This window comes from Eurytemora carolleeae, unplaced genomic scaffold, assembly GCF_000591075.1.
Source record: "Eurytemora carolleeae unplaced genomic scaffold, Eaff_2.0 scaffold905, whole genome shotgun sequence".
NCBI classification, from domain to species: domain Eukaryota; kingdom Metazoa; phylum Arthropoda; class Copepoda; order Calanoida; family Temoridae; genus Eurytemora; species Eurytemora carolleeae.
Window position 1 is genome coordinate 22,490 of NW_019396791.1, and position 121,900 is coordinate 144,389.

At 32.0% G+C, this 121,900-nt stretch overlaps 6 protein-coding genes across 7 annotated transcripts; 2 read left to right on the forward strand and 4 right to left on the reverse strand.

The window, feature by feature from the left end:
* The first annotated feature begins 2,475 nt into the window (after nt 1-2,475).
* Nucleotides 2,476-41,237, forward strand: LOC111708734 (uncharacterized). The gene is made up of 15 exons (XM_023482191.1): nt 2,476-2,811; nt 10,304-10,401; nt 12,389-12,429; nt 13,652-13,755; nt 14,632-14,717; nt 15,344-15,436; nt 16,690-16,843; nt 17,296-17,494; nt 18,325-18,549; nt 21,994-22,032; nt 25,005-25,209; nt 26,515-26,825; nt 37,741-37,908; nt 39,062-39,510; nt 39,779-41,237. The coding sequence occupies exons 2-14, from the start codon at nt 10,305-10,307 to the stop codon at nt 39,491-39,493; spliced, it is 2,154 nt and encodes a 717-aa protein (XP_023337959.1). The 5' UTR covers nt 2,476-2,811; nt 10,304; the 3' UTR covers nt 39,494-39,510; nt 39,779-41,237.
* Nucleotides 41,238-52,404: 11,167 nt separating this feature from the next.
* Nucleotides 52,405-71,065, forward strand: LOC111708733 (uncharacterized). Its single transcript, XM_023482190.1, has 9 exons — nt 52,405-52,663; nt 53,268-53,334; nt 54,684-54,720; nt 56,769-56,894; nt 63,306-63,397; nt 64,571-64,665; nt 65,638-65,728; nt 66,589-66,659; nt 68,067-71,065. The coding sequence occupies exons 1-9, from the start codon at nt 52,405-52,407 to the stop codon at nt 68,417-68,419; spliced, it is 1,191 nt and encodes a 396-aa protein (XP_023337958.1). The 3' UTR covers nt 68,420-71,065.
* Nucleotides 71,066-72,801: 1,736 nt separating this feature from the next.
* On the reverse strand, nt 72,802-89,476 carry LOC111708736 (uncharacterized). 2 transcript variants are annotated; one of them, XM_023482195.1, is made up of 19 exons: nt 88,778-89,476; nt 88,167-88,270; nt 87,144-87,202; nt 86,213-86,298; nt 85,845-85,915; nt 85,635-85,727; nt 85,303-85,370; nt 83,159-83,268; nt 82,145-82,210; nt 82,009-82,061; nt 81,542-81,597; nt 79,783-79,901; nt 78,027-78,093; nt 77,385-77,497; nt 76,356-76,485; nt 75,680-75,782; nt 74,323-74,445; nt 73,581-74,127; nt 72,802-73,238 (listed from the first exon to the last, which is right to left on the reverse strand). In XM_023482195.1, exons 1-17 carry the CDS (start codon nt 88,855-88,857, stop codon nt 74,375-74,377), a joined length of 1,449 nt encoding a protein of 482 aa, XP_023337963.1. In that variant the 5' UTR covers nt 88,858-89,476; the 3' UTR covers nt 72,802-73,238; nt 73,581-74,127; nt 74,323-74,374. The 2 variants fall into 2 exon arrangements, with proteins under 2 accessions (XP_023337963.1, XP_023337962.1); XM_023482194.1 differs by having other exon boundaries at nt 73,581-74,445.
* Nucleotides 89,477-89,570: 94 nt separating this feature from the next.
* On the reverse strand, nt 89,571-98,411 carry LOC111708737 (run domain Beclin-1-interacting and cysteine-rich domain-containing protein). Its single transcript, XM_023482196.1, has 14 exons — nt 98,239-98,411; nt 97,893-97,962; nt 97,518-97,593; nt 96,675-96,741; nt 95,306-95,433; nt 94,570-94,659; nt 93,996-94,089; nt 92,945-93,009; nt 92,440-92,549; nt 92,160-92,262; nt 91,617-91,705; nt 91,148-91,256; nt 90,009-90,094; nt 89,571-89,770 (listed from the first exon to the last, which is right to left on the reverse strand). The coding sequence occupies exons 1-14, from the start codon at nt 98,387-98,389 to the stop codon at nt 89,731-89,733; spliced, it is 1,278 nt and encodes a 425-aa protein (XP_023337964.1). The 5' UTR covers nt 98,390-98,411; the 3' UTR covers nt 89,571-89,730.
* Nucleotides 98,412-98,453: 42 nt separating this feature from the next.
* On the reverse strand, nt 98,454-112,866 carry LOC111708738 (uncharacterized). The gene is made up of 14 exons (XM_023482197.1): nt 112,706-112,866; nt 111,734-111,801; nt 109,933-109,995; nt 104,202-104,321; nt 103,354-103,421; nt 102,798-102,943; nt 101,858-101,978; nt 101,350-101,460; nt 100,640-100,727; nt 100,514-100,587; nt 99,727-99,760; nt 99,586-99,662; nt 98,822-98,913; nt 98,454-98,556 (listed from the first exon to the last, which is right to left on the reverse strand). Exons 1-14 carry the CDS (start codon nt 112,714-112,716, stop codon nt 98,469-98,471), a joined length of 1,161 nt encoding a protein of 386 aa, XP_023337965.1. The 5' UTR covers nt 112,717-112,866; the 3' UTR covers nt 98,454-98,468.
* A 1,327-nt stretch (nt 112,867-114,193) lies between these two features.
* On the reverse strand, nt 114,194-121,432 carry LOC111708735 (ankyrin repeat domain-containing protein 50; the record flags this gene model as incomplete). The annotated part of the gene is given in 10 exon segments (XM_023482192.1): nt 114,194-115,566; nt 116,151-116,232; nt 116,600-116,819; nt 117,073-117,200; nt 117,588-117,731; nt 119,275-119,422; nt 119,833-119,970; nt 120,317-120,446; nt 120,788-120,866; nt 121,226-121,432. Coding segments are annotated over 10 exon segments (1,344 nt in total), but the record flags the coding sequence as incomplete, so codon positions are not given.
* Nucleotides 121,433-121,900: the final 468 nt, after the last annotated feature.

Consider the following 121,900-nt stretch of genomic DNA (forward strand, 5'->3'; position numbering starts at 1 on the left):
CTGCCATCCTAGCTCTTCATCCATCCTAGCTCTTTATCCATCCTTACTCTTCCATCCTTACTCTGCCATCCTTACTCTTCCATCCTTACTCTTTCATCCTAGCTCTTTACCCATCCAAGCTCTTTATCCTTCCTTACTCTTCCACATTCTATCCATCTAATCCATTTAATCCATCCTATCCATCCTATCTATCCTTACTCTTCCATTCTAGCTCTTTATCCATCCTTACTCTTTCATCCTAGCTCTTCACCCATCCTAGCTCTTTATCCTTCCTTACTCTTCCATTCTAGCTCTTTATCCATCCTTACTCTTCCATCCTAGATCTTCATCCGTTCTTGCTCTTCTATCCTAGTTCCTCATTCATCCTTGTTCTATCATCCTTACTATTCCATCCTAGCTCTTTATCCATCCTAGCTTTTTCCATCCTGGCGTATTCAGGAATTTGTCCAGGGGGGGGGCTTAAATTTTTTTCTCTTTCCAGGGGGGGGCTCAGCACCCGTTGGGGCCTGAAAACACCCTAAAACACCCTTAGCCCCCATAGCCCTGCCCCCCCCCCCCCCTGAATACGCCTCTGATTGATAGATGGGTAGATGGATAGATAGATAGATAGATAGATAGATAGATTGGCAGCTGGATAGATAGATAAATAGGATTGATAGATAAATAAATAGATCAACAGGAAGATCAAAAGAAAGATAGATAGATAGATGGTTTATCGAACGAAAATATCATTGTCTTTCGATTTACCCTAGCTTTCCGTGTGCGAACTTTGTCAGCACTTCAGAAAACGGTCTTGTCAGCACTCATTTTTTGTCTATATAGCGTATAGTAATTTGCGGAATGTCTGGATAGCGTGTCCGGATAGCGCTGGTCGTCCACTTAGTGCTACAAGAGATACAGAAAATGTCCAGACAACGCTATGGTTTGGGTGTACAAACAGACAGACAAGCCAAATTTATATATAGATATAAATATATAATGAATGTAGGTTTTCAAATTGAAAAACAAACAATTATTATGTTTTTATTCCCACGGAACTAAAGCACTGCAAGCACATACAATCAAATCATACTTTTATTTACAAATAATCTTACGCTTTTTTGAATTTTTATTCAGAGTTAGGGTTTTTTTAAGTTTTAGGACACTTATATTTGTTTATTTATTATTTCTTTAGTGCACTATTAAACAACAGCAACTGAAAATTTGACATATTTTCCACTGCTTTCTTGATGGATTTTCAAAAACCTTGATTTCTGTGTAAGGCAAAAGTTTCAAATTCTGACCTTCCCTTAACCCTATTCTATTCTATTCTACACGTTGACAGATATTCAGCGCTTCTTCTACAATCTACATAGAATGTAAGAAAGAGCTAAAATTACCTTAATTTAAAACGCTTACTTAAACTTCTGATAAAACAACATTAGACCACATTTGTTAAGCTCATAAGTCATGCAATCTCAATGTGATACAAACTTGTTCTTAGATTGTGTGTCGACACTAAATCGCAACATTTTTTGTGACACCCCTTACCTTAATCATGGGCACAGCTGTCAATTCTAAAATTTAAGATGGTTGTTGCTGTTTTTCATTTGCATTGCAATAATGTAAAATGTCCATAACTTTTATATACTATTTAAACTTTACTATTTAAGATGTTGATTGCATTTTGTTACATTTCAATGTTTTCTCTGTTGTTGTATTTCTACTCTTTTGTTTTTCAAAGGTTTAGAAAAATATGTTATCTTTTGATGTAACATCAAACATACGAATTTCATTTGCATATTTTTAATATCTTTATATTTCTTTTCAGATCATTTATTTCTTTATATTTATATATTTACTATTTAATTAAGAGGACTCGAAATAAATGTTCAAAAAAATAAATAATTGTACATTTTTGATTATTTCATGCAAGTAAAACTTAATTTTGATGTTTTTCAAATTTAGACACCCCTCCCCCCTTTCGGCCATTTTGTTGACCATTCATTGACCGCGCCATTTTAAATTTCGCCATTTAAAAAAATGGCGGATTACGGGGGGGAGCACCCCTCTGGTGGCTGCAGGCCTCATACAAGTTTACGCTGGTGCAAGTAACCGTCTGAGATTGCAGGTCCCGGTGAAAGTGGAGCCGGCGCTTAGTACCCGGCGCCACACGTCAGTAGGCGCCATACCGGTATATCAGAAGGGCAGAGTACTATATGGAAACCAATTATAATTTCTCAACATACGCCCAGTTTTGCAACATTTAAGATTTGTACACGTGCCAAGTTTTGCCAACTTTAGGAATGCTTGTTGTTCAAATGAAACCTGGACGTAGCCCCCACTCCTGCACCTTATCCCTGTTTAAATTTTACGTAAACATTTCATATTTCAACGTCATACTTCACAACCACATATGTTACATAACATACGTTTTAATCCCAAGTACTGACCGCTCAAGGTCCTCAAATCAACAAACAACAATCATGTTTTCAGGGTCCAGGGCCTAAAAATGGACAGTGGTTTCAAAGAAAATTGAAAGTGACCGATACAGATCTGCATAAAAACCGAGAAAGTGATTTTTTATAATCAGAAGTTTTCTGGTTCTAAATTTGGAAGTTTTAAAATTGAAAGTGACCGCGTTTAACGACATCGACGTCAAATTTTGACATTCCTGCCGCTATGATAAAGATGATAACCTCGAAACCAGTTTCTAATGTAAAATCTGGATTTTTCAACCTAGTGAGACAACATCTAAAAATACACAAGAACCCAAGCTACTAAATCTACCAATTCGATTAAAATAAAAATACAAGAAAATCATAAATACAGGTTGGTGATTTATTAGAAATAAAATCAATATCTATGAACGCTATACATACAGTATGTCACTTTTGTGTTTGAAATATCTAATACATTTTTTATTATTTCAAGACTTAGGAAGGTGTCTTGTTAGTTAATTGTTTTATATTTTAGTCTGGTTTCCTAGAGTCACAATTAGCAGTCAAATGTTTTGTAAAAAAAATTCAAACAATCAAAACGCTAAGCGATTTCTACAAAATATAAGCTAGCCAGATTCATGTACTAAAATATTTTCGGGGTGCAAGAGAATTAAGATATATATCCATCTTTTCCGGTTTTGTAAAAAATCCATTGAAGAAAAAGCTTTATTAACACAATGATTCTATAATTAAGAAATATAAAAATCCATTTTAAATGCAAATTGTCTCTTATCTTAAAGTTAAAGGAATGATATTTAATCGAGAGAAAAATAAGATACAGGGTTTCCCACGAAACATAACAGTTAGTAAATAGTTTAGATGTCTTCTTCTAATTTGTTAAGTTGTTTGATACCAAAGACAATAATAAAAATATTATATAGGAGTCATTTTATAGTAAAATTAACTTCAAAGTAAAATATATTTGAGCTAAAGATTTTTTAAGCAAAATAAACTACAAACAGCGTTTAATATTTACTACAGTGTATGGAAGAAACATACAAAACTAGCTTCAAACTGTCATGTTTCGTAGGACACCCTGTACATTAGAATATTATCTGCCGAATAACACTTTGGCGTTTAAAAATGAACAGTGAATAAAGTTTTGTGAGAATGTATTTTCTTAAATTGCAAATATTATAATAATAATTTACATTAATACGTACTTATAATTAACAATCTCAGGTTTATCAAATCACTTATTTGTGCAAATTATAAATCTCTCTTTTGATAAAAGATATCCTAAAGTTATTTTTGGAAATCAATCCATCAACAAGTTTTTCAAAAATTGTTATTGAACAAAATAATAATAACAGCAACGAATGTTTAAGATATATTTATTGCAAAGGAAAAAATATATATATTGAGTCAAACTAATTTTCTGAAAGATATAAGATGAAAAATAGTTTTAATTAGAAGGAGAAAACAAGTTTAATTACATTTCTTCTACCCGCCCTTGAAGATATAACAAGAATAATACAAACAAGCCGTTAATAGATTCAGTAATTATACATTAACTAGAGCTTATTAGAAAATAATCCTTTAATTAACCTAATCAAGATAATTAAAGGTAGTGTCCCAAAAATGGTTTTTAAGGGAATTTCAAGTGTACAGTGTCGTCTCAGATTCAGTCTGAGAAATAATAAGGAAGATATCGTTGTTTTTTTAGCTTGAATTCGTTCAAATTTGAAGAGACCTGCAGTTGAAAATGATCAATTGTAAAATAGAAAAAGAGGGATAATTTCATTATTATTGCTTTAGAAAAATGTTTAAAGGGGTACCGTTGTGAATCTTACACAGAGGGTAAAAGGAAATTACGTCTACAGTCTCTTTAAGAAAAGAACAGTTTCAATTCATTAATTAAAAAATGGAAGGAAAGGAACTGAGTTTTAGCCACAAATTCTGACCTTCAAATCGATATATCTTTGCAACCTGATGGTGTTAACATTTAATATTTCAAACTAATAAGAAAATCAGAGTTTGTGACAAAAACTCAATTCCTTTTAGAATTGACTGTTCATTAAATTCACTAAATCTATGTGATCGAGTGTAATTATGCGGTCGTTTTTTTTAGACGTCTTTAATTGATATATTATAAGATGATTGCATGCAAGATGCTGAAATTTATTTTTAAAAACCTGAAATGATGACCTAAATAAACTAATATTTAAATATGCATATATTTTCATATATATATATATGTATAGTTTTAACTATGTTTGAGATTATGTAAGCACAGATTTGGCTAAAATCCTGAAATTGATTTTGATATTTTAATATATTTTATTTTGACGGAAATAGACACAATTAGATGGTAGTTTTTATAATGTACAGTGCACTTTGAACCAATTTTATTGTACAGTGTACGGAGGACAGAGTAACAAGTGTAATGTACAGTGTACCAAATGTAATGTACAGTGTACCAAATGTAATGTACATTGTGCAGTGTGTTGTATAGTTTAAAGCGTACAGTGTGCAGTGTACAGCGTACAGTGTGCAGTGCACAGTTCACAGTGTAAAGTGTACAGTGTACAGCTTTTAGTGTTCAGTGTACAGTATTTAGTGTACAATATCTTGTAATATACAGTGATTGTAAAGTGTACATATTATTAAGTGTGCTGTGTACAGTTTCTATTGAACATGTGAACACGGTGTAAATTGGTTAAATTAAAAGCTGATTAAATTCTCAAATTTAACCACAATTTAACGTTCACAGCATACTTTACATATCTTACTTCCCCCTCCCTTTGATCTCTACCCCCCCCCCCTTCCTAAATCTATACCCCCACCCCCATATTTTTACGATTTTGATTTTGATCTATCTGAAAATTGGCAAAATTGTAACAAAGAAAATTCGCAATTTTCAGTTTTGGTCTAATTTTTAAGGAAAAGTTTGAATTCCCTAGTTCCTTTCTTCTTAGTATATTCAAAAGCTAAAAAATATACGCTGTTCAGTTGAAACTTGAAGAACCATTGAAAAACAACTTTTCCTTTAAATTAGAACAGGACTGAAAATTGCAAATTTTCTTTGCTACAATTTTGCCAATTTTCTGTGATTCTGTGATTCAAAATTTTAGATTTCTTTGGAAATAGTTAATAAACACATTTTTGCTTTTCTAAACTTTTGATTTTGAGAGAAAAAAAAAGTTCGCGGATTTTTTTTGGCACTTGCAGTACCAAAAAAAAAATTTCAAAAAATATTGGAAAATTTCCATACAGGAGAGTTGCACGAAAAAAGGTACACTTTTGTACAAGGCGCCGTAAATCACACTTTTTTTTGACTCACCCTTTATTCTATTTTGGGCCCTTGTTTCTCTAGACCATGAATTTACACCCCCTTCAATTTCCCCATGATCTCCCTGCACCAAACTGAACTCACCCCCCCCCCCCATCCCCATAAATATCCCCAGCAAACTGAATTTCTTGAGATTTCGCTGAGATACATTATTCATTTATTCATCCCAATTTTATGAATTTAAACCGCGTCTCAAATCCCGGTTTCAATTGAGCGTCGGCTTAAATCTCGAAAAAAATTAATACAATTTTCAGTGGAACCAACCATATTTGAGCTGCGGCTTAAATTTAGGCCGCCGCTCACATTCTATAAATTCGGCCTATAGTTTACTATCATTATTAGCTCCCGGCTTTGCCTAAAAATCTAAACATTTCCTTAGTTCCACCGAGAATTTAATAATCAAAATTGAGGCAAATCGGTCCAGGGATTTTAGGAGTTCTGATCGGACGTACAAACAGACAGACAGACAAATAGAGATTACTACTTTATATATACAGATACGAACTTGTAGTGTATATTACAGTGTAGAAAAATGTTGTTCCCATTCTGACACGAATAATACAGGGTGTCCCACGAAACATGACAGTTGATAAATAGTTATGAATGTCGTCTTCCCTATACTGTATTAGATAATAAAGGCTTTTTGCAGTTTATTTCGTTAGAAAAATCTTTTGGTTTAAATATATTTTACTTTGAAATCAAAATTACTACAAAATGACTCCCAAATAATATTTTTATTATTGTCTTTGGTATCAAACAACTCTCAACATATTATTGAAGAAGACATTCTAAACTAACTCACAAACTGTCATGTTTCGTGGGACACCCTGTATCTTGGTTTTCAAATTAATCCATCTTAACAGAATCTGAAAACGGGCCGTGGCATGGCAACACTTCAAATTCTCCCGGTCATGCATAGTAATTTTTTTAACTGTGATAAATTACTCCCTACATTCACTAAAAATATAGCTATACTTTAAAATATTTTGTGAGGGGCGTAATTGAAAGACTAAAATATCTAGAAATATATAAACTAGTCAATAACATAAATTAGTCTATATAATGAATAAGACTATAACATAAACTGTCTGTAACATAAACTAGTCAATAACATAAATTAGTCTATATAATGAATAAGTTTATAACATAAACTTGCCTTTAGCATAAATAAGACTATAACATGAACTAGTCTCTAACATGAACCAGTCAATAAGAACAACTAGTCAATAATATAAACTAGTTTATTACATAAACTAGTCAATAACATAAGCCAGTTTTTAACATAAACTAGTATATAACATGAACTAGTCGAAAAATGAATAGTCCATAACATGAACTAGTCAATAACATTCGCCAGTTTTTTACATAAACTAGTCTTTAACATAAACTAATCTATAACACAAATTAGTCAATAACATAAAGTAGTCTTTAATATAAAATAAACTACAACTATTCTATAAACATAAACTTGTTTATAACATGAACTAGTCTATAAATAGTCTGTAACACGAAATATTCAATGACATGGACTGACTTAGTCCATAACATGAATTATTCTATAACATGAACTACTCTATAACATAAAGTAGCCTTTAACATGAAGAATGCATGGCAAACCTTCTTAACAAGTGTGTAACTTAAACTATTTCATAACAACTAATATATCACATAAACTATTAAATAACATATATTCTTATATGATACGAACTAGTCTATAACTTAAACTAGTAAACTAATCTGTAACATAAACCATTCTATAAAGTGAACTAGTTTATAACATAAACTAGTATGAAACATGAACTATTCCATAAAATGAACTAGTCCACAACACGAACTTTTCTATAACATCCACAGATCCCCCCCCCCTTACCTCACTGAACAGGAAAACAGACCCCCCACCCCCCAACCCCCCCCAAAACTCATTTAAATGCCCATTGGTAATCTGATGAGTGAATAAGATTGACTGAGTACGAAACTCTGAGGCTGGGGGGGAGGGGAGGGATGGGGAAACTATGCATTGCCTGATTTCACTAATATATTAAACCAAGTAGTATTTAAACCCACCTATTGTATTCACAGTATATGCTTAGAAGAGGGTGGGGGGGGAGGGGGGATGGACGTTATGCTTCGACCCTTAACCTGTAATACAAATTTTAATGTAATTGTTCAAAAAGTATTGATAAAACAAATCAAAATATGATTGAAACTTTTTATAAACTTTTTGAGATTGTCATAATTCGAATTTTTTAATTTTAATTTAAAAATTAAAATCTTAAAAATCTGATTTAAACAATGTACATATATTTGGAAGAACAACAAAAAATATCTGAATAAAGATTTTTAAAAAGGAAATGATGCATTTGGTGTTATATGTCCTGTTTTCCCGTCTATAGTTTGGTGTAATGTCCCGTTTTTCCGTCTATAGTTTGGTGTAATGTCCCGTTTTTCCGTCAATAGTTTGGTGTAATGTCCCGTTTTTCCGTCTATAGTTTGGTGTAATGTCCCGTTTTTCCGTCTATAGTTTGGTGTAATGTCCCGTTTTTCCGTCTATAGTTTGGTGTAATGTCCCGTTTTCCCGTCTATAGTTTGGTGTAATGTCCCGTTTTTCCGTCTATAGTTTGGTGTAATGTCCCGTTTTTCCGTCAATAGTTTGGTGTAATGTCCCGTTTTCCCGTCTATAGTTTGGTGTAATGTCCCGTTTTCCCGTCTATAGTTTGGTGTAATGTCCCGTTTTTCCGTCTATAGTTTGGAGTAATGTCCCGTTTTCCCGTCTATAGTTTGTATGTACGGTACTGTACAACTTAAAGTTAGTACGGTGTTTTATAAACCGGAGTTGCAAGGTTATAATGCAAGGAAATTTATTTCAGATGTGTACGCATCTTTTGTACTGCAGTGTACTGTCTCTGGGCGGTAATGTAAACACAAGCTTGATGTCACAGCCTGACATGGGATTCATCTTTCACATAAAATTCAATACTCCTCGGAAACTAAACGAACACTGATGCATCTATTCTTGTTTACAAATTCCGTCACTGGTTTCAATATGTACGCAGAGTATACGCAACTGCAATAAACTTTCCTTGCATTATAACCTTGGTGAGCTGTACTGCACGTACAATGTTCAATTTACATAACAAGCATACAAAGATCCGTGCTGTATTATTGCAAAAACCTGTAGAGAGGAAGTTGGTGTGATGAAATTCTGCCCTGGCCCCCTACCCCCCTTCCACCCTGGCATCCCCTTCCCCTCCCCCCCCTTTCATCACCCGACTAACTAAGGCATCCCTCTATCTCTATCCTTCAAGCATGCTTTGTTTTTGTATAATCAAGATAAACCTGATATTCACGAAAACCTCATTAAAATCAGAAACTCCTCCAAAAATCAAGGTTTAAAAAACATCTTTTTACAGGAAAACAACATTTTTCAAATCGGACAATAGAAGATTGATAAATTTTCATGTTTACTTTAATTTAGTAATTAACTCGATAGGAGATCAAACCAACGGATGAGACTTCAGAGACAAAGATTTACGGAAATTTTTCAATATTTTTATTCACGTTTATCAGTTCCTGGAGTTGTAAACATATATTTCTTTCTTGACCCAATCGGTTTGTATAAACTGAAAGACTAAATTTAATTAATTAATTAATTTAGTCTACAGATCGTCATATTCATAGCTTTACTGGAATAATTTTCTTTTGTATCATAATTTGTTATTATATACAAGTATATAATAATTAATTTTAAAATTTGTTAAACTTCTTAGATTTTTGTGGAAACTTTAAAATGTCCATAAACCATGTGATTGTCCACCATGAAACGTAAACATAAATTTAAGACACAAATATTTCACCTTCAGGGAAAGCAAAAACAATATCCGGGAATTTTGTAATCACGAGAGTTCATAGTTCCCGTTTAATTAAATAATGGTTTAAATAGCTGACTCTACGTGATATTATCTTATTCTTGTAGTTATATATATATATATATATATATATGCAGCATAGTCCTTGAAATATCGCATTCTTCCAGTCCTCATCGTAAATTTACTCAGAGTACGCAAATAATTAAAGGGACTGAGTTATTGACGAAACGCCAAGCAATGTTGAGAATGTTGTCAAAATGGCAGAATTAATTACAATTATCTCTAAATCGTGCAGTTGTTTCCTTCTAAGTATAGATGTATATTTAAAAATATTGTAAAGATGTGTCTGTTCACATTGGTGGGTTTTGTATATTTATTAATTTTACCGTCTTTTGGCCAGCATTACCGACCTATGATTCTCCCCTGTAGAAGGACTGTAATGTAATATTCCCTTAACTTTCCTGTAAAGTAGAATAGTTAATAATAAGTAATTAAAAGTCATTTATATATATATATGTGTGTGTTTTATCGATAATTTAAAGGTGTATTGTTTAATTGAAACACTTTTTTTTCTGGCATTTCTTCTAAAAACATGAATACATGAGAACTCTACAGTAAAACCTTAGTAAACCATTTCAAACTTTTGATCGCGTTTTTTGTTTCAGGATGAAGTTTGAAGGAGGAGGATTAAGTTTAGTTTTGAAATTCTGTTTAGTTCTAGGATCAGATCATAATCATAATCGGTGGAAACGAGAAGGAGAAGGTGACTTTTATGATAATAATAATAACCCCCCTTACCTCACTGAACAGGAAAACAGACCCACCACCCCCCACCCCCCCCCAAAACTCATTTAAATGCCCATTGGTATACTGTAGACTGTAGACTGTAGACTGTAGACTGTAGACTGTAGACTGTAGACTGTAGACTGTAGACTGTAGACTGTAGAAATGTGTTTTGTAGATTACAGGTTTTAGACCATATATAGCTGTAAAATTGTGTAACTAATTGTTTAATAAGCTTGAGAAATTTCTCACACAGAATAACTGCATACTATTCTTTACTATAAAGTACAGGGCTTCAGAGCGGCTAAAGATGCTTAATAAAATCATTATTGATATTAAGAATAAATTTGGTATTAAACACTTGTCTGAACCAAATATTTTAAAAATTAAAATTAAAAAAGAAATAAATGTTTTTGTACGCGCTAAAAAGCTTTGTTCACGGATATTGTTAATCTGCCAATCATTTTGACACACATACATTGTAAAAATAAACCTTGCATGATCCTTAGTTTGATACCAAAGCTGGATAATCTGTTTAATCTTTAGTGAACACTTTCGATTTTCGGCTTAATCCTCTTTTTTGAATATCCCTGTTGGGTTCCGACCAATGAGTTATCGTATCAATTGCGTGCAAAATTCTACGGTTTCTGATTAACTATTCGGTTTCTACAAACGATATTTTTATTTTTTATTTTAAACACTTTTCTGAATATGAAATAAAGCTTAGATTAATCTGCAGCTTAGCAAAAACCAGATATCAAGTATTGATCTCGATATTCACTATACAAGAGTTTCTAGCTCTGATTCACCCAATCAATAAGCCCGATTATGTCCCTGACCCCTTGGCGAACCCCGAAAACCTCAAAATACAGGGTGAGTAAAAAAAAGTGTGATTTGCGGCGCCTGGTGCAAAATTGTACCTTTTTTGTGCAACTCTCCTGTATGGTGTTTTTTCAATATTTTTTGAAAATTTGTAAATTTTTTTGGTACTCCAATGGCCCAAAAGAAAATCCGCGAATCTTTTTTCCTCTCAAAATCAAAAGTTCAGAAAAGTAAAAATGTGTATTCATATTATTTCTCTCTAAATCTAAAATTTTATTAAGATTGAATCACAGAATCCCAGAAAATTGGCAAAATTGTAATAAGAAAATTCGCAATTTGCAGTTCTGGTCAAATTTTTACGCAAAAGTTATTTAAATTCTCAAGTTCCTTTCTTCTCAGGATATTCTAAAGTATTAAATATACGCTGTTCAGTTGAAACCTTAAGAACCATAGAAAAATAATTTTTCCGTAAAAATTATACCAGAACTGAAAATTTTCTTATTACAATTTTGCCAATTTTCTGAGATTCTGTGATTCAATCTTTTTAAAATTCTAGATTTCGATAGAAACAATTTATTTACACAGTTTTGTTTTTCTGAACTTTTGATTTTGAGAGAGAAAAAAGTTCGCGGATTTTTTTTTGGGCCATTGAAGTACCAAAAAAAATTACAAGTTTTCAAAAAATATTAAAAAAAATACCCTACAAGAGAGTTGCACAAAAAAGGTACAATTTTGCACCAGGCGCCGCAAATCACACTTTTTTTACTCACCTTGTAGATCTTCATAAATCTCATGTTTTTTTATATTAACTTCCATTATACGTACTGAGGATGTGAGGGTATGCATTATCCGTACTGAGGATGTGAGGGTACGCATTATCCGTACTGAGGATGTGAGTGTGTACGTGTTATCGAATAAAAACTAAAAACTAAGCAGATTTTGTTGTCATTGTGCTTTAGTACATTTAGTACATCCGCCGGATATATATTTCTTTCTTCTGACGAAATTTTCTATAAAGAGAACCCAGATTAAAGTGAAATATTTAGTAACAAAATGGTTGATTATTGATTAATTGATTAGTAAAGCAATTGATGGATCAATTAGTAACAAAATGGTTGATTATTGATTAATTGATTAATATTTAGAGTATGTGTTTCCTGTACCGAAAATAGAAAATGTATATCAGGTTTGAAAATTTCTAATTTCTAATATTTTAATTTTGTATAATTCTTTTTTTTGTTCTCTTTGATATTTTAATACAGTGTTTTACAAAAGAAAGAAATCCTAAACTCGATGCAGCCAACCTCCACCCCTCAGAGAAAAAAATCTTATATCTAAAAAAACTGGGTCTATATTTAGATAGATTGCTTTGAAACAAGTTTAAATGGGCTTAAAACTTAACTTATTGCAAACAAATAAACTTATCTAAAATTCAAACAATTTTTAAATACAATGAGCCCAAGGGTGGAAACGTCATGTGTGTGCGTCTGTACCAAAAGAGTGTGCGTGTGTGATACCGAACTCGTCTGCAAAGCAGCGCGACTGGCTTTCTCATGCCAGACCAGCTCCATTTCCCTTTCTTTTATTCCTATTCCCTGAGTGAGCCACATAAAGCTAAGAAAGGAATTGAGTCTTTGCCACAAACTCTGCTTTTCTAAATCCCATCTTTGTAATCCAATGCCGTAGACCTTAGATATTTCAAACTATGAATACTGTCAGATGAAAAAATCTAAGTTTGAAATATCAAAGGTTTACACCATCAGGTGGAAATAATAGATGTATTAGAAAATCAGAGTTTGTTACAAAGACTCAATTCCTTTTTTGAATATTTCAATAAAAATGAAAAACAGTAATTGTACAGTGTACACAGATTCATTTTACATTATAAGCTGATTTTTAATTTTCAATCAACTGGTAAAACTTCTTGTTTCGTAAATACGCAAAAGATTGCTTAAATATCATTTCGCTATTTCACAGTTCTATGGGTATTGTTGTTAATAGGTTTGGATCCTTTTTAGAAAAAAAAGTTCATTTTTGCATCTTTTTGGCTCTTTTATATCTTCTGCCAGGATAAAAAAGTGACATAGTGTGAGAAAAACAAATGTTGTAATTAACAATTTATAAAAACATTTTCGTTTCTTACAATATTATTGTATATGAATAAAATCAATAAAGCAATGCACTGAGTTTCTCAAATATTCAACGAGTCGGTTTTTCTTACAATATATTTATATACAAAAGACAAAAACGAGTCAAAAACGAGACAAAAACGAGACAAAGGAAGGCACATCACTATATATGATAGGTCACATCGTATTTTAAATGTTTTTGTTTTTTAAATCCTTATATTGATTTGAAACCCATTTTTTCCCTCAGAACTCTACTTTTGTAATTAAACACATGTTTAGGCGTGGAAGCCGATAGATTACGGGCATCCCCTGGTGGACCCAACAATGCACTATATACCACCAGAACTAGAAACAGTTCACATAGGTCCACAGGAACCAGAACAGTAAGTTTAACTAATTAAGGAAATGTAGACTTAATTTCAAGTTATACACATTCCATATTATGAGGGAACCGCCTGCACGATTCACAGCGGTATCTTTTAAACCTGAAACTGATTAATGATGTTAAAAAGTGTTTAATTCTGATAATTTTCTTTAGTGTTTCTCATTCATTCTTGATCTGACAAATCATTTAGAGGCCCCGCTGTGAATCGCTAATGAGGAGTCATTTGAACTTAAAATTTCAGTCCCTTTATAGGAACAGTTCCTTAAGATAAAATACAAGGAACAGTTCCTCAACATAAAATACAAGGAACAGTTCCTCAAAATAAAATACAAGGAACAGTTCTTCAAGATAAAATACAAGGAACGGTTCCTCAAGATAAAATACAAGGAACAGTTCCTCAAGATAAAATACAAGGAACAGTTCCTCAAGATAAAATACAGGGAACAGTTTCTCAAGATAAAATACAAGGAACAGTTCCTCAACATAAAATACAAGGAACAGTTCCTCAAGATAAAATACAAGGAACAGTTCCTCAAGATAAAATACAAGGAACAGTTCCTCAAGATAAAATACCAGGAACAGTTCCTCAAGATAAAACACAAGGAACATATTCCTAAAGATGAAATGATCCAATGAACCCCAAATATGAGATTTTTTATCGACTTTTATAAAACAAAGTTAACAACAATTTTTCAAGAAACTTTTGATAAAATAGTTTAAAGAAACGTAAAATAATTAGTTTAAATTTGAAATAATTATTGATCTAAATTTATTCGCAAATTAATTTTACATTATATTTTGTTATATTCGGCCCCAACGCCCCCCCCCCCTTTACAAACTTCAAGTTTGGAAATTATTTAATTATAAATCTTAGATTCGACCCGTTTGGAGAGGGTGCAGTTACAGATCAATTTCTAAAAGCCAAGATATATCTATCTCCAGAAACCGGCAGATCCAACGGTAATCACTTAGGAAGCCTTATGTGTTTTTGATGTTGTCAAAGGGGCATCAAAAGCGTAAAAATGTAAAATTTCTGCTTTTTCATGAAAATTGGACTACAGTGATAACCAGAAAACTCTGTAATAGGAAGACAACTTTTAGACTTAAGTTATGCCTTAATAAGCATAGCACAGAGCAATTGTTTATGGGACTACAGTGATAACCAGAAAACTCTGTAATAGGAAGACGACTTTTAAACTTAATTTATGCCTTAAAATAGTCGAATAAGCATAGACACAGCAATTGTGCAGTGTAAACAGACCCATTTTACTTATTTATTGATTTAATAAGTGTCTAGTAAAACCATTTGCTTTGTAACAACATAAAATACACTTAAGTATTGCTATAAAGTCGTTTTCCTTTTTCAGAGTTTTCTGGTTATCACTGTATTTGAAATCATAACTAAAGCGTCCGATAGTCGTCTTCCTACTTCACAGTTTTATGGGTTACTACTAGGGTTTACAACACAAGTTGCGTTTACTTGAAATCGATTGCAAACCCCATGATTCCGCGCAATTTCACACAAAATAGCGCAATTCCGCAAAATTCCGGTGCAACGAGATACCTAATTTTATTTTTTTGTTTAGAGGACGGGATCCATAATCCTGATCGTGTTCATGTTTACAAGGCGCATAGTTCACATCGTGTTGTCAAAGCTGAACCAGGAAACATCATCCCAGGTAGTTACTTGTAATTATAACACGTTAGTCATAATATATGACCGTTGTAACAAGTTCGTTATAACACGTTCCTTGTAACACGTTCGTTATAACATGTTCATTATAACACGTTCATTATAACAAGTTCGTTATAACACGTTTGTTATAACTTGTTCGTTATCACTCGTTCCTTGTAACACGTTCGTTATAACAGGTCAGTTTTTCGAATTTGTTTCGTTTTTGGGCTATATTTTCTGCCAGGGTCAAAATCTTACAAAATGTTTAATATGAAAAAATGCCAAGAAATTTCTTTTGCCAAATATGGACCCTAAAAGTGAATGTTGGCAAAAAACGATCCAAACAAGAACCAACAGAATGCACATCACTAATTCCAGGTCAATTGTTCAAATCATCAAAAAGATAAAAAGATGGCAAAAAATTAAATGATCAATACGTTTGTTGATCAAGAAAGAATTCAATTATTTAAATATATGTTTTTACATTAAAAAGGTTTCCTTAAAAAAAGAAAAAAATATGTTTGAAATGTTTAAACGTTCTGAGTCTAAAACTAAAGAACGAAAAGTTTTGACTTAAATTTTAAGTTTACGGTTAAATGCCACTTCTGACTTAATTTAAACCTTAAACCTTAACCCTGTGATTAAATATTTAACTCGCCAAAATCGACGAGTTAAAATTTAAACACAGGGTTAAAATCTTGAAATCCCGCAATCCTTATTTGTATATCATCATTCAGTGGTAAGCGGCATTCAACTAATTACGATATATTTAAAAGTAAAAATCTTGATTTAATTTCACGTTTTAGATTAATTAATGTTTGCACGTAAACCCAAAATACGGTTGTAACTGTAAATATGTTTTGTTTTCCAAATTCCGTCACTTAAATAATTTAAAATTTAAAACAAACAGCTGATTACCATATACCGATACTTACGTAATAATTCTCCGTAAATCCTTTTCTCTGATTGGTTCAGATTTTCCCCGGGAAATTCCAATTTAAAATTGAGAAAGTTTAATATTAAAGTAGCTATTCATTATTTTACAGAACTTTTAACCTCGAACTTAAAATTCGCGCATTCTTTAGTTTTAGACTCAGATCTTTATTGTTCTTTTATCAGAAAAACAAAATAACAAATTTTAACTTTAAAAAATATTTCTTTATATTTTTATTTATTACCTACTTCTTTCAGTTAGATCAAATTTTGAATGAAACAATGTATCAAATATCACATTTAATTTCAAAGTTAAACTTTTAGATCACACCAAGGCATCACCGCGCATAGACATCGAGGATTACCGAGAAGCGAGTGCGCCGCAACCTCTTAAATCCGGAATATACTACGTGGACGACCCTTTTGAAGAGTTCAGACCAAAGAAAAGACGACGGGACCCGACAGCTGACAGATTCAGGTGAAAAAAAAAATTTAAAATAAAGTTGTTTATAAAGCTTTGAAAGTTGGAAAAGGCCGGAGTGTAGAATCGTCTAAGCTGAAAGAGTTAATTAAATAATAATTTGTTTTAAAAAGCACGAGTTTAGTGGCAGTAATGTAATAAATAAAAGTTGAAAAAAATGTGTTGCACTGAACTTAGGAAGAAAACTCTTGTTAATCCAATTGTTAATTAATTTTTAAGAATCGAAAAATAATCCAAAGATTTTCTCAGTAGAGAAAATGATATGGAAAAAAATGCAAATAATTTAAACAATGTTAGAGTTAGACTAACCTCTTTATAGAACCTTTTAATAATTCAAATCAATTAAATCCGGTTTTTTTATCTTAGAAATCTGTCTACGCCAATTTTCATCAAAGATTGATAATACAAATTATAACTTAAGTAAAATTAATTGATTAAAAAATATCCAGATTTCCCGGAGACAAAGGATTCGGTAGAAGGGTAGATATAGAGAGAGAGGAGAAAAGGAACAATGATAATTCTGAAGGAATGTATATACCTGTATCTCTTCTATCCACTCCGCCAACTATAGAAACCACAGATAGGTCCTACGGAGATATCGTTAACGAGGACTTTTATCAGTTCGAGTTGAAGAATAAAAATCCACAGGTAAGTAATATTAGGAAGTCACTATCGAAACTTGAGTTTGCTTGTTTTACATCAGGTTTATCAGTTTAAGGATAAACTTGAGTTTGTTTGGTATATATCAGGTTTATCAGTTTAAGGATAGACTTGAGTTTGTTGGTTTATATCAGGTTTATCAGTTTAAGGATAGACTTGAGTTTGTTGGTTTATATCAGGTTTATCAGTTTAAGGATAAACTTGAGTTTGTTTTTTATATATCAGGTTTATCAGTTTAAGGATAAACTGGAGTGTGTTTGGTTTTTTTTCAGGTTTATCAGTTTAAGAATAAACTTGAGTTTGTTTGGTTTACATCAGGTTTATCAGTTTAAGGATAAACTTGAGTTTGTTTGGTATATATCAGGTTTATCAGTTTAAGGATAAACTAGAGTTTGTTTGGTTTATATCAGGTTTATCAGTTTAAAGATAAACGTGAGTTTGTTTGGTTTATTTAAGGTTTATCAGTTTAAGGATAAACTTGAGTTTGTTTGCTATATATCAGGTTTATCAGTTCAAAATGAAATCAAGTATGTTACTGTGTTTGAGGAAAATTATGATTTTAGTTTCTCAGTTTTATCAATATTTTCCATATCTCATCTTTAATTTAGTATAATAAATAAAGAAACTTTATTAATAGAACTTGTCTTGATCTGACGTCATTATGTCCTCAAGTTTCTCTCTCTAAGAAGACGTTATTTTTCTATTATTCTATTTGTATAACAGGAACAGAGTCAGACAAATAAATGGCAAAATAAATTGAAAAATTCTAATTGGATTCTAAAAATAAAAGAAAAAAACGAACAATATTAATTTTTAAGGTTTATCCTGTCGGCCCTGAACTCCCTCCAGTCCCTGCTCAGGGTTCTGTGTTCCCCCTGGGAAACCCCTACGGTGTCCCTAACTACCGAAGGACCCCTAACCGAGGTCTTCAGGGAGTGTTTGGCCCTAGGATCCCTGAGGTCTCTGACCATCCTCCTAGGCTAGATACTAGACAGGGTGAACCTAACGTGTGGAACCCTCAACCTGCATCATATGTTGTCAAGGTAGGGTGAAATATTTACACCCCCCCCCCCCCCTCATGCATCCTATCAATTTCAACACGACTTTGCGACATAATAGATTAAACCACTGTGCAATATTATCTATTCCCAACCTTATACTAAAGATTAAACCACTGTGCAATCCTATCTATGCCCCACCTTATATTATAGATTATTCCACTGTGCAATATTATCTATTTCCCACCTTATACTAAAGATTAAATCACTGTGCAATCGAATCTATGCCCCACCTTATACTAAAGATTAAACCACTGTGCAATCCTATCTATACCCCACCTTATACTATAGATTAAACCACTGTGCAATCCTATCTATGCCCCACCTTATACAATAGATTAAACCACTATGCAATCCTATCTATACGCCACCTTATACCATAGATTAAACCACTGTGCAATCCCATCTATACCCCACCTTATACTATAGATTAAACCACTGTGCAATCCTGTCTATACCCTACCTTATACTATAGATTAAACCACTGTGCAATCCTATCTATGCCCCACCTTATATTATAGATTAAACCACTGTGCAATCCTACCTTTCGATCTAGAGTTTACAATTATTGTAAAATTTAAATTGTAGAAATTGTATTTCTCATCAGGTCATCTTCAAATTAAGATTTCATCTTTGATTACATTTTTATGTTTGCTTACATTTATCTGTTTGTTTACATTTATCTGTTTGTTTACATTTATCTGTTGGCTGACATTTATCTGTTTGTTTACATTTATCTGTTTGTTTACATTTATCTGTTTGTTTAAATTTATCTGTTTATTTAGATTTATGTGTTTATTTACTTGTATATGTTTATTTCCATTTATCTGTTTATTTAAATTTATCTGTTTGTCTACTTTTATCTGTTTATTTACTTTTATCTGTTTATTTACATTTATCTGTTTGTTTACTTACTTTTATCTGTTTGTTTACTTACTTTTATCTGTTTTTACATTTATCTATTTGTTTACTTTTATCTCTTTGTTTACATTTATTTTTTACATTAAGCTGTTTCAAGTTTCTTTTAATTGAATAGTTGGGTTTAGCTCCTTATAAACATATTACGTATTTAAGTAGTTTAAAAATTGGATGATGATGATGGACCAAACCTCTAGAAATATCTAGTAAATAAAGTGATATTAGTTCCACATTTTATTGAAAATATATTTCTGGTCTGGGTTGACCCTCGTAATTTCTTGAGATTCTTTCTGTCATAAAGATTCAAAACAAAGTAGTTTCTTTAGTTTTTGAATCATTAAAGAAGTCCTTTTAACTTTTCTCAGGGTATTAGGATGACGTGGCATGTGTTTAATATTTAAACAATTAACGTATGTTAACAAGAAAATAAATGTGCATTCTACAGGGGAAATGAGGAGAAAAAGTGGGGGGGGGGGCCTGCATCATATGTTNCCCCCCCCCCCCTCCACACACATCTTTTATGCATCCTATCAATTTCAACACGACTTTGCGACATAATACCTCTCGTACTATTCATTTACACCCAAGATTAAGATGATAAAAAAATCTTTTTCGGTTCTACTACTGGTTCAGTTTGTAAATGGCGGTGTAAATAAAGTAGTTGAACCAGCTTTACTTAGTTCAACCACATCTTATACTAAAGATTAAAACACTGTGCAATCCTATCTATGCCCCACCTCATACTATAGATTAAACCACTGTGCAATATTGTCTATCCCCCACCTTATACTGAAGATTAAACCACTGGGCAATCCTATCTATACCCCAACTTATACTATAGATTTAACCACTGTGCAATCCTATATATGCCCCTCCTTATACAATAGATTAAACCACTGTGCAATCCTACCTTTCGATCTAGAGTTTACAATTATTGTAGAATTTAAATTGTAGGAATTGTATTTCTCAGCAGGTCATCTACAAATTAAGATTTCATCTTTGATTACATTTATATGTTTGCTTACATTTATCTGCTAGTTTACATTTATCTGTTTGTTTACATTTATCTGTTGGCTTACATTTATCTGTTTGTTTACTTTTATCGGTTTATTTCCGTTTATCTGTTTATTCAAATTTATCTGTTTATTTGCAATTATCTGTTTGTTTACTTTTATTTGTTTATTTCCATTTATTTGTTTATTTAAATTTATCTGTTTATTTCCATTTATCTGTTTATTTAAATTTATCTGTTTATTTCCATTTATCTGTTTATTTAAATTTATCTGTTTGTTTACTTTTATCTGTTTGTTTACTTTTATCTGTTTGTTTACTTGTATCTGTTTTTTTACTTTTATTTGCTTATTTACATTTATCTGTTTGTTTACATTTATCCGTTTGCTTGCTTTTATCTGTTTGTTTACATCTATCTGTTTGTTTACTTTTATCTGTTTGTTCACATTTATCTGTTTGATTACATTTACCTGTTGGCTTACATTTATCTGTTTGTTTACATTTATACGTTTGTTCACATTTATCTGTTTATTTACATACATCTGTTTATTTACATTAATTTGTTTATTTACATTTTTCCGTTTATTTACATTTATCTGTTTGTTTACATTTATCTGTTTAATAATATTTATCTGTTGGCTTACTTTTATCCGTTTGTTTACATTTATCTATTTATTTACTTTTATCTGTTTGTTTACATTTATCTGTTTATTTACTTTTATCTGTTTGTTTACATTTATATGTTTGTTTACATTTATCTGTTTGTTTACATTTATCTGTTTGTTTACTTTTATCTGTTTATTTACATTTATCTTTTACATTAAGCTGTTTCAAGTTTCTTTTAATTGAATAGTTGGGTTTAGCTCCTTATAAGCATATTACCTGTTTGAGTAGTTTAAAAATTTGATGATAATGATGGACCAAACCTCTAGATATAACTAGTAAATAAAGTGATATTAGTTCCACATTTTATTGAAAATATATTTCGATCTGGCTTGACCCTCGTAATTTCTTGAGATTCTTTCTGTCTTGAAGATTCAAAACAAAGTAGTTTCTTTAGATTTTGAATCATTGGAGGAGTACTTTTTAACTTTAACGTATGTTAACAAGAAAATATATGTACATTGTACAGGGGAAATGAGGAGAGAAAGTGGGGGGGAGAAAAGGATGTGGGAGAAAAGGAAGGGAGGGTTGAGAGGGGGTAGGTATGTCAAAATAAACTGTCAATAAACCAGTAAATAAATTTATCTGTATGGTCTAGCATTACTTCATTCAGCATTCATTATTCAGTACAGTACAGTACAGTACAGTACAGTACAGTACAGTACAGTACAGTACAGTACAGTACAGTACAGTACAATAGCATTACTTCATTCAGCATTCATTATTCAGTGCCCCAAGCTCTGGAACTTCTATAGTATTGCACAATACGTAGTTCTCCGCATATTTAATATCCCTACCCCCCTTCATGTTCTACAGATTGATTCAATTTTTTTCCAGGATAGAGAATTCTCTGGACAGCCGACAATTAACAGACAGGTATGTTCTGTCTCCGAAATGTCCTCTTTTGAGATTTTCAGTCTCTAAAATGTCCTGTCCCTAAAATGATCTGTTTTTTAATGTTCTGGCTCTGTGAAACGTCCTGTCCCTGAAATTTCCTAGCTCTGAAATGTCCTGTTTCTTAATGTCCTGTTTCTAAATGTCCTGGCTCTGTAAAACGTCCTGTTCCTGAAATGTCCTGTTTCTAAATGTACTGGCTCTGTGAAACGTCCTGACCCTGAAATGTCCTGTTTCTGTGAAACGCACTGTCCCTGAATTTTCCTGGCTAAAAAATGTCCTGCCTCTGAATAAATATATTATCTATAAATGTCTTTCTCATAAATGTTTTAACTGCCTTTTATTTACTGTATAATCAAGGTTCTCTCCAAAATAGGCCTGAAAGAAATGGCTAGCGCTGATTTAAACACTTGTTCTGCCACTTTAATGGTTAAATCCTCTATTGGGACATATTAAAAAGGACATAGTTTTCAGATCTGTGTGCTTTAAACTTGAATATATATTTGCCATATTCTTTCCAGTGTGTACTTATTCTAAAGAACAAATATGTGTTTTTTCTATTTACCTATCTATCTATGCTCATTAATGTCTATATAAATATATATCTTCTATTCCTTACTCCCTGGTCGAATGTCAATTATAACACGGTAAGATAAAGAAACAATGAACAGTAAAGAAAAGGGGCACATGTCATATTCATGTCCTGTGAACTCACTGCTAATTTTGTACTTTAACAGCATGCTGTACACTCTAAACTTACACTGTACACTGTACACTGTATACTGTACAATAGCAAACTTATAATTAGATCGACCCCCACTCTATACACATACATCTACACAGTTTGTTTTTAATCTTTGTGAAGAAACATCTCAAGGAATAATAATTGTCTTAAAACATTTTTTTTAAAAGTGAATAATTGCATATTATCTTTTTTCCATCTCATAATCTGAGTTAATTTCCCTTATGTCCATTTACAGCCCAAATTTTTATTTTGAATGATCTGTTTTGTTTGTTTATCTTCTTGTGATTTTTTACATTTAAAAAAAATTTTTTTTATCGTTTTTGATGGTTTTTATATCGTTAGAACTGACGAGGGTCAACCCAGACCGAAATATATTTTCAATAAATGTGGAACTAACATCTACTTTTTTACTCATATTTATATAGGTGTTTATTAGGATAAACTAGGAAAAAAGATCAATGAAAAGTATAAATTGTTAATGTAACATGTATTAAAAGTATTTATCACTTATATTTTCCCTGTGGCTACAATTTACAGACTATACATAATGATTTCTTTTATAAAAGACTAGCTGAAGAGGTTGGCGTTTCCCGTGGTAATAAAAAATAAAAATATTTTGATTTTTTAGCCCATGTTACACCCTGGGTTCCCTAAAAAAAATGTCGGCCCATTCGATCCAGCCGTTTGGCCGACGCGGCTATGGGAACACATATACAATTAATTGTCTTGTTTTATTATATAGAAAAATCAAAAATACGTTTTTCCCTTGATTTCATACAAGATTTCTCAAATTAAAAATTCAATAAAAATTTTGTAAATAAAAAAAATGTTCTTTTCAATTTTTGTGAGAAAGATATTTGTAATGCACAAGCGTGATAGATTAAACTGATTGATCACAGAGGGAGACCTTAAATATATTTTTACATCTTGGAAATGGAATTAATTAATTGAATTACTAGCAATCCCCCCTCCTCCCTCTCATGTTACTAGAAACCCCCTACCTCCCTACCCCCCTTCATGTTCTACAGATTGATTCAATTTTTTTCCAGGATAGAGAATTCTCTGGACAGCCGACAATTAACAGACAGGTATGTTCTGTCTCCGAAATGTCCTCTTTTGAGATTTTCAGTCTCTAAAATGTCCTGTCCCTAAAATGATCTGTTTTTTAATGTTCTGGCTCTGTGAAACGTCCTGTCCCTGAAATTTCCTAGCTCTGAAATGTCCTGTTTCTTAATGTCCTGTTTCTAAATGTCCTGGCTCTGTAAAACGTCCTGTTCCTGAAATGTCCTGTTTCTAAATGTACTGGCTCTGTGAAACGTCCTGACCCTGAAATGTCCTGTTTCTGTGAAACGCACTGTCCCTGAATTTTCCTGGCTAAAAAATGTCCTGCCTCTGAATAAATATATTATCTATAAATGTCTTTCTCATAAATGTTTTAACTGCCTTTTATTTACTGTATAATCAAGGTTCTCTCCAAAATAGGCCTGAAAGAAATGGCTAGCGCTGATTTAAACACTTGTTCTGCCACTTTAATGGTTAAATCCTCTATTGGGACATATTAAAAAGGACATAGTTTTCAGATCTGTGTGCTTTAAACTTGAATATATATTTGCCATATTCTTTCCAGTGTGTACTTATTCTAAAGAACAAATATGTGTTTTTTCTATTTACCTATCTATCTATGCTCATTAATGTCTATATAAATATATATCTATATATAAATTTGGCTTGTCTGTTTGTTTGTTTGTTTGTTTGTTTGTATCCAATAAACGTCAAAACGGCTGAACCGATCGGGCCCAAATTTTTTGTGGGACATCTAGGGAGCCCAGGGAAGGTTTATGAATCATCAAAATTTCAAATATTTGTCTCTATCAAAATTCGATCGTCATTAAATTTTTTAAAATTTTGAAAATCCGCGAAATTTTTGGTGAAAATCCGCGAATTATTTTTGTTTAGTTTTACGATGTACACAAAGAGAACATGTTTACAACTAATTTAGAAGATGGGCGCGAAGCGCCCTCTAAGGCTAGAAAGAAGGGTGCGAAGCGCCTTGAATTTCTAGTATATATATATATGGATATATCTATATCTTTATCTACATACAGTAGTGTACAGTGTACAATGTACATATATCTATCAAGCAATATGTTTATCTATATTTATATCAATCTATCTATCTATATATCTATCCATTTGTCCACCTGTTTAGAGTGGTGTAAGGTCCGGCTACCCTCAGGATGAAGGCGGGAACCTTGAAGCCCGCCCCCCGGCAATCAATCCACAATATCATCGGAGAGAGTTTCAGGAAAATAGAGAGACACCGTTTACCTCCTCAGGGGCCTCTGATGTTCCTCAGGAAGATGTTCAGGGACCCCAAGATATTGGATATCAGCTGATCTACTCACAGTCTAGAGGAACAAGACATGTTTTAATCGATCATTTATAGTTTTTTTTCGACGCATTTAAAAATAATTTCATCCTAAATCATTGCAGGACATGACCTCTTTTAACTTGAAATAACATTCTCGATTAGTATCATATTTTTCACAGCTTGATCAGTGTTTTATTCGGTCAATTTCATTTATTGTTTATTTGCCAGAACCAGAATTGAAAATAATCAATTTTAAAATTTTACGACTTGAATTTATCATTCATTTTTCATGATCATACAAAGTTTTTAAGTGTACCATTGTAAATTGGACATGTCACCTATAAATTGTATAATACAGTCCTTTGAATCTGGGTAATTCTAAAAGTCTATTTTTTTATTTGTGCTTTATTGGATGAAATATCCGCAAAATTGAACAGGAAAATCTTCCAATTTCTTACTTACTTGAAATGACCCTAGATGTATAAGAAGATTCCAGCTTTTAAAATATTATATTCCTCCCCCATGGGCTGTAAAAAAAGTCAAATTGTCTAAATATCGGGTTCAAAGTTTGGAAGTTGTTTGATCGAGAGCCTCCTTAAGCAAAGAAAGATTAACAATGCTGGAAGCAATTAATTTCTTTATCAAATGTCATGTAATAACGAGTTAGTAAATTTTAAAATTATCGTTTTGTTGCATGGTACATCTTGTGCCTTGTTTTGCTTTGGTGAATATTGAAAAAAATCCACTTTTAAAAATCACCCTGTATTCTATTCAAATCGATACATCCTTTTAAACCAATGTTTGAGCTTCAAGTAGTAAAATATAAACAAATATTGCACACAATTTTCTTTCGCTTTTTACAGTTTTACAGGAAATGTAAATTTTACTATAACTGAGGAAGCACAGTATACAAACCATTTAGCTTTAATCCAAATGAATCTTTAGGTCACGTTTCATTTCTCTCTGATAGTGTCCTGGTTCACTATCTGAAGGACAATCAATGGAATTATCTTTCGATTTATCAACAAGTTTTTCTTAAACCACGCTTCATCACTGATCTAGGAGTTGTTTCAAGTTATTCGACACAAAAAAAATGAGTTTTTGCCGCAAACTCAAAAAGAGAACATAGTTTGAAATATTAAGGTCTACGACATAGGGTAGCAAAGATATAAGGATGAAAAAAGTTTGTGAAAACAAATCCGTTTCTTTCAAAGGTCATTTAGAAAATTCTTAATTTAAATGTCAATTGATTTTTCATCCATTAGCCAAGAGATACCAATTCGTTTCCAGTAAAATCAGGATTGAACTAGTCAAGATTGATTTGTTTCGTGACATGTTTTTACTCCAGGATTAGAAAAATCTGAATCCGGATGCCCCCATGGACTACCAAGCTTTCTCCGGAGCATTTGCAACCCGTCCTCCCAGCAGAAGCAGCGCATGGATCGAAGTTCCTTCTCTGAGCACGTTGATCCAAACATGCAGAATATTCTGATGAAAGAAATGGCGCCAAATCCAATGTTTCATCACGCCATTTCGCGACGATTGCAAAATTTGGCGCCAGATCAAATTGCAAGATTCTCGAATCTTCCGCTAGATAGTGCTGATGATGGGGCAAGTGGGCCAGCACCCACACATTATAATTTTGTGCAAGATACACAGGTAACATATTTTTTCGACACTAACAGGGACATTATGATGTTTAACCATTAACTTTTGAAGAAATTGTACACGTTACATATGTTATACCGTAAATTCGTTTTCTTTAAATACAAGTCTGAAGAAATAAAAAAAATATCATTAAAAAACAAATTAATCAATAATTTCTTTTGAAAAATGTCTGTTTTCACCCTAACCAAATCTAATTAGGGGGAAAATTGCATGCTGATTCAATGAAGCTGAAGTTTACGTCATGATTTTCATAAAATATTGTTGAAAACAGTGCTCAGTGGCCCACGTGTGCAACAGGGCGTTGAAAGCTCTGTCAAATTTCAACGTATATATATATATATAATATATATAGGTCAGCAAACCATGATATGTTATGATACATTTAACTTGTTCAAGAAACTCCGCACCATTGCCACACACAATTCACAATACTTAAAATTCGAAAAGGGGAAATGTTTAATATCACACATTATAGTTTATTAAGATAGAAATTTTGCCTATTTTGCATTGCGTTTTTTTCCAAATAAGTGCCTTTGAGAAGCTATTTGAATCAAAATCAAAAAAAAATTTTAATTCTCTCTTTCACGTTTCGTTTCCTTCTTTTCATGTTTTCCTTTTTTTGTCTGTCTGTCTGTCTCAGATAATTTGCCCTCCATGTGCCCCCCTAGCTACGGACCTGCATGTGCCCCCCTAGCTACGGGCCTCCATGTGCCCCCCTAGCTACGGGCCTGCATGTGCCCCCCTAGCTACGGGCCTGCATTGCTTTATTTAAAGACATCGAATCTAACTCTTAAAATCAGCGTTTAAATAGATTTAAATAGAGGCCCACTTTTTTAAATAGAGACCCACTTTTTTTCTATTTCACCTGCACCATTAAATGTTAATGATTAAATTCAAAAATAAAATATCCATTTTTATTTAATTTTAAGAATTAAAACAAAACGTGAGGTTCTAGGAAGCCCTACAGCTTTAAGTATTAATTAAATACTTAAAACTAATTAAATAAAAGCTTTATTTACAATTATGTCATATTTCTTCTAATTCCAAGAAACACGCGCTTTTCACAGCTGTACAAAAATCTGAGCTTATATCAACATATATCTATTAATTTACTATTTCTTGTCGAATAAAATCAAAATTCGAACAAAATACGAATCCTTTTTTAAACTTTGAAAAGAAAAAAGAAAAAATTTTGCTTTTTTACTTTCGTAGCTGAACGTGCGTGCATGAAAAGATTTATGAACAGAAAGCGCGCATGCATTGAATGTGAATCCAGTTTGTCCTTGATTTGTTTAATTTCAAAAGGTTTATCAAACTGACATCTTAAAAACAATCTATGCATGGGAAATAAACCATCGGTCCTTCATAATTTTACAAAAATTCACAATTTGGAGCAATTTTTTTAAATTTCAACAGATTTTTATCATTTTTTTTGTAAAATGAAAAAAATAAACAATTTTCTGATGCTGGTATTTTTCTCTTAAGATAAACACGTATAAAAATAACTCCAAATAATTTTAAACTGATGAAATCATAAACGTTTTAAAGTGAATAATAAAACCACAGATAGAGTTTCATTGCTGTGTGAAAAAATAGATAATGTCTGGTCCTGGTAAAAATATGCACGTACTTTATAACCATGAAGTCTGTACACTGTACAGTGTACAGACTTCATGAACACTGTACAGTGTACATAACATTGTGTCACTAAAAAGATAATTTCTGGTCCTGGTAAAAACATTTACTTTAAAACCATGTACATTGTACACTGTACAGTTTACATAACAGTGTACATAACAATCTGTTACTTAAAAGATAACAATGTATTATACTTAAAAAATAATGTCTGGTCCAAGTAAAAACATGTACTTCACAACCATGTACACTGTACATAACTGTGTGTCACAAACATAGAGAATAGAATGTATATTAGAGAGGAATTAAAAGAATCTCTCGGTATGAATTTTTTCAGTCCCTTTCAGCCTGAAAGGGAGTTCAAAGTGTACAAATCATGTAAATGTTCACAAATTATATGCAGTAGAGTACATTAATACAGTATGTTCCCTAGACTATTCATTTCAATTTCGAAATTTTTAAAGCTGTTAAATAAACTTTATAATGAATTAAGTGAATAAAAACCATCATTTTATTTATAGTTATAACGGAAAATCATCGTTTGTAAAGTGAAAGGCATAAAGTTGTGAAATGATCATTGGTGAATTATGAAACCAGCCTATTTCATAATTTGGTTTTCTTTATAACATTAATTTTAGATTTTCTATAAATTGATATTCCAGGGCCCAAAAGGTTATATAGCATAAATATGTGAAGTACACCTGCAGTATGGAAACAGTACAACAAAATGGCCGTTTTACACTTTTTTCTAGTAAATTCCCCTCTATATACATATATTCTATTCTCTATGGTCACAAAACAGATAATTTCTGGTCGGCTGGTACATTTACAATACAACCATTTTTATCTGAAATCTAATGTCAGGAATTTTGTACAAAATTTTATTTCTATTTGAATGAAATAGTTGTAGCTTAAACTCCTTTTAAAACTTCAAATTAACAAAAACATTTGATCAAATTTTGACTGAGGAAAGATGATGTTTAATAAGTAAGCGTCATAAATTTTCATTTTTATGGGAACTCCATGCCCAACTTGCTTTTCCTAAACACGTACCGCTTCCTATTCGACTCCCATGTGTGTAATGCATTTTATAAATGCATGCTTCCGTGTTCGGCCATCCTTTTATCTAAAGTGCAATTCGCCATATGTTTTCTTACCCCGACATCTTGAATTTTAATTGTTTGTCTGCCATTTTTAATTTTATTCGACAACGTTTAAATATAAAATGTCTAAATGTTATATAATTACAAAGGGTAATTATACAATTACTATTTTTATGATGACCTACACGATTCTAATTACTAATTTAAAGATTTAAAAAGTAATTGTTTAAAGTTTTCCATCGTCTATTCAACATACAGGATACAGCTAGGGTATCACACAAAAAATGACAATATAGAAAGGAATAGAAGTATGATATTATGATATGCTAAAGTGTATTGAAATTGGGCATGTGTTCGTTGAAACTATATGAATTTTGTGATTACTGTTTTGAACGCTTTAACCTTTCACGGGCAGCCGTAGTACATTTGAATTTCCGAGCCGGTCAACCTTTCCGGTCCTAGTTTGTACTGTACCTAGCTCTTTGGACAGGACTATAGCCGGTACAACATGGTTGACGCGGTCAGACTTAATGCCTTATATAGGTTGCATTTTATTTTACTAAAGGGGCAGAGGTGCGTTGTTTAAACTTTTTCTTGTGTATTTGGTCGATGTTTAAAGGAGCCCATTGTATCAATTATTGTGAAACGTTCTATGCTTCGGGAAAAAATAGTTTGCGGATTTGAAAATTCTATTTCATATGAGGTTTATCTAAACAAAACATTACATTGTCTTCCTTAAAGATTTCATTCTAACTTTTTGAAAAGTTATACAGGGGACAAGCGTTTTTGAAAAGTTATACTGGGGACAAGCGTTTTTGAAAAGTTATACATAGGACAAACGTTTTTGAAAAGTTATATAGGGGACAAACGTTTTTGAAAAGTTATATAGGGACAAACGTTTTTGAAAAGTTATACAGGGGACAAATGTTTTTGAAAAGTTATACAGGGGACAAACGTTTTTGAAAAGTTATACAGGGGACAAACGTTTTTGAAAAGTTATACAGGGGACAAACGTTTTTGAAAAGTTACAAGGGGACAAACGTTTTTGAAAAGTTATACAGGGGACAAACGTTTTTGAAAAGTTACATAGGGGACAAACGTTTTTAAGATGTCGAAACTTCTTCTGTTACGGCGAAGATTTGGAAATAAAATAGAAAGAATTTAAGATATTAAATTTTTATTTGAAAAATATTTTCATTCTTGAAGTTTTGAAGTATTTTATCAAATTAGAAAAACAAATCCTTAAAGAATTATAATTTTGTGTGGGACCTCAAATGACCCCAGGGAAGGTTTATGGACGATCAAAATTTCAAAATTAACCTCCATCAATTGAATTTTCATTAAATTTTGAAAAACCACGAAATTTTTTTTTTGTAAAATCGGCGAACTTTTTTTGTTTTTTGTTTTACAATGTATAAAAAGAGAAAATGTTCACAATAGAAAAAAAAGATGGGAGCAAAGCGCCCTAAAAGTCTAGTTTCTATAAAATTTAAAGGGGGACTAGATTTTGCACTGTTTAAAGGGGGTACTAGATTTTGCACTATTTAAAGGGGGGACTAGATTTTTCACTATTTAAAGGGGGGACTAGATTCTGCGCTATTTAAAGGGGGGACTATATTTTTGCACTATTTGAATGGTTGTTTGTGTCTTTAAAGTGCTAAACATGCTTGGGGCATCAGTGCATTGCAGTTTACTACTTGCGTTTAATTTACAATTGTTGTGGTAGGAAGTTGGTAGGAAGAGGAGGGGGGGGGGAGGGGGGTGTACTTGAGGTTTTAAAGAGAGAGACTAATGGTAGACGATAGAAAATTTAATAAAATATATATTCACTTTTTATGGAGATTTTTTCATTTAAAAATGGCAGGAATTTTTAACCTATTTGTCACAACATAGATGTCTATCAATCCATAAGAAAAATCGAAACTTACGGTGATTTAGACTCAGTAAACCTTCACTTTCTTCCCAGTGTTCTTCCATTAAAACTAGATTCTTAGTATTTATATCTTTTTCTACAGGGCTCGTAATTGCGCGGAGTTTACAGGGCTCGTAATTGTGCGCAAGTAAAATCCACTTACGTGGAAAACCTAATATAAGGTCTATTACATTTTCTTCAATTTGATTGCTTGTAGATCAATAAACTAAATCTTGACTAAGCTTATTCTGATACGTTTCGGACATATTTGTGATCCAGTTAGCTTAGCTTGACCAGAAAAAAGGATAGATCCTTTTATAATCTAAATATTTATTCTAATAAAACAGTGTATTACAATTATTTATAAGTTTTATATATATGTTATTAAAACTACAGCTGTAGCCTATTAAAACAATACAATGAAAACGATATTCCTTTACATTCTTGATTTTTACCAAGCTGTTAAACCGCATGGATACACATAAACATAGCAGTCAAGACAAGCTGTAAATTAAAAAAGCTTCTCTATTATATTTCGAAAAAAAGCTTGCTAACAATACAAACTTTAAAAAAAACTCGTCTTCATTGTATTAATGTAAACGCCTACCAATGTATGATTAAATGATATGGGTTGCAAAGCTTTCATATTGTATTAAGATTTCTTTTTATTTGTCTTTTTGACAATCAATTCAAGTTGATGTATTATTCTAGGCTTTAAAACTTTCGGATTTGAGTATAGGAAAAATGTCATATTTGACATTTTATTTGTTCTCATTAGAGGAAAAGATAACAAGACTTTTGCTGTAAGTTTATCGAAAATATTTCCAATCCCAACTAAAATTAATGTCTTGTCGTTTAAACAATCTAATTTTTGTCAGGGGGAGGAAGTGGTCACTTGCACGCCCCCCCCCCCCCCCAATTTTGATGCCTTGTCCTTGTTTCCTTTGGTTAAGTATATGCAGTGTATTTCCTGGATAAAAGTGCCTAATTCCTGCCTAACCTTTAATTTGGCGCTTTTATTGTTTGCTACCATTGTGTTGTGTTCAACATATTTGTATATTGACCTTGCAGTGAAAGTATGTACACTGTACACTGTACACTGTACATGCTAGTTTGCTTTGTTTTAGCATTTCTACGTATTTTGTGCTTTAGTTTGGAACATTTCTATAAAAATGCGATTTTGGTTTGTATTTTACATGGAGTGTGCATAACTGGTTAAATTTTGTTTGTTGTATAATGTTTTTTTTATTTGTGTATCTATTTTATTTCATTTTGAGATAACTAAAGTGCTTCATTTTAAACTTTTACTTTCTTTACATTTTGGACTCTTTTAAATGTAAAACAATTTTACTAATCTAAGGTTCCTTTAAATGTAGAGTGCACACATTAATAAAAAGTCTAATGAACGCAGCAATTGCAGTGTACTTAATATTTTTAGGTTGATTTGCGAGCTATAACATTGTAAAACATTAAAATCAAATACACACAATTTTGCTAAAATGTCGTCTTCGTATTCCTCAGTATAGGGTTTCACTATGAGAAAAACATAATTTAAACATTAAGTCATATCTAATCATTAATACATCTGAACATCTATATATATCTATATATATCTAATCATTAATACATCTGAACATCTATATATATCTATATATATCTAATCATTAATACATCTGAACATCTATATATATCTATATATATCTAATCATTAATACATCTGAACATCTATAAGGGTAAATCATCAATTATACTGTCTCTCTATTGTATGCTGAGCTACGAGACAACGCACGTTCTTAATTTCTTTTTGCGTGAGTTCAACCTCATCTTCCTCCTCAATTAATGTGTTTTTTGCAACATGTTCGCCGCTGGGTCGTGACACAGGAAAGTGGGTGTGAACATTGAACATTGCATTTTTCATGTTCAAATCAGTCAATGTCAAGATTGCATATCTAGAAAGGAACTGATTACTCACCTCTAACTCAAATTTTATCCCTGATATGTTTACAACTTAATATCGTAGACCATAATCTCGCCATCATCTTGCGAGATAGACAGGGTTAACCACAAAGGATGAGACCGTAAAGACGACCCAAAACTCTTAAAATATGACGATATGAAGCTTGACTTTTGGTTTATACATTCAATTGAGTATTTTAATGGTTTACTAAATGATTAAGCATGGAAGTTAGACAGTAAACATTAGACTCCCTGTAGTTGTGATCAAACTACAGGGTGTCCCAATAAACAACAGACTCCCTTTAGTTGTGATCAACTACAAGGTGTCCCAATAAACATTAGACTCCCAGTAGTTGTGATCAAACTACAGGGTGTCCCAATAAACAATAGACTCCCTGTAGTTGTGATCAAACTACAGAGTGTCCCAATAAACAATAGACTCCCTGTAGTTGTGATCAAACTACAGGGTGTCCCAATAAACAATAGACTTCCTGTAGTTGGGATCAAACTACAGGGTGTCCCAATAAACAATAGACTCCCTGTAGTTGGGATCAAACTACAGGGTGTCCCAATAAACAATAGACTCCCTGTACTTGTGATTAAACTCCAATGCTTGCTGAGAAAAGAACTGTTAAATCTGCATGGTAAGGTTGCAAAATATAAGGATAATATATGCCCTTGAGGTAGATGAAGTTGATATCATTTAATATATGTATTTATACATTACACAAGGCCGATGTACTTTGAATAGAATATTGTAACTTGAATATTTAACCTTGATTTTTAATATTTCTTTGAATAACGTTTTTTTTTGGTCAAATCATGATTCATTCATGTCGATATATAGCTCCAAGCTCTCTTGTTCAATTATATTTTATTTTCTAAAGATTTTATTATATTATACATTTTGTTTTTAATCATTTTGCTTTGAATAAACGATTCATCTGGCTTTTGTATTTGATAGTAAACCCTAAATTATCGGGCAGAAAAGCAAAACGGGGAGGGAGGGGGGGGGGAACTTTTAACGGAGATAAAATTGGCTTTATATTCGCAAACTGAAACTTTTGAAACTTGTTGTATTTTTTAACTTTTAAAGTGTAATCATGCAGCTGTATTCACTAATATTTGACAAATCTAAACTTAAATTTTCTTGACTTATCTGTTGGAAAAAATATATTAAAATCATATTCTTTTGCCGGTTAAACCGTTAAGTTTTATTGATAAAAATTAAACAGACATGAACTCCATGTTTTGCTTAGAGCAGAAATGATATAAACTAGTTTTAAAAGTTACGTATCTGATTTGCAATTAACTCAGACATTTAATCTAAAAACGTTTGAAGGTACGACCGTTTGAATCAAGCATGTTGAAACTCATAAAATAGAGCACACTTCTGAAAATGAACCATCAGGTTTCAAGTCAAACACCTAAACTTTTTTTCGGAATATATTAATATGCAGGCTTCTGAGTTATAATCTAAGTTTTCAGAAAATGCCACCTAGGGAATTTTAATTAAATCCATTTTAAAGAAATTATAGAAATCAAGTCTAAACTCAATCGTAACTGTAGGTTCAAAGATTAATCAAGATTATTCTGTGTTTTTTTGCGATATTTTTAGAACCGTTGAAGACAGGGTCCCCAAATTTTGTGAATGTTCCTTAATAGTCATAAGACATGTTTCAGCAAAAAAATCAAAATGAACTGTATAATTGCCCAATTACTGCCTAAAAAAAGACTTTTTCAAGTAAAATCAGTAAAAATTACATAAAAAAAACTTTTTCGGGCCGCATTTTGACAGCCAGGCAGTTGAGTTAAGGGTTTGATTTTTTCCTCAATAAGTTTCATGACTGTTAAAGAAAAATAAAAAAAATGTGGAGACCATGTCATATACTGTTGAAAAAATATAGTCAAAAGCCCAGAAGAAGCAGATTAAAGTCTTGAAATTAAATTTTTTTAATTTAAGACCTCTGAATGCACTTGATTTCTACAATTTCTTAAAAATTGATTTGCTCAAAATTCCCTAGGAGGCATTTTCTGAAATTGAGAATATAACTCATTAGCTTGCATATAAATATATTCCAAAGAAAAAGTTTAGGTGTTTTGACTTGAAACCTGATGGTCCATTTTCAGCAGTGTGAGAGGGTCACTTGAATTTTATTGCATTAAAAATGAGCAAGTTGTACTTGAAATCGTGCTTAGAAACAGGGTGGATCCTGGGTATTACTTCGCGCGTTTACAACATTTAACTCCGTTTAGGGATAACAATTGGCTTGAATTAGATAAACATGAAATACAAACTTTAAAGGGACTGTACACGTAATATCAAGTGACTCTCCATTTACAGAGGAGTATCCTATCCTTATTATTTTTTTATTTGATTATTTCAGTCGTTGTTGTGACATACTTTTTAGTGCATTTTAAAATAACAACAATTTCAAATTTTGCGGATTTTCCTGAAATCATTGTATCGTAAGTCTGAATTGCACGTACGATATTTAAAGGTTTGGTTTTAATAACCTTCGCTTTAGTTGGATTACAGCTCTTAAATGTCTGAATAAAGCTGCAGGATTTTGGTCGAATTTGGTTTATTGAAGTTGTATAGAATCGTTAAATTCTTCTACTCGTTTTCTATATAAATATATAAAGAAATCAAGTAGATTTAAAATTCGGTGATGGTGATGGCCCATACCTCTGTAGAGTAAAAAAGTAGATGTTAGTTCCACATTTATTGAAAATATATTTCGGTCTGGGTTGACCCTCGCCAGTTCTAACGATAATAATCATCAAAATCGATAAAAAAATTTTTTAAGTTTTGTTAAAAATCACAAGAAAATAAACAAACAAAAAAAATTATTCAAAATAAAAATTTGGGCTGTCAAATGGACATAAGGGAAACGAACTCAGATTATGAGATGGAAAAAAAGATAAAAAAAATAATCAAGTAGACCCGGGAATGAACATTAAATAACCCATTTTTGCATGGAGGACATAAAGGTGGGTTTGAATTTTATGGAACGCTTTTGGACAGATCTAAAATGGTTTAAACTGTTGTGATTATGCAATCAGTCGATCAGTTTTAATCTGATGATCGATGAAAATTCTAAACATTGACAATTTTGACGCGCCTTATTATAAAAAGCGTTCAGTTGATTCTATTAAGGTTCTGCTGCTGTGTGCTTCAATAATGACACACTCTGTAACAAAAAGATACGTTGAACCACCCTTTAACTTAGAAAATGTCAAATTATTTTTACACATGCAACCAAAATTATAAAGAAGCAATTCAAAGCAAAAAAATTTAAGAATAAAAATAAAACTCATTCAGTAATCAACATTCAGAAATCAACATTCAGTAATCAACATTCAGTAATCAACATTCAGAAATCAACATTCAGTAATCAACATTCAGTAATCAACATTCAGTAATCAACATTCAGTAATCAACATTCAGTAGTCAACTCATTCAGTAATCAACTCATTCAGTAATCAACTCATTCAGTAATCAACATTCAGTAATCAACATTCAGTAATCAACTCATTCAGTAATCAACATTTAGTAATCAACATTCAGTGATCAACTCATTCAGTAATCAACATTCAGTAATCAACATTCAGTAATCAACATTCAGTAATCAACATTCAGTATTCAACTCATTCAGTAATCAACGAATTATGAAAATATAGATGATTGATTTTTCCAAACTTTTTACATCAAAGTATGTGTCTCTAACAGCTGAATATCAAAGTATGTGTCTCTAACAGCTTTACATCAAAGTATGTGTCTCTAACAGCTGAATATCAAAGTATGTGTCTCTAACAGCTGAATATCAAAGTATGTGTCTCTAACAGCTGGATATCAAAGTATGTGTCTCTAACAGCTGAATATCAAAGTATGTGTCTCTAACAGCTGAATATCAAAGTATGTGTCTCTAACAGCTGAATATCGCAATTTGTCAACTTTTCGAAATTTTAAAATGTTTTATTTAAGGCTAAAAAAGGCATAACATCCTTTCTTTGAGACTATGACCAAAATATTTTCAAATAAGACGTTTTTTTATATAATTTGATTCATTTTCTAGGAACTATTGCGAATATAACGTTTTTTAACTAATTGTTTTCAGGCTGGTTTTTGATAAAATTTTAATTTATTTCGAAAAATTTAAAGAAAAAAGGAAAATTCGGAATGATTTTGAAAATTATCAAAATAAAAATAATTTCGAATTCTATTTTTAATTATTTTAAATAAAATTTTAAATTTGAGCACTTTTTTCAACTTTTTGGTATATTTGTTATATTTCAGTATTTCACTGAGTCTGAGGATGAAAATGTTCCTGACGAGTCCTCTCTCGTTCCAACCCTAGCTCGGAGTATTGATGTTCCTGATCTCAAGGAACGGAGTATCGATGTTCCTGGTCTTGAGGAAGAAACCAACTCGTTCCCTGAAAATGTTTTAACTGCAGACTCACAGGAACTGATATCAAACATAACTATGCTTATTTTTCATACAGTCGTCGCAGTATGTATAAAAGTGAAAACAAGAATTAGCAATGGTATGATTGCCGTCTTCTACTTTTCTTTTGTTAATGCAAATTTGCTGAGATATTGCACTAATTTTTGACTGGTTTATTTATAAAGATGCGCCCTCAACATTTTTAGAACTACAACTACTTAGAAGAAAAAACAAAGTCGAGAAATGTTCTGATCCTTCAGCTTATCCTCCATATTCCTTCAGCTTATCCTCCATATTCCTTCAGCTTATCCTCCATATTCCTTCAGCTTATCCTCCATATTCCTTCAGCTTATCCTCCATATTCCTTCAGCTTATCCTCCATATTCCTTCAGCTTATCCTCCATATTCCTTCAGCTTATCCTCCATATTCCTTCAGCTTATCCTCCATATTCCTTCAGCTTATCCTCCATATTCCTTCAGCTTATCCTCCATATTCCTTCAGCTTATCCTCCATATTCCTTCAGCTTATCCTCCATATTCCTTCAGCTTATCCTCCATATTCCTTCAGCTTATCCTCCATATTCCTTCAGCTTATCCTCCATATTCCTTCAGCTTATCCTCCATATTCCTTCAGCTTATCCTCCATATTCCTTCAGCTTATCCTCCATATTCCTTCAGCTTATCCTCCATATTCCTTCAGCTTATCCTCCATATTCCTTCAGCTTATCCTCCATATTCCTTCAGCTTATCCTCCATATTCCTTCAGCTTATCCTCCATATTCCTTCAGCTTATCCTCCATATTCCTTCAGCTTATCCTCCATATTCCTTCAGCTTATCCTCCATATTCCTTCAGCTTATCCTCCATATTCCTTCAGCTTATCCTCCATATTCCTTCAGCTTATCCTCCATATTCCTTCAGCTTATCCTCCATATTCCTTCAGCTTATCCTCCATATTCCTTCAGCTTATCCTCCATATTCCTTCAGCTTATCCTCCATATTCCTTCAGCTTATCCTCCATATTCCTTCAGCTTATCCTCCATATTCCTTCAGCTTATCCTCCATATTCCTTCAGCTTATCCTCCATATTCCTTCAGCTTATCCTCNCGATTCCAAAATGTTTATTTTTACGAAAATAAATAGTACAGCTAAAAATGATATTAGATAACTAGGTTCCTTTTGATTTTGTTGAATCTACACCCGCTAGATCCGGTGAAATCCAATATTCTGTGGCGGGCGGAAATGTGGCAGTGTACAAACCGGAAATAACAACTGCCACCACAACCACAACTACAACATCTACAACTCCTAGACCCAGCACTACCACTGAAAAACCCGCAATTCCATTTCAATATCAAACGCCAATTCCTGGCTACGATCCACCTAAACCCCGACAAAGACGACCTCTTGTGTATGCTAAACGTCAACAAGGAGGACAGCCTAGTATCTCTCAACCCTTTGAATATATTTCCAAACTGTCCAGTATATTAAGTGATCGGGTTTTTAATGTTGGATCCACAAGGCCACCTCAAGGTGTTTCATCCCCTCACCGACAACAACTCAAACGACAACGTGTTCAACAACGAAATTTTCCGTTCTTCTAGATCGGAAAAAAATTCAGGCATTAAATCAATTCAAATTTTTTAACTGTGTACGTAATTTCGTCATGTTCTATTCACAACAATCCCCTTTCAGTTTAAAGCTCCATGAGTAACAATGAGGAAGCTAAAAACTCCATCCTGAATAAGGCAAAGGTTTAAAGGGTACCGTTGTCAATCAGACATGTCATTCTTTACTTTAAATAACATCTACCGTCTTTGTAAATTCTAAAAAGGGTAAAACTTGAAATATTTTTAAGTTTTTGATCTCCAATTGATTTAATTTTTCAGGAATTTCCTCGCAAAACAATAAAATAAATCAGCTAACATGCTGATACGAAGTCTGGGCATTGGCGCTGCATACATAGTAACCTAGAACCTAGTCGATATTTTTCAAGTTAACACTAACAGACACTCAAGTGACGTTTTTGGAAACCTCCATTTTGTTTAACAGAACCTTCATTTTGTTTTTTAGATCCTCCATTTTGTTTTTAAGAACTTCCAATTGGTTTAAAAAACCTCCATTTTGTTTATTGAAATCCTCCATTAAATTTTCACGACTACTTTACAGACTACTTACTGGCCTATAGTTTCCTAGTCTTGACCTACAAGTCCCTAGTCCTGACCAAGTCCTTAGTCCAGAGTCCGGACACAGATCAAATCAAAACAAAAATTGTTATCAGATTAATTACAAATCTGGATTTCAGGGTTTCTAGTCATAAAAATCCTCGAAAACTAACAAAACTGTCAGATAAGACAAGAAAGAAAACAGTGAAGATTCTACAGTTAATGATACAACTGAAGAGAGGAACACTAAACAAGTTATTTTCCATATTTTATGGTTTCACCAGTGTCCTTCCAATTGACACAGAACAATTTTAGTCTTGCAACATAAATGCCCTGTTAGCAAATATTTAAATAGTAAAGTCAAACTATGCAAATATGTTAGTTTTGTGTGTACAATTTTCTCTTGCGTACACAAAAAAGGATTTATGTACTTTTGTATTAAATAATTTCGTTAGATATGAGCAGGAGCTTTTTTTAGTTGCTGTATAAAGAGCTTAGTTGCTTAATCTCTAGGCTTCTACAGGGGCCTGAGAAAACCTAGAAAAAATCGATCGCTAAAAAAATATTTGTTAATTATTTTACGAAAAAAAACATTATGGAAAATTTGATCTTTTGTTTAGACAACACATTTTTGTAATTGTTTGATAAAAAAAAACGGTTTTGTGTGATGAAAAATTACAATTTTAATACAACTTTTTTGGTTGAGTTTTCTCAGTCCTCTACTTACATAAGTAAAGGCTTCCTTAAATGTACATAAAAAGTTATCAATATCAACTAAAGATTCAAATTCAGAAAAATTTAGCTGAAAAAGAAATTTTCAAAAATTTACAAAATATTTTAAGATTTTAAAATCTATGCTCAATCTTCAGAAAATCAAGCTTCCACAGTACAGTGTACACTGTGTTCACTAGTGTGACAATGAAATGATTATGTAATCTTGTACACTGTACAGTTTATATTAGTGTGATTATGTAATCTTGTACTGTGTACACTAGTGTGACGATGAAATAATGTACAGTGTAAACAAAGAGATTAAGTGCACACTAGTGTGATTATGTTATCTTGTCCACTGTACAGTGTATAGGGTACACTAGTGTAATTATGTAATCTTGTACAGTGTACACTGGTGTGATTATGTAATCTTGTACAGTGTACACTGGTGTAATTATGTAATCTTGTACAGTGTACACTGGTGTAATTATGTAATCTTGTACAGTGTAAACTGGTGTGATTATGTAATCTTGTACAGTGTACACTGGTGTGATTATGTAATCTTGTACAGTGTAAACTGGTGTAATTATGTAATCTTGTACAGTGTAAACTAGTGTGATTATGTAATCTTGTACAGTGTACACTGGTGTGATTATGTAATATTGTACAGTGTACACTGGTGTGATTATGTAATCTTGTACAGTGTAAACTGGTGTGATTATGTAATCTTGTACAGTGTAAACTAGTGTGATGATGTAATCTTGTACAATGTACACTGGTGTGATTATGAAATCTTGTACAGTGTAAACTGGTGTAATTATGTAATCTTGTACAGTGTAAACTGGTGTGATTATGTAATCTTGTACAGTGTACACTGGTGTGATTATGTAATCTTGTACAGTGTATGCACTATTGTGACAATGAAATGTCGTACAGTGTACACAAGTGTGTGTGATTTATAATCTTGTACAGTTTACACTAGTGTGATAATGTAATCTTGTACAGTGGTGTATTTATTGCAATCTGGACAAGAATGTTTTTGATCGTCATTCTTTATATTCATATTTACTTTCAGAGTTCAATAATATTTTAATATTTTAATTTTGAAGTACGATTTTTTTTAAGAAACCTAATCAAGTCAGAATTGTCAGAATTAACATACTACAAGGTGTCTGCAAATAAACAATGGAATTATAAGACGAATTTGAATTTGTATTTGTTAAGAATTAACTGTTCTGTGTTTGTAAATAAGAATTTCTTATTTTACTAGGTATAACAGTATGTAATCAAAACATAAACAAACAAATTCTGAACTAGAACAGAATACAAATTTACCATGTTTATTGTATGTTAAGTGATTTCCTGAAGGCATTTTCCCAAGAGTATTTTTTCCAAGTGGCAACTTCCCAAATGTGCAATTTCCCAAGCAACAACTTCCCATATTTCTGTCCTAGCCTCAGAGCTCGGCCCCACTCGGTCTCTAGCCCATCCTATCCGCAGTGTCCCAATTGCAGCCTGCGGCGGCTCACAGTGCCTCGCCTCCCCTTTGGGAAGTTGCCGCTTGGGAAATTGCACTATTAGGAAGTTGCCACTTGGGAAATTGATACATGGGAAGTCGCCCTTTGGGAAAATACCCTTGGGAAAGTACCTAACACGGTTCATTGGGACACCTTGTAGTTCAAGTTTGGTATTTTAAGCTTTGTGTAAGCATAAAATCTTTTTTCAATCTGCCTTATTGTAAGTATAAAATCTTTAAATTGGATTTTTCATTGATAATGGAACGAGTTAAAGTCAAAATCATTCTGAAAATTCTAGAAAAGTATTTTTAGATTTTTTTCAAGGATGTTAATTTTAGTTAACTGTGAGCACATCACTATGTCGAGCACTGCTGCTATAACAAGAATAATTCTAAATGGTTGAGTGAAGGACAAATTATGATAAGGACAAATTATGATTAGGACAAATTATGATTAGGACAAAATATGATTAGGGCAAATTATAAGTAGGGCAAATTATGATTAGGACAAATTATGATTAGAAAACTACGAGAAGGACATAATATGAGTAGGATATAATATAACAATTTTGTGCTAAATTATGAGTAGGACAAATGAAACGTAGGACAATTGATGTGATGGATGAATTATGAGTGTTGGACACATGTTCCTAAGATAAAAGACAAATAAAGTTTAGGACAAAATAAGTGTAGTTTAAATAAGGGGTATAGGACAATATAGGGACAAGTAAAGAAAAGGACAACATAGTAAGGACAAATTACTTTCAGATGAAAGAAATCGTTTCAGGGGCGTTTGCAGGAATTTGTCCAAGGGGGGAGACTTAAAATTTTCTTTTAAAACAGAGATTTAGCTGACCCTGTAAACGCCTCTGAATTGTTTGATAGGGTAAAATAAAATGGAGAATAAAATAGAGAATAAAATGGAATATAAAAGGGAGATTAAAAGGGAGAATAAAATGAACAATAAAATGGAATGTAAAATGGAGAATAAAATGGAGAATAAAATGGAGAATTAAATGGAGAATAAAATGGAATATAAAAGGGAGAATAAAAGGGAGAATAAAATGAAGAATAAAATGGAGAATAAAAGGGAGAATAAAATGGAGAATAAAATGGAGAATAAAAGGGAGAATAAAATGAAGAATAAAATGGAATATAAAATGGAGAATAAAATGGAGAATAAAATGGAGAATTAAATGGAGAATAAAAAGGAATATAAAAGGGAGAATAAAAGGGAGAATAAAATGAAGAATAAAATGGAGAATAAAATGGAGAATAAAATGGAGAATTAAATGGAGAATAAAATGCACGAGAATAAAATGGAGGATCAACTGGAGAATCAATTATGACAAGATCACAATGTGATTATTTTTAAAATAATAATGAAAATCAATAAATAAGTTTAAAACTTACATAAAGAGATCATTCAAAAATAGATGCATTTATATTATATAACTTGATGCATAATAACAAACGTGTTATTCAAAACATGTTTGTATGGCTTCCTTCCACATTATTTAATCCCTGTATATTTTTAAAATCTAAAAATATTCCCATTTAACCTTGAAGGATCATGTTTCAATTGTTGAGCAATTCACTAAATGCTAAAAGAGAAATCAAATTTATGCGCTTTTATACACTTTAAATATAAACTAAACAGTTTGTTTTTAATCTTCATGACAGAAACAATCTCAAGGAATAATAATTGTCTTAAAGGGACCTAACGGCTATGTAAGGCTGTTGAACTGAGTATGCAGCGTTGTGGACAAATTCTTTAGGATTCATTTGAGACATATAAAACTTTTCAAAGATCTGTAAATCTTGAGTTTACGTGCGAAGTCGACGTTCAAAATCGTACTTTTGGGTGGATACGTTTTCAGAATTGTTTTTTTTAAATTATTAAATAACACCGACAAAAAATGTAAACAAAATTCTACAGTAAACTAATTAGTTGTTTAGGAACAGGTTGAGAAAATAAAAATTAATCTTATCATCGAAAATGAGTAATCTTGTTCAATTATTAGTTTCTATTTTCTCATTATTCTAGTTTATCATTATTTACAAAGATTTTCTGCAGATTTTCTGGAATTATTATTGAAAAGACGACATTTGAAGAATTTGTAGATATCGGATATCTGTGAATAAATTCTTAGAAAATAAGAAATGCAATATAATAATGAAAACGAAATAATTGATTCTAGCATTGATTATTAACAAATTTATTTTGAGAATTGTGTTCCTCACCAATCTTATTTGTTTACTTAATAATTTTTACTATATTTTTCGTCGTTTAATAATTAAAAAAAAAAAAACGATTCTGAAAACGTACCTACACAAATTCTTGATTTTGAACGTCGACTATGCACTCAAACTCAGTAATTATACATCGTGTAAAAGAAATTATGACTAAAACATCTGAATCTAACTAAATCTAACTTTAGTGTAACGTGGAAAGAATGATCAAAAATAAGGACAAAAAAATCGTTTGTCCGAAAAGCGTTTGTCGACGTTATTTAAAGGGAGTGTTCGTGAAAAATTGAAGGGGGTATAAGCTTACGGCGAAAAATAAGTGCTTTTGATTGCTTCAAATCTTACTTCTATAGCTGTTGCGTCTATAAGGATAAAATTGTTTAAAAGGACTCATGCTGAAGAACGTAGCTTTCATACTAATTCAGAAAGAAGCAACATTCAACTCGGATCGTAAATAGATGAATCAATCAATCAAATCATTCAGATATTACAACCAATAGTCATCGATAATTTTTCGACGCATTCGTATATAGTTAATATTTCATAACATTTTTTATTTTTATGATCTTAAAAACATTTATTCCTGTTTTGAGGATTTTTGATAATGAAGACGACATCCATATTTTCCAGAAATGTTCGAAAATCCAGCGTCAGTAAAGTATTAAAATATTAACTAGATATGAATTTCGTCGAAAATAATCGACAACTATTGTTTGTAATATCTGAATGATTTGTTTGGAATTAAATTGATTATTTTACGATTAGAGTTGAATGTTGCAACTCTCTGAATTTGTATGTCGACGCTACGTTCTTCAGCATAAGTCGTTTTTATCAATTTTCTCCTTATAGACGCAACAGATATGAAGTAAGATTAGTAGCGATCAAAAGCGCTTATTTTTCGCCGTAAGCCTAGATGAATTGGGGTTTCATTTTTTGCGAACACTTCCTCTGAAGTTGTTCGGTTTCTTTGAGTGTTAAAGGATATTTTCATATTTTACGTTTCTACAGTTCAATTCAGTGTTCTCTTAAAACTTATTAAACAATTTCAGAATTCTTAGATGTACTATTCATGCATAATGACATGGCCTTCAAGGCAATCTTAAAAATTGTCGTTAAAAATGAAAGACAGTAAAACATGTTTCTGGGTCCTGGGCATAGAGAATAGAATATATAGAGAGGAATTAAAAGAATCTCTCGGTATGAATTTTTTCAGTCCCTTTCAGTCTGAAAGGGAGTTCAAAGTGTACAAATCATGTAAATGTTCACAAATTATATGCAGTAGAGTACATTAATACAGTCTGTTCCCTAGACTATTAATTTCAATTTCGAATAATCAGTGGATGAAAGGAGAAAAAAATACGCTGACTGAAAATGTCTATGCATGCTTCATTGCAGTTTCAGTAGAAGCAAGGTTATATTGCAAGGAAAGTTAATTGCAGTTGCGTATACTCTGCGTACATATTGAAACCAGTTCTCTTTGGGCGAAATTTGTAAACAAGAATAGATGCATCAGTGTTCGTTTAGTATCCGAGGAGGTTAAAAGCATTAAATTGTGATCATTTCGATAATTCACATAATTGTTTTTAATGACCAGAATATTTCATTGATTTGTTATGCGTAAGATGGATCCCATGTCAGGCTTCGACATCCGTCTTGTGTTAGATTACCGTCCAGAGACAGTACACTGCAGTACAAAAGATGCGCACACCTCTGAAATAGCTTTCTTTGCATTATAACCTTGAGTAGAAGTAAAAATTTCCATTTAGTGTATAGCGCCGATATAAGGATATATATATCTCTAATTGGATGATGAGATAAATAGAAAGATAGGTAGATGTTTCCGCCAAGCAATTTCTATTGGTTCAAAAAAGACACCAAACACATGTCTGAATCCTGATAGGATCAGATTCAGGCGCGAATGGACTCGGCATACAACGATGAATATCCCATAGACCACGTTAAAAAGAGAGATATATCGCCATTCCTAAAAAACCAGAATATATATTTACGAACACTTTCTTTATTTTATATTTAATTTGTTCCCGGAATGACTATTTTGTAAGCAAAATATATATGTGCAAACAATTTTATTACTCCGTCAGTGCCGGAGGTATAGTGAGAGTTGAGCCTCCGTACACAGCAGAGGCTGTTCTGTATACCCTGCACCACCATACACTGTGTTGTTGTTGTGTTCTCAAACACTGTGTTGTTGTTGTACTAGCCCGGGGTTACACCAGTGAACTGAACAGCAGCTCATCTATACAACAAATGAAAACAATTTGAAAATATCAACATGAGTTATTAACCCTGAACCTCATTGAATATTCATTTTAAACCTCAGGTAATATTAAAAATGCAATCTGTTTAAAACGTTGATTACAAAATTGTATCTTTTAATGTTATATGATGCATAAAATCAATATTAACAATATAAAGATTACATAAATAAAAATATACTAAGAGAAGCTGTTTTTAAAGAAATAATGCATTTTTCTGTTTATTAATGAAAACCACAGCAGCTCTCAACAAATATATATGCATATGTATAAATATGCCTTTTTTATGCTATAATGGAAGTGATAATTGTAAAATACGGTTATACATAAAACCACTAGTAAATTTAGAACTTTCTGACAATAAATGGATAGATTCGTAAAAATTATTAAAACCATGAAACAATAATTGTGAAAGCTATTCATATGAATAATTAACGAAAATTGGTTGCATTCATTTTACAACAATTTGGGTTGAAACTAGTATTAAGGAGGTTAAGCTAGGTATGTTAGATTCACTACGGTATCCTTAATCCTTGGCCGGATCAAGGATAAATGAGATATCCTTGTTTTTTCTCTCTTAAAATTGATGAATGTCCACTGTGGTTTCTATATAAAAGATAAAAGAGTTTTCAAGATTAACACTTTACCCAGCAGAGATAAGATAAAATAAAATAAAATAAAAAGTAGGCCACATAAAACTTTAACTGCAGTCCCTTTAATAAAAAATTATTGGTAAATTATTGTTGATTCTCGAGGGTTGACTGTATGTAACAGATGTATTTTAGTTAACAATAGTTTAATATGTAACAATATTAAAGCATTGTCAATTCAATTTACAAACTAACACTGAAGGGCGCTTCGCGTCTCTTCGGGGAAAATAGGGCTTTTCTTTTTGCTTCTATGGATGTGGAGCAACTTCTTTCTCAAGAAGTTTTGTAAACTTTTCTAAAAATGGGGATTTCTTTTGTCAGCATCATTATCAAGAAAGTATAAGTATTACTAAAAAAATCTGTTAGATCAGATAAAGGAATTGAGTCTTTGCCACAAACTCAAATTTTCTAATTCCTATTTCTTTACAATCTGATGTTGTAAACCTTTGATGTTTCATATTTAGATTATTTGATATTTATTATTTATAGTTTGACATGTCTAAGGTCTACGACATTGGGTTGCCAAGATTAAAAAATCTGAGTTTGTGGCAAAGACTCAATTCCTTTCTTAAGCTTTATTAAATTTTCTCAGAGATCTGGATTCTGGTCTGAAGATTAATTTAATTCAAAACTTTTCATTAGTGATGAACTGACTAAATTTTACGTAATTCCTTTAATTTTTAATTCCATTATAGAACCGTTTAAACCTTTTCTTAAAAATAATTATGAAGCTGAACAATTCTTTTTCTATCTGATATGGATTATTTTGAATTTAAAGGGACAGACCGGCTTTGTAAGGTAGTTAAACTGAGTATGCAGTGTTGTGGACAAATTGTTTAGGATTCATTAGAGACATATAAAACTTTTTAAAGATCTGTAAATCCTGAGTTTGAGCGCAAAGTCGACGTTCAAAATCGTACTTTTGGGTGGATACGTTTTCAGAATTGTTTTTTTTATTATTGAATAACGACAACAAAAAATGTAAACAAAATTCTAGAGTAAACTAATTAGTTGTTTAGGAACAGGCTGAGAAAATAAAAATTAACTCTAATCATCGAAAATAAGTAATCTTGTTTAATGATTAGTTTCTATTATCTCTCTTTAATCACAAAGATTTTCTGCAGATTATCAGGAATTTTTATTAAAAAGACGACATTAGAAGAATTTGAAGAAATCTGCGAACAAATTCGTAGAAAATAAGAAATTCAATACAATTATGAAAAAAGAAAATAGCTAATTTACTATAGAATTTTCACTTTATTTTTCGTCGTCGTTTTTTAATAATTAAAAAAAACCGATTATGAAAACGTACCCACCCAAATTCATGATTTTGAACGTCCTCAAACTCAGCAATTATACATCGTGGAAACGTTTTATATAAATTCATCTTCATTTATTGGATACATAAGTTTTAAACATTCAAGTCGTAAAAATGTGATATATTATTATTTCAATAAAAACTAGCAGAAGGGCCCGACGTTGTCCGAAAAAAAAAATTGATTTTTTTTTTTAAATCGAATTTTTTAGCCTATGAGACCCCCGCCACCCATGAGTGTCCACAAAAAATTTCAGCCCAATCGGTTCAGCCGTTTGGCCGGCTATAGACAACATATATATATACGAATTGGTCTAAATCAGTATTGTGACGAACACGGTTTCCAATGAAAATTATTTTTTTTAAAGCGCGAATTAAAATTAATTTTTATTTATTTACAATATTTTTTAATTGCTTCATTTTTACTATTTTGGACAAAAGTTTTTCCTTTGATCCGTATGGCGGGGTGTTAATTTCCAGTAAATTACGAAAATTGTGCATAAATTTTCTAAACCGGGTCGATTTTGAAGTGTTCCAACCTCTTGGCCTTTGGTTTTACATTATTTACTCCACTATACTTTTATATGTAACCCTAGACATGTAAGTTTGTATACCTATCGTTTTTAACTTTATTTTAAAAGGAGTAATTGGGAAAATTATGAATATAAAAATTGTTGTGTGAGATGGGTGCACACCTCTTTCTTAACAAAACTTTTTCAAAGAATTAAATAATAATTAGAATTTTTAAAAAAATTGAAAAAATCCCGACCCACAAGAAATTCTGCTTTTTATCTCTTTACAAAAGGAAATAGTGTCAGGCTTTGCTGTCAATCAAGTCTGAGTATTTCTAAAGAATATTTTTCATTCATGATCAAACATATATGAATCTCGTACAGATTTTTATAAAAATATGATTTAAATTTATCCAAATGGAAGTGTAAAGTGTAATTCATCGACAATAAAGGTACAAAATGTTTAAATCGAGAAACTAATATATATTAAAGAATAAATATATTATGTGTCGGGTAAATTCTTTAAAGCTCTAAAGATAAAAAGCAGATATTTAAGTATATATTTCTAAAAAGGTCTTAATTCTACGATATAAAACTTCAAATTGGATTAATTAACTACCTATTGAGGAAAAAACTGTTTTCAACCCATAAAAATAATTATATATAAAAACACAATTTTACTAAAAATCCCTATTTCATTTAAAAGATAATATTGATACTAAATAATCAGTAATTCTACAAGTATTCACTGATTAATAATAAATTTAAAAAATAATATTGATACTAAATAAGCAATAATTCTACAAGTATTCACTGATTAATAATAAATTTAAAAAATAATATTGATACTAAATAAGCAGTAATTCTACAAGTATTCACTGATTAATAATAAATTTAAAAGATAATATAGATACTAAATAAGCAGTAATTCTACAAGTATTCACTGGTTAATAATAAATTGCTCGGCACAAAGTACAAACAATAAAGAAGTAACTTTGCTTTCTTTTAGTTTCCTGTTCCATGTGTACTGTTATATGAAATAATAGCTGAAGAACTCGGCGTTGCCCGTTAAATTCAGCCATTTTGGTCCGGCCGGCCGTTTGGCCAGCTATAGCTAACATATATATATACATAGATGTACTGTTTACAAGCCAATGTGGTTCTATTTACTTGTTATGTTTTTGTTCTGTGTACCGTGTATCTCACGGGCAGCCGTAGTACATTTGAATTTCTGAGCCGGGTCAACCTTTCCAGTCCCAGTTTGTACTGTACCTATCTCCATAGACAGGACTAGCGGGTGAAACAAGGTTGACGCGGCCAGACTTTCTGCTTCATATTGGTTGAATTTACTTTTACTAAAGAGGCAAGGTGCGTGAACTACTTGAAATAAACAAAAACAAATAGTGTAAAACTAGGGAAATTAGGGAAGAATACTGATGGAAAGTATTTTATAGATCAGTTTACTGTATCTCAAGCAGTTCTTAACACTATACCTCCAATTACTGCTGAAACTATAATAGGAGGTAAATTAATGAATAATATAACTTTTTCAGTTTAAGATAATATATAAAAGGAACTGATTAATCGCCTCAGACTCTAATTCTCTTTGCAACCTGATGGTGTTCTCTGTACATCTTAATTGATTGAAACTTTGATAACAAACAATAGAACGTATTGTTAAAATATCAGGTTGCAAAGATATAGATCAGAAATAGAAAAATTAGAGTTTAAGGAAACCTCAGAAACCTCATTCCACATAGTTTTGATAAACTACAAATTTCCGAATATATTATTATATAATATATTATTATGTATTATTATATAATATATTTTACGGTTTTTTCTCTCTGAAAATTGTAAAAAAAAAAACTTTTTAAAAACCAGAAGTCTACTCCAACATCTCGCCTAAATTATTTTCTGATAGCTCTTTCGGTTCATGATAATAACAATTTATTACTTACATGATTACTCACTGTAAGTACTACTACAAGATTACAGTCTTTTTATGGCCTTTTTTTGATTGGGCAACGATAGACACAATTGTTTACAGCTGCAGGGAGTAATTAATAAAGGAAAAGAGATAATAAAAATTCCTAACAGTCGTCTGTTACGTCTGATCCTTTGTGAGTATTACACTGGTCCTGAAAGGTAAAAGTACGTTGAAAAAAAATGAATATGCATCTAATCAGGTTGATTAAAAAGAATCTCTATTTTTATTTTTATTTTCTGAGTTTCTGTGTTTTTAGATGAAAACAACATTAATCAAGATGTAATAAACTGGTATAAATGAGATTATTAATGGCCAGATCACGTTCTGATTAAAGAACTTGTTTTTCTCCTTTTATGTAGTTTTAACCCTATCTGAGAACCAGGAGGAGGGGCCGGTGGGGATATTCGAGACATCCTGCTTTATCTTTAATAGCTGGCGGGGCCTTGGTATTATAATAACCGTGTAACGGTTTGCCCAGCTTTATATATATATATACATGTGAAGAACATAGACACGTCCGCACATTTGAAAAATTACAACAACAAAAAATCTTTTTGACACCCCTAGGCTTAGTACTACAATATAATTCACCATAACTCTTACTGCAGGCCTTTAATTATTATACAGGGAGAGGAATCGAGTCTTTGTCACAAATCCCAATATCTTTGATTCCTGATTGTGTTAATCTAAGATATTTCAAATTTAGATTATTTGATATAATACACTTAGAAATATCTAAGGTCTTCGACATTGGGTTGTAAAGATATAGGAATTAAAAAATCAGAGTTAGTGGCAAAGACTCAATTCCTTTTCTTCTTTCAAATTTTATTTCGTTTTAGATTTTTCGTCTTGTATGAACCATGATGATTGTATTGGTGCTAACAGACGATGTTTACATAATAAGGTAAATACATGTACAGTACTGCAGTACATAATAAGGTAAATACATAAACAGTACTGCAGTACATAATAAGATAAATACATATACAGTACTGCAGTATATAATAACTAGAAATTCAAGGCGCTTCGCGCCCTTCTTTCTAGTATATAATAATGTAAAAACATGTACATTACTGCAGTAAATAATAAGGTAAATACATCTACACTACTGTAGTATATAATACGGTAAAATGCATGTACACTACTACGTACATATAAAATGTAAATGCATACATGTAGTAAATGCCCTACTCCTTAACAGTTTCCCGAACAAGTATCTATCCAGGTACAACTCAGATTCTCTTGACTATCAATGGGAACCATCACGGATACAATCCCGTGATCTAACAACGCCACTGCCACTAACTATCGATATTAATTGGAAGCTCGCAACTATCAATGTAAAACCAATGGGCATGATCCTCAAACTGTTTATCAAAACAGGGAACGGTTACTCTGTCCCAGTAAACAGTTCGGAGTTTCTATATCAACTAATGTATACAAATTAGTGTTAAAAACGTGATTACAATTCCTACATCTTTATCTATATCACATGATTAAGACAATCATTTTACGTATTACAGCATAGTTGAAATAGGTGCAATTAAGATGTACGTCATTATATAAATAACATGATTTAAGCTAATCATGCTACGTATTCATTTGAAACGCAGTTCAAATGAATAATGGGTTTTACGTAAAAGTTTACAAACGTATGATAGTTAATAATGTACAACGTACTTCAGGTTTACAGAATATAATGTTTACCCAATATTTATTAAATGTACACTACTGCAGTACATAACAAGGTAAATACATGAACACTACTGCAGTACATAATAAACTTTTATTCTATTTACTCTACATTATTTATCTATATTCATCTATCTGTATGTATTTATCTATTTATTTATATGTCTAGATATTTTGTTTAAATATTTTATTTCTATTTATAATTTATTACATTTTGATATTTTGCTCAAAATCCGTTCCAAAATTTATCAAATAAAAATTTTCAAAATTTTTATTTTTTTGTAGATTTTGAAATATCTAGATTTTTTATATCTTAACATCTGTAAACCTCCCCTGAACCTAGATTCAGCACCATACTTTGCAGACAGGTACAATTATTTACCTAGATTCAGCACCATACTTTGCAGACAGGTATAATTATTTACCTAGATTCTTTTTAATGAAACTTTTAATATTTTTGGCTTTTAAAATGTATTACGACAATCTGCAAGAAGTGTCTACAATTTAAAATTGTATTCTAAATAAGTTGTCTTTATCAAACATGCAAATTCGTTATTCTTTGTGAAAATATAAGGCAAAAACGAACCAAAAACTATCGTTATAAAAAACTCCAAAACGGTTGTTTTAACGCGATCATTTTTGCCTTATATTTTCTTTTCGAGTGTTACAAATTTACATGTTTGATAAAAGCAAACTTCTATAACAGAATAAAGTTGCAAAATGTTGGAACCTTCTCATATTGTCGTAAAACCTAAAATGTCTAAAAACATTAAAAGTTTCTGTATAACGAATCTGGCTATTGCCCATCCCTAGGTACAATTTACAAACCATAATCGATCAATAGAAATCTTTGAAAACATTAATCGTCTTTCTTAAAAAAGCTTTGATAAAATAATTAGATATGTTTTAGTAAAGCTGTCAGGAACCATAAATGTAATAGTAAAATCAAGTCTCATTCTTTGTGCACGCACAATCGGTGTAAATTTGAACATCCGAGCTGGGCCAACCTTTGCGGTCCTAGTTTGGACTGTACCGCCAATTTACAATTACTAAAGCGGCAGACCTGTGTGTGTGGGTCACACAGAACCTTGTAATATTGACGATTGAATAAAAGGCTTTAGGGGCGTATTCAGAAATTTTTGCATGGGGGCTTACATTTTTTTTCTTTCCTGGGGAGGGGATCAGTCAGCACCCGTTNCCCCTCCTCTGAATACGCATCTGGAGGGCTTTCATTAATATTATTTTCTTTGAAGTGCTAAGTAGCAAAGAAAAAGTTTTAAGTACGAAAATACCGAATTCACGGAGAAAAAAATTAATTAAGATTTCTTCAAGTTGATATTTGGTGGAAAAATGTTATAACTTTAATATGAAAAGAAAAATATTAGAATTTAGAAAAGCTTTCTCTCCTAGAATCATTTCTAAGAATTAGTTTTGTAAGACCATTACGTTAAAATATTTATTCACAGGTTGCTTTCTGACGTAAAAAATCTGTGATTAAAAGTATTAAACTTTTTATTCGGTTTCAAGATAACTTTTTTTTGGAAGTTTTTTAACAGATTTTTTTTAGATTACAGAAATTCTTTTTTGTATTGAATAAAATATTATTTTCATTTTTCCAATTCTATTCTGTTTAGGTTCCTGTCAAGTGGACAGGACAGTATCGACCATTATTAATAATCTAATAATCTAATCTATTTTCCAATTCTATTCTGTTCAGGTTCCTGTCAAGTGGAGAGGACAGTATCGACCAAAAGGTGCATTATTAATAATCTAATTGTTTTTCTTGATTATCTAATTATTTTCTTAATTATAATTATCTGGTTATTTTCTCAAATATCTAATTTTTTTCTTGATTATCTAATTTTTTCTTCATAATCTAATTGTTTTATCAATTATCAAATTATTTTTTTTCGATTATCTTATTATTTTCATGGTTATCTAATAATTTTCTTGATTATCTAACTTTTTTCTCGATTATCTAATCATTTTTTCGATTATCTAATTACTATCTGAAAAATTTGATTATCATTAATAATCTTGATAATCTTAGTATATTATTTTCTTATTATCATTGTTAAAATGATCATTATGATAAAAAGCCAATTGTTAAATAATCTGATTATAATTATTATTGATATAATTGCTTATGGAGTTTTAAAAACACTTTGGGGAAAAAATGATTTTAAAAAAATCGGATTTTTTATTCAAAAGGTTTTCTAAAAAAGAAGTGCCAATTTAATCCGGCCAAATGGACAGCTGTAATTCTAATATAAATATACATTAGAGAAAAGTTTTATTACGAAGATAATTAATAATCATTTTGAATAAGCTAATCTTAATTCTTAATAATCTTGCTTAATTTTTTCTAATGTAATCTTAATTCTAATAATCTAATCTATAATTTTTAATAATCTAATCATAATTCTCATTAATCTAATCTATAATTTTTAATAATCTAATCATAATTCTCAATAATCTAATCTATAATTTTAATAATCTAATCATATTTTTCAATAATCTAATCAATAATTTTTATTAATCTAATCATAATTCTCTATAACCTAATCTATAATTTTTAATAATCTAATCATAATTCTTAATAATCTAATCTCTAATTTCAAATAATCTAATCATAATTCTCAATAATCTATTCAATAATTTTTAATAATCTAATCATAATTCTCAATACTCTAATCAATAATTTTTATTAATCTAATCATAATTCTCAATAATCTAATCTTTAATTTTTAATAATCGTATCGTTTCAAAATGATTCATTCGTCATTATTCTTAATAATCTAATCTATAATTCTAAATAATTTAATCATGAATAATATTTACTGCTTCTGATTTTCGAATCACTTAATTATAGTTTGCGCGGTGAACGTTTTTTTGTTAAAAAAGTTTTTTCTACGTTTTTTTGGTTTTGGTGTGAATATTGTTGTTCTCAAATCTCAATATATTCTGATCGCTATAAAAACAAATAATCTTGATTTATTGTAGTTCTGTAGATTGTCAATCATTAGATATTCCTTTCTTGGGAATTGGAATACAAGGTGTCCCAAAAAAATAAATTCCTAAATATTCGCATTTTTGTTTGTAGCTCCGAAATTGACAGGGTTATTACAAAATTTTCCATATTTAACATGACAATTTTCCTTTTTCATATTTTGTCATGTATAAAGGATCAAAAGTAAATTCGTCCCATAATCTCTCTTTTTTTGGGACATCCTGTACAGTGTACAATACATAGATGGAAAGATATTTGATATTTCTAATATGACTGAATAAGATTTCTCAGCATTCATGAGGAAAAAGAAAGATTAGATTAGACAGAGTTTTTTTAATTGTTGAAATTCAAGGATTTGAGTTTAATAATGGTTTCAGTGCCACTAGAATGCACTAAATACCACTATAATGCACTAAATACCACTAGAATGCACTAAATACCACTATAATGCACTAAATACCACTAGAATGCACTAAATACCACTATAATGCACTAAATACCACTAAAATGCACTAAATAAATTAATCTAAAAACAAACGGGTTAAAGCAAAGAAACTTTGCCAAAAACTCAAATTTTCTAATCCCCAATTCTTTACAACCTGATAATGTTAACCTTTGATATTTCAAACCTAGATTATTTGATCTAACAAAATGTTTGAAATATCTAAGGTCTACAACATTGGGTTAATTTTAAACACTTGTCTTTTTTTGGTATAGTGATAACCATAAAATACGCTTCAATGTCGTCTTCCTATTCCACAGTTTTCTGGTTCTCTATGCAAACTAATTTAGATCTGTATTGGGACCTGGTTGATCTATGCTGCCGATCTAGAAGAACCCAAAACAGGAGGAGGACTCAGATCTAAATTCTACCCAGACGATATATTTTTCAAGCGCAGCAGACGAGTTCCCCATCAGGTTTGTAAAAGTGAAATAAACCTATTTAGATACATCTATAAATATAAAATAGTAAGCTCTGTCTGTTTTTTTGTCTGATCATAGCTCAGGAACCCCTTGACCGATTTTAAATTGGAAAACTCGGGAGAGCCACGGGAATGTTCCTAGTCTAATTTCTAAATTGAGTGGGTCGACATAAAGCTAAAATTAAGTGTGGGTGAACTATATGTGAATGCATCTAAAACTAATTGTTGACTGAATATCTGAATAATTTGTTTGAAGTTAAATTGATTATTTTACGATAAGAGTCGTATGTTGCCACTTTCTGAATTTGTATGGACGCTACGTTCTTCAGTATAAGCTGTTTTTAACAATTTTCCCTTATAGACGCAACAGATAGAAGTATGATTCGTAGCGATCAAAAGCGATTTTTTTTCGCCGTAAGCCTATATTAACCCACATAGTATGATACTTCAGAGACGACTGTACGGAATTTATGCAGGCTTTTTTCTCACAATTTAGTTTTCTTTCAACTTGATACATGTTTCTTTTAACTTGATACATGTTTCTTTTAACTTGATACATGTTTCTTTCAACTTGATACTTGACACTTGTTTCTTTCAACTTGATACATGTTTCTTTTAACTTAATACTTGTTTCTTTCAACTTGATACATGTTTCTTTTAACTTGATACTTGTTTCTTTCAACTTGATACATGTTTCTTTCAACTTGATACTTGTTTCTTTCAACTTGATACATGTTTATTTTAACTTGATACTTGTTTCTTTTAACTTGATACATGTTTCTTTTAACTTAATACATGTTTCTTTCAACTTGAAACATGTTTCTTTTAACTTGATACATGTTTCTTTTAACTTGATACATGTTTCTTTCAACTTGATACATGTTTCTTTTAACTTGAGACATGTTTCTTTTAACTTGATACATGTTTCTTTCAACTTGAAACATGTTTCTTTTAACTTAATACATGTTTCTTTCAACTTGATACATGTTTCTTTTAACTTGATACATGTTTCTTTTAACTTGATACTTGTTTCTTTCAACTTGATACATGTTTCTTTTAACTTGATACATGTTTCTTTTAACTTGATACTTGTTTCTTTCAACTTGATACTTGTTTCTTTCAACTTTATACATGTTTCTTTTAACTTGATACTTGTTTCTTTCAACTTGATACATGTTTCTTTCAACTTGATACATGTTTCTTTTAACTTGATACATGTTTCTTTTAACTTGATATACATGTTTCTTTTAACTTGATACATGTTTCTTTTAACTTGATACATGTTTCTTTTAACTTGATACATGTTTCTTTTAACTTGATACATGTTTCTTATAACTTGAGACATGTTTCTTTCTTTGTCACATCATAAAGTAAATCAATTTAAGGCTATATTTTAAGGCTATATTTTAAGGCTATATTTTAAGGATATATTTTAAGGATATATTTTAAGGCTATATTTTAAGGCAATAGACCAAATTCAACTTGAGATCGCTGTAAATCATGACTTCAGGTCGTCAATATTATCTTATCCTTTTTGTATAAACCCTTTATAGATCTATTCTCACTATATCTTTTCATACCACAATTTAGGTAAACAAATTTTTTCTTGGCAAAAAGAAAAACTTTTGATTTCAAGACTTTAATAAATAGGAAAAGCCAAAAGATCTTGCTGAAAAAACCTCTTAACCAAAAATACATTATTCTCCTCCCCCAGAGAATTTCTGCATTAAAATTCTACTTAGCTCTCTCTATACTGAAAGCCCTATGTCTGAAAGAGAGAATACAGAATTATAGAGTTGGCAATAACATCATGTGATGATCGTCATCTGGCAAAATTGCCACTTGGCAAGATTTTTACAATTTGTTGCTTGGCAACTCTTCCAACAGAGATAACCAGAAAACTGTAGAATAAGGAGACGACATTAAATCAATACTTTTGTGCATTTGCTGTTTTTACAAAGCATCTAGCTTTACTTTAGTAAGTTATTAAATCAATAATTAAGTGAAATGGGTCTGTTTACACTGAACAATCAATATGCCTCATGTTTATTGGACTATTCAAAGTCATAACTTGAATCTAAAAGTCGACTTTCTATTCCATACTTTTCTGGTTATCACTGTAGTAAAGAACTTGACATTATCAAATTGCAGAAGATTTACAGGTTAAAATTGCATCAAATTTATTAAATACAACTGTTACCCCTAGCTTTATCCTCTTTTGTCCATATAGCACTGCAGATACATGATAATATATAACAAAATATATTGCGGGGGGGGGGAGAGTTATAATCTTTTGGAAGATTGAGACAGCTAAAACTAAGCAACTAAACGTTTAATCCTTTAAAAACAGCTGAATCCTATTCTCATTAACTCCCATTGGTCAAATGCAAACTGTTGTGGCTGCTGATTGGTCAATGTTTACACCCGGCAAAGCAATTAAGGACCATCCAACCCTGAGATTTCTGAAGGGAATAACCCTGAGGATACAGATTAGAGATTTCTGAAGGGAATAACCCTGAGGAAATAGATTAGAGATTTCTGAAGGGATTAAGTCTGAGGATACAGATTAGAGGTTTCTGAAGGGATTAACCCTGAGGATATAGATTAGAGATTTCTGAAGGGATTAACCCTGAGGATATAAATTAGAGATTTCTGAAGGGATTAACCCTGAGAATACAGATTAGAAATTTCTGAAGGGATTAACCCTGAGGATATAAATTAGAGATTTATGAAGGGATTAACCCTGAGGATATAAATTAGAGATTTCTGAAGGGATTAACCCTGAGGATACAGATTAGAAATTTCTGAAGGGATTAACCATGAAGATACAGATTAGAGATTTCTGAAGGGATTAACCCTGAGGATACAGATTAGAGATTCCTGAAGGGATTAACCCTGAGGATACAGATTAGAGATTTCTGAAGGGATTAACCCTGAGAATACAGATTAGAGATTTCTGAAGGGATTAACCCTGAGATTACAGATTAGAGATTTCTGAAGGGATTAACCCTGAGATTACAGATTAGAGATTTCTGAAGGAATTAACCATGAAGATACAGATTAGAGATTTCTACAGGATTTTAACCCTGAGATTACAGATTAGAGATTTCTGAAGGGATTAACCCTGAGGATACAGATTAGAGATTTCTGAAGGGATTAACCCTGAGGATACAGATTAGAGATTTCTGAAGGGATTAATCCTGAGGATACAGATTAAAGATTTCTGAAGGGATTAACCCTGAAGATACAGATCTGAGATATCTAATTAAAGAGTTTAAACCTCTGATTTATCTTCCTTCACTAAATGTAAGATGTATGTAAATGTAAGATGTATGTAAAGCCAATCTAAGATGTTTTATAAAAAACGTTTCTATTATTTATATTCATGTTGGTCTATTCTATCTTATATTAGTCTAAAAACTCTATTATGTGTTTTTATACAATATACAGAATACTAATTTTCATCAGAACTTGACGCCATTCATTATATAAAGGGTGTCCCAATATAATGTATTCTACCTACAGCCGGCCCAAAATGTTGTCAAAGNCGGTAACATGGGCAGCTGGCTAGCTATATTCCTCAAATAACCTTTCCTACGATTTTTGAAATCCCACGGGCAACACTGAGAACATCAGCAACCCAGGGTGTCCCAAAGTAAAAAAGCAATAAAAATTAGACTAGAAAGTGAAACACTACTGAATTCTTTAAGCTTCTGGAATTTTTTTATTCAGATATTCATCATTGAATGAAAAACTACTCGATAAGTATAAGGTGTGGAACACAAAACTACTAGATAAGTATAAGGTGTGGAACACAAAACTACTCGATAAGTATAAGGTGTGGAACACAAAACTACTTGATAAGAATAAGATGTGGAATACAAAGCTACTCGATAAGTATAAGATGTGGAATACAAAACTACTTGATAAGTATAAGATGTGGAATACAAAACTACTCGATAAGTACAAGATGTGGAATACACACTACTCGATAAATATAAGATATGGAATACAAAACTACTCGATAAATATAAGATATGGAATACAAACCTACTCGATAAAAAGAAGATATAGAACACAAAACTACTTGATAAGTATAAGATGTGGAAAACAAAACTACTTAATAAGTATATGATGTGGAATACAAAACTACTCAATAAGTATAAGATGTGGACTACAAAACTACTCGATAATTATAAGATATAGAACACAAAATTACTTGATAAGTATAAGATATGGATTACAAAACTACTCGATAAGTATACGATGTGGAATATAAAACTACTCAATAAGTATAAGATGTGGAAAACAAAACTTATTGATAAGAATAAGATATGGAATACCAAAACTACTAGATAAGTATAAGATGTAGTATTCAAAACTACTCGATAAGTATAAGATAAGGAACGCAAAATTACTCGATAAGAATAAGATGTGGAATACAAAGCTACTCGATAAGTATAAGATGTGGAATACAAAACTACTTGACAAATATAAGATATGGAATACAAAACTACTCGATAAGTATAAGATGTGGAACACAAAACTACTCGATAAATATAAAATATGGAATACAAAACTACTTGATAAGAATAAGATGTGGAATACAAAAACTACTGGAAAAGTATAAGATGTGGAATACAAAACTACTCGATAAGAATAAGATGTGGAATACAAAAACTACTGGAAAAGTATAAGATGTGGAATACAAAACTACTCGATAAGTATAAGATGTGTGGAACACAAAACTACTTGATAAGAATAAGATGTGGAATACAAAACTACTCGATAAGTATAAGATATGGAACATAAAACTACTCGATGAATATAAGATGTGGAATACAAAAAATAAAATCCTGGTTTTAAAAGGCATAGAATTATCATATTGATAAATTCTAACCTGCAGGGGTAAAATTCTTTTTTCTATTCTCTCTGAACGAAAAAAGTGTGAAATTAGTTCAGTTTCAATTTCACAGGGACTTCACAAAAATGCTAACTTAAGTAATTCAAAAATCGTCCATATATACTTGAATCGTCCATATATACTCGAATCGTCCATATATACTCGAATCGTCCATATATACTCGAATCGTCCATATATACTATCGACCAAATATAATCGAATCGTCCATATATACTTGAATCGTCCATATATACTCGAATCGTCCATATATACTCGAATCGTCCATATATTATATAATCGAATCGTCCATATATACTTGAATCGTCCATATATACTCGAATCGTCCATATATACTTGAATCGTCCATATATACATATATACTTGAATCGTCCATATATACTTGAATCGTCCATATATACTCGAATCGTCCATATATACTTGAATCGTCCATATATACTTGAATCGTCCATATACATATATACTCGAATTGTCCATATATACTCGAATCGACCAAATATACTCGAATCGTCCATATATACTCGAATTGTCCATATATACTCGAATCGTCCATATATACTCGAATCGTCCATATATACTTGAATCGTCCATATATACTCGAATCGTCCATATATACTCGAATCGACCAAATATAATCGAATCGTCCATATATACTCGAATCGTCCATATATACTCGAATCGTCCATATATACTCGAATCGTCCATATATACTTGAATCGTCCATATATACTTGAATCGTCCATATATACTCGAATTGTCCATATATACTCGAATCGTCCATATATACTTGAATCGTCCATATATACTTGAATCGTCCATATATACTTGAATCGTCCATATACTCGATCGTCAAAAATCGGCCTCCCGCATCTAAAGGGATCATTATTATCACTATCCTGCAGGGTTACCCTCTATGGATGAAACTTCAGAGACGACTGTATGCAGTTTTTCCTTTATCCATAGTTCACTACATTTAAAACATGCTTTTTATTTTTACCAAGACTGTTTCGTTCCCAAATTACCGACAGATAAAACAAAGTTACCCAGGGGGGTATGTGTTTTTATCAATACAATGAATTCGACTTTCGATTACATACCTTTTATTTCTATACAAGCTTTTAAACAGCATGGAAACAAATACACAGTCAATTAACAGTTTCTCTATACGTTCATTGTTCACTTGTAAACTTGTAATTTAAACAGACTTGATTAGAAATCAAAACTTAATAGAAAAGTCGTCTTCATTGAATCATTGAATTGATATTAACGCCGACCACTGCAAATCTAAAACTGGGACGGTTTGACCAGCTGTGTAGCTTGTCTATCTGGCACACACAATCATATTCATACATATTTTGGTTTAAGATAACCGTAAAGCTTAATTAAAGCCGTCTTGTATTATTTAATATGCATTGTTCTTCTTTCAAAGAAATTGAACATGATTTTTAAAAAGCTTTTTCATTTTTAAATTTTGTACTTTTTTAGTATCTTGGCTTTGTGGAGGACATGATGTTGATCCTCTTCTTGGTCTGTATACTCATCACCCTCGTCACAGTTCACAGGGCCAGTTGCTACAGGTAAACATCTTGGTCTGTATACTCATCACCCTCGTCACAGTTCACAGAGCCAGCTGCTACAGGTAAACCAAATTTCCATTCGATAATTCGATACAATTCATGCATCGAAAAAATCCGCGAAACTTAATATTAACCCGCGGTTTTCTGAAGAAACACTGTAAGAAAGTTTTGAACACACGAGGACCATTTTTAAACTGTAAGAAAGATTTAGTTGTGATCCTAAAATCAATTATTTTAACTAAAACTGCAACGATTGCTGAATCAATATGTGGTTAAAGTTGAAAATTAAAAATAGGTTATAGATGAAAAAAGTTATCAAATTTCTATAAGTGAAAAAATAAATATTTTTTTTTAATTACAATATAGTGAATTACAGATTTATATAGAAATCTGATAAAAAGATTCTCAAATATCCTCTCGAGTGAAACAAAACCTTTGATAATAATATTTCAGCAACTTTGATATCATTTCTTATAGAATTATTGAGTTATTTTTGAATACAGAGCAGCCCCATAAAATTGTGGTATTTAAAGCCGAAATTGAAGCAAGTATGTGTTAATAAGCAAATAAACACCAGTAACTTGGAAAGCAACTTAATAAGTAAAATGGGTCTGTGTGTAAGCGGTGTACACTGTACAGTGTACAACTGAGCTGCACATTGAGCACCTGAAATCTGTGGAATAAGAAGACGACATATTCATTGGAATATTTAAATTCATAACTACCTGAGCCTCATAGTCGTCTTCTTCTTCAACAATGTTATGGGTCAAAATGTGCAAAAAATAGTTTGCAAACAGATAAAATGGAAAACTACTTATATTAGATTATACAGTTGTGTGCAATATGCTTGCATAGTGCCCTTTGATAAGCTTGACAAGTCATGTGTGACTGCCCATAGAATGTTATATTTTAAGAAAAGGATTAAATTTAACATTTAAAAATTAATGAAGAAAATACGAATTATTCAGACTTCTGTCATGATGTCTTAATTCTAGGCAATTCTTATTATAAGATAGGATATAAAACGTTTATAAAAAGCAAAAAAAAACACTTGACAATCGATATTTAGGGCGGTTTAAACTGCACCCTGCGACCGACGGGTTTCCCGACGCTCTAGCACCCTCGTACGTGAAGCGATCCGAAAGGAAATCATTTATAATATTTTAATTTTAGGCAATTTCAAGATGCGCGTAGGAACACACCTCTCCGTCATATTCTACCAATAGCAGAGGATCAACCACCACCTTACTCAGAGCGAATAGATTCAGGTAGTTGCAGTCAACTAAATACTCAGAGAGAATAGATTCAGGTAGTTAGTTGCAATCAACTCATTACTCACCTCATACTCTAGAATAGATTCAGGTAGTTGAAATCAACTCATTACTCAGAGAGAATAGATTCAGGTAGTTGCAATCAACTCATTACTCACCTCATACTCTAGAATAGTTTCAGGTAGTTGCAATCAACTCATTACTAACCTCATACTCTAGAATAGATTCAGGTACTTGCAATCAACTCATTACTCACCTCATACTCTAGAATAGATTCAGAGCTGAAAACTTTAGAATGGGATATCCTTAATCCCGATCGGATAATTAATCTGGAGATTAATAACAAGAGGAGAACAAGCAAGATATCAACATTTCCTCTGTTCTTTCTTCGTTTTTTTTCCGCAAAATTTTCCTGGCTTCTGATTGGCTATTCATTGGAGATCTGATTGGTACTTCATGGGATATTGATTGAACATTAAACTAATGTAAAAAATTAATAAAAGATCGATATCAAGCATTGATCTCGATAACTATAGTTAGATCAAATAGTGAAAGTTTTAAATCTCAAAAGTTTTCACCATCAGGTGTCTGAGCTATCAGAAGTAGAAGCTGAAAGTAATCAGAACTTTTTCGCTCATTCGGTCTCTATTCCCTTCGGCCGTTAAACCTTAGAGGCTGTACACCTCTTCATTTATTGTCCTTAATAGTGTTTATTTAAGACAAATTTCCCGAATCTAAGTTATTAGTACGCCTGTCAATTTAAACGTCGAAGCCTCTGTGGATATCAAGTCCAGTCCACTAAGGTTAACATTCGAAAGTTTTATTCTCAGCTATTCCCTGAATGAGAATGATTAAACTCTTGTTTAAAATAACAAGAGATTATCCACAGTTTTTAAATATTTATAGTTATTTTGGGGATAACAATGTTCCAAATTTGAATTTGAATTTGAATTTTTTATTATTCTCCAGCTGACGGTCTAGTGGAGGTGGTTGAGGATGAGAATACAGGGAAACGACAATCTGAAACCCCTCCTCCTACTTACGAGGAAGCACTCTACAGGTCAGATATAATTTATTGTGATATGAACAGTTGTAAAGCTTATGCCTTAACTATTGAGCTCAGACCGTCCATTAAATGTTGCAGGCAGGACTTGGGTTTTGAACCAAAATGCATATTTTTTTTCTCATGCAGGGGCGGATACAGGATTTGAGTGAGGGGGGGGGGCAAGATTTTTTAGGAACAAAAAAATTTCATAATTAGGAACAAAAATTCGCGTCGCATGCGAAATTTTTTTTTTACTTAAAAGACTCAAAAAAAGTCAAAATTAATGACTAAAGACCAAAAAATAGATTTTTAACTTTTCACACATTATAGTTTATTAAGACAGATATTTTTCCTGTTTTGCACTAGGGTTTCTTTCCCTTGCATGCTATTGAGAAGCTATTCTGAAAATAGGAACAAAAAATTCCAAATTCAGTCTGTCAGGGGGGGGCGAATGTCCCTCCGCCCCCCCCCCTGTATCCGCCCATGTTCTCATGTCAATCATTAGAATTTGTTTGTAAATTAAAAATAGAAAGCCATCAAATTAAAAGAATCATGAATAATATTTTGCTGGGCCTTGGGATTCGTGCCAAAATACGCATTTTTTCACGTGCTAACCTTTAGAGTTGTTTGAGAGTTTGTTTGTGCTTTTAAGTAAAATGCCATCGAATTGAAATATTTTATACAATCAATTTAAGGAACTCTGTCCTATTGTACTGTACTGTACTTATTGTATTGTACTGTACTGTACTTATTGTATTGTACTGTACTATACTTATTGTATTGTACTGTACTGTACTTATTGTACTGTATTGTACTGTACTGTACTTATTGTACTGTACTGTACTGTACTTATTGTACGTTTCATAATATTTAAGGAACTCTGTTCTATTGCCTCGTGAAACCAGTTCTGTTGAAATCATACCAGAAGGACCAATTACAATAATAGGTAACATTGAAATTATATATATTGTGTCCAGTTACTTTAATAGATAACATTTAAACAATATATATTGTATCCAGTTACAATAATAGGTAACATTGAAACAATATATTGTATCCAGTTACAATAAAAGGTAACATTTAAACTATATATTGTATCCAGTTACAATAATATATAATAGTTAACATCAAACTCTAGTTTCTCAAAGGTTTGCAAATAATAAGTTTAGAATTTGTGGTGAGTGTTCCTTTCTAAAAGAAATTCTATATTTTGTTAAGTCATTCAGACTTTAAGTTTGGGTTGCACAAATTACAATACATTTGATTTGAACTTGTGTCAAATTTGATCTTATTTTAATAATCATTAACAGTTTTAATACCTTCAGTAAGCTAATAATTCAACATAAAATTATCATAATTAAGTCTTCATTCATCTTAATTTGAGAAGATCATAAAATATAGTTCTTATTAAGTTATTTGTTCTGGCAAACTCAATTACTTTAATTAACTTCCAAAACATAAAATTTAAAAAGGAAACTTACATGATTTTATGATAAGCGGATTTTTGGTTAAATTGATTTAGAAAAGGTATTATTGAAATTTTTATATTAAAAACGCATAATATTTTTATTTTGGATTTAAACTATTACAATATTTAATATCCGAGACGAGTAATGTTGAAACTATATAATCAACGACTTTTACCAATTCTTTTTTACTTACCCCTTCTCTTAATATTAAAGAAAATGGAAATTTTATCAAAAAATATTTTTTAAAACCGATTATTTCATTATTTCATTATATGGAGTTCAGCGTTTTTGCTAAATGCATTAGTTTAGAGCTGAAAATTACTTTTTATTGAACAAATCTTGAATTCTTAATTTTCTATTATATATTTTCTTGATTAATTTCGTATTAAAGGTACTGCCGTAGTTATTTCAAGTGAGCCTACATTTAAAGAAAGGGCATGTATACCTGTTTCAATTTATTTCGCCGGTGTTTCTGAAACAAGAAACTTTTGTAGAGAAATCACAAATGGAAATAATCAATTTTCAAAATTATAAACATGGATATCAATATCTGATTCATACTTGATCAGACAAGGTTTAAATTAGGCTTACAGTCCCTTTAATTATATATTTTAAGGATACCGTAGTTATAATAGAACGATCTATAATATCACTTCAAACTAAGCTTACAGTCCCTTTAATTATATATTTTATCCTAGATAATTCTCTTCAAATTAAGCTTACAGTCCCTTTAATTATATATTTTAAGGATACCGTAGTTATGATCGAACGATCTATAATATCACTTCAAACTAAGCTTACAGTCCCTTTAATTATATATTTTATCCTAGATAATTCTCTTCAAATTAAGCTTACAGTCCCTTTAATTATATATTTTATCCTAGATAATTCTCTCCCCTCCTACAATGAAACACGAATACGGGTCTTTGAAAATTCTATTTCGATTATTCAAGAAGAGTCAAATGTACTTGATACCTGCTCCACCCAACCAAGCGACCAAAGTCCGCCAACGCTTACGGAGTGTACAGTCGACAGTACAGAAGAGAAGGAAGAAACCAGTTTGCTCCCACACGAGGGTTCAGGCAGTACATCGGAAAGTAGTCTTTCCGGTCCGGTGTGTACAGTTGTACATGAAGAACAGACTCAACAGAATGAAGACGACAGGGCTTCGGTTTCAATAATCATCGAGAATAAACATGAAATAATTTCTTCCTCGGCGGTTCAAGTTATTGTTTAATTTAATTTAATTTTTTTCCTTATTACAATTAAACCTTTTTCGAATACAGTGATACCAATAAAACTTAGATAAAGGAATACGGATGTTTTGAACAAACTTTTGATTTAAACTATGAACATAAAGCACAACCATTGTGCAGTGTAAACAGACCCCTTTCACTAACTAAGCTGAATTTCTTTGTGTAAACATATTGCTTAAATGTCGTCTTTCTATTTCACAGTTTTATGAGTCTCACTGTACAAACAAGACACAATAATTCATCTCTGTAAGTAAAAATATATCCCTTTTCCTTTATTTTTAAAACCACTAGTTCTGGTAATGACCTCCTAATCTTTACAGAGTAATTATTTTGAAAAAGGATTTTTTTGGTATTTTTAGGAATAAATTTTTTTAATTAAATACTTCTCTTTGAAGCACTAACACAGATTTTTACAAAGGTCAGAAAAAATATAAACACATTTTTCAACTTATCCATAAAACATAATATTTTTTGCATTATCATGCATCTCGAAGTTGTACACAACTTATACAAATATTCCCTAAGCTATTTCTCGTAATGGCCATGAAAATGTTTAAGTCTGCAACATGAAAATGTTTAAGTCTGCAACATGAAAATGTTTAAGTCTGCAACATGAAAATGTTTAATCTGCAACATGAAAAGCAAGTTTTAAAGTTTATCTTGGATGTGTAAAAACAAACAAAAACCTGCTTCAAATTTAAAGCATTTAAGTTAAAACTGAAGCCATACTTGTTATTTATCTTTTTTATTAAAAAAACATTTAACTTCAAACCAACAAATCTTTTGTCTCATTTCATAATTGTTGAAGTTTCACAAGTTTGAACTTTTAGACGGTTTTTCTCAAAACTAAGAACTTTCATCAATGATTAACAAAAATTTAATATAATTCAATTTACCTTTTTTATCCTAATATTTCAAAGGAAACGTTTTTTGTGTTAAAAGATGCAAGATTTTAACACAATTAAATTTTTTTAATTATAATTCTCAGAAGTTTGATAAAATGTTTATGCATTTTTAAGAAGTATTTGTGACGAACTTTTAATATCAAATCTATTTAACAACTGTTTACATGAATCATATTGTTTTCTCTGGATTAAATCATAAATCATTTCATTAAAAGTTTTGGATTTGCAAAATTATTTAGCTTGCTAATAGTGTTTTAGGCATATTTTTGTCGATATCAAATTCATCCTTTATATGATACGGGGTTTCTAGCTGAGCTTTAAGTGACTAATTAGACGTAACTGAATCCGATTCACAAGAGTACCTTTTCCTCCTTTATCAATGAAGAGAATATGGTTCATTTTCTCTACTGCATGATTCACTTTAAACTAAATTAATCTAGTTGAGCTTAAAGTGACTAATTAGACGTAACTGAATCCGATTCACAAGAGTATCTTTTCCTCCTTTATCAATGTAGAGAATATGGTTTATTTTCTCTACTGCATGATTCACTTTAAACTAAATTAAAATCAAAAATAGAGAAGTTGTGAGGCCCCAAAGTTGTACCAGTGATGGCGCATACAAATAACGTTTTCCTTCTGTCTTTTTTTGCAGGGATTAACCCGAAAATTACTCTTGCAACCACAATTAAAAACGATAATTTTTCAGTTTAAAAAGATATAATATCTCATTTATCGACCAGGAGATAAAGGTTTGAAAAGGTACATACAGTGGTAAACGATTATATCTATACAATGAAGACGACTTTTTATTTCAAGTTTTGATTGTTAATAAGCTTTTTTCAAATTACAAGTTTACAAGTAATCAACGAGACGCTTTTTCAATCGACAGCTTCTCTTGACTTCTATATTTATGTGTATCCTTGCTGTTTAACAGCGTGATATAAATCAAAATTGAAATTAAAAGTCGTCTTCATTGTATTGATAAAATCGCCTACCACAGTGTGTAAATCGAACATGTCATTTTACAAGAGAAGGGTCACTTAAAAATAAGTCTACAGTCCCTTTAAAGTTAATATTTTGCAGGCAAAACGTTCAAGCAGAATTATTTTCCACCTTGGCCATTGTAGGAACATGATTGGTTCTCTTCTGAACTAAAACTTGTCTTATAACATATATATATTCTGCTAAAAAAAAAGTTTTCCTTATATTTGTAGATTTAACAATATATCATGTTTAAAAATCTATTTTGAGAACATAAATCCATCTTAAGTTATCATATATTAAACTATTTTTTAAACAGGTTTCCTGAATGTTATTTTTGGAAAGTTGATAATAATTATTATTATCATCAATATTATTATACATCTCATACATTTGTTGTAAAGCTGTAATGTTGAAAATTGTATCTGTTGCTTTTAATTCTAGTGTGACTGAGAGACTGAGGAGTTACTGAGTTGCCAGTTTTCTCCTCAGATTATTAAATATTTGACTACCACAGATAACATAGAAAGCACAGAAGATGTCGTAAATATGTTAACTCTATGTTTTTTTTTGGAACAAGCTACAGAATTTAAACGAGAACGTTTCTAGGGTTATCTGTGTAATCTGTGATTACTAAAAACTCTTAAATTTTCTCGATCACATTTTCTTTGTTTGTTTTTGGACCAAGATGAGAAATATTGTCAAAACAGAAATGCATAAAATAAATATATTTTCTATCAATTTTCTTTAAAAAGTGAGAGATTACCAAAAAAACGGATTAAACAAAATATTTGATTTTTAAAGGTTTTGCTTTAGAAGGGAAGCTTGACGGAGTGGGTTTGAGCTCGTCACTAACATATTCTTTTTTGCAAGCATAATTTTTTCTTGATTCAGGGTTACCCACAAAGGACGAGACTTCGAAGACGACTGTACGGAATTTGTACTGACTGTTTCCTTATATTCACGGTTCCCCGCAACTGTAAAATTGTGGTTTCTTTGCCAAATAATAGAATCACCAAGGGATGTAATCCGTCGTCTTTGCAATAAGGACAAAGATCAGGGACAGAAGGGAATCGGTGTTAGGTATAGATCATGTAGTGACATACAGTACATTGGATAAATGAGAGTTGCGGCATCTGTGTACACAGATCTGGGGTATGTAAACAGTAGACAGTTTACTCTACCCTTTCTCCGAGAATCACTCATTTAATGACTTTATTCGAGCCATACAACTTAATTCAACCTTGTGATGATAATATCTTTGAAGTTACAAGTTGTCTTTATAAATCCTTTGAGGATAACCCTTTAATAACTTCAGATTATTCCGCGGTAAAATTGTAAATTCTAGAACTAGAAGCTTGCTAACTAATGAATTATATGTATTCATTTATATCGAATACTATTCCGGTGACATGACATAACATATAACTTGGTTTTACGGACTCTAAACATTCATGATTCAAGTACAATTCACACTTGTTTACTCTCACTCCTATCACCTTTCAGAGCTATACGAGTCCTTACTTTCGAACCTATTTCAATCATTCAAATAAAGATTTTATTTTTTGAATTAAAAACAAATTTCTCAATTGATCAATTGTATTTGACTTTAAACCAAAATGTGGACGGTTTTATACCAAATTTTTTTCAAATTACGCCTTTTAAACGAAGTTGAAAACAAACTTGTAAACTTCTCAATGAAAGGGTAGGACCGTATGGCGAACGGGGGAAGGCAGACGGCCATAAGCCACAAGATTTTTCCCTTCCATGCCACATATAAGCTTTTTTGTCTTCCGGCAATTATGAGCCACAACCGTACGGTCTTTCATGACACGGCATTTGAGCCTTCGAGCAATTATTACGTTTTTAAATGGTAAAGCTGGTGCATTGAAATTGTGATTTTCAAAGTAAAAATATTAAAATATATTATTCAAAAAACTGTCTTTAGAAAACCACAAAATTTCAAAATTTACTAATCGAATTTCCATTACACATCCAGAACTATTTATAAAGGATTGGGATGAGAAAAATGGAAAGAGAAAAAAATGAATAGGAAAGCTTATCTCATTATTGGACCTTATTTTCTCTATAGAAAAATAAATGTGGCTCGAACTGTCGATTCATATCAACCTATGCAATAATTGGATCAGTTTTAATTGTTCTACATTTTCTTAAAAAATGCCTTTGTTAATCAAGATATTTAATTTAATAAAACAACATATTTCATTTGCAAAATATAATTATATAAATTTCAACATTTTATCACATAAAAATACAACTTTTCCTGTGGGTGACACAAACTTGGTCCAAATACGTAAAATTACATTATTTCAAAGTAATAAAAATGTTATTAAAACTTAGTCAAGTTTGATTAGTTTTTGAAGTTTGTATAAAAATTCCAAAAATTAAATTTATCAAGCTGTCGATTCAAATTACAAATTAACGGCACTTACTAGTCTTGAGTTTTGTTGCTCTTGTTCACTTAATCTCGAAATCTGATAGGGACACTTTTAAATTTGAAGATCAACGCTTGCTCCATCAATTAAAGTTAACCCTGCAGGATGTGACCACCACGGGATATATCTGCAGGATGTGGCCACCACGGGATATCCCTGCAGGATGTGGCCACCACGGAATATCCCAGCAGGATGTGGCCACCACGGGATATCCCTGCAGGATGTGGCAACCACGGGATATCCCTGCAGGATGTGGCCACTCCGGGAAATTCCTGCAGGATGTGGCCATCCCGGGATATCCATGCAGGATGTAGCCACCATGTGATATCCCTGCAGGATGTGGCCACCACGGGATATCGAACAGGAAATAAATTAATCTGTAGGTGTTTAAACAAATAGAGAGCAATGTTTGATTCACAACACAAGAGTTCTGACTACCAAAGAACTACCAATTACAACTAAAAAAGTCAAAGTTCTAATGCATGGAAAGTTAATTGCAGTTGCGTATACTCTGCGTACATATTGAAACCAGTTCTCTCTGGGCGGAATTTGTAAACAATAATAGATGTATCAGTGTTCGTTTAGTATCCGAGGAGGTTAAAAGCATTAAATTTTGATAATTTTAATAATTCACATAATAGTTTCCTATGACCAGAATATTTTATTGATTTTTTTATGTGAAAGATGGATTCCATGTCAGGCTTCGACATCCGTCTTGTGTTTACATTACCACCCAGAGACAGTACACTGCAGTACAAAAGATGCGTACCCCTCTGAAATAACTTTCCTTGCATTTTAACCTTGGCTTAAAGTTATTCTTTATTCTACATAAAAACTGAAACATTTTCGTTCTTCATTAGTATAATTTTAGAAACAAATAAATTATGATATTAAAAACAAGGGTTGTATGATAATATGTTTTAAAATATGTAAAATACATTATAATTAAACTTGAACTGTTGGTTTCAACAAAAAACTAGGTATTTACGAAAGTAAAAACTGAAATCTCTAAACCTTTATCATACAATATTTATAATTTATTTCTATTTTAGATAAGAAGTTTTATCAAATATTAAAATGCATTTTTAAATGGAATGTTTGAGATTGACGTAGATTTGGCATCGATAACATAATTCTTTACAATTTGTAAATAAATCTAATTCATAACTTTTTAAAAAGTATTTTAGGTTTTCAGATTGGAATGTACGATTGCAGATCGTGGAGAAACTTGTTGATATATAGATATACTGAGAAAATTAACAAAAATGGAATGCATACATTTAATACAGTGCGTTAGATCCATTAAAAAATGGATTTGGAGCGAACCTTTTTTCCCAAATCGGTTACCTAATTAATCTATTGGAATTAAAGATCGTTAAAAAATTGGGATTTTTCTATTTTTTTTTCTAAAAATTTCGTAGATTTTAGTTGATCAACTGGATTTGGTCTATCATTTGCTTTAAAGATCATTGTCTCTTGTTTATCAATTGAAACTGGTCCATCATTAGTTTTAGAGATCGTTGACTTTTAATTATCCAATCCCTTGGCATTTGTCGATCCTTTTCTTTAAAGAGAGTTGGATGTTGTCGATCCTTCAAAGATCGTTGATTTCTTGAAGGAAAATCTTGGATACGAATGCTGCAACTATCCCGGCAACAACAGTTCCTAAAAAATATAATATTTTTTGCTGATCAAAAAAAGAAAAACATTTAATGACGTTGGTTTCCTCTAGTTAAAAATATAATATTTTTAGCTAATCAAAAGAACATTTTATAACGATGTTTTCTATAATAAAAAAGACAAGTTGTGTAAATACAGGAAATAAAAATTTACAAAAAAATTTAATTCACATAAATTAACCTAATTCAACGAATTTTTTTTTGTCAATTTAAAAAAAAACTATTTAAGAAAACTAATTACAAACCAAATATTTCTAACTAAAAATAGAAGAAAAAATTTTCTATAAAAAAGTTTTACAAGTACAGAAAATAAAAAAGCTCATGATTACAAATAATTTGACGAAAGTTTTTTTTGTCAATTCATATTATTTTTAAGCTTATCAGTAGGAGAAAAAAAGATTAAATTGTATGACGAGATTTCCTCCGAAATATCAAGTTGTGTAAATAAAAACAATAAGAAATTACTAAAAAAAAGTTTAGAATTACTGACTAATTCAACGTTTTTCGTCGATTTAAAAAAAATTCTATTTTTAACGTGTGTTTCGAATATTTCACATTTTAATTTCACCAACAAATTTCTTAGACACTTAAGAAAAAGTGTTTAGTGATTAAATAATGTATTTTCTATGCGTGTTTTTCCAAAAGAATTCTGGAAGTAGAATTTCTGCTGTATTTGAGAAGTTTACAATTGTTTGAATAAATGCTTAGTTAAACAATTCAGGAAAGTTAAAAATAAAACATAAAAGATTGTATAGAACAGATTTAAGCAATTTACTTCAAAGGAAATGCTTTAAAATGATATTTTATAAACTTTTACAATAAAACATTTTATGTTAAAAAGTACGGAGAACTAGGCAAGAAGCAGAAACTACCCAGCTATTTATCTTACATATGCTATATTAAAGCACATACGAGTATGTGTGTGTGTGGAAAGGGATTATTTATGCAAAAAAAATGGTTTAATAAATAACCAAATGGCCATAAACTATTTAAATGATTACCAGTTCCATAAGTAACTGCATGTTTTTATTTATTTATAATTACCTATAGTTCCATAAGTAACTGCATGTTTTTATTTATCTATAATTACCTATAGTTCCATAAGTAACTGCATGTTTTTATTTATTTATAATTACCCATAAGTAACTGCATGTTTTTATTTATCTATAATTACCTATAGTTCCATAACTAACTGCATTTTTTTATTTATCTATAATTACCTATAGTTCCATAAGTAACTGCATGACCATAAACTGACATCTGTATGGGTTGACCATATAAATACTGGAATAAAGGTACCCTTCCCTCGGTCGGCAGAATACTCTAAAATACAAACTTCATGAAAAACAAAAGATCCCAAAAAAGCAAGAAAAAAAACACGAAATACGAGACCTGAAACGCCAAGATTTTAAGAGCATTTAAGGAAAAGATGAAAAGTAATATTTCAGTAAATTTTCTGTCTTTTCAGAACAAAAAAACGAGCCCAAAACCGATAGTTATAACACAGTCGCTTTTGGATCTTTTATATTTCGTTTTTGAGTATATTTTCTGTCAGAGATTTAAATTCGGCATATAGCGTAAGAAAAACAAATTATTTGAATAAATTTTTTTTTTGAACATTTGTCTTCCCTACAAAATTTTGACCTTGAAAGAAAACATCACTTTCTCCGTCCCTTTCTCGAAATTATTTTGAATTGCTTTATTTAAAAGAGAAAGGGTCTCGTCGTGCTCAATACTATTTTTAAAATAGTTTTTGTTAGATGTTAGCTCTCGGCACAAGACGAGTTACTAGATAGTAGATTATAATATTTGAGCCCAAACCTGACACTCAGTGTCAGGTTTTGAACATAAGCACGGTTTGGAACTTTCTTCCCCTGGTATAAGCCTATAGTATACCTGTAGGATCTTCCCTCCCTCGTAATTAACTTCAGCATAGCTTGAAGCTAGGAGAGGAAGAAGAAGAAGAGGAAGAATAAACATGAAAACTCCGTACAGGGTGGCAGTGTGGGACAACCAGTAAACCATCCTTAAAGGGATTGAAGCCGTTAGTGACTCTCCATTTAGTGTCTGTTTCACAAAGGTACCCTTTAGTCATTTGTTTAGTCAAGAATGAATAAAAAATTCTTGTTTTCTAACTGAAAACTAACTATTTAAAGTGATTTGCGGATTCAGGCTTCAGAAAAATTTCAAGAAATTGCCTGAATTTAACATTTTCAATGCAAATTCATTGTTAGTCAAATAAAGGTTTACGCAGTTAGAAATCGGACATAAACTTTCCATACATTAGGACAACACACCTTAAACTTACGTCTACAAGCAAATATCGTCCAATAGATCAGTAATTTCAAATATTTCGTCCTATGGATCAGTAATTTCATATATATTGTCCTATAGATCAGTAAATTCAAATAACAAACAGAAATTCTTTACCAACGCTAAAAAACTCTTGCATTACCTTATAGCACTGCAAACTGTAATCACGGATTACCAAATAGCACTGCAAACTGTAATTATGGATTACCTAATAGCACTACAGATTGTAATCATGGATTACCTAATAGCACTGCAAGATGTAATCATGGATTACCTAAAATCACTGCAAGCTGTAATCATGGATTACCTAAAAGCACTGCAAGCTGCAATCATGGATTACCTAATAGCACTCTAAACAAACAGAAACAATAACAAACAAAATTCTTTACCAACGCTAAAAAACTCTTGCATTACCTTATAGCACTGCAAGCTATAATCATGGATTACCTAAAAGCACTGAAAGCTGCAAACATGGAATACTTAATAGCACTCCAAGCTGTAATCATGGATTACCTAATAGCACTCCAAGCTGTAATCATGGATTACATTATAGCACTCCAAGCTGTAATCATGGATTACCTAATAGCACTCCAAGCTGTAATCATGGATTACCTTATTGCACTCCAAGCTGTAATCATGAAAACTATTGAACTCATCCACCGCTGAAGAGCAACACTTGCCAACCTGACACTCATATTTATCCTCCAGTACTTGTGCATTATCTCCTAAACAATTCAATAAAATCCATTGTAAAAAGGTTACCCCCGAAGAAATCCTTTTGTGGGTAACCCTGTACAAGCATTAACAAACACCATAACTAACAACTATCCAACCAAACAAGCACTTTATAACAAACAACCTACGAGACAACTAATCATACACATAAAACCTTAACTTTAACCAAAACAACTAACTAACCAAACTAGCCAAATAACTTATCTAAAAACTGAACAACTAACCACTTAACCAAACAATTAACTAAACAATTTAACAACTCACCAATCAAACAACTAACTAACCAAACTAGCCAAACAACTTATCTAAAAACTGAACAATTAACCACTTAACCAAACAATTAACTAAACAATTTAACAACTCACCAATCAAACAACTTTTCAACCAAACATCGATCCAAAACAAAGAAACCAACCATCCATTAGAAAGACCAAAATTAGAAGAATTAAGCTAAATTTCTCCAATCTATTTCATAAAAATAATTTAAACACTAACACAGTCTAATATTTGAGAAAAGACCTGTGAGGGCATAACGTGGGGTTCAGAGGCAGTTTCCTCATTGTCACTCTCCGACAGATGACGAAATCTGAAAAATGTATGATAAAAGAAGAATTCTCATGATGACTGATGACCCATAATAGTCATTGTAAATCAACTTCGATAACCTAAAACCATATAATGTACATATATAAAGGATTCCTGGTAGAAGTCACGTAATGCATCACACATGACAATTTTAGGTTATAAATTTCACTTAAAATTACCCGCAAATTTTTTTGGAAATTGAAAGTTTAGGATTTGTCAATGTCTAAAAATGTTTTGAACAAATTTGATGAGTAGCCGTTTTTGAGAAAATAGGGTTTGAAATATTGGCCTAAAAGGATCCTAGTTTGCCAGGACTGAAAATTGAAGAAAGGTGATAATTATCAAATCTAAGGTTTACATAAAAAATTAAGAAAGTAAACCCGAGATATTTTTTTATTCTAAAGGGAGTTAGTTTTCTAACATTAATCTCTCCTGACTAAATTTTCATTGATATGTAAAATATCATGATTAAAAACATGGTTCTTGTTTAATAAAATAACTGTCGCCACAAAACCCTAAACCAACTGTACTACAGAATAGAAAATAAACAACCAATTTATTTAATACAAAAAATAAACTACCAAATTAATTTGATACGTTTTTTAAATGAAAACTAAATTATTAGGGATAGAAAATGAAGTAAATAGGCAGACTGAAATGTTTGTGAAATGTTTGTTTGTCCCAATAATCAATTTTTTTGTTCAAATTTCACCAGTCTTTTGTCGTTTTAATGGAAGACTTTGTTGTTTTGTTCCATCTTGTCATTTATTTCATTTTTACTGCCTAACTTTTAATTCTTGACCCAAAATTTGATATTCTGTACCAAATTTTCATTTTCAGTTCCAAAATTGAATTTTCAGTCCACATAATAAGCCAAGAATTTTGGAGTCCTCTAGTAATAAAAATCTGTCGTAGAATGATTTGCATTTAAAAATTAAATTTGTATTAATTGGGTAGTTCATTTGTGACAACAGTTATTTTATTAAACAAGAACCACGTTTTTTATCATGATATTTTACATATCAATGAAAATATAGTCAGAAGAGATTAATGTTAGAAAACCAACTCCATTTGGAATAAAAAATATCTCAGGTTTACTTTCTTAATTTTTTATGTAAACTTTAGATTCGATGATTATCACCTTTTTGCAGTTTTCCGTCCTGGCAAACTAGGATACTTTATTTAAATTTAATTTAATTCTAATGTGATGAAAACCGTAAAAAAAGGCCAAACATAAGAAAACCGACTGTTTATAAAATAAAAAATATGTTGAGTCTATTTTTGTAACTTTTACTGTTAAACTTTATAGATTCGATGATTATCTCCTTTTTGCAGTTTTCCGTCCTGGCAAACTATGATCCCTTTTGCCCAATATTTCAAAACCCTTTCTCTCAAAAACGGCTACTAATCAAATTTGTTTAAAACAATTTTTTTAAATCGGCTGATCCTGTACTTTCAATTTCCAAAAACAATTTGGGGTAATTTTAAGTTCAATGTAAAACCTAGATTTATCAAGTGAGGCATATGGTATTTACAACAAATTGTCATCTTCTTTGTTGAAGTATTAAATCTATACCCAAAGATTGCTAAAACTCTGCTATACATAAATCTTTCTCAATTTTATTATTTAGTTGCAAATATTTTTTTTCTGCTAAAGTGGAGGTGGGTGGAGGGAGGGTGGAAGGGTTACCTAGATGTGGAAGTAACACTAGGTCCCTCCCTTGGATCAGCTTGAACTCCTGGAGCCCCCGGAGCAGAACTGATTTCCTCTTCTCCAATCTGCAGCTGCAGGTCAGCAAAACTATCAGTCTGAATTCAATCATTTGAATTCTAATTCGATTAAGAATATTTTTATAGTAGTTTTGTCGGAGATATGATACGACACTACCTCCCCTAGTGGTAAAGAGAGCATTTAAAGGTGATTAAGAAAAATAATCATGTTGTCTTCTTAATTACAATATTCCTATAACCACTACATGTTGTCTTCTTAATTACAATATTCCTATAACCACTACATGTTGTCTTCTTAATTACAATATTCCTATAACCACTACATGTTGTCTTCTTAATTACAATATTCCTATAACCACTACATGTTGTCTTCTTAATTACAATATTCCTATACATGTTGTCTTCTTAATTACAATATTCCTATAACCACTACATGTTGTCTTCTTAATTACAATATTCCTATAACCACTACATGTTTCCTCTAAATAATATTACTCTATTTTGAAATGTTCCTAATCTCCACTACATGTTAATCCGATTTTTCATGTTTTAACTCTATTTTCCTGATATTAACTACATGTTAACTATATTTATTATGTTTTAACTCTATTTTACTGATATTAACTACATTATATCCTCTTTGTTATGTGTTAACTCTATTATCCTGATATAACTACATGTTACCTCTACTCCTTCCAACTCTATTTTCCTGATATTAACTACATGATACCTCTACTCCTTACAACTCTATTTTCCTGATATTAACTACATGTTACCTCTACTCCTTACAACTCTATTTTCCTGATATTTACTACATGTTACCTCTACTCCTTACGACTCTATTTTCCTCATATTAACTACTTGTTACCTCTACTGCTTACAACTCTATTTTCCTGATATTAACTACATGGTACCTCTACTCCTTACAACTCTATTTTCCTGATATTAACTTCATGTTACCTCTACTCCTTACAACTCTATTTTCCTGATATTAACTACATGTTACCTCTACTCTTCACAACTCTATTTTCCTGATATTAACTACATGTTACCTCTACTCCTTACAACTCTATTTTCCTGATATTAACTACATGTTACCTCTACTTCTCACAACTCATTACTAATTTCCAATATATATTTATATATATAAAAATTTATCTATGAATTTATATAGTTATTTATGAATACATCTATATAGATATTTATGTATGAATCTATAAAAATATTTATCTATGAATATATATATAAATATTTATGTATAAATCACTATAAATATTTATCTATGATTATATATATAGATATTTATGCATAAATCTATATAAATATTTATCTATGAATCTATATAGATATTTATGTATAAAACTATATAAATATTTATCTATGAATATATATAGATATTTATGTATAAATCTATATAAATATTTATCTATGAATATATATAGATATTTATGTATAAATCTTTATAAATATTTATCTATGAATATATATAGATATTTATGTATAAATCTTTATAAATATTTATCTGTGAATATATATAGATATTTATGTATACATCTTTATAATATTAATCTATGAATCTATATAGATATTTATGTATAAATCTTTATAAATATTTATTTATGAATCTATATAGATATTTATGTATAAATCTTTATAATATTTTCATATGAATATATATAGATATTTATGTATAAATCTAAATAACTGTATTTCCTGACCTGAGATATGTTAACGGAATTAGAATCTGTTTCCGCTTTAGCCACGGTAAAAAAATCTGATAGTTTTCAAAATATTCAGAGTTTAATTGATATTTCTCACCAATGATCCAAACTTCAAAATATAAAATACCCCTTTTAATTTTGTAGTTCTACTTTTTCTATGTATTTTCAATGTTGTGCTTCATCACAAAGGTGAAACACTTAGAATTAGTGCTAATTTTGATCAATTTCAATTGTTAACTGATACATTTTGGTTAAGTATGTATTTCTTATTTTACAAAAAGTAAATTTTGGACCACAGTTGAAAGTTGATTTAATTGATAGATCTTCACATCTTATATGTTTTTTTCCTTAAAACTTTAGAAGACCAGAAAGCTTCCAGGTTGAAAAATATATTTTGACAAACACGTCTTTTCTCCCCTTAAATGAGAAAATTCGAAGGTTAAAAGATATATTTTGATTTGTTCCTACAAGATCCTCGTCTCGCCAAACAAATTCATTTTCATGCCGACCTTCAGATCTAAAATGTAGAAAATAAATTCAAATTCATGGAGATAACATCAAATATCAAAATAACCTTCTTCAGTTTTTAACTTGACAAACCTGGAATAATTTGATAAAAGCTGTCGATCTAGTAAAACTGCATCCTGCTCTAATTCCTTCAAAAACCTAAAAAAGAAAATGTAAAAAATAAATTTTCCAAATCCTAGCAACCAACTGATAATGATAATTCTTTTAATTATAAGTTTTAACTTGTTATTACAAACTTAGCGTGCTCTTTTAACATTTCTGTTTCAATGTTCCAATCCTGTTCTTGCTCCTGTTTCTGTTTAAAAGTTCCATTCCTGTTCTTGTTACTATTCCTTTCCTAATGTTCCATTTTTCTTCTTGTTCCTATTCCTTTCTTTATGTTCCATTTCTGTTCTTGTTCCTGTTCCTGTTTTAATGTTCCATTACTGTTCTTATTCCTATTCCTGTTTTAATGATCCATTCCTGTTCTTCTTCCTATTCCTTTCTTAATGTTCCATTCCTGTCCTTTTTCCTGTTCCTTTTTTATGTTCCCTGTTCTTTATCCTGTTCCTGCTTTAATGTTCCCTTCCCGTTCATTTTTTAAATTTTTCATTCCTGTTCTTGTTCCTATTTCTATCTTTATGTTCCGTTCTATTCCTATTCCTGTTTTAATGTTCCATTCCTGTTCCTGTTTCATTGTCCCATTCCTTTTCTTGTTCCTGTTTCTACAAGTCCTGATACTGATAGTCTGTGTCCTAGCTACTGAAACAAGGACTATTGCTACTGTATGTACCTTTTAATACTAATAGTCTCTGTCCTAGCTACTGAAACAAGGACTTTTGCTACTATATATACCTTCTAATACTGATAGTCTGTGTCCTACCTACTGAAACAAAGACTACTGCTACTATATATATACACCTTCTGATACTGATAGTCTGTGTCCTAGCTACTGAAACAAGGACTATTGCTACTATATATACCTTCTAATACTGATAGTCTGTGTCCTAGCTACTGAAACAAGGACAATTGCTACTTTATGTACCTTCTAATACTAATAATCTGTGTCCTAGCTACAGAAACAAGGACTATTGCTACTATATATACCTTCTAATACTGATAGTCTGTGTCCTAGCTACAGAAACAAGGACTACTGCTACTAAAAGGTTCCAAGCCAGAAAGAAAATGGAGAACACAACTTGACAACTCCAGTAGACCTGTAATATAAATTCACATTTTTCAAAAATTAAAAATATCAAATTGCTATTTTTCGTTATCCTACAAACATGCTTTACATTTTTTTATCGTAGAAGATTTTAAACTTTTTTTTTTATTAATTCAGTTTTTACGGTTGAACCCTATTCAACCCCAACAACCGCTAACCCTTCCTTTTCCCATTTGAAGAATGAATCTCACATTACTTTATGCGGACTTTTCGTCATGGAAAAGAAAAAGTTTAAATTGAAGTAAACCTAAAAATCCCATTTTTATTTATTCTTTGAGAAAAAAGGTTTCTATCGATTCTCTTTAGTTATATTTCGAAGAAAAACCCCCTTCATAAAGAACGTATTTCACGTGTTCGTGTAGCAATAAGTTCTTTGATAAAAACTATTTATCACTCTTTCCTTTCTGTAAAATTTTGAAGATACACTCAACCCATTCTATTAATTCGTTTCAAGAATGTATTTCACACGTTATTGAAAATTTACTTTTTGATAAAAACAGTTTCTCACGTTCTCCTTTCGTTAAATTTAAAGAAACATCTGTCTCTCCAAAATTTGTTTTTTGATAAAATCTACTTCTCACGTTCTCCTTTCTGATAAATATTCAGGAGACACGTAATCTCATCTATCCATTCTTTTAAAGAATGTGTTTCAGTTTATTCTTTGAGAAAAAACATCTTAGAAAAATTGTTTCTTAACATTTTTAAGAGGAAAGACGAATCTCACGTTTCTTTACAGTTCAATGCCGAAAAAACGAAATCGCGTTATCCGCTCAGTCTAATTTATTTAAAAGATTTATCGATTCTGATGAAAACTTTATCTTATATGCTCATATTTTCTTTTATAAGATTTATCACGTTTCTAATCATTTCAAATTTGTTAAGAACCCCAACGCCATCGATCCTACCCTTTTAAAGAACATTTCTCCTTTGTTCTTTTATTCTTCGAAAAAAAAAGGTGTTGACGTTTTTTCTGTCAAGTAAAATTTTAAAGAGAAGCGAAACCATATTCAGAAATCCTATTAAAGAATGTATTACACGTGTTGATATCAAATTAAGTCTTTAAAAAAAACATTGAAAAAGGGTTCTCAAGTTACTTTACGTCATTAAGGGGTTTTCATGGATATCCGTTTATTTCAATATCGGCATTTTACTTGCTTTGAACTTTAACAGAACTATGCAATTGGACAGTGTAATTTAATCATTTGTATGATAACTCATACAAATATCAGCTCTTACAGCTGTCTTTTAGAACCAAAAACGGAATAACATGAGTATTGGGTTTCTTTCCTTTTTTGCAATTGGATTTTCAGGAGTAGTGAGATGTAAGTTTTATCGAAAACAATCCCTTTAGTTCATGATAAAATGCACAATTTCTTCTCAAGTTTTCAGTGTTTCTTAAAAAGTCTTTAATCTTTAAGATGACAATCAAAGAATTGTGATCATAAGTTTTGAAAAAAAAACCTTTGAAAATAATCTAAATTCAATTAATATTTGAACTTAACAATTAACATTAAAAGAACTAAACAGGATTCTTCAAATCAAATCAGATCAGATCAGATCAGATCAGATCCTTGGGGACACCTGCTCCCAATTCAATTCATATAAAGGACAGCGGGGAAAAAATAAGTTTATTAATAATAGAATTTTAATCATTTAAAAAATTAAAACCGTAACAGATAACACATTTGGTTTGGACAAATCTTAGGTTCTTGTTGTATTTTTAAACTAAAACTAAATGGAGAAACGAGTAAAGAATCTGAGTGCTGGGCGCAAACTCTGAATTTCTTATCCCTTAGATCTTCCCAGACCGATGTCGTAGATCTTTCATATTTTAAATTATGAATTCTGTTAGATCAAATAGTCTTATAGTTGGGAATATAAAAGATTTACACTATCAGGTTGCATATATGAAGGGATTAGACAGTTTTTTCCGATTTCTCGTTTTAAAGAAATGTATTTGCAATTGGTCACATTGATTTTATTATGTCTGAAAACATTCTCATGTCACGGGGGGGGGGGAATTTACCTGACAAACTCCAACATAGACATCAACAAGCTGGCAAGGATTGAGTGTAGAAAAATTGCTCACTACCTCTTTAATAAATTAAATTATTCATATTTTTCTAAAGTTACGTATAGATTATCAGATAATGATGAACATTAAAAAATGTGATGGATTAAAAAACATGGATGAATCATGGATGATGAATAATGATGTAAATACCTATAGAATTATATATATATGGATACGAGTAGTTAACGGTAGAAATAATGAATAATGATGTAACTACCTGTAAAATTATATATATATGGATATGAGTAGTTAACGGTAGAAATGATGAATAATGATGTAACTACCTGTAGAATTATATATATATGGATATGAGTAGTTAACGGTAGAAATGTTCAGAACAATAACAAAACTTCCAAGAATAAAAAAGATCACAAGCGCTGAACAAAACTCTCTTAAAATTCAGGAGAAAAGAAGTAAAACATTTAAATTCCAAAAAATTATTGATAAATTTTTTTTTCTTCAAATATTTTTGACGAAAAGTTGGAGAGAGTTTCCTGAGTTTATTTTCATAATGGTTTTAGAATGAAGCCGAAGCATGTCCAGAAACTTCGGATGGACAAATAATCTAAAAATAATTTTTTTAGTAAATTTTTTTTTAAGGAAAATTAGCTTTGCTGAATCTGTAATTATTTGCTAGCTCACGGATTTGTTTTATATTTATCTCATCCCACTCCCCGGATTCTTTTAAGTTCTGCTATAACCAAAGTTTGAAATTTTCAATTCACATTTTACATTTGGTTCAATAAGTAAGAGAAATATTTAGAAGTTGTATGAGTGAAATAAAAATAAAATAAATCAAGTTATTTTAATTTTGTATTTCCTATATTTCATGGTGTTTGAATTGTGTGATAATATTCCTCACCTGTAAGCCAGTCTATGAGCGTAAACCCCCAGACCGCAGAAATATGACATCACTATTATTGATACAGTACCATCCAAAATATCACTCTAGAATATGACATCACTATTATTGATACAGAACCATCCAAAATATCACTCTAGAATATGACATCACTATTATTGATACAGTACCATCCAAAATATCACTACCATCCAAAATATCACTCTAGAAATATGACATCACTATTATTGATACAGTACCAACCAAAATATCACTCTAGAAATATGACATCACTATTATAGATACAGTACCATCCAAAATATCACTATTATTGATACAGTACCATCCAAAAAATCTAGCAAAAATCAAAGTATAAGAGTTGGGGTTGATGAATATTCACCGCAAAAAAAAATTGTTTATCTTAAATAAAGGAATATAACTTGCCACTTAACGCCAACATTTCTTACTTAAATAGGAAATAAACATTCACTTTTGTGTGAAAATTGAAAATCTTGTAGGTTTGATCTCGATTTTTAATGTAGGCACTTTTAGCTTTAAGGGTCAATGCTTGATTCCTCAATTAAACCTATTCCTGAGGGGAATGAAAATCACGGAATCAAATCAATCCGTAGATCTACAGAATCTACAGATGGAGAGCAATGCCTGATCTCGAAATTCACAACACTTAAGGTCTGACCTCTGAGCTAGGAACTCTTGTATTGTGGATATCGAGCTCATATCTCAATATTTTGATAATTTGCAGATTTATTTTTATTTTATCTTTTTAATATATCCCGCATGGTAATCGTACCCAGTCAAGGGTTTAATGGAGCTTTGAAGAGAGGAGGAATAACTGTGCCCAGTGTGGATATCAAGATCAAGCGATAGGGATTATGAGTATCCAGCACAAAAGTTCCCAACTCTAGTTTAAAGTAATAATATTTTTACTTACTTTGGTTCGTACAGACACAATGTTGTATCCACTGTACCAGGCATTTGTTACAAACAATCCTTTAAAATGACAAAAATAGAAATACTATTTGGTTGACGGTTACAGATTAACGTTTTCAATTTAATTCATTGTTAAATCGGTAGGTGCTTATAAAACCAAAACGTGATTGGAACACAAGTATACAACACGTGTCACTTTCTGTTGACATTTAATTCTTAAAAGATTTTTAATTTGGAAAGAGAAGTTTAACCACACGTGTCAATGTCTGACGCCATTTAAAACATTTTTATTTAGAACAAAAACAAAACAAGAAAAACACTGGCACGAACAAACAATCAAGTTTTAACCATCATTCCGTATTAGTCGGACCTGACACAGCATCAGCATTAGCATTATCATTAGCGTTAGCTGTTAGCATCAGCATCAGCAAAATCAAATCAAATCATTCTTTTAGGGACGTCCTACACCCACACTCCAAAATTGAAGTGACTATACTAAATCAATAATGAAGTGAGGTCTTACGATTTGTAATTTTTGCTAATTTCCATTTGGTTATTCAAAAGAGTCTACAAGAAATTTTAGGCATTAAATCGGCATTTGTTATACTGTTTACGACAATAAATACGCGTGAAACAGCATCAGCATTCATATTAGCATTAGCAGTGGCATTAGCATTGGCATTAGCATCATCAGAAGCATCAGCATGATATACCTTCAGGATATTTGTTGTGAATAAAACTAGTTTACCCAGTGCAGATCCAAATATACAGGGTATTTGTTGTGAATAAAACTAGTTTACCCAGTGCAGATCCAAATATATCTTCAGGGTATTTGTTGTGAATAAAACTAGTTTACCCAGTGCAGATCCAAATATACCTTCAGGGTATTTGTTGTGAATAAAACTAGTTTACCCAGTGCAGATCCAAATATACCTTCAGGGTATTTGTTGTGAATAAAACTAGTTTACCCAGTGCAGATCCAAATATACCTTCAGGGTATTTGTTGTGAATAAAACTTGTTTACCCAGTGCAGATCCAAAAGTAAGTATGTGTAGTACTGCTGAGATTACAGGCTTATCCTTCTCATGTAGTTTAATCCCTAGGGATTTAGCAATGGTTACCCATAACCTAAAATATATGCATTATCAATCCAATTTGGAACTAACACTAACACTAAAACTAACACTAACACTAACACTAACACTAACAATCCAATCCAATGCAATCCAAACCAAACCAAACCAAACCAAACCAAACCAAACCAAACCAAACCAAACCAAACCAAACCAAACCAAATCAAATCAAATCAAATCAAATCAAACAAAATCAAATCAAATCAAAATCAAAATCAAAATCAAAATCAAAATCAAAATCAAAATCAAAATCAAAATCAAAATCAAAATCAAATCAAATTAAAACAAATCAAGGATGTGGTATGCCCATACTTAAGATTGAAAGTGACTATACAAGTCAAGTCTCAGTAATTGTGGCCATTTTGTCAATTGTTAATTTGAGTGTTTAGGTGTTTGGACTAGTAATATTAATTGTACATAATTGTATATTGTTTATGGTATATCATAAATGCCTCTAGAAATTACTTAGTATGGTAAATGAACTTGAGACTATCTAACTTACCAGTAGGGGATTTTTTTCGCTGGCGTGGTTTTCCCTTTAACAGTGGAAATGTTTTCTCTTTTCCCCCTCCTGAGCATCATGAACTTATCTTCCAGCCTCTTTATAACCTCAGAACCATTTTATCTGTCAATTTTAAAATATGTAATATTTGATAAAATGAGTATAAAATATAATTTTTTATCACAAATATCATGAAGAATGTAGATCACAGTTTTATTAATTCTCTAAATCACAGTGTTAAAAAAATCAGATCTTAGGATTGCGATTAATTTAAAAATAAGTGTAGAATCCACCTAGGACGGAGGTTTTATAAAACCCTGCGATCAAATTGACCACAATTTTGAATAAGAAGGTTTTCTAATCACAAAGAAACTGAGTTTTTGTCACAAACTCTACTTTTCTAATCTCTGTATCTTTGCTACCCAATGTCGTGGAACTTTGATATTTCAAAATATAAATTCTTTTAGACCAAATAATCTAAGTTTACAATAATACAATCTAGGTTTACATAATAAGATTGTAAAGATATTACAATGTGACATTTTTAATGTATAATTTGTATCCCCCTTTCATTTCTTATCGGTAGAACTTTTACATTATCCCTTTCATTTCTTATCGGTAGAACTTTTACATTATCCCTTTCATTTCTTATCGGTAGAACTTTTACATTATCCCTTTCATTTCTTATCGGTAGAACTTTTACATTATCCCTTTCAGTTTTCTAGAATATTTTCAGCAAATTAGAAAATAACTTGATATACAAACTAATCAGTAGTTGACAATTAATTTCAATACTCTAGGGACATTTATTATGTTTATAGATATAGAATATTTCATTTCTGTTTTGAATTAGCAATTGATAATTTGACATGATAAGGACAAATCATCAAGAAATGAGAAGTGAAATGAATCTGGTTAAATAAAAATATAATTATTTTTGGTTTATTCAGCTGTCAACAAACCACAGGTTCAAGCGCTTGTCTGATCTGAAGTCTGGAACAATATATTTTTCTTAAAATGAAGTTGTTTGAAATTGATATCGAGACAGACAAGTTTTCATAGTTTTGCCATTTAATCCCACAGTTAAAACCTACAATATCAAATTTAACCTCAATTGACGTCAATAGAGGAACTTCAAGTTTCTTTAAAGTTTATAAAAATAGAGCTGTCGGTTTGAAATAAAACAGTCCCACCGCCTCAACCCACAAGCACAGCTTGAGAAATACATTTCCTTTTGCATCGCGTGCAGCCGTATTCAGTGGAGTAGCAGTTACTATGATAGCAAGCATAGCAAGAAGTACATTCATGAACTCCAAACTAAAACAGAAGTATTCGATAAAAATGTCAACTATTATAAAAAGCAAGAAACTTTGCCACCATAAATCAAACGGTTGAAAAATCCGGTAGTTTACCTAGTTAAGCTTTACCTGGAAAAAGGTTGGATAGATTTACCTGGGATAAGGCCGGATAGTTTACCTGAAAAAGGGCTGGATAGTTTACCTAAAATAGGGCTGGATAGTTTACCTGGAATAGGGTTGGATAGGTTACCTGGAATAGGGCTGGATATTTTATCTGGAGTAGGGCTGGACAGTTTTACCTGGGGATGGGCTGGATAGTTCACCTGGAGTATGGCTAGATAATTTTACCTGGAATATGGCTGGACAGTTTCACCTGGGGTAGGGCTGGATAGTTTTACCTGGAATAGGGCTGGATAGATTTACCTGGAATAAGGCTGGAAAGTTTTACCTGGAATAGGGCTGGATAGTTCACCTGGAATAGGGTTGGATAGTTCACCTGGAATAGGGTTGGATAGTTTACCTGGAATAGGAATGATATTCTACCTGGAGTATGGCTGGATAGTTTTACCTGGAAGGGGGTTAGATATTCTACCTGGAATAGGGTTGTGATAGTTTACCTGGAATAGGGTTAGATATTTTACCTGGAATAAGGCTGGATAGTTTTACCTGGAAGGGGGTTAGATATTTTACCTGGAATAGGGTTGGATAGTTTACCTGGAATAGGGTTAGATATTTTACCTGGAATAAGGCTGGGTAAAATAATTAAATAAACATCAACCTTTATTCAGAAGAAATCTAGGCCGAGCCCCCCTCAAAATAACCACCAAAGAATGGACATTAATTTCCAGTTGGTCAATAACGGAAGTCTAGTGTGGACCAACATGGCGAGGGCTAGACCAATGACTACGTCACCACCCAACTGCACACTTAACGGTCACATGGACCAGTCATCTTGTTACCAATCCAATATAGAGCTGTTATGTATTATAATAGTTACATACATATATTATTTGATTGAAATTAATGTCGGTAAAGCAATCTCAACAACAAGTTTAGGGTTGGATGATTTTACCTGGAAAGGAAATATTGAAGCTCCAGATCTACACCCTTCACAGATAAATCCTTTGGCTTGGCAAAGATCACACTCTTGAACGTGCTTAAGTAGTTCGCCGACAAACGCTCTAAGTAATATGAACAACTTTAATATTAAATAAAATTCAAAAGCATGGAAGTTTAGCAGATTGCAAAGTTTTCATTCTTTGTTTTTTGGAAATGAATGTTAACAAAATAATTAGAATTATGGCGCGGGTATCCTCGATTTAATCTTAAATATTGCAATATTTAATTGCAATATTTAGTTGCAATATTTAATTGCAAGAACGCTTTAAAGGTAACTTGCAATTTTACACAGCAGATAAAAGTTAAGGAATTGACAGAATTGATTTTTTTTAAGGAAAAAGCGAAAACTCATTGTTGCTGAGTTCAAGGTTCAAACTTTAAAGGGTACCATTGTGAATCAAGTCAAAAAAGTTAAATCTGACCGTATTGTATATCCTAGTTTATTAAATCTGGTGCAGACTAATTGTTCCATGGAGAAAAGATAAGGATCAGGACAGAGGAATTCTTCAATCTGAATAAAATTATGTTAACGTTATGACTCTTCAAACTCTTGTTCAATTCTTTAATAATAAGGAATTTAATCTTCACCACAAACTCAAATTTTCTAATCACTTTATCTTTGCAACCTGATTGATTTGAACTAAACAGAATTATTAGCTTGAAATATCCAAGTCTTCTACATTGGGTTGCAAAGATACAAGTATTTGAAAATCTTAGTTCGTGGCAAAGACTCAATTTATTTTTTAATGTACTGCACGTATACCTACCATAGATTGTAATTGTACTTCATGTATACCTACCCTAGATTGTAAATGTACTGCATGTATACCTACCCTAGATTGTAAATGTACTGCATGTATACCTACCCTAGATTGTAAATGTACTGCATGTATAACTACCCTAGATTGTAAATGTACTGCATGTATAACTATCCTAGATTGTATTTGTACTGCATGTATACCTACCCTAGATTGTAAATGTACTGCATGTTTACAGGTTGATATATATCTAGAGAGCTTATTCATTTGTAATCTTGACATACAAACAGCTCTTAGCTTCTCTATTTTTCTAAAAATAAACACATTTTATTCTGTTTTTATAAAGAACATTAATTCTGTTGTTTAATAATAATAATGTTAAATTATGTAATCTCTTTCAAAATTGTCTTTTCTTTAACAAACAAACAAACAAACAAATATGTCTTTTAAATATTTATTACTAAAGACCCTTTTAAGAAATGTGAACCTGATAATATCCGGGTTTAGATCTTGGATATTAAATACAGGTTCCGTGTGCATAGAGTTGAGAATATCAAGGGAGAAGTTGGATACAGGATACCTCTTAAAATCCCAATCCTGGATACACAACACATCGTTGGATCAGTTAAAAATTGTCAACTGAAAGACGCATAAATCTATTTCTAAGGCTTTAAATCAAATCAAATCAACCATGGATGGTAGGGACTAGGGATGGCTTTAAGCTCAAGTATCCAGTTTGAAGTTTCCAAAAGTATATGTAGGTTTTTGTGTTCACCCAAGGATAATGGCCTAGAGACACTACACAGTTGTCCCAGTCTCAAAACTCGATGCACAATTTTCCTAACTGTTTAATACTGCATAGACTAGGAAGAAAAACGCCGGGATTTGTAAAATGACAAAATTTGTTTCATCTGCAATACACATTACACATTACACATTTAATAGAATCCCATAAAATAAAAAACCTGAAATAAATATAAATAAATTCCAACCTGAATAACCCGCGCAGGAATGATAGCTCCAGTATTCTCATGGCACCCAGTACAGAAGAATTTACCTAATAAAGGGACTGTAAGCGACATTTTCAGCGGTCCTCTATCCCAAGATGGCAATGACGGATTTGAAACCTTAATTTTATCATAAATGTGGAAGATAGCGTTGTTTTTACTAACTCGAAAATCGTTTATATCTGTGAGTTTCTTATTTTTTCTTATGAGCAAGAAATGCAAGTTACTAATGCAGAGAAACCACAAATGTAAAAAGTTTGCATGTCCAATCATAACTCATGAACCCCTTGTAGTTAGAGGGTTGGCTGAGATATTTAGGTTTCTATGCAAAGCTGGGTTCCCAAGCTGGTATTTTCAGTAATAAATGATTTGAATCTCAGGGGGAAAAGGGATTACTGGGACTTTAATTTAAAGCTTTTATATCTTTTTAAGATGCCTGTACCCCCCCCCCCCCAAAAAAAAATAGTTTTTCCCCCTACAACAGAATTGAATATTACAATCTAATGTAAATGTTCTAAAAACTTCAGACATTTTTTTATTTCTTCAGAAATCTGCAAGTTACTGTTACAGAAAACCCACATTTAAAAATGATCAAATTTCATTAATCTTTGAGCAGACAAAGGTATGAAGGGTACCATTGTGAATTTTACATGCCAATTTATAAATGGAGAATCAATTCCTGTTACGTCTAAAAAGTCCCTTTATAAACCCCCTTAAAAGATGAATTTTCTCCTGTTTATTAGACTAATGTAAATATCAACAGTTTTACCATAATTCAGTTTTAAAACTTGAAAATTTCCTGAGTTAAACTTGAAGCTAAACAGGGGTGTTTATTTTTAAGAATTGGAAAAAAATTGGACATCAAAGGCGAGTTTTTTCCAACCTTTGTTAAACTTTTCGCCAAAATTTTTATTTATTTTCCTTAAAAATTAATTAATTCAGCGAAGTAAAAACCCCAAAAAAAACACTTAGGAAAATAGCGATTTTCAACAGGGAAGTGGGGAAGGGGGGAAATACACCCCTGTAAAGATTTTACCTAAATAGTTGCAAAACCTGTAGGATTTACTGTACTTCTGCTCAACCTTCATTCCGCACCCGGAGCACTGCCATTTCTGCAGATACATTGCAGCCTGATCAACCATATCTTGGTTTATTTTTAAAAAGGAATTGCTGGGATACAACAAATTTCGTTAGAGGGGGGCGTAGCGAGATTTTCTAGAATTTTTGGGTTAATTATACATTCGAAATTCTACGATTTTATACTAAAAGATTAAGAGAAAAATGAAACAGAAAATTTAGCTGGATACAGAGCTACCCACGGATCCGGATTCCGGATCCAGTTAAAGCACATTACTTCCGTGTATCCGTATCCAGGAAGACAAAATGTTGCGGTTGGATCCGGATCCCGGATCCTAAGTACGCAATTCACTCATACTGCATACTTCAAGTCGTCTTCTCAGCCACTTCTTGTGAGGGAAACTCAGGTACTGAAAAAACCGAGGCTTGCAAAATTAATTCAGCTTTTTAATACGGATGAAAATATGATAATGCATTTAAGTTCATAATATTTGTTGGCGCATTTTTTTATATTTAAAATAATGTAGATATTCCTTTCTATTCTTAGGTTTGTACTGTACTGTGAGGACTAGCTGGGGTCTAGGAGGGGCCCACAGTAGATTTCCTCTTAGAGCTGTGGCACCCTGCAGGAAGAAGGCATTAAAAGAAGTGTTTACCAATAAATAAAGGGGGGTTTAAGCTTGATGAATTCTTAAATCGTTAAAGGCATACTTTATATAAAAAGTCCGTTCAAATTACATATCTAAATAAAAGGTCAGTTCAAATTACATATTTACAAAATCGATCTTTTTTAGACATAGCCTTGATTTAAGCGGAATTATGGTTAACTCGTTATAATTTCAAAATAAAATAGCTTTTAGTATTTTCAGGATTGTGGAAAACATAACCCCTCACCCCTCTCTCTAATGAAATCCAGAATACGTCCCAAGGAGTATGAAATAGAAGGGAGATACAACTGACGCGGCCCGCCCTACCATATGATTATACATGATTTGCGGACGGTACTTCATTTGTATAAGAAATATTTGTCTGATGTAACAATTACCGCGTATTCAATAACCTATTCTGAATATTTCTTATACAAATAGAGTACCGTCTGCAAAGCCTGTATATTTATAATCATATGGTAGGGCGGGTCGCGTTCCTTGTATCTCCTACTTACTCCTTTCTATTTCATACTCCTTGATACGTCCTCACAGTTGCAAGGTTGAAAGCCATTTTTTACAACTTATTCTAGCATTTTGGATCGTTGTGCCCTAGAACCCTGACCTTGAGATCGTCCTCCGGATCTACCGGAAGTGAGTCCGGAAGTGGAAGAAGTTGCTGAGGAGCATCTTCCTCTGATACTAGCCAGGGCAGCTGGTCAGCTGGAGGTAGGCGACCTGCACCTATCTGACCTACGATTGTTATTATTATCAAAATTATCATTATCATTATTATTGTTATCAAAATTATCACAATTATTATGAAAATTATCATTACTATTATAAATATTTTCAGAGTTATCATTAAATTTATAATTATATTATCAAAATGTCATTAAAATGTCATAATGTTAAAGGACAACCAAGCTTCAGTAATATAATGAATAAACAAATCTGACTTTTTACTTCCACACTCCGATCTCGAAGTGACCCTAATTGGGACTAAAAAATCAAGTAATTTCCTATTCAAAGAGAGACACCCTTTACATTCTTGGCTAAGTAACAATTAGATATTGTCGTTGAAAATCATTAATTTACAGGTATAAAATAGGATTATCTCATTCATTCTAGATCAGACAACAGATTTAAGGGATTCATTGTGAATCCAACTCTAGAAATTGAAAAGTCTTTTATTTGTGAATCCAACTCTAGAAATTGAAAAGTCTTTTATTTGTGAATCCAACTCTAGAAATTGAAGTCTTTTATTTGTGAATCCAACTCTAGAAATTGAAGTCTTTTTTTTTGTGAATCCAACTCTAGAAATTGAAGTCTTTTATTTGTGAATCCAACTCTAGAAATTGAAGTCTTTTTTTGTGAATCTAACTCTAGAAATTGAAAAGTCTTTTATTTGTGAATCCAACTCTAGAAATTGAAGTCTTTTATTTGTAAATCCAACTCAAGAAATTGAAGTCTTTTATTTGTGAATCCAACTCTAGAAATTGAAGTCTTTTATTTGTGAATCCAACTCTAGAAATTGAAGTCTTTTATTTGTGAATCCAACTCTAGAAATTGAAAAGTCTTTTATTTGTGAATCCAACTCTAGAAATTGAAAAAGTTTTTTATTTGTGAATCCAACTCTAGAAATTGAAAAGTCTCTTATTTGTGAATCCAACTCTAGAAATTGAAAAGTCTTTTATTTGTGAATCCAACTCTAGAAATTGAAAAAGTCTATTATTTGTGAATCCAACTCTAGAAATTGAAAAGTCTTTTATGTAAAGACAGAAGTAATACTTAATGGTTGGTACTTTGCAATTATTTGATTTAAAAGAGAGTTCGTGAAAAAGATGAAAAAATGGTGTTCAGGATGAATCGAAATCAAATTGTAAATTGAACCGCACAAAATTTATTTTCACCCAATGATTCTGGTGAGAGAATCAATATAAACTAAAATAATATCAATTATATTTATTTATTTTTAAAAGTTTAATAATTACCAAGCAATGAAAGTGCAATACTCTCAGCAGAGCCCTCTGGAATGTTACTGAGTGAACCAACAAAATCCTGTAATCAAAGTTGCAAATATTTGTTGCAATATTTTTGCAATGTTTTTGCATATCTTTTTGCCAAATCTGTTTGAAAATCTTTTTGCAACACTTCTATGCAAATATTTATAAAATCTTAAGGATTTTTACATTTTGATGTTTTACTTTTAAAAGGCTCAATCTACGAGATTTAAAAAACGATTAAATAAGTGGCTTTAATTATTTGTTTTTTCTTTTATCTTGCCAAGTTCTTCAGAAATCAACCTAAAGAGACTGTAAGAGTAATTGCAAGTTATCATCTATGCAAATAACGCTACCTTTAAAAACTTTTTCTGATCAAGCATGTATTAGACATTATTGTTTTAGCTGTTTATTTTCATTTGTGGGTTCTCGCAAGAATGACTTGAACATTTCTTGTTTATAAGAAGCAATGGAGAAATTGTAAAATTAAACGACGGTATTTTCCATATTTTTGATCATATGAAGGTTTCAAGGGTATCGTTATAAATTGGGCATTGGCATCTTTGCATAGAGATTAAGAGTCACAGGGAATCCCGCATATAGTCCCTTTCAGCAAACTTTTAGTGTTTACAGCTTTAACATGGGAAATTCATTTAATATTTTTATTATATTTCTTCTATCATAATATTTCTAAAACTTAAAACGATGTCCATACAATGTACATCTGTCGAAAGATCAAAATGGTTGAAAACACACTTTTACGGACAAGAAATATTTGTAAATAACAAGGTTTTTATAAAATTCAAATAGTTTTAAACATTTGCAACCATGAACCTTGGATCCTCGTTCAAACTTAGAATAATCTTCATCATTAGAATCCAACATCTTCTCAAACTCATAGCTGTCTTCACTAAAACAGTACCGTAATTGTTTATGTGATTGTTTTCTTTAATAAGTGTATTATTCTTTTATACAAATGTTAATTTGTACAAAAAAATAAAACCCCTTCTTTGTTCTGAGGATTTGTTTTAATATAAGTTTAAATATATAAAGTCGTTGGTAATATTTCACCAGTTGTTCCTGTCTTGAGAAATTGATAAAAAAACTGTGTCAAATTTGTATGAAAATTCATATATATAGTATGAACAACAAGAAAAATGTATACCTTAAAAATAACAAATTAGATGAAGTTGAAGTTGTAAATATTGCCTGTTATAATCTGTACTACCAGACTGATCTGTGGTACCAGGATCAGTTTTACCATCGCTTAAAATCATCCCTGAAATTCAGGAGTTATCAAATACTTAGTTAATAATTAGAATCTAACCTAACAAGTTTTGACTGGGAGCGTTCGCCACTTTTGAAAAGCGATTAATCATAACGTTTGAAAGGGACTAATACTGACTTTAATATCATCGTTGGAATATTATTAAACCCATCGTGGATGGTTTTTTATAAAAACGACTAAGCATTGGATAGAAAATATGAATAGTGCCGATAGTCTTGTACCCCCTTTTTCAGATTTCTTAACACTCCCTTTAGATATTTGATTTACCTGGCATTCTCCGGCTGATCTTCCTTCCAGGTTTCCTTGGTTTAGTTTTCCTTGATCTTGAACTGTAGATCTCCTCTCTCCTCATCCTTAGCTTCTCTTTCAGATCTCTTATCTCATCATCACTTTCCTCTTGTTCATCAATACGTTTCATACTATAACAATATTAGTGATTATATTCTCTTTCAGATCTCTTATCTCATCATCACTTTTCTCTTGTTTATCAATATGTTTCATACTATAACAATGTTAGTGATTATATTTTCTTTCAGATCTCTTATCTCATCATCACTTTCCTCTTGTTCATCAATACGTTTCATACTATAACAATATTAGTGATTATATTCTCTTTCAGATCTCTTAAATCATTCTCACTCTCTTTTTGTTTAGTAATAAGTTTCATACTATAAGAATATAAATTATTAACAATTGCGATTTGTGTCTTAAGACCAAAATTGTGGGGTTTGGTTGATATTTTGCACATTGTACCACATATTTTTCAGGATCCGGGTCCTGGAAGCCAAAGTGATGCATATCCAAAGGAACCAGATCCTAAGCACTAGTAAAAAAAGACCTATTAACATACCTAGCATCGAAGTGTAGCTGTTCCAGGGTACCAATCATGGCTTCTGATAGAATAAAATGAGCGTTCTCTCGATCAAGTTGTGCTCTTCGACCCTGGGCAGTAAAATATCATTATTTTTGATTTTGAAACAGATTTTCGATTTAACAATTATTTTCTTGAAAAACAGACTGTCTTTGTAATTTAAAGTGGTCTTTTATGTGAGGAAGGGCATTCCTGATTCACAACAGTGACATGTTCTTAATTTAGAAATAATTAATTTTTAAAGAAAAGATAATAGATGTCAAATGCATTCTTTATCAGACAAAGCTTTACAAGGTACTGTTGTGAATTGATCTTGCCACTTTAAGAATGGAAAGTCGCTTGAAATTACACTTTAAGAATGGAGAGTCGCTTGAAATTACACTTTAAGAATGGAGAGTCGCTTGAAATTACACTTTAAGAATGGAGAGTCGCTTGAAATTACACTTTAAGAATGGAGAGTCGCTTGAAATTACACATTAAGAATGGAGAGTCGCATGAAATTACACTTTAAGAATGGAGAGTCGCTTAAAATTACACTTTAAGAATGGAGAGTCGCTTGAAATTACACTTTAAGAATGGAGAGTCGCTTGAAATTACACTTGAAGACTGGAGAGTCGCTTGAAATTACGTCTACAGTCCATTTAAAATTGTGAGTAGAATCTTTTCCTAATGTAATTATGATAAATTAATTTAAATATATCTTACAAATTAATATTTTTAATAAATTTTTTTCCTTTAATTACCTTTCGCGCGTTTTCCCCTCCACTTTCAGATAAAAAGGATACAAGAGATTGGTTGGCTTTAGGTCTTTGATAGCAACCTTAAATTAGAATTTTTTAATAATTTAAAAATTATTTTTTTTAGCAAAATTTAAAAGTTTTCACCTGAAGTTGCTGGGACTACTTGAGACCATGATCCCTAAAAATATGAAAAATGTTATTTAACATTTATGTTTTAATTTCCTATATTTCCTTTTCACTTTACAATTACTTTACCTTTCTATATAAACTATAATATACTATATAATCCCTTCTTGAGTTATTTTTCTCCTATTTCCAATTTCTGTCTGATTTCTTTTAGTTTGAACAATTGAAAACTTTCCCATTCCCAAGTATTGCTGGTCTAGACTTGTTGGTAAACTTTATATTCATGATTTGTTTTGCATCAACAATAAAACGAAAACGTAAAAACAATGCAATTCTAATGTTTGTCATCTTCGTAAACATCTGATTTTAAACCTGTGTTGTTTGTTTGCAATGGTCTTTTTTAACTAATAATAACTTATTAAGTATTTTGTGTTATTCTGGTTTGCTTCAGTTTTTAAAGGTTTAAATCCCGAACCACATTTTTCCAAAGAAAATTTGAATGAAACAACGGCAAAACGGATATTGAAGCTAAATCCTTGATTCATCTTACTTTATTTATTCTAATTCAGCGTCATTTTTGAATAGAAGGTACATTTCTCAAAAGAACAAATTATTTTGTTGATGTTCCCTGTTCAGCAGTTTGGAAATATCATTATTAAAAAACGTCAATACCAAACCTTTAGGTATTAGATTGGTTTTTAAGCGACGATTGAAACATTCAACAAAGAAAATGAATTGGAAATTCGAGATCAATCCCATTTTAAAGCTGTACTTCTTCTTATCTCAAGAATAGCGAAAAACTTACTTTAATTTCTTGACTGGAGTCCAAATCATCGGAACCATTAAAAATCGGAGAGATAGGTCTACCCCATGCTATATCTAAAACGCAATTGTATAATTTTTTTATAACATTAAAAAAATGTTTAATTACCTGAATCAGAAGCTGCCCGATTGTGACCTTTCACAAATACACTTTTTGTTTCAACTTTATGTTCATAATTCAACACCGGACTACTCGTCTAAATAAAAGAAAGAAATGTTGTCACAATTTTATAAACACAAAATTAGTGCTTTGTAGGCTAGACAAACATGTATATTTTTTAAATTCCATGCTGGACTAAATGTCTGAAATCAAATGAAATCAGGATGTTCTAGACGTCATACTATCCACCAATCCACCCCNCGACTCGAACAAAAAAATGCAAACACATTTGTATAATGCTACACAGAATTTGTGGTAAATTAATTTTTAAAAAGAAGTTTTTTTTTAATTCTCCACTGGACTAATTGTCTAATAATATAGGACGTTTCAATCTATATATATACTTTGATATTAGCTGTCTGGACTCTGGGTGTCTGTTTGTTTGTATCCAATAAACGTTAGAACAGGTGAACCGTTCCAACTCAAAATTGTTGAGGCAACTCACGTGACCCCAGGGAACTTTTATTGATGCTCAGAATTACAAATATTTGTTTCAAATATTTGTTATATATATATATATATATATATATATATATATAAATATTTGTTATTATTTTATATTGAACAAAGATAGGATGAACACAGATAAAGACACAATTAAACGTTGAAATAGTAAATTAAAATTTTGTTTGAGTTTAGTATTGATAAAAAAATGGTACCTTCTGTGGAGAAATTGTAGATTCATCGGATTCCTTGTTTTCCAACAGATCTTTAATCATTGTCAGATATTCAGGACTATGCAGTTCCTCCACCACAGGCTCACACAAATCCTTCACGTTTACTGTTTATTTTAATTTTTAAAGGCAAAAAATGTATATACCCTTTTCTTAAATAAACTTATTGTTTCACTTTGTACTACTAGATCCCATATAGACCAGGGCAAGTGAAGGATTTCAACCCTATTTTCATTGAATTTCAACCTAAAGGTCGTTGTACTTTGTCTGTTGATTGTTAATAATCATAATAATACTAAGTTATGCGGAAGATAGAGGGAAGGATATTTACTAAATTAATCTCTTCTCAAGCTAGAAAAAAACAATATCTTCTTTATTGTTACTCAAATAAAGATTTAAAGTTTATCAATATAAATTGAGCATGAAACTATCAAATTAAAGCCACTAAAAAAATCTTACACAGCTTACCATCAAAAGTTTAAAAAAAATATACCTTTACTTCTGGACAGCTTACAGAGCGTCTATGCTGTTTCAATTTAGGAACAGAGTTCTTTTTGACAGGTTTACTAGGCTCAGGTTCAAGTTCATTAAACGTCAAGTCCAAAGTTGACAACCTGGAACAGGTTTACTAGGTTAAGGTTCAGGTTCATTAAACCTTAAAGTTGAAAACGTAAAACAGGTTAAGCTGGTTTGAGTTCCAATTTAATTGATGTCAAATTCTAAACTAGATTTAATTAGGTGATCTTGGACCAGATTCAATCAATAGTGAGAGGTAAATATGGGAAGAATGCTAGTATTACAGTGACAGTACGACAATATGGCGTTTTACTCTTCATCTTTACAACAAATTGCAAATACTTTATTTGTTAAAAAGTTTAAAAATAAAAATTCTTCTAACATCGGAAAATAATATTTCCCTAAAACTTCTCTTTTAGAAGATTTTCGTCAAAAGAATGAAGAATGCAAGATACAACAATATTTGCAAACTATTTATTTGTTTAGCTGAGTGAAAAAAGCTAGAATTAGGCAATCAGCATGAAAACTTCTAACATTTAAAAAGGTAGAAATACAAAGTAATTTTTATGTATCTGACCATGATTGCAAAATGCAAATGGGGTTAAGGAATGTTTTTCATAACAAGAGATTTAAGTAAAATTTACTTAAATTAAGAAACTTGTGTTTTCGAAATTCTCAGCAAAATATTTTGGAAATTTTAAATGATGAGTTTTAAAAGGATTCAAAAAAAGGACTCCATTACCTCGTTGATAAAGAACCTACCTCTCTAGATTTAAGTGTTTTAATTTAATATGATAAAGATAAAGGACCTACCTTTCTATATCTAAGTACTCTAATGCCTCTATGATGAAGATGAATGACCTACCTCTCTTGATCTAAGTTCTCTAATGCTTATTTAACGATATTGAAGGTCCTACCTCTCTAGATCTAAGTTCTCTAGTGCCTCTATGATGAAGATGAAGGTCTGCCTAAACACCGGGTTCATGGAGATCGATGTTTCGGTGTAGTGAAGAGCAACCCTCTCCCTGTCACTGTACAGATCTCGCAGTTTCATTGTCAGACACTAAACATAATCATCAAAGGGACTGGCCAAGTCATTGTTATTGAAGCTCAATCATAACAAAGTCATAAATAATTCCGGCGAATAAAATTGCCATGATTTGTTTCGAACGGGGTAGGAAATTCAAAAATTTAACATCATCGTTTATCCGATATCAGGGTATTGTTGTGAATTGCTTATCGATATTCTTTTATTGACTTTTTAAAATCTCTTAATAATCTTATTTTGAAGTTAGAATAATAAATTATAGTTATTTTGTTATTAGTTATCATTATTATTACTACGAATAGCGCTTCTTTCTTGAAAGTTCACATCATGCCTCATTTTTTGGGGTGGGGGGAAGGGGGGTGTAAATACAGAAAGTAAGGTTTTTCTTTAGTTTTATTTCAAACATTCAATAAACTAATATCTACCTGGTTTGAAAGTTGTAACTGAAGCCATCCCTCAATGGAAGAACTACCAAACATACCCATTTGACTTCCTTAAAAATTAGAATAACAACGCCAAAAATATCAACGACGACAAAAACAATTATAAAAACAGAAACATAAACATTAAACAGCAAAACAAAACAATAATAACAAAAACAATATATTTCCACATTCACAAAATTATTAGAATATCAACTTATGTAGCAGATTAAAAGTTATCTATGATTTGGTGTAAGCCAAATTGTAAAAAACGAAGCAGGAAAATAAGAAATATAATACAGTAGACCATAAATCATATCTTGAAACCTTTCTCCAATAGATGTCGTCTTGAAAGCAAAACCACCCTCCCAGAGCCGAAACTAAACCCAACCACCTCCGTCAAAAGACGCTAAATCTATGAAAAGTGAAAACACGTTTTAAATATAGAAATGCTTAAAATTATTGATTATATCGCTGTAAACAATAACGTTTGCAACCAACCGGGTATTTATTTTTTAGAAGTCACAAAACGTTTTATTCTCCTCATTCTATCGACCTCTCATTTTCCCTAACCTACCTAAAACTAGTAAGTTTTGTTCATTCAAATATTATAACGATTTATACCAATATTTGTTTACAAAAATATATTTATTCCTAAGTTTGAAATCAGATTTTTTTGTAGCACAGTGGAAAGAGGGGATATCAATCAGCTTTCGAGCACATATCGAGTCTTCACGGGAATTATCAACCTTAGATCAACCTGACCCTTTGTTCTTCTACAAATACACTTTGACATGCACAATGTACCTGAGTATCAAACTCAAGTTGACATCTCTTTAAAAAGTACACACCTGCTTGTTCCAGTACAAAGGATCTGCACTCAGTTTGACCTCTGTAATCTAAGTACATTGATCCATCCTTCAGTACTGTTTGTATTAGATCAAGGACCTTTGATAAACCACTCAACATATCTAAACAGTAATAGATCATTGTTAATAATAATTTTCTCATTCGAATCAGTGCTAAGAATTTATTTCGTTTTTTTGGATAGATTCTAAACACCAAAGAATGTATAGGCACAGAATTGCTTCTAGATGAATTTACGGCACCATTTTTCACATTTTTTTAAAAATAGCACTAATTTTAAGATAATTTTTGAAGTTATTCTTGTATTGATTTTGATTTTTCCTGTTCACACTTTGTTTTTAGCTGTTTCTTCTTTTTTTATTTGTTTAAATACATAATTTGAACTAATTTGAAATGAAATCTGAAAAAGAGGCCCCGTTATGAATGGCCATCCTCAAGTCAGATTATTTAGTAAATCACACGTTTAATCCGGATCCGGATCATCATTCTTACTTGATAAAGTTATGCTACTTTCTTTCACCAAATACTCCAAAAATTTCCAAAAAAATAAAAAGTTTTTTTGCTCAATGGTTAACATTATTATTATTATTATTAAAGGACAACCCATCATTCAATGAAATAAGGGTCGGCGCTCCTAGCCGCCGAAACGTATCCATGGGCTGACCGAACTGGTCACCCTAGGGAGAAGACTTATACTAGGCGGCCTGCCCAAGACAGCTCCAAATCAGGAGACTCTCTAAAAAACCAGGCGGTCTGCCCAAGACAGCTCCTTTTCAGGGGACTCTCTAAAACCAGGCGGTCTGCCCAAGACAGCTCCTTTTCAGGGGACTCTCTAAAAACCAGGCGGTCTGCCCAAGACAGTTCCATTTCTGGAGACTCTCTGAAAAATAGGCGGTCTGCCTAAGACAGTTCCATTTCTGGAGACTCTCTAAAAACCAGGCGGTCCGCCCAAGACAGCTCCATTTCTGGAGACTCTCTGAAAATTAGGCAGTCTGCTTAAGACAGTTCCATTTCTGGAGACTCTCTAAAATCCAGGCAATCTGCCCAAGAAAGTTTCTTTTTTGCTTTCACATAAACATATTACCTTACTCGTGGATCTTGACAAGCCATGCCTCTAGGATAATGGCCATCCGTTTTCCACGATCCAAGAGCTGCACTCCATCAGCTCCATCCCCACCGAGGTACAAACGGAGGACAGCCTGTGCAGTGCATGGCCCTCTCTTCAAAGCATTTAGCTTGTACTGGGTAAGCCCCAAGCTCCGTCTTTGTCTAGAGACACATGGGCAGTTAAAAATGACGTGGGATTCACGGAGTACGGAACGTGTGTGTAGTACTATCCTGCAGTGGGGACACATATCATATCTTCGACCATAACGGTTCTTGAAACGGTTCCCCAACAGGGTGTTTCCTGCCCTTACGCAACACAGTGTCCTGCTTGCAAAGGAATCCGTTACATGGCTCTGTAGCTTAAACCAGTTCTTGGGTTGAGGTACGACTGTCATTGTGGTGTGTTCTGCTTTTACAGCCATAACATGACTTATTGACCGATCGATGAGTGTCTTGTTCAGCTCCTTCCTTGTGTTGAAGTTCGTTAGGATTCCAACATCCCGTTGTATATTCATCCAGACCTTTACCCACGGATCCTCTGGCCGTGTAAGTAGAAATCTTAAAATCTGGTGGATAGTTGGGTTGGTTCTGTTTTTCACTGCGGTCCAGATATAGTTTGCCTGTTTGGTTTCTATTCTGTCTAGCATAGGGACCAGGCCTGCGTCCATCCATGCAAGGGTCCTGGAAGTAGAACTTGGGACCTGGAGAATAAATCGTCCAACCATGTTTTGAACACGGTCCAGCTCTTCAACTGTTTTCTTGGAGATGACCAGCACCTCAGCACAGTACAGGATCGATGGGATTGCACATGACTCCCATAGTCTCTTGGCTATCAGAGCCCGGTCCAGTCCAGCCCGTGTCAAGTTCATGATTGACATTGCGCATCCAACGGCCCGTCTTATCATGACGGCTTCATACTGGCCCACCATGTTCCTACCTCGGATCTGTAGGTTCACACCAAGGTACTTAGCTGCCAACACTTCCTCAATGGTCTCATCTTCAACTGACCAGTCAACAACGCTTGGGGAGTTAGTCAAGATGAAAGTCTTTGACACTGCCAACTTCATATGCATGTCCTTGCAGAACTGAGCTACAATCTCCAGTAGCCTATCCATGGCCCACTTGGGGGACCCGGCAATTAGTACTAAATCATCCGCAAAGAATAAGGCTGTTAGTACAACACCGCCAAGCTGGTATCCAAGCTTTGAGTTGTGTAGTGCATTTCCTAAACCTGCCACATAAAGAGCAAAAAGCATGGGGGATAACGAGCACCCCTGCTTCACCCCCTTTGTAAACCAAAGGGGCGCAGATAGTCGTGTTGTTAGTGTTAGTTGGACATTGTCATTGAAATACATTGAACGTATCAATGATAGGACCCGTCCTCCGAACCCTATTCGGCTCAGCTTGGTGTATAGGAGCTCCCTACATATCGAATCGTAGGCCTTTGCCAAGTCACAGAAAGCGATTGAGATTGAACAGTGATGCCGTCGTGCTTCTCGGATAACTGCTAGAATCGCAAACACACAGTCAGTAGTGCTCCGGCCTGACCGGAAGCCGTATTGGACGGACCCGTAGAATCCTTCCTCTTCACAGATAGGATCCATTCTCTTGTGCACAAGTTTTGTGAGTACACTCAGGAAAACGGTTGGGACCGTTTCTCACCTACCACCAACGAAGGCTTCTTTTTATCTATTAGTGTTAGTTTCCCTGTCAGGAGTGCAGGAGACACTTCACCAGATTCTAGTATTTCATTTAATACGCTCGTGAATTCCTGTAAAAATGCCGCACTGGCATGTTTCAGCATCTCAGAGTGCACCCCATCCACCCCTGGTGCACGATCTGACTTATGGGACTTAATGATCTCCTTTACTTCAGCCACCGTTGTCGGTTCACACACGACCGCTTCATACTCAGTTTCTTCACGTTCCTTCGGAATCCACTGTTGGTAGTTTGAGTTCTCGGATACAATTATTTGCTTCACCACCTGTTCGCCCCTAGATTCAAATATTGGGGACCGCATCCCGCAAAACTGCATTGCCAGGTGATTTAACGCATAATCTTCAATTTTTAGGATGTCTGTTAGGAGATTCCCGTCTGCGTCTTTGAGAGCGGATAGCTTTCCTTTTTTCTTTTGAGTCCTCTCGTATAGAGACCAAAACTGTCTATTGTGAATGTCCATTTGTGCTCGTTTCCATGCTCTTCTGTCCAGCTTGATAAGTCCTGACCTCTTCTTGATTTCTTCCACCATTTTCTGGTACCCTGTCATAGCATCATCCAGCTGTGCTTGTTCATTCTCGGACCAGGTTTCTTTGTCACGCAACTTACGTGACCGTTGTAATGCCAACCGGCGCATTTTACGGTCTGCCTCTTTCTTCCTGGCATTAAGCTTCTTGATGCTCCTTGGAACTCTCTTTACTTTACGTTGTCTACCAATAACTTGGGGGTACGCTTCCTGGTTAGCCCTTATCAATATGTCCTGAAGGTTTATCAACTTCTCCTGAGTAGTGCATTCCTCCCAGCGTACTTCTTCGAGCAAGCTATCCATCAGACTTACTGCTATAGATTTATCCCTGTCCTTGGGGAGGTGTATATGGTTATTTGTAAACACCTTAGGTACTGGCTCAACATCTAGCATGTTTATGTCTAGACGTAGTGCGACATGGTCACTTCCTGCTAGCAGCTCCACATCATCATCCACGCACATTCTCAACACCCCGGGCCGCACCGCCTCTGTTACTAGGACATAGTCCAGGATTGTGCTTGACACAGGCGTGATTCGAGAGAACAACCCTTCGCATAAGTCTCTGTCCTTATTCAACATTATTAGTCCATGCTCGTTGGCGAAATCTAACAGTAACCGACCATTGGTGTTTTCTCCCGGTCTATTCCCTGAGATACCTTCTGGCGCTCCCCCGACATGGGCGTTGAAGTCTCCTATCAAGATGCATCCATATCCATCTTGTTCCAAACTGTGGATTTCATTCCCTATGCAGCTATACAACTCTCTATTCCAGTCTTTATATGTCATGCCGCCTATCACTTCCGCAGCCATATACACTGAGCATATAGCCAGGCGAAAACTTTGGTTGTGGATTATTATCCACGTCCTTTCGTTCTCCACCCACGGCGCCGTATTCTCAGGAGACCATGTCGAGTGATTGATCCTGTCGGATACCAGAACCATTTTGCCTCCTCCATTTTTTTCTCCATAGTTTCGCTCTCTGTAATATTGAGTCCATGGACCAAAGACGCTTAGATCATTGTTTGATCCAAGCCAGAAGTGGGTCTCATCCACCATCATCACGTCTATTTGCTCCTCATCCATTACTTCTGCAATTTGCTGCTGTTTTAGCACACAACTCAACCCATTGCAGTTCCAGTAACATAATTTAAGGGGAGTTGACACTTCTTGTGTAATCTTGTTCTTTTTTACCCTCCACGCCTTCGCCCTGGCGGCGCTGCGGTGCTTCATTGTGTTTGATTCACTAAATGCCAGCACTTGTGTCCGGTTAACACATGTTCGTGTTAGATACCCATCAAAGAATATAAAGTCTCACTTATCACTATTCATTATTGTTAATATCAGAAACATTCATATTAGGTTTTCATTTTATTCATAATCTCAGCCTAAAAGGCGATCCAGTACTTTCATGATAAATGCTTATTAGAGAGTTTTAACGTCTCATTCTTCACTTTTCATTATTGTTTACCTCTGAAACATTCATAAAATTTTTATGTTATCCATAATTTTTGCCAAAAAGGTGATCCGGTCCTTCAAACCGATCCGTACACTAGTAACCCAGTGTTTAATGACGCAGCAAAAAGGGTTGTTGGTTGATTTAATCACATACCCCTTTACTTATAACCACTGCTAAAAAGGTGTTCCAGTACTTCAGTGTACTTAAGAACGGTTTCTTGGGTGATTTAATCACATACCCCTTTACTTATAACCACTGCTAAAAAGGTGTTCCAGTACTTCAGTGTACTTAAGAACGGTTTCTTGGGTGATTTAATCACATACATAACCATAGCTGAAGATGCTCAAGTACTTTAGTGTGCTTAAGATCAACCCCCTCACGTTAATACTCCCAATAAATCTGTGTACTTTTCAACCACACATTTAAATTATCATCACATTAATTAAATGTGTATTAACTATCACCACACTAACTTGTAACCCCCAGTACTCATAACCCCTGCTGAAAAGGTGCTCAATTATTTCAGTGTACTTTTAGGACATTTACATTCACTATCACCTCATTGATTAAAAGCCACAAGTACTTTAGAACATTTTCAACCACACATAAGACATAAGACATAAGACAAATTTAGAAAGTTGTGTTATAAAGGCAAAAGTTTTGGTTGAAATTTTGTCACTTGAATTAGTATTCGTGATTCAAGTAATTCAGGGCTTCTTTGCCACTCAGCTTTAACTGGCATTTAGAAATAGCATTTCAGAAACTAGGCATTCGCGATTCTAATCACTATGTTCTAGGAAAAAACTGGAAAACTTCAGTATATAGTTTTCTTAAAAGTGATATAACAAATGTACAGAGGATTGTATTAAAATAGTTTCAAAATGGGGGTGTTTTAACTAAACTAACTTACCCCAGGCCCGTATACCAGGTGGCTGACCGGCATAGCTGATCAGAAGATTTTCAACTGCACAGGCTGAACCAAAAGATTTGTAAAAATAACTTGAAAAACAATATAATTTGAATGAAAAGTAAATAGTTCCTAAGACTTAATTCTATAAGTTAGACAGGATTGGTTCGAATAATACATCACTTTCTACATCACAACCAGACAATCTGCGTTTTACCTAAATATTCAACCAAAAAGATCCAAATTAGAAATAAGAAACAAATTCTTCAGCAACCGTGTAGTTGAAACCTGGAACACGCTACCCAATAACATCAAAGATACTCCACACCTGAAGCTTTTCAAATCTCTTGTTGACAAGATGGAGATATAGAAAAATATAAACCAGAGAACTCCGCTAAACTTCTACTTGAAGTACCCTGCAGTCACAAAACACAAACAAACAAATACCAAGGGCGTATACAGAAATAAATCTAGGGGGGCGAAAATTGCACGAAGCACCATACATTTTGTTTGCCCCCCCCCCAGGACACCCTAGGGGGGGGGGGAACATTTGAACTTTAAATTCAAAACATTTGGCTTCTTGGGTATCAGGCATATGTATGATACGTATAAAGGTACAAACAGTCCAATTACCTTGCAAGTACTACTTGATATCTTCTTCGAACAAAACTAGCAAAAAAAAACAATTTTTCTTAAAAATCGACATTTTATTTTTCTGAGAAATAATTAGTATTTAAACTAAAATAGTAAAAGACATTATTGTAAATGAAAAACTCAACTTTATGAGATGAAAAAAGGACAAAGGTCCAGAAATTAATTATGACTTGTAAGAGTTTCTGTTGTGAAAAAAAGTAGGAGTACAATTGTAAAATATAAAATAAAGCTCTTCGTTCATTTATATGTTCACTATGGCTGGCCAAACGACTGAATCAAATGGGCTGAATTTTAGGGAGGAAACTCACGGGTACATTCGGAATAACATAAGCTTGATAAATTATAATTTTTTGTTTCAATTCGATTTTTAAAATTCCACCAGGAACGCCGGGCACTTCAGCTAGTATGTAATAAAATGAAAGATTACAAAGCGGCGGTGCAATGAATGAAATACATTAAATCCAAATAAAAAAGGTCTTTTACTACCACCAATTCCAAACTCAAGCCTTCGTGGCTTGGCATTTAAAAAAAAAGTATTTTACTTCTTTATAGCGCCCATCCGATTAGGATGAATGTGAAATCTAAATAGATTATTCATTCGGACTTCTGTCATGGTGGCTCTGGTCCACGTATACAATCTTCTTAATGCACTGAATGAACAGCAAACTAATTTTTTATGTTCTTCACTCTTCAGTTTAAGATTTGAAAAGTGTGACAGCTCTGAGTTCTAGGGGGGGGGGGGGCACTACCCCTCTTTCCCCCCCCCCACTGCTTTGATCGGCAGCTCCCGGCTTATTATAAAATAATATAGACGATTGAAAAATTCTGAAAACACGATTCTTAAAATCAGGAAATTATGGCATGGCGTGAATTTAAGAGAAAAAAAAATGAAAAAAAGTGGAAAACAATACTTTTCGTTAGAAGTTTATTTAGCATAGACTGTATAGTAAAAAATACACATTAATATCTTTCAACAATAAACAATTGCAATAAACAAAGCACAGTAATATTTCGATAAAAAAAGTTCTGGCCTGAAGAGTTCATATTTGAGACCATAAATATCAAAGTAAAAAAATAAAAAGATTAAAGAGGAAAACGTAGAATGTGACTCAACTATATAACACAGTATAAAATATTTTCTCTTTATTCCCTAATGTTTTCAGCAACCTCTCTTGTTTTTCCACATCAGTTAAAGGGGCATCTTCAGAAAAGGATTTTCTAAACAACACCAATCCATTTAAAGGGAGTGTTCGCGAAAAATGAAAGGGGGTATAGGCTAACGGCGATAAATAAGCGCATACTATTTTTTTATTTTTTATGGTTTGATTGTTACTTTTAAAAACATTTATTCCTGTTTAGAAGATTTTTGATAATGAAGACGAACTTTTCATATTTCCCAGAAATGTTCGAAAATCCAGCGCAAGCGAAATATTAATCAAAAAACAAAATAGAAAATATTATGAAATATAATCGATAACTATTGTTTGTAATATCTGAATGATTTGTTTGGAATTAAGTTGATTATTTTACGATCCGAGTTGAATGTTGCAACTTTCTGAATTTGTATGGACGCTACGTTCTTCAATATAAGTCGTTTTTAACCATTTTCTCCTTAAAGACACAAAAGATAGAAAGATTAGTAGAGATCAAAAGCGCTTATTTTTCGCGGTAAGCCTATGCCCCCTTCATTCTTCGCGAACACTTCCTTTAACTCAATTAAAAATAGTAAAGGGACTGCAGACAAAACTTAAAGTGGAATGTCCGATTCACGACCATAATTGAAAATAACCAATGTTTAACCTATAAAATAAGATAAGGATCTGAAAACACCCTATCTTGGAGAGCCCAGACCGCCATCACCACGACTGAGCTTCGGCATCCTATAGAGCCTAGAAATCAAGGATATCTCATGATCAGGCACCGTTGTGAAATCGGACATAACCCTCTTAAATTTGAAATTACTTCTACAGTCTCAGTTTACTAAACAATATTAATCTCAACTCTAAGTAAAGGATTGTTAATGTTCGTTTATGAGAGAAATATTCCGAAATATTGTGCTATGAAGTTTATTTTTAAAAAGTTAATTAATCACTTAAAAAATATGATACTATGGATTATGTTCCTAAGAGCCATGATGTTTTAGAGATCTTCTTTTCTTAGTTTTCTCATTCTTTCGCTAAACCGGCATTTTCTCTATAAAAAGTGTGAAGCAGACTTATTACATAATATGAAAACAGAACTTGATAAAAAACATCGAACAAGAATTAACAAGATTTAAAGGTTCTTAAAGGGAGTGACCGGCTACGTGAGGTAGTTGAACTGAGTATGCACTGTTGTGGAAAACTTCTTTCGGATTCATTTGAGACATATTAACTATTTAAAGATCTGTAAATCCTGAGTTTGAGCGCAAATTTGACGTTCAAAACTCGTACTTTGGGGGTGGATACGTTTTCAGAATTAGTTTTTTTAAATTATTAAATATCGACAAAGAAAAATAAAGTAAAAATTATACAGTAATCTTATTGGATGGTTAGGAACATATTTCTCAAAAGAAATTTGTCGATAATCAATGCTAAAATCGATTATTTCGTTTTAATTATTATTATATTGAATTTCTAATTTTCTTTGAAGTTATTCCCAGATTTCTTCAAATTCTTCAAATGTCGTCTTTTCAATAATAATTCTAGAAAATCTGCGAAAATCTTTTTGAATAATAAGAAACCAGAATAATGAGATAATAGAAACTAATAATTGAACAAAATTACTTATTTTCGATGTTAAGATTAATTTTTATTTTCTCAACATGTTCCTACACAGACGTCTGTAGTTTATTGTAGAACTTTTTTACATTTTATGTCGTCGTTATTTAATAATTTAAAAAAGACTAATTCTGAAAACGTATCCATCCCCAAAGTAGGAGTTTTGAACATCAAATTTGCGCTCAAACTCGGGATTTACAGATCTTTAAAAAGTTTAATATGCCTCAAATGAATCCGAAAGAAGCTTTCCACAACACTGTATACTCAGTTCATCTACCTTACATAGCCGGTCACTCCCTTTAAGTTGATAACTCTAGCCCTCTCTCCAATTCTCCTTTTTTCTGTGAAAAAAAATTAGTAATTATTATTATTTAAATACTTTTATTCTTAGTTTATCAATAACTAACATTATAACATTGAAGTGAAAAAGTTGAGATATTTTAATGAGTTATAATAAACCAACAAGATGTATAAAGACTTGGAGACTGGAGAGGGGACAGAGTTTAAACATTTTCGATTATGCTACATTGTTATACATTGCATCCCAATTTATGCTAAATATTATACATTTTACAAAATATTATGCTACAAATACAAACTATTACAGCAAAAGTTAGGCGTCTTAAAGGGAGTGTTTGCGAAAAATAAAAGTGGATATAGGTTTACGGCGAAAAATAAGCGCTTTTAATTTCAACAAATCTTACTTCTATATGTTACAATCAAAAGCGCTTACTTTTAACCGTGAGTCTATACCCCCTTTAATTTTTCGCGAACATTCCCTTTAATGGACTGTGGTCGTAGGTTTTAGCAACTACAACTATAAGTGACATGTTTAAATCAGCGAACGGTACCTTTAAAAACTTTAACTAACCAAGAATTAATAAGATCTTCATGTTTATCTTTGTAATAATTTATTATTTCCAATTATGATTTCTCTACATAAGTGACTCAAACATTTCTGCTGCAAAGACGCTGTAGGAAATCGTCAGAATTTAACACTTTTCAAACTAGAAAAATAATGATATCTTCCACATCATTGATCTGATAAAGATTTTAAGGGTTCCATTGAGAATCGAGAAAATGAAAAATCACTTAAAAGTACAACAACAGTTCCTTTATTATGTATGAACATTATACTGTACAGAATAATGTACATTGTTCGTGGCAAATTGTACAAGGATTATGTATGTACATTATACTGTACAGAACAATGTATATTGTTCATGGTAAATTGTACAAGGATTAGGCCGATCACTAAAGACTAGACTGTAGAGACTACAATATGTTCTAATTAAAGTATATATACAAATGTATAAGATAGAAAACGTGTAAAAATTGACACAAGTATTTGAAAAAGCTGCCTTTGGTTAATTTGGCGTGGTTAATGATGATTAAAACAACGATATAATATGGACATATCCGTCTAATAGAAATTCAAAGTTCTAATTTGTGAGACTCAAGTGCTAAATGTTTACCGAGAGAAAAATTATTTCAGTCTGTATATTTTCTAAGTTTTGTCACAACACGAAGCATAGTTACTAGGGTGCATAACCAATCAACATGGTTACAAAGGGATAAAGCCAATGGATTGGGTTTTTAAGTTAATTGGTACCAAAGGAGATTTTAAAACCAATGAAGGGCGTATTTAGCCCATGATTACAATGGGGAGTATAAAGCCAATAAAAGGGCGTTTTAAACCTATGGTTACAAGGGGAAGTATAAAACCAATATAGAGCGTTTGCCCTTTGGTTACAATAGGGAGTATGACGCCTATGGAAGAGCGATTTCAGCCAAAGATTAGTGGTTACAAAGGGGCGTTTAAAGCCCAATAAAGCCTACAGTTTAAAGCCCAATAAAGCCTACAGTTTAAAGCCCAATAAAGCCTACAGTTTAAAGGATGTATTACACCTAAAAAATGGCAAGACTACAGTTAGAGAAACAACCATATTATTATTAATATCATCTAAATATCGTTACAGTTCACGTGAACAGCAAAATTAGACCGTTAAAAGTCGTTTTTGTTCTGTGATGTTAAGTTATACAAATATGTGATTATTAAAAAAATTTTCTAGCACACAAAAAAGTTCAAAGCAATGCCCTAAATTAAGTATAAGAGAAGCAGTCGAAGCAGTAGACGGCTTTGAAACACTTGAAGCTTATAAAAAATTCCGTTTGGTGGCGCTGAATCCATTTCTTGCTTTCTCTTTGATATTCTCAAACAACCCTAGTACAGAAGAATATATTGATGCTTATTCAGATCACAAAATGCTTTCTTTAAATGCATGTATTTAGATCAAATAGTCAATTACCATAAGATTTAGAAATTAATCAATCAGCCAATCAATTATTTAATTAATTCACCAATTAAACAATTATTTGATCAATTAACCAATCAACCATAGATTAGCCTACAAACCAATCAATTAATCCATCAACCAATCAATCAAATAATCAACCAATTTATCCAACATATCGAGCGACTTACCAATCATGCAATTAAACGACAAATTTTTTTTTAATCATTAAAAAAATCAACCAACCAACCAATCACCCTTTCAACCAACATTTCAACCAACCAACCTACAAGCCAACCAACCAACAACAATCACCCAATTAACAATCATTCAACTAATCAATTATCGAACCAAACATTTAACAATCCCCCAACCAACCAATCAACTAATCAACCAATCAACCAACCATTTAATCAACCAACCAACCAACCAACCAACCAACCAACCAACCAACCAACCAACCAACCAACCAACCAACCAACCAACCAACCAACCAACCAACCAATTATTCTACCTGAAGGCTTATTATTATCTGGGTTTGCTCTGCCAAGGATAATGGCCATATGTCCTGTTTGGTTAAAGGTAAACTCAGAATCCTAAAAATCGATCAATTGATCAAACGAAAAAGAAATCAATTATCAAACCTCTTTAAATTTTCAAGCACAATTTCCAGTTAAAAATCAACAAATCATTTCATGAAAAGTACATATATTTTAGGCAAAGTAAAGTTAAATAATAAAATTATCTGAAAAAAAAGATAAGAACTTTTTAAATAACCTTTGAATCCAAAATAGTCACATAATGCTACAAGAGCGGTGTCTGATCTGGGGAAAAAATGGAGAGATACGACGGAAAATTCGACTTAAAAAAGACCTGACAGAAAGGTAGATACATAGACAAGTTAGACAAATATTCTCATTAGATCAAAATATTGACTTTTTTTTACATATTTTAAAAAGTCACCTGAAGGATTGATGCAGGTTCTGGAGAACAACTTCTAGCCGGAGTACTTCTTCTACTGTAAGCACCAATCTTACCGTACCCGTACGCGGTTGGTGACGCATAAAGAGGACTGCCGGGATCATCCTCGAGGCTGAGTCGATGAAGGTTCTCCGGGGCCCTGGAGTCCGACATCCTTTTTATATACTTTTCCAACAGCTCAGCTGCTATTGCATTGTTATTCCTAAATGGAACATAAAAATATATTTAATTTTCAAGTTTTTTTAAGAGTATTAAGAGTATTACTTCACTTATTTTAATTTTTTTAAAATCACATTGGCAAATCTTTCAAAAAATTTAAGATTTTGCAAAAGTTTTTTTGGGATATTGTTTCTGATTTTTTTTTTTTTTTTTTTAAATATCTTATACGGTCTTAAGAATCTTGAAATCTGAGTATTAACAATTTTAAATAATCATGAAAAAGTAAAATATCTTACCTGAGAGCTACACGAAGAGCATCTCTACCATGATGATCCTGAGAGAGAGGATCAGCTCCATGCTGTAGCATTAGCTGGAGAACTGCAATATGGCCTTCCTGCGCTGATACAGCCAACGGACTAGCTCCCTAGATAAATGAAACAATAAAATATTTAAATTTTGTGACTTAGCTGAGAACAACCGAGTAAATTGTTTGGCATCATTGGACCAGTAGCTGACATGCCCCGGAATTTAAAAATGTCCATTGTCCAACACTCAGCAGAAACAGACATTCTGCCTTACGTATGCCATTAAATTCATTCACATATACATGCATACATTCAGCAAATTTTTTAGAGTTTCTGTATAGCGTGCATATGCGTACATGCTTAACTTTTAATAACAGGCAAAAAATGTTGTTAAATTGCAGATTTTCTTTTATTGGACATTGGTCCTCTCCACCATGGGCATTCCATATCGTGAATTTCAGATCAAAAGAAAAAATAAAGAAAAAACAAAGTTAAAAAAGTTGAACCTGATCGCACTGTTGATTAACGTCAGCTCCAGCTGTTAAAAGAATATCAACAATATGAAGATGACCCTGCCAGCAGGCGGATAACAGAGCACTCCGCCTTCCTCCATCCAGGCAGTTAACATCCGCCCCGTTCAACAACAATACCTACATCGAATAAATTCATAAAAGAGTATTCAATTATTAAAAATTGAATTTGTAGTTCGCAGGGTAATATATTTTCAAGAATTAACCAGACCCCTTCCCACCCTAAACCTTAAAACACAACTTACATCTAGGAAAAAAATCAAAAGGGGAGGGGGGGGATTTTTAAGTAAAGTATAAACCCCTGAATGGTCAACTAATCAATGTTAAGTAATTAACAAATCAAGTAATTAATAAATAAACAAATTTCTCAGCCACATTATCAATTAAATAATGAAAAACGACTAAAAATTATTAAAGGGAGTGTTCACGAAAAATTAAAGGGGGTATAAGCTTCCAGCGAAAAATTATCGATGGTGATCGCTACTAATCTAACTTCTATCTGATGCATCTATGAGGAGAAATATGTTAAAAATGACTCATACCGAAGAACGTAGCGTCCATACAAATTCAAAAAGTTGCATCATAAAACTCGAATCGACGCATTCGTATAAAGTTGATATTTCATAATGTTTTTTTCAAATAATTTTTGGCTTACAATTTGTTTTCACGGCTGGCGCTGGATTTTCGAACATTCTTGGAAAATATGAAAATGTCGTCTTCATTATCAAAAATCATCAAACAGGAAAAAAAAATTCAAAAGAAACTCTCAAATCATAAAAAAAAAATAAAAAAATATCAACTACATACGAATGCGTCGAAAAATGATCGATGATTATAGGTTGTAATATCTAATTGATTTATTTGGAATTATTTTTATTTGTTTACGATCCGAGTCGAATGTTACAACTTTCTGAATTTGTATGGACGTAGGTTCTTCGGTATGAGTTGTTTTTAACAAATTTCTCCTTATAAACGCAACAAATAGAAATTTAGATTAGTAACGATCACCATCGATAATTTTTCGCCGTAAGCCTTATACCCCCTTTCATTTTCGCGAACACTTCCTTTATATAATGTATATGTCAACTTAATTATTCGTCAAATGTATATTCATTCAGTCAACAATTTTATCAGTCACTAATCAATCTATTTACAAAATAAACAATAAACATTGAACTTATCAACTAATCAACAGGTCAAGTAATAAATAATTCAACTAGTTAAAAGGTCAAGTATTTGATAAGCCAACAAATCAATACTTAAAGTGCTTAAAAATTTAACTATTCAATAGATCAAGTAATTCAATTTTGTAAAATAATCATTAGCTAAATGGCACTGCAACTTTTGACCAAAATCTTCTCTTTATCTGAGTGATGTTTACCCATTAAGTCGACCTTCAATAGAAAAGGGCCAAACAAATTAAGCTTAAAGTTGTTTTTTTTTAATCAAGAATAGAAAATTGCCGCAATGATTGGAAGCACTTGCCGGTATATTACGAAATAGCAGATTTCAGAAAAAGAGCCATCTAAGTCAAAAGTTGCAGTGCCAGTAAGCTAACGAAGAAAATAAATTGTTCTTTAAATTTATCTTTTTACATTAGAATTGACAATGGCCTTGACGATCTGAAGCATTTTGTTACTCTATTGCGAATGTTACTAATCACCTGAACTATATCTGTATACCCCTGCCACGCTGCAACATGAAGAGCAGTTCGTCCATCAGAATCCCGCAGCTCCGTGTTAGCTCCATGGTTCAAGAGGAATTCAACAGACTTGGCATCATTCTCAAGCGCCATGATGTACAAAGTAGATCTAAATTTTATATCAGTAAGTTTTATGATTTCAAAACCGAATTTATTTATTTATTTATTATTTAACCCTAAAACCAGGAATGGAGTTAGACATCACAACTGAATTATTGTATAATAATGACGCAAAAACAGGTTTAACAGATTATAATTTTTTAGTCTCTGTATCAATGTTATCCAAAAGTATCCCAATGATATGACTGCCCTCTAACAAGTAATCAGCCTTGAATCTGTATCCATATTATCTATATCGGCCCAACATTATGCAGTAGTATCCCAGTTATATCCAGACTACCCTCTAATAATTATATTAACCAACCTTGAATATGTATCCATATAATCTATATCCGCTCCGTTATCCAGTAGTATCCCAGCAATATCCAAGACTACCCTCTAATAATTATATTAACCAACCTTGAATCTGTATCCATATAATCTATATCCGCTCCGTTATCCAGTAGTATTCCAGCTATATCCAGACTACCCTCTAACAAGGATATTCTCAATGGTGTTCGTCCCTGCAGGTTTACTATGTTTACATCAGCACGTGCTCTAAACAAATCGGTTTCAGCTTATTTAATTATTTACCAAACTATGGAATACAAAGATCAATCAATCAGATAAAGCAATCATTAAATTAATTTCCCAGTCAATCAATAATGCATGAATCAATCAATCAAATGATTAAGTTTAATGAATAATGCCGATCAATCAATCAATCAAATCAAACTAAAAAGATACATCAAGAACTCCCATATCTTTGTTTATAAAAATGTTTGTCTGTTTGTTAGTGATAAATAAACGTTAAAACGGCTGAACCGGTCAGTCCAGAGAATCCGTAATGCCGGTCAAAATTTAAATCCGCCATTAAAATCAGAAAAATCCGCGACCAGTATACCTAAGTAGCTGAACTACAACTTCGTAATGATTCTCTGAACAGGCGAGATGCAGAGCTGTTTTCCCATCACAATCAACCATATCCAACTCCGCTCCAGCGTTTATTAATAGATCAACTATCAGAGAATGTCCTGAATTATTTATATTTAAATCACTAAGTAAATAATCTTTTAATATTTCACGAAAATTTAACACCAAAAAATCTATCAACTTCTGTACAGTGTACAGTGTACACTGTACAGTGCTCATCAAGGTCTGTTAAATAAACTAACTAGGCAAAACACAGAAATTGACATTTTTTAAAAGAAGTAGTATTGTTTGACTTTTAATAGCTTCGTTACCAGTAAAATGATGATACATTAAAATCTTTCTTAATCTTAGTGAGCTATAACTTCTAAATTTTTAAGTTTTAATCAGGTGAAAAATTAAAGTTAAACTTAATCTCATTCAAAAGTTCCAGACTCAGACTAACCTTCAAAAGCAGCATAGTGTAGAGGACCCCAGCCAGCATTATCTCGATGCTGTTCATCCAGACCCCGGTCCAACAAAACCTAAGCATAAGGGAATATGATCTTTTTTTAAAATATCCCCTCTCAATCCGGGGCGTGGGGGGGGGGGTGGTTTTCGAAGATTTGGGGAAGAAAATAAAAAAAGTCCCTCCCCCCTTACACAAAAAGTTTCAATCTTAAAATTTTAAGTTTTGAAGGTAAAGCATAAACATTATTATTTGAATAAGCCACCATGTTTCTTCAACAAACAAATTTTAAAAAAGGATCTAATGAAGTAATTAAAAACAAAGAAAAAAATTAAGAATATTTTTATGTTTTAAAAACAGAAAAAGACAACATGGTTTATCCGATAAACAATCCTTTTAATATGTTTCTAAATACTAATTTGTATTAAATTTTACCTTAACGATGGCAGTTGAGCCTTCTGCTGCCGCTACACTAAGCACAGTCCTACCCTCACAATCTATCCCATCCACGTAGCAGCCCCAGAACAGTAGGATATTCAAGATATTCAGGTGTCCCATGCTAGCAGCAGCAAACAGAGCAGTTTTACCCTCCTTATCCGCATGATCCATATCCGCGTTATTTTCAAGCAAAATCTCGCAAACCTAGAATAAGAATTAAAGGGATTGTTCAAATATTTTAGATAAGTGTGAGGTACCAGCTGCGTATCAAAGTTCTCAAATATGCCTTTAAAACATAAACATTACAATTTACAAAGCAATACTAATTTAACCTATATTAATTGTTTTCTAAAGAGGCCTTACGAATTTCGCCCTCTGTCCTCTTCCCGTTGAGACGAAGATGTAAATCTGGAAATGTTAAAATCTAAACTCAACTGAAAACGAAAACCTCCCAATGCTGCAATAAATTGTTTAACATCTGATAAAGGTAAAGTCAGAACTCTTTTAGCAAAGATTTATCTCTCCCCAATGCTCAAATTTATAAATAATTGAAAATACTGTCGATGTAATTTCAAATGGTCCTTTAATAAAAGAATATGAGCATGTCAGATTCACAACGGTATCTTCTAAACCTTTATTTGACCATTATTGTTGAAGATATCGGCGCCTTTT

Bases quoted from the DNA above. Each gene is read 5' to 3' on its own strand.
- LOC111708734 (XM_023482191.1), top strand. From the start codon at position 10,305: ATGAAGTTTGAAGGAGGAGGATTAAGTTTAGTTTTGAAATTCTGTTTA. The intron at 26,826-37,740 runs GTAACATATTTT...GTTATATTTCAG, and splicing joins ATTTTGTGCAAGATACACAG to TATTTCACTGAGTCTGAGGA. The intron at 37,909-39,061 runs GAACTGATATCA...TTAGATAACTAG, and splicing joins TTTTAACTGCAGACTCACAG to GTTCCTTTTGATTTTGTTGA.
- LOC111708733 (XM_023482190.1), top strand. From the start codon at position 52,405: ATGCATGTACACTACTACGTACATATAAAATGTAAATGCATACATGTA. The intron at 56,895-63,305 runs GTTTGTAAAAGT...GTACTTTTTTAG, and splicing joins GCAGACGAGTTCCCCATCAG to TATCTTGGCTTTGTGGAGGA. The intron at 64,666-65,637 runs GTAGTTGCAGTC...ATTATTCTCCAG, and splicing joins CTCAGAGCGAATAGATTCAG to CTGACGGTCTAGTGGAGGTG.
- LOC111708736 (XM_023482195.1), bottom strand. From the start codon at position 88,857: ATGATGCTCAGGAGGGGGAAAAGAGAAAACATTTCCACTGTTAAAGGG. The intron at 88,271-88,777 runs GTAAGTTAGATA...CATATATTTTAG, and splicing joins GCGAAAAAAATCCCCTACTG to GTTATGGGTAACCATTGCTA. The intron at 82,211-83,158 runs GTATATATAGTA...TTTCTTTTTTAG, and splicing joins CAGACTATCAGTATTAGAAG to GTTTTTGAAGGAATTAGAGC.
- LOC111708737 (XM_023482196.1), bottom strand. From the start codon at position 98,389: ATGAAACGTATTGATGAACAAGAGGAAAGTGATGATGAGATAAGAGAT. The intron at 97,963-98,238 runs GTAAATCAAATA...CCTGAATTTCAG, and splicing joins GATCAGCCGGAGAATGCCAG to GGATGATTTTAAGCGATGGT. The intron at 97,594-97,892 runs GCAATATTTACA...GTACTGTTTTAG, and splicing joins GGTAGTACAGATTATAACAG to TGAAGACAGCTATGAGTTTG.
- LOC111708738 (XM_023482197.1), bottom strand. The intron at 100,728-101,349 runs GTACCATTTTTT...TCTTTTATTTAG, and splicing joins CTACAATTTCTCCACAGAAG to ACGAGTAGTCCGGTGTTGAA. The intron at 100,588-100,639 runs GTAATTAAACAT...ATTGCGTTTTAG, and splicing joins TCGGGCAGCTTCTGATTCAG to ATATAGCATGGGGTAGACCT.